The sequence below is a fragment of the Dreissena polymorpha genome, chromosome 7 (genome assembly GCF_020536995.1).
Source record: "Dreissena polymorpha isolate Duluth1 chromosome 7, UMN_Dpol_1.0, whole genome shotgun sequence".
NCBI classification, from domain to species: Eukaryota; Metazoa; Mollusca; class Bivalvia; order Myida; family Dreissenidae; genus Dreissena; species Dreissena polymorpha.
In genome coordinates this window covers 63341710-63485888 of record NC_068361.1, presented here as the reverse complement: position 1 = coordinate 63485888, position 144179 = coordinate 63341710, and the positions used below count along the sequence as shown (strand labels likewise).

At 35.7% G+C, this 144179-nt stretch overlaps 2 protein-coding genes across 2 annotated transcripts in view; both read left to right on the top strand.

The window, feature by feature from the left end:
- The first annotated feature begins 55291 nt into the window (after nt 1-55291).
- Nucleotides 55292-113768, top strand: LOC127840126 (uncharacterized). Its single transcript, XM_052368602.1, has 24 exons — nt 55292-55841; nt 65276-66258; nt 67059-67414; nt 68519-68584; nt 74553-75417; nt 77477-77696; nt 78201-78272; nt 82763-83562; nt 84635-84896; nt 86187-86252; nt 89518-89676; nt 92085-92913; nt 94401-94889; nt 96531-96730; nt 97533-97606; nt 100049-100137; nt 101695-101758; nt 103129-103261; nt 103885-103978; nt 106945-107090; nt 109394-109772; nt 109905-110163; nt 110340-110471; nt 110692-113768. The coding sequence occupies exons 1-3, from the start codon at nt 55684-55686 to the stop codon at nt 67403-67405; spliced, it is 1488 nt and encodes a 495-aa protein (XP_052224562.1). The 5' UTR covers nt 55292-55683; the 3' UTR covers nt 67406-67414; nt 68519-68584; nt 74553-75417; nt 77477-77696; nt 78201-78272; nt 82763-83562; nt 84635-84896; nt 86187-86252; nt 89518-89676; nt 92085-92913; nt 94401-94889; nt 96531-96730; nt 97533-97606; nt 100049-100137; nt 101695-101758; nt 103129-103261; nt 103885-103978; nt 106945-107090; nt 109394-109772; nt 109905-110163; nt 110340-110471; nt 110692-113768.
- Nucleotides 113769-143596: 29828 nt separating this feature from the next.
- The window catches only part of LOC127839774 (myb/SANT-like DNA-binding domain-containing protein 4), a 2661-nt gene continuing 2078 nt past the window's right edge, over nt 143597-144179 (top strand). Inside the window, exon 1 of the mRNA XM_052368161.1 lies at nt 143597-144053. Coding sequence (XP_052224121.1) covers nt 143875-144053 — 179 coding nt within the window. The 5' untranslated portion in view covers nt 143597-143874. The remainder of the gene's footprint in view (nt 144054-144179) is intronic.

Here is a 144179-nt window from a genome sequence, read left to right as displayed (position 1 = left end):
TTTTCAGAATGCATTATAGTCCATCGGACCACAGTACATTTTTAAGGCATAGCATTACTCATTAGTAGTTTACATTGTTTTAAGACTGTCAGGATCAAAGTAAGTTAACACAGTTTATATTATTCATAAAATATGTTAGTATATAAATATGACATGGCTGACGGGTACCCTGACAGTAAATTTGTCAACTTGCGGAAATACTGTCAACCAAGGCGAAGCCGGGGTTGAGAGTATTTTTCCGAAAGTTGACAAATTTACTGTCACCCTGTCAGACATGTAATATTCATTTTATTATACCGAATAAACTTTTCAAACATGAACAATTTAAATTCAGCATTGAATAACCATTAATATTTTGATAAGAAAAATAAAAGTACACTGGTTAACACATTCAATTTCTTATCACAGAAAATAAAAATTCAATACATGTGTAGTTAAACAGTATTATTATTTAAATAGTATTAAACAGTATCTTTTTGTTTTCGCAAGTTAATTCAGTGATAGTAAAAATGGACTTGACAGTTGCTAAAGTTGAACTGAGGAGCAAGCAGTGAATGTCTGTGAGTCTATTGTAACTCTGCTGAATTGCTTGCTGTTGAACAACATTTGGACTACTGACTACTGGCAATGCACTCTGATTACTGACAACTGGCAATGCACTCTGATTACTGACAACTGGCAATGCACTCTAAATTACTGACAACTGGCAATAAGTTTTGATTACTGACAACTGGCACTGCATTTTGAATACTGTCATTATAAGTTACATGTAAAAACTCTTCAAATGCATTATGATCTGAGAAAATATTTAACAGGTCGTGTTCAGGCAGTTTATTCATGTCATTATCACTTTTTACAGTAGCGTTATCTTTTCTATTTGAAAATGGCTGGCTTAGACAATCTGACATATCGCGTTGCTGATCTTCACTTAAATGTGTAGAATAACTTCGTATCGAATCTGATTTGTGGCCTGAAGCCCTCATTACTGTATACGTGCGCTTATAAGACGCATTTTTAAGACTTAAATTAATAAGTTACAGTTGGGGTCGTGTCTTATAAGCGAGATACTGGTGAAAATACGTGTAAACAAAATTTTCAAAATATCGAGTTTACTGGGCTTCTGCTAGCCAAGTTGGACACTTGTCAGTTGTTTTGAATCATCGCGGCAGCCATTTGCATTTTCTCTAAAGTCTGTATTGGCCTGTACCATGTATCATAACGCTATGTTCAGTTACTGATTTATTTGTAATAAAATGTATTGTTACTGATTTTGTTGTCTATTATTTTTAATTAGAATTTTGTTATTTTTGGGGCGTAAGACGTTAATATTGTCCGTGATTATTCTTGAAAAGTTTTTATCACTTGATTGTCTGCCCGCGATGTCGTTAAATGCCATATAAATTGGCCATTATAGTATACATGTGTAAGCGGCGACACGATGCCAACATGCTAAAACAACAGCAAAATCAATTCTCAGTTTGAAACTGTCAATTGTTTAATAAACACACTGCCGATTACAAATGCTATTTGACAAGTTTGTATCACCTGATTGTCTTTGTTCCACGTTGTTAATTTTCAATTAAGACATAATTGGCAATTAGGGTATCCTCTGAAATAAGTAACCAGTTTGCAACTGTAAATTGTTGATCAATAACTAATAATTTTACAGTAACTTTGTGTTAATGTCGAGTTTTATACCTTCATCGATCCCGGACAATCAGGGCTTTTATAATCCCGACTTTTAGTTTAAAACGTATTTTTATTGAGAAAACACGTCACTTCGAGGAAACCAATCAAAAACCATATCTAGCAGAATTCCGTTTATAAATAAGGTACTGACGTGTTTTACCAGAAAAACCGCCGGGGATTTTCTGAATTGTCGGCCTCTTTTTGATTGCAATCAGGGGGTTCCAAATCTATTTCGAGTTACGATCCGTTTGTTGTCTCCGACTTCACTCTGGGATTTAATTGTCATCTGATCATACTGCATTAAGATTTTTGCATCTTTGAAAAGCTTATTTAAAACGCAGTTTATTGATATAGAACACATAATCCTGCCCAAAATACACACGACCGGTCGGGCATGTTCCTGGGACATTGGCTAGCCCGGACCTAAGGTACAGGCGGTGAATGTCGTTCGGACGTGCCTTAGTGTTAAGCCCTGTTATTCAGACGACCCACTAATGCCGATGACACCTTATTTACAAGAAGCCAACAACGACGGGGGCAAAGAGCGACCGCATGCAATTATCCGCATATGGCTTTCTTCTTGACACATGATTTCAATCTGCGCTTCGGAGTCTATCACTCTATCACGCGATTGGCTAATTTTAATAAAGTAGGCGTTACCTATTGTTGATAGACAATGGGCGTAAAATTTGCATAATCTAGGTAATAAAACTAAACGCTTTCAAAATATCTGCCTATTAGATTTCAATACCTGTCAAACAATACAATTAAGATGACTGACATGATCAATTTTGCTTGTGCATTGATATTACGAACGTAATATGTTTGCAATTGTTAGGGCAAATGATTAAATACGCAATTGTTAGAAATTTTGTTAATTTGATAATTATTTTTATTGCATGAATAATACTTGAAAATAAATTAAAACTCACTAATATATCATAAAATAAACAAATATTATTTACTTTGTTGTTTGATTGTTTTATTTTTCAGACTTGCGTGAATTACTAATTGTATGCAGCTGTGTTACTAATTGATGATTTTCTTCAACATTCTGCCATTTTTCGGCCATTTTCCAGCCGGTGAATATGGCAAAATTTGACTGCGTCTTACACGCGGGTCAGTCTCAAATCCACCCATTATAAAGTCCGAAGTCAGGGTGCGTCTGATAGGCGAGGGCGTCTTATAAGCGCATGTATACAGTATGTGCCGGGCTTCGAAACCATGTTTATCAAGTTTTGTAATAGATGTAGCCCTCAAGCAATGGTCAGTGCACACTTTTGAAAGTCGGGCTTGTCTCGAAATGCTAGGCATCATTCCAGATTGGTGCAGCACAGTACCAAATGTCACTGGTCTCTTGAAATGATTCTTACGGTCTTTGCCATAATGCTTCGAGTGTAGGGTTCAGTTTAGATAGGTACTTCTCAAAGCACCGGACTGGGGCTGCTCGTAGGTCTTTCCTTCTCCTGTGGTATCATTAGGCGTATCGTCAATCCTAAAAAGATGAATTCTTTTAAAAGGACACTGGTCTGATGTTTAAAATTGCCTAAAACTGAAAATATATATTTTTGCTAAATGATTATGCGGTTTCACCACTAAAATTCGATGTAATTTATGTTTTTTTTCCACTGTCAAACAAATTAAAAGCCACCTTTTATAGTTAAATTCTTTGCAGCAACTGCCAGCTTTTAGTAAAATTACTACCATTTGAAAGGTTGACATTATATATATTTGTATGCCCCACTTCGAAGAAGAGGGGGTATATTGCTTTGCTCATGTCGGTCTGTCTATCGGTCGGTCGGTCGGTAGGTCGGTCGGTCCGTCCACCAAGTGGTTGTCAGACGATAACTCAAGAACGCTTGGGCCTAGGATCATGAAACTTCATAGGTACATTGATCATGACTTGCAGATGACCCCTATTGATTTTGAGGTTACTAGGTCAAAGGTCAAGGTCATGGTGACCCAAAATAGTAAAATGTTTTCCGGATGATAACTCAAGAACGCATACGCCTAGGATCATGAAACTTCATGGGTAGATTGATCATGACTCGCAGATGACCCCTATTGATTTTATGGTCACTAGGTCAAAGGTCAAGGTCACGGTGACCCGAAATAGTAAAATGATTTTCGGATGATAATTCAAGAACGCATATGCCTAGTATCATGAAACTTCATAGGTAGATTGATCATGACTTGCAGATGACCCCTATTGATTTTCAGGTCACTAGGTCAAAGGTCAAGGTCACGGTGATCCGAAATAGTAAAATAATTTTTGGATGATAACTCAAGAACGCATATGCCTAGGATCATGAAACTTCATAGGTAGATTGATCATGACTCGCAGATGACCCCTATTGATTTTGAGGTCAAAGGTCAAGGTCACGGTGACCCGAAATAGTAAAATGATTTTCGGATGATAACTCAAGAACGCGTCTGCCTAGGATCATGACACTTCATAGGTACATTGATCGTGACTCGCAGATGACCCCTATTGATTTTCAGGTCACTAGGTTAAAGGTCAAGGTCACAGTGCCAAAAAACGTATTCACACAATGGCTGCCAGTACAACGGACAGCCCATATGGGGGCATGCATTTTTTACAAACAGCCCTTGTTTAATTGAACATACCCGTGATTTTTTGTTGATTCTGCGATGACCTGGTGTATGAAATTTCTCCCGGTTGAATCAGTTGCTATGGCAAATGTTGACTTTGTCATGGACCGTAAATTCTCTTGACCTCTCCGCAGAAGATATAGTACATTAAGTTACACCATACCCTGTTTTGAAGACCACATGGAGTGTTAATATTAAACGGTACACTGTTGCCACTTAATTTTTCCAGATCACTGTCAGATATTACAGGTTTATGGTGGACACTCCCATGTCCACTTCCCTTAAGCTGCTTAACTTTTGACTTGTAGGTTTCATTACTTGATGAAAATTGCTGGTCTTTCACATTAATGTTATACGTGCTTAAGAGATGCTTGGAAATTCCATACTTCAGACTGTCCAAAGATTTTTTCTTTAGTTCCGTGCCGTTTTTCTGACGTACAGATGCATAGAAGAAGCGTAACTGGTGCTGGTTGTTTAGTTTCGCTGGATTTTCCACGAGATCACCAAAATCCATGTCATTGGAACGAAGAAATTTGTTGAACAAGATCACATCATGTTTAACTACAAGTTTAGTGTTTTTAGAGCCCTTGTCATGATCCAATGCCTTCAAATCCTCCTCGCTTATCGTTGAAAAACGTTGTCTGGCAATATTGCTTGCCATTTTGTCGTCTGTTTACAACGGAAAGGCAAAACTGCGTACTGAGCATGTGCTAATGGCACAGTATACTTTTCAAACATTCCGCACGTGATTGCTAAGGCAGCGGGATACAGTATTTTTCGTCAGTAATTTTTTTCCCGCTGGTGGCACGTGATTGCTATGGCAGCGGGATACAGTATATTTTGGACAGTTAATTTATTCCCGCTGGGTCTGACAGTATTTCTATGTCACGATGACCTATGCGAGTTTAGCATAGTGAATAAAAGTGAGGTATAAAAAACAGATATGTTATAGCTGCTATATAACTGATTTTGAATATTAGAAACAACACTTTTTTGATCAATGAAATCAGTGTATGTTTGTATAGTCTGCTTCTTGTGTGAAGCATAAGTATTGGAGGTATTCAAATGACCCATCCTGTATATTTATCATAGTTTGAATTAAGAGGAAATGTTAAGCACAAGGGCTACAACTCCTTTCAGTATTTACATTATAAAGAGTTATTTCCCTTTCTTTATTTTTCATGTGCATAGCATACATTCTTTTAAGTTATTAACATAAAACTTTGTATAATTCGATACACCGCCGTTTAAAAGGAGATTAATTTGTTCTTCACAAATCTATAAACAAAGCATCAATTCAACAAAAATTTAATGTGCTTGTAATTTTTCTGTTTGACAGTAAATAAATGTATGTGTTCCCTTACTGTGAAGGTCAATAACACACTTTGTTGTCTTAAGAGTACTTCTGGTGCATTTGACACTTACAGTGACAGCACTTGTAAAAGCTTATTAATTACACATAACATTTTTTTATTCTGCATACCAAAATTTTCATAACATAGTGGATCTTCACCGGCCACTCAACAGGGGAGACATCTGTTACCAGCTGTATACAGTCTGTTTCATAATATATGACAAGTTTTCTGATTCGGAGATGTTGTTATCCCAGCTGTCTAGCGCTAAACCTCTCAAATGGAAATGGCATCTGCCTCATCAAAAAAAATTCAATCAATTAAGCAAAGTACAGATTTGAAATGAATTGTTAGAGAAAAAGAGCTGCAGAAATTCATGTTAATCGGAAAGAAGTTCCGAAAATCATATAAGTTTGTAACTAGTAGCAAAGATTGGATCTGATGTATCGAAAATGGGTTTAAATGCGTCGATTCGATTACGATACATGTGTTCCAAACCTACCAAATTCGATTCGATTCTTTAACATATCGACATATATACGTAAAGCATGCTGTATTCTGACTATTTGATACGGGAAGGTATAGGCTTTACCTTTACCAGTAATAAGGACGCGCGCGGCGATTGGTTGCTTATTACTTTAGTCATCCAATCAATAAGCGCGTTACGCTCTACTTTCGAAAAAAGCGTTAAAATGGCTGAACAAGTTGTGACTGACAAATTATCAGATGCGCCTAAGAAGCTAAAATCAAAGGTGTGGCAGTATTTTGGGTTTTGGGATGGTAGCCCTCCAGATAAAGCAAAGTGTAAACTGTGCTTCACGGATGTGGCTTACCCTAAGCAGCGTTATAGATAGTTTTTGACCCATGGGGGTAAATACCCCCACTTTTCAAAGCATGGGGGTAAATGGTCAAATTTTTTCTTGCTTGAAGGGTAATTTGCTAAAAGTAAGACAAGAATATAGCTGCGGTACAGGCACACGACTTAAATCTTGTTAAACACAATAAACCATTAACTATGTGTATTCCTTCAGAGTAGTAGGTTTCGTAAAGTGTTTTTTTTTAATTTCCTTGGTTTATAGGCTTCCACCACCGTGAGCTACGGACAACTTTTTTTCCAACTTTCAACAGTTGTCTTATAAGCGTTTATGTGTGTTCTTTTTGATTTGAAAACAGAGGAAATTAAATCATTCAGTATTGGCAGTACAATGTTTTAAAAAGAATCAATTTTACTTTGGAAAGTCATTTCTTTTGGCTTTGAAGAAGCCATGCTGACCTCTTCATGTAATTTAATAAAGACATAAGCGCTTGACTGTCTGTTAAAAAAATCAATACTAAATTTACCATGCGTCTAGATGAAACAGAGTATACATACCTACTGGCTAACTATTTCTTCAATCCAGTGCACAAATAAGATCTAATTTTTACGATAACCAGTCTCATATTTTGGCGAAAGACAATCAGCTGTTTATATTTTTTGTGTTTACGCTATACGCAGAGAATTTACATCATTTGCGTAAGTCCAGATTGGCTTGCTTAAAAGTAGGCATGGAAATGATAAATTGAGCGTATCTTCATATTTCTAATGCGTATATTACCCTGATACACAGTTTATCTAGAATGCTGCCTAAGTCCGGCTCAGCTACTAATCTAATGCAACATGTCAAACGCAAACATAACGTTGATTTAGCAAGACTAAGAGGTAGCAGAAGTGCAACTACTCAAGTCGCCAGCCAGAAAAGTAGTTCTGTTTCTGTTGAGAATTATTAATGTTAAGTTTATTAGAGAATGTGATTTGTCCTACAGGTAACTGGTGATACTGTCACGGCACAATGATAGACATGCTTGTAGCGGTTTTGGGTATATGTATAATAGTGATAGTACTATCACTCCACTGATTCCAGATGTTCTTATGATTATTTATTTATTTTTTATATTATTGTGTAGTCAACACAATCTTCTTGTCAGAAGTTTATTAACCAGGTTTTTAACCAGGTTTTCCGAAGGAAAAATTAACCAGGTTTTCCGAAGGAAAAAACTGGTTATTAGATTGGCGAATGCGGGCGGGCTGGCTGGCTGGCTGGCTGGCGGGCTGGCTGGCTGGCTGGCGGGCTGGCGGGCTGGCGGAATAAGCTTGTCTGGGCCATAACTATGTCGTTCATTGTCAGATTTTAAAATCATTTGGCACATTTGTTCACCATCATTGGACGGTGTGTCGCGCGAAATAATTACGTTGATATCTCCAAGGTCAAGGTCACACTTTGAGTTCAAAGGTCAAAAATGGCCATAAATGAGCTTGTCCGAGCCATAACTATGTCGTTCATCGTCAGATTTTAAAATCATTTGGCACATTTGTTCACCATCATTGGACGGTGTGTCGCGCGAAATAATTACGTCGATATCTCCAAGGTCAAGGTCACACTTTGAGTTCAAAGGTCAAAAATGGCCATAAATGAGCTTGTCCTGGCCATAACTATGTCATTCATTGTGAGATTTTAAAATCATTTGGCACATTTGTTCACCATCATGGGACGGTGTGTCCCACGAAAGAATCACGTCAATATCTCCAATGTCAAGGTCGCCACGACTAAAAATAGATTTAAAAAAAAAAAAACTTACAAAGGGGGTAATTTTTTTTTGGTCATTTCAAAAGTTCAGTTTGAGTTTTCTCCCTTTATCAGATTTTTTTTTCACAATGAAAACCTGGTTTTGTGACAATTTTGTCCCTTGTTGATATTAAAATTGAGTCCTAATTTGCTTTTATTTTTGTATGTGTTTTATTAGCTCACCTGAGCTTTTGTGATCGCTTTTTGTCCGTCGTGCATCATCCGTCGTGCGCCGTCAACATATGCCTTGTTAACTCTCTAGAGGCCACATTTATTGTCAAATCTTCATGAAATTTGGTCAGAAGATTGGTCTCAATGATATCTTGGATGAGTTCGAAAATGGTTACATTTGCTTGAAAAACATGGCTGCCAAGGAGTGGGGCCTTTTTCCTTATATGGCTATATATGGGCCATATAATATCAATATATATATATATAATATGGCTATAGTAAAATCTTGATAACACTCTAGAGGCCACATTTACTGTCTAATCTTCATGAAACATGGTCAGAAGATTCATCCCAATCATATCTTGGACGAGTTCAAAAATGATGCAGGTTGGCTGAAAAACATGGCCACCTTGGGGGCGGGGTATTTTCCTTATATGGCTATGGTAAAACTTTGTTAACACTCTAGAGGTCACATTTATTTTCCAATCATCATGAAACTTGGTCAGAAGATTTGTCCCAATGATATCTTGGATGAGTTCGAAAATGGTTTTGGTTGCTTTAAAAACATAGCCACCAGTGGCGGGGCATTTTTCCTTATATGGCTATATATGGCTTTAGTAAAACATTGTTAACACTCTAGAGGCCACATTTATTGTCAAATCTTCATGAAATTTGGTCAGAAGATTGATCTCAATGATATCTAGAATGAGTTCGAAAATAATTATGTTTGCTTGAAAAACATGGCTTCCAAGGGACGGGGCATTTTTCCTTATATGGCTAGAATAAAATCGTGTTAACACTCTAGAGGCCACATTTACTGTCCGATCTTCATGAAACTTGGTCAAAAGATTCATCCCAATAATATCTTGAAAGAGTTAAAAAATGATGCTGGTTGGTTGAAAAACATGGCTGCTAGGGGCGGGGCATTTTCCTTATATGGCTATAGTAAAACCTTGTGAACACTCTAGAGGCCACATTTATTTTCAGATCTTCATGGAACTTGGTCAGAAGATTTGTCCAAATGATATCTTGTTATCTCAGTTGAGCAACTTTGGGCCTTTTAGGCCCTCTTGTTGAAATATTGACATAGTTTGTAAGACAATTGACAGTTTCTTGCTAAATATTTCTTACAAAGTTAATTTAACACACTTTCAACAGTTTTTAAAGCACTGTTGAACCAACCAAACTATATCAAACAAACACACAAATGCCCAAGATATCTAGGTATGCAAGACATTTGAGGAGAAATGTTTATTTTGAGGCAGAGGAGTGAATATATGATAAAACCAGGTTGGAAGATGAATCGAATCGAACAAATCGGTATCGGAGTGTCTGAAATCGAAATCGAATCGAATCAAGCTGTTGGTTAATCGTTGCAGCTCTAGTAACTAGTAATACCCACTTGACTTTAAAGGGTTCATTATACTAAATTAATGTGTATGTTTAAATTGATTGAAGAGGCAACATGGGATTAGCTCTATATAGAGTACTCTTAACAAATTTAAAATCAAATTATGATAATACATGAATCAGTTAAATAAAACAATGGGAGCTATTAGGCAATCTTTAAATTAATAAAACCATTGTTTGCGCAATAAGTAATTATACTCCTTTAAATGATTTTGTTTACTCTTTGAACTTTTGTTTGAATAGTATGTGATTTGTCATTCCTGATCAAGAGCTCTGCATTTGTTGAATTAAGCGCAGTACGTATATAGTGCACCAAACTTATCTTCATTTTATCCAAATTCACTGGTTGGGGATGCAAGTATTGCATTAATTTACTTTAGCACAAGTTGTTCTGACTAAGTTCAAGTCTTCCCCATAAGTTATTGAACATTAAAATTTGTTTGGTCTTCAACCAAAAAATAATTTAACTTAAGGAATTTATTTGTACTACTGATGCTTAGATAAAGTTGTGAAAAAGCTGTCATTTTGGTGCACGATGGCAGGTTTTGTATCGTGCGGTATGCTATTTTGTATTGAACTATTTGTGTTTCATGTTGAGATCTCTTATCATGTGAAACTTTGCAATAGATGCATTCAAAACTTCCTGTTTTGGTGTTTGTTAAATCACGATAACGGCACATAACTTCCCTGCATTTGCATTTCTTTTATTAGTTTTAAAGAATAACAAACAAACTCTGAATGGGTGTTTACTGAATGTCGTGCCATAATGTTTATTATGTCTGATTTGAATAAAAGATAAAAGAAGATCACAGAAGAATTAGCTTTTGAGGTGATTTGGTTGATGATAAATTTTAACATTTCTACAATTACAAACTCTTTGTCAAAAGCGGGACTCAGTGCATATCTTATGAATCTAGTTTTCAAAAAAGCTGTTTAATATTAGTCCAGCCCATACTTACTCTATAACATGCCTTTAAGATTAATGAATAGAGTAAGTATAAGAGGGTTTATGGTGCATAAAAACCAAACGGCTATTTTCAAGGTCAATGTCATAATAAGAGGTCAAAGAAATAGGGCTAGACCACTATTCAAGGATATCTTGCATATCAATATTTTGAAACATGGCAAGATAGTGGTGCGTAGGAACCACATCACTGTCTTAAAAGTCATATTTGATAATCAAAAGTCAAAATACAGCACAAAAGTCAAAATACAGCACATATGTTCAAGCCTTGGAATTGTGTATACACAGTATAAAGTATTGTCAGTGATAGGTTTACTTCATCCTGTAGTGGTGGGGTAGCAATTAGTTTGATGACACTTTCAGTGCTATATTTGATGGACATTGTGGCTGTAATTCTATTTGCTAAAACTACTAAAATAGAACATAGTTTTTTTAAACATAAATGTAAATGTGTTCCTCTTATACGAAATCTGTTGTTTCAACTAATGACTTAATACCATAAATTATAGGCCCAATTTCGCTTGTTCATTGCTATAATTTGATGGTGCACCGAAGTGCGGCAGTCTATATGTAATGATTTTTATTTCGCCAAAAATGGGATGGGCTATCAATCGAAAATGCCTGGTTTTGGTATGTTGTTATTTTGTTTGTTAATGTGTACATTTTTGTAAGTTCAACACTTAAAGCATATCTTTCTTTTAATATCTTAATGTGTTTTTTAAATACAGTAAACAAAATATTTATCATCTTGGTTCTTTGTCTATAGATCTAATGTATATGAAGTATATACTTTATCGTCTGTGCTGGGATAATTGTCAAACACCAGTATGCCATTGTATGTCAAGTGTGATGACTGTATGTCCAGTATGTCATTGTATGTCAAGTGTGATGACTGTATGTCCAGTATGTCATTGTATGTCTAGTGTGATGACTGTATGTCCAGTATGTTATTGTATGTCCAGTGTGATGACTGTATGTCCAGTATGTCATTGTTTGTCTAGTGTGATGACTGTATGTCCAGTATGTCATTGTATGTCTATTGTGATGACTGTATGTCCAGTATGTCATTGCATGTCCAGTGTGATGACTGTATGTCCAGTATGTTATTGCATGTCCAGTGTGATGACTGTATGTCCAGTATGTCAATGTATGTCTAGTGTGTGATGACTGTATGTCCAGTATGTCACTGTATGTCTAGTGTGTTACTGTATGTCCAGTATGTCATTGTATGTCTAGTGTGATGACTGTATTTCCAGTGACGTAGGTCATTGTATGTCCAGTGGGATGTCATTTAACTGTCATCAATACACAAGTGGTGAGGAAATTCAAATCAATTACCATTTGGAATAATTGCACATAAATGTCATAAACACTTCATGAACTAATTTGTAAACGAAGGGTTTAATGCAAGACTATTGTATCTTGAATATAATTATTAAGTGAAAACTACGGTTCACAATCAGCTTTCAAAATCAATACACTTTTAGTGTTCCAGTTTATGTGTAATCAAATTGTCAATGAACCTGAGCCTTTACTCTAAGATGCTGTGTTCTCCTATTAAACAACAGTTTCTTGTTTCATTTGATGCACTTACATGTTTGATATTATACTGTTGTACTTACTAGATTTACTATATTGAACTACTTCTTATTATACATTATCTTTTGTTGAGCATTGGTCTCAGCTGTCATGCACTTATGACAATTATGTATACATATTATATGTAGATACATTGAAACATTTTGAAGTATTGTACTTTATGTTCAGTCCAACCTGACTTAGCGTTAACTTGAATTAATTTGTCACCTGGCATTAGAGGTCAGTTTATATAACCACGTTGAAAAAAAATATTGAATACTCCTGAGTTTGTTTTCTACTATTAAAAAAAGTCCGTAAAACGGACCAGATCCCAAAAGCAATGAGTGTCTAATGATTATTATATCTCAATTTTATTTCATAAACAACTAACATAGAATTATTTGCAAGTTGAATCCCTTTTACAAACACTCGTTCTATGACATTCAATACATACATTTGTAAGAAAAATATGTTGTATCCAAAACGTATTCTTCGTGACACACGCTTTTCATTCATACATCCTTTTTATGATTTCAGTCATTCATTGGATTGTTGTTTTTATTAATTTTTGCTGAATAGCGTTATTTCTTGTTTATTGTCTTTCATCTAAAAATCATGTTTGCCTGCAGAAAGAGCGTTGATGCATGCTGACAAACACTGGTTTAAAGACATTGTCATTATTTTAAAAACGCGTAAAAGTTTTTAAGCAATAAAAGCAAATCGACAACAAATTTGTTCTCGACAGGTTAGACCTTACAAAATTGTACAGGCCATGTATCACGGCGACTGAAACAAGCAATCATAGTGGTTCATTTGATTGGCGTTTTGCCAAAAATTGTTAAATAATTGCATAGTAGGTGTTATTTGTAATAAAGAAATATTTAGAGAACACTTGTACTTAAAATGATTTCAATTGGTATGTTATTGGGAGAGAAGGAAGATAACTATTGATTTCAGGGTCACAAGTATTTACAAAAAACACAAATAAATTGAGACCAGGGGCAGGGTACAAGAACCATAACTCTGTACGTACTGTTATTAGGGTTATTGCCGTTTGCTTGTTCTTTTGATGAGCATAACTACAAATTGTAAAACAAATAACTGAAGACATTAATTTTTACTTCCTTATGCTTCAGATATCATAGTGCAAAAGGTGTCATTTTAGTGCAGGGATATGCAGTTTTTGTTTCATATTGTTAGCTAGTCCATATTGAAATATTTAGATTGCGTGTCTAGATCTCTATCATTTGAAACTTTGCAAAACACGCATACAAAACTTCCTGTTTGAGTGTTTGTTAAATCACAAAACAAAACACAACATCCCTGTTTTCAATGTATTATTTTTGAATACAAATGAATTCTCCGACTGGGTGTTTTTTCGAGATTGCTATCAGAGTAGCACATCACATTAACCATTGTGTGAAATACTCAACAATTCATAGCTGATTTCCTTGTCATTGTTAATTATGTCTGATTTGCATGAAAGATAAAACAAGAGCACAGTAAAACACTCCCATCTGTCGAACACTTCTATTTTAACAAACTCTTGGTTCAAAGCCGGGACGCAGTTAGTGCAGACTCGTAGAATCATATCTTATATATCTTTTTTCAAATATTCACCGTAAGGCAAAAACATATTTGTCCAAAGCACGTGCTAGTGTATTCATTCCTTCAATTTATAACAATTCATATAGTCACAGTTACAGTCCAATGTTGAATTAACAAGCAAATTCGTTGAATTTATATCCCCGGCCAATATCATCTTCTGGACACAAAAGTATTATATTTGACACCCCAAAAAGCATTTTCAAGATACAAAGGGCCATAACTCCATTATTAACAGATGGTGTACAATGCCATTCAGCTTGCATTATCCTCTTGTTCATATATATATACCCATACCAAGTTTCAATGAATATCCACAAAAGCACTTCCAAGATATGGCTCTGGACGGACGGAAGGACAACGCCAAAACAATATCCCTCCGCCTATATGTAAACAAGTTGTTAAATGAGGACATATGGCAAGTTGGAGTACTGGGGATGACAGACAAGTACACAAATATGGCAATAAAACATTGTATACTTAAATTTGTTTTGCTATACTACTCAACCCGACATCGGCATGAGCGTGAGCGTTGGAATGTTAAAGTGTGCATATCATCTCAAATATGTTTTATTTCCCTTGACATATTGCTGTCATATTTTGCATACTTCTTTGCCAACATGATCCTAATCTACATGATCCTAAACAAGAGCAGACAACTGTATAACGCATTTTATAAGAATTGCATGTACACGTATGTCCCCTTTTTATACTTAGAAAGTTGAACATTTGGTTAAGTTGTGTGTTTAGGTCCCTTTTATTTCTAAAGTACAAAGCAATTGCTTTCAAACTTGCAACACTTACTTACTATAATATGAAGACTGTGCATGCAAAGTTATGGAACTCTGACTGGCATTTTGACAGAATGATGGCCCCTTTTATATTTACAATTTGGTTAAGTTTTGTATTTTGGTCCATTTTACTCATTTAGTAGCATAGCTATTGCATTAATACTCGGAACACTCGATAACTATCATAAGGGAACTGTACAGGAAAAGTTGCATCACTCTGGTTGTCATTTTGAGGGAATTATGGCCCTTTTTGACTTGTTAACTTTAAATATTTTGTTTTATGTTGTGTTTAAATCCACTTTACGTATACAGTATCAATGCTATTGCTTTCAAACTTCAAATACTATCATGAAGGTACTGTACCTGGCAAGTTGAATTTGACTTTGACCTTTACATGACCTTTCCTCTCAAGGAAAAATTATTAAATTTTGCTAAAATTGCAATAACTTCTTTATTTATAATCGGGTTTGATTAATACTTTGACAAAACAACACTTACCTGACATACCACAACGGGCTCTACCCAAACCATCCCCCAAGCCCAACCGCAGAATCCTCCCCCCCCCCAAAAAAACACAAATATTTATTTGTATTATTTTATTTTTGAAAGACCGTGCAACCATTCCACCCAAGCTACATGTCTTGCTATCAAACTTGAAATAAAATCTTATTAATTTGTGTTATGCTCTATAATGTACAACTTCTTTAAAACATAAGCTGTCGATATGTTTCAATTATTGTCCTCTTCCACTTAGAAATTGACTATATTACCTTGACCTCATTGAATATGAACAATTTCCCCATGATGGCGTACGTTATACTGTCAAGCACTCGAATAGTCGAGCACTCTGTCTTCTGACAGCTCTTGTTAAATGCTGTATTTAAATAACATTTTAATTTTTGTCATTTTTAAAAAACATGTAAGTAATATAGCAGCTAACATAATTATACTTGTCATAAAGAAGCCAGTTTGTTTAACCCTCATGTCTTAAAACAAAGTCAACAATTTAAGTTGTACTTATACACCTTAGACTCATTCTGTGGTCCACTTGACAATAATGGAGTTTGAAAACAGTCAGTAACACTATATGAATAGCTTGAGAATTGACCCCTTAATGGTGAATGTCTTTGTTCCAGTGATTCAGATTTGTAATTCATTCTAGCGTATTGCTGAAATATCAGTGTCAGTTTTACAGTACTTGGATACTCATAGTCTTAAAACTATATGAAGAAGTCAAATGGTAATATGTGCCTTTCAAACATTATGTGGTCCACTTAAAAATGAATTTATGGAGCTTTAGGGGTCTTCTCCCCCCCTCATATGCCCCCCACAGCACCAGGGCTGTGATCCATCCAGCAAAATTGTCAGGTTTTCAGACATTTTCAAAACATGTAGATCAAAACTTTTAGACTGTGGAAAATTAGAAACATTCGACAACAAGTAGCAGCGTAATTAAAACTGTGCTGAAATCTTGAAGTGACCTTCAACTTACAATGTCACACAGGCCTTTTCCGCCCTATGCCATGGGGCTGAATTTCGGCCCCATTCCCAATGCAAATCTGGTTGTTTTTTCCCAATTGAAAAAAAAAAATCCCAATTCCAAAAAAAAAAAAATTTTTTTTTAAACCTTTAAATATATAAATTAACCTGATCCAGTGTAGAATCTGTTGCCTTGATTTGTTTAAAAAAAGCAGTAAAATATGTTAAATTGATTAATTAAGACTTTCCTTTTTTTCCTCAATAAAGGGTAGGCCCTTACACCAAAATCAGATAAAAAAATATGTATTTAAAATAGTCGTTATTTACCAGTTAACGGCTTCTTTGAAATATAAGAAAAACTATTTACATGCGATTATTTTTCCCAATTGAGCCAGTTTTGCGATTTTTTTTTTCCCAAAATGGGGTTTTTCACGATACAAAATTCACTAAATTTCAGATTGGCGTTTTCGCAAAATGGAGCGGAAAAGGCCTGTCACAAGCCACTTGCAGTATTTCATAATTTTGCATGTTAATTGTCACAGATTAAAATAACTGTATTCAATATATTAAATCAAATGAAATTACTCCCACAACTGTATTACTAAAGTAGTGGTTCAATTACAAATATCCTGTTTAATGTTTAAGCCTGAATGGCTGACTTATTATGCTTCATATGCTGTGAGTGAATCTGGGCAGTGTTTTGTCTCCATTTTTGGAATGGGGCAGGGGCCCATTTGGATCATTGCGAAATTGCGTTGTTTTGGCTCCAACTGGGAAAATGCGTTGTTTTGGATCAAACTCGGAATTTTCGGATTGAGAAATTGCGTTGGTTTGGCTTAAACTTGGAAATTGTTGTTTGTGAGTTTTTTTTGCTTACAAATACTTTAACATTGAGATTTCTGTCAATATTACAATATATAAGGTTCCACTAATAAGTCTGAATAGTGATGTAAACTGCTTAAGTTCAGGTTTATTTTGTGTTAATTGAATTTTTTCATATATTTATGGGCTTCTTCAAAATGGAATTTTAGGTAATCATTTAGACAAAAATTGTGAGATCAGGAATCCCAAAATTGACCCCAAAACACACTGCTAGGTGTTTGAAAAACAATACAGAAATGTTCAACTTTTGCTATATGTTCAACTTTTGCTATATACCGTATATTACAGTTGGATAAGATTATTGATTTATATTTAATTATGATATGATTGTGTTTGAACTCAACAAAGTTAAAATCCTAGTAAAAAGAGTGAGGAATTGAAGGGGTGCTGGCATGTTAGCGGGATCATACAAGTGTTTTTGTGTCAATAATGTCTGTTTGTTTTTTACCAATCTTGATAAAATTATGATCTTGAAAGCAAGCATAGGGACCTTGTTTGGGATTTTATTGGATGCCAGTGGGGTCAAAGTCACTGTTACTAAAATTATTATAGGTGGTTTGTTTGGTAAATAACTTCAGTTTGTTTGTACCAATCTTTATGAACTTTATACACAGCTTGCATGGAGACCTAGGTTGGCATTGTATTGGATGCCAGACTGTATATACAGCTTGCATGGAGACCTAGGTTGGCATTGTATTGGATGCCAGACTTTAGATACAGCTTGCATAGAGACCTAGGTTGGCATTGTATTGGATGCCAGACTTTAGATACAGCTTGCATGGAGACCTAGGTTGGCATTTTATTAGATGCCAGACTTTAGATACAGCTTGCATGGAGACCTAGGTTGGCATTGTATTGGATGCCAGACTTTAGATACAGCTTGCATGGAGACCTATGTTGGCATTGTATTGGATGCCAGACTTTAGATACAGCTTGCATGGAGACCTAGGTTGGCATTGTATTGGATGCTAGTTAATTTGCAGGGACCTATCTTGATGGAGTTTATATATATAGCAGCAGCTGCCTTGCATAGATACCTAACCTGAGATTGCATGTGAGGCCTGTAAGGTCAAGGGCGAGACCAATGCTATTGAATATAGAAACAAGAAATATCTTTAAAAAAGATATATGGCTTCAGGCCTTGCAGAATTTTTCCAGAGCCACTCACCCTGCAGGACGAGTAGGCCTGACAATCCCCTCGCCCGTCACTTATATCTACTAGCCCTGCATTAAAAAAAATAAATATATATTTATAGTTTTGATCAACCATAACCTGTTTAACCTACGTAACGTAATCACACTAAACTGTAAACAAATTAACTACATTATCTGATGGATTTTATTTGCTTTCCGTACGTTTTATGCACTGTTTCCTTTTCTCAATACTTTCCACTTCTCGTTTTGATGACCTTTCTTTCTGTTCCCTTTCTCCACCAGCTTGCAGATATTTTAAAATAGAACCCTTTTCCATGCTGAGTATTAATATTTTAGACGAACTTTTACTGAAAGACACGCTTGATTGACAAATGGTTACAATATGGTAAATTTTGGCTAAGGCTTCTGATCATGAATTATTCTGTTTATTAATTATTATTGTTTCTATTTATTTTTAATTAAATATAAGAAGTATTATAATAATTAACCAGTTATGTATTATTTTTGTATGGATATTAACATTAAAATGAAATTTTAATCTTCACGGAATAACCAATATATTTAACTGTTTTTTTCACTTTTAATCGATAAGCTAAGAGCACTGAGACCTATGAAAAGAGCTCAGCCAATTTCGATAATTATTTTTACTGAGCCCGTGACGTCATTTTTCAATGTCAAAACAAAAGTGCAATTTCTTTGTGTACTACACCTATTTTTTGTTCGTTGGATTTTTTTTTCGCAATTTGTATCGATGTGGCAGGAGTTTTGGAACTGAATTTATATTTCTCGACTCGAAAAACAGCACTCGCCTGATCGGTCGAGTATTGAACATATTTTACTCGCACGACCGTCAACTTCACTTGCTTTTGTGAGCGGTCGTCAGTGGGTTCTTCAAGGCCTGGACGTTGATAGTTCAATGAATGAGATCAAGGATAGCGAATGTCTTTTTCTGCGCAGTTCTTAGCTGCATCACACGCAGTACGGGAGGTTACGCGGAGTTTTCGCGGCTTATTTTACATTCTTACATATTGCTGGTCATAAACCTATAGATACATAAAAAAAAAAAGAAGAATGGAAGTGAAATTAAAACATATGAGTCAACCAGCCACATGCGAAGTATCCGTATTTATAGGTGCGTTCTTCGAACAAACCTGTTTTAGTGGTTTGTCGGGCATTGCTATTTGATTCGATTATTAACAGTATCGAGAATCATCGCGCTCATTCTCAATACATTAGTCAATATGGTGAAATAATTATTGTTAAATTAATCAAAAATAATATTTATCATTGTATTGTAGAAAACACATTAAGAATCGATTATTGACATACCATTATAATTATATTGCTAAATATCTTCATTTAACGTATTTCTGGTGTAAAGAAAATTCCAGGTCACCTAGTTCACGGATAGCGTCTTTATTATATAACGATTATTTTACTGGCTGCGAACTCCTGTAATGACCTGTATATAAATTCTGATATTTACACACTGGCCGCGAATTGACCTGAGACCTAGCGGGTTGAAATGCAATGCGTTAAAGTGAGGCCTTGCTTCCACTGCTCTTTATACTTTTACATGTTAACATGTTGACAGGAATATGGAAGTAATTACTAAATATGAGAAGATAGCCTTTGAGAACAAACGCTATTGCCCTGGTAATCCTCTGAAAATAAAAGGTGCACGCACAAACTGTATTGATGTCGAGAATTGAGTGTAAAACTGTTCTATCTATTAAGCCTTTTCATTAGAGATGAAATTGTTTCATGCAGTAAAACAGTGTTACAAAGACGCTGGCTTAATACAGCTACGCCGAAAAAAACAGTAACAGGTGGTTTCGTGTCAGTAACTTAACTTTGCATCTATGAATTGTATACTTTGGATCTAACAAGCTTGCATCGATTGTATGTGGGGCTAGTCAGGAATGGTTAAGGTTATTGCTACTAAAAATGGAAAAGTGGTTTCAACTCAACAAGAAGAGCTTGGATGGAATATTGGTATTTTGTGTGTATGTAGCATACACGCAGACCTAACTTGAGGTTCTATGTGGGGCCAGTTGATCAAGGTAAAGGTCACTGTTTCTAATTTAAAAAATAGAAAAATGGTTTCCAATCAATAACATGTGTTTGGTTGCATGTAATGCACTTAAATTTTGTGTGAATGTATTTTGCATGAATACCCTAGCATTGGATTGCTCAATGATTTAAATTAAACAAATAACTTAAACGTTTAAAATCTGGTTTTGAGGCATGGCAATTTTCTTTTTTTTGATAATTTGATAATAAGAAAACTTAAAACCAGACTTTTTTCCCCTTTATAAGTGACATCCAGGATATATTCAACTTTTTATGCCCCTGGTAGGGTGGCATATAGCAGTTGAACTGTCCGTTAGTCAGTATGTGTGTATGTCAGTCCTTTGTCCGTCCGAAAAAAAACTTAACGTTGGCCATAACTTTTGCATTATTGAAGATGGAAACTTGATATTTGGCATGCATGTGCATCTCACGGAGCTGCACATTTTGAGTGGTGAAAAGTAAAGGTCAAGGTCATCCTTCAAGGTCAAATGTCTCATATATGTCGTCTGTCCGTCCATCCAAAAACTATAACATTGGCCATAACTTTTTCACTATTGAAGATAGCAACTTGATATTTGGCATGCATGTGTATCTCATGAAGCTGAACATTTTGAGTTGTGAAAGGTGAAGGTGAAGGTCATCCTTCAAGGTCAAATGTTAAATATATGGCGTCTGTCCGTCCGAAAACTTTAGCAACTTGATATTTGGCATGCATGTGTATCTCATGAAGCTGCACATTTTGAGTGGTGGAAGTTCAAGGTCAATGTCATCCTTCAAGGTCAATCATCAAAAAAATCATTCAAAGCGGCGTTCTCATGAAGCGGCACATTGTGAGTGGTGGAAGTTCAAGGTCAAGGTCATCCTTCAAGGTCAAAGGTAAAAAATAATAATTTCAAAGTGGCGTAAATTCTCATGAAGCTGTACATTTTGAGTGGTGGAAGTTCAAGGTCAAGGTCATCCTTTAAGGTCAAAGGTCAAACAAACAAAATATTTTTTTATTTCAAAGCGGCGCAATAGGGGGCATTGTGTTTCTTACGAACACATCTCTTGTTAAGGATTAAGAAGAATAAAACATTTTAAAATATTTGAAATACTCTGTGTGATTAGTGATCAGATTTAAAGAGTTTGATAACTTGTACTGTGGCACAGTCTTGGTTGTAAAAATACAACATATTGAATTTCCTTTTATGTCTGTTTTACTTACCGGGTAATGAGGCATTTAAGTCTTAAATTGTTTCATGCTTGTTGCATGTATTGTGTATAATTGGTGTCAAACAAAGCCCACAAGATCAGCTTGACTAAGTTTTCACAATTGCATTTCAAATTGACACAATGGTATTCAATGTGCCTTAACAATGGTTTGTACTTTATTGTCCAGGCTTTTAATTTATCATTTGGAAATGTTGCACCATTGCCAATTGTATGCAACAAGTGTCAACCATGTGTTAAGTTTCTCAGATGAATATATCATTTTGTAGTTGTCTGCTCAGTCTGTTACACCAGTTTCTTCAGCCCTGACAAGTGGATGGGGCAGCAGTTCTGCCTTCCTTGTTGAATGTAATGAAGGAAATGGCTTTATTGTGGGTTTCCTGCTCATACATTTCTTTACTGCTCTTTCTTTATTGAGAGCAAGTTTGAAGTTGAAGTAATGTGTTGTAAACAAATAAATAAAAAAATGTTCACACTCTACATGTAGTTGTTACAAATCATGCCTCCCGTTTAAAATGAAATATGCTCTAAACATTGATTCTCTCAAAGCCAATATGTTATTGTTACCAGTGACAATCAATGGGTAGAGATAATATGTAAGTAAAAATATAGCAGTATTTGTTTAATATAGTGTCATCCCTCTGAATAAGGGGCCAGCCAGTTTTGACTAACGAAATACCTTTATGCATGAAGTAAATACTCCCTATCCCATCTTTGATGCCCGAGCAGCAAGGACATCATTATACCCTCAATTAACTAGCTATATTGTTAGGCAACTGGTCAGGTAAGAAATTGCTGAACATTAAACTGGCTTAGCTTTTGATGGTCAAACTTTGGTCTTTTTATGTCCACATGTTTTATGAATTATGTGATCTACAACTTGGTTAAGGATAAAAAATAATGGTTAGATTACATTCTAACTGTTGTTTATGTATAAATATATCTGGTTTCTTCAGATATGTATGCCCCCCTTCGAAGAAGTGGGAGTATATTGTTTTGCTCATGTTGGTCGGTCGGTCCATCCGTCCGTCCATCCACCAGATGGTTTCCGGATGATTACTCAATAATGCTTAGGCCTAGGATCATGAAACTTCATACCTAGATGGATCATGACTGGCAGATGACTCCTATTGATTTTCAGGTCACTAGGTCAAAGGTCAAGGTCACAGCGACTCGAAATAGTAAAATGGTTTCCGGATGATAACTCAAGAATGCTAAGGCCTAGGATCATGAAACTTCATAGGTACATTGATCATGACTGGCAGATGACCCCTATTGATTTTCAGGTAACTAGGTCAAAGGTCAAGGTCACAGTGACTCTTAATAGTAAAATGGTTTCCGGATGATAACTCAAGAATGATTAGGCCTAGGATCATGAAACATGGGGGCGGGAAAGTTTTGCTTTATAATGTGGCTTAAGTAAAAGCTTGTCAATACTCTGTAATTGACAGTTACATTCAATGCTGCACAAAAGTGTGGTCAGATTGTTGGCTCTAATAATATTTTGGCTGAATTTTAAAATGGTTTTGATTCCTTGAAAAACATGGCTGCCATGAAGCGGGCAGTTTTCCTCTATATATCAAAGCCTTCATTTAAGTTTAAAAATAAAAACATTACCCAGCTGGAATAAATTTATAATTCAGCGTACTATTCTTGTTAAACCAGGCATTATTGAATGCACTTATCTTCATACATTCTTTCTATTAGGTTAAAGTAACCTGATCCTGTACTTGGTCTCACATGCGTGACGGTTTACATAGTGACAATGTTTACTATAATTACAAAACTGCGCCGCAAAGAACATTTTGGATCATAGTTTGGCAAATATAGGAGTTTAGGTGTGATTTTCTGAGTCAAGTTAGAAGTTTTAAATCTTCTGCTAATGTACAAAATATATATATATGTGTGTATTTGTAATAGGTTTCTTGATTGATGTATATTTAGTCTGAATTTTAAGTGTAAAAAAGTTACTTTGTTGAAATTGTTCAAAAGGTACAAAATGGCAGCAAGTGCTCAGTCTTCAGATGATCAGGGTTCTAATGAAGTGAAGGACTATATTTGTAATGCCTGTGAAGACAAGAATAAAGTGACAAGTGCTGATTTCTATTGTAAACAATGTGATCGGTTTTATTGTGGAAACTGTATTGATCCACATGGAGAAGTGTTGGCTAAACATACAACATTTGGAAAAAAAGATATAGATAAATGGCCAGTTTCAAAAAAGGTGGTGGATTTTCTACTTTCTTGTGATGAACACAAAGACAATAAAGTTGACAAGTTTTGCACCATCCATAGACAGTTGTGCTGCCCTCAGTGTGTATCCGATTATCACAGGTGCGTAAATAGCCTTCAGTGGTTTAGTGAGTACAAGAAAAAGAAAAACATATGGGCCATGCTCTGTGAAAAGGGGATTTATTGCATGAGCAACACTTTTCGCCTAAACTGGATTTTTGCTAAGAAGATACTTTCTTGAAACGAAAAATATCATACAAGCAGAAAGTATCGTCCCTGATTAGCTTATGCGGACTGCACAGGCTAATTTGGGACGACACTTTATGCACATGCACCGAACCTCCTTTGCACACAGCACGGCCCATATAATATACAGAAATTTAGTCGTTTTCAACCCATATTTGTCATGACATAACATTCAAAACAAGAGATTTTATGACAAAGTACATGTTTATTTTCAAACCCACCAATCTGTTATTAGCTCCACTGGCCAAAGGCCAGCGGGGCTTATGTCATGGTCCTGTGTCCGTCGTGTGTGCGTCAGTGCATCCGTGCGTACGTGCGTTAACTTTTTCTATAAAAATCTTCTCCTAAACTACTGCTGAAATTTCTCAGGAATGTTCATGTGGTGAGCCTCTTTCACATTTGTTCAAATTATGCCCCTGGGGTCAAATTTGACCCTGCCCCGGGGGGTCAAAAAATTGAAAATTGCTTATATAAGGCCCATTTTGTGCAAACTTTATAAATCTTCTTGTCCATAACCATTGGGCCTAGGGCTACCAAATTTAGTATGTAGTGACATCTTATAGTCCTCTACTAAGTTTGTTCAAATTATGCCCCTGGGGTCAAATTTGACCCTGCCCCGGGGGGTTACAAAATTGAAAAAATTCTTATATAAGGCCTATTTTGTGCAAGATTGTGAAATTTTTTATGATATTATACAAAATCCTTTTTAACACTCTAGAGGTCACAATTCAGATTGTATTAATCTTGGTCATAATATTTATTTCTGTAAGCACAGTGTGATGTTTGGTCATGAGAGGTCAAAATATAGGTCACTGGTCAAATCTTACAAAAACATCTTGGCCCTCTTGTTATGTATCATTTCAGGGCTATATCTCACATACCATACACGATTCCAACATGAAACTTCATGGGTGTATAGATATCAATAAAGAGAACTGCCTTGTACTAAAGAACTAAAACCATCCACTTTTTAAACAAGAGTTACATGTATTGCCCTTTGTAAATGTTGTATGATGTGCCTTTTCAGGACTATATCTCAGATATGGTACACTATTTTGACATGAACTTTCATGTGTAACTGTATGTAAATATCAATTAGAAGTGCTATGCACAAGAATCATAAACCTACACTTTCTTAAATAAAAGTTATTGACTGTGTTTGTATCATGTAACTTTTCAGACTGTGGCCAATTGTATAAATCTGGATAACTTATATCAAGAGGATAACTTTTGGTTATCTTCAATTTTATGATAAGATAACCAAAAGTTATCCGCTGGATAAGAGTTATCCAGATTTATACAATTGGCTGGGCAGGGCTATATTTCAGATATGATACAAGATTTAAAAATGAAACTTCAAGGGTGTGTAGAAATCAATAAGGACAATTGCTATGCATGAAAAGAATTACAGTACACATAATTACTTAGTTTAAGGATTATACTGTATATCAAGAGATAAACACCCATCCATAAACAATCTTTTTTGTGGGGATATAAATTTAACAAATGTACTTCTTATTTATGTCCTTGATTGGTGTACATTAAAGTAAAGAGGCCGCACAAGATTGACTTTACAACTTTCAATACATAAAAAAACTTTACATGGATAAATAATTGTTAACACAATCATTTAATGTTAGTATCAGTTAATTGTTAAAATATAAATATTTGAAGTATGATTATTAAATCAAGAAATTTAGTTGCATACGATAATCTATCACTTTTGACCAACTCAATAGCTTAAAAAGAATTTTGCAAAACAGAAATGATCCATAGAGTATATTCATTTAACATTATTATAGGTCTGTTGGAATGTTAAAGAAATGTTTAAAAGCTGAATAACAGATCTATTAACATATTTCTCTTCAGTGACTATACTTATGGCACAAAATTGACTTTGCTTAATTGATCATTTGAATTGATAACGCACTTGAATAATTAAAATGGAAATGCTATACCTTAAAATGTTTTTTGGTCCAATTATGACTTTGAAAATAATTCAGTACCCTGATGCTTCAATAGCTCCTACAATGTAATAACCCTACCCAGTGAATACCTGTAAATTGTAATATATATATTAGATATAGTTGCTCCGCAAATCTCTTTGTGTGAGTGTAAAATCCTGTCAGGCAATTTTCTACAATCCATTGAATTGCTTGTATACCATACCTGACAATTCACTCAAAGCCTTTGACTAGTAATGGTTGCAATATGAAACCAATATCTGAAAATTTCAATTCAAAATGCACTGCGATCAGCAATTAAAGGGACTTGTTCACATGTTTGGACATAAGGCAAAAGATAACTGTTCGGGTATATTGGGTAATTCACTCCCTGTTTTTGACAACAATAGGGTTTTTGTAAATTGAATAGAGTTTTAGCACAAATTTTCACCCCCTACTTTTCAGCTTAATTGGGTTTTTCGCCCCCGTTTTTTAAAAACTCATTTGGGTAATTTAGCGAATGACATATATAATATAATAAAGATGTACTAAGGTTACTATATTATTTATACAAATGAAATTCAAAACGGTACCTGTACATAACATTTTTGCGTTGAATAAGACCGAGTTCATGAACATCTCTTTACAATTGATGAAGTTATGGCTGTTAAAAGCGATGCTACCCGTTTTCGGGTTATTTTGAATTGAATGAATACCTTGAAAATGAAAGTAGAAATCAGACGGGTCTACGAATAATTACAATAATACCCCAAAGGTTGATAACCGCTAGAAATACTTCCTTCTTTTCTTCATAGGACCGCATATAAACTATCTGGTACAATTTGGTATGAAAAATAATTGCGTTTTGTGACGCAACCCTTGTCAAAAAAATAACCCACTTTCATACCAAAACACACTTAAACCAACATAAAACTGTGTTTTTTCTGAGTTTTTCTCAGCGGAAGTTGGTTTTTGCTATTTAAAGCGAGTTTTATGTGCGCTTAACTGTGCTTAACTGAGTTTAAAGTTGGTTATTTTAAGAAGATGTGTGTTTAAGCGAGTTTTTTTCTGCAAGGAGTCAGTTTTTTGTGTGTCAAAAGTGAGCCTTTTTATTTATGAGTTGGTTTATGTGTGTTTAAGTGTTTCTTTTTGTTTTATAAGCGAGTCTTTTACAACAGAAGTTGATCCTTTTTAAACAGAAGTGGGTTTAAGCGAGTTTACATTGGTCTTTTTGTAAATAATTTGAGCGCTGAAACCAGGCTAAAAGACTCACTTTAACACACTTTTCAATAAGTTGGTCTTTTGTTTATAAATAATACTCATCAATAAAACAATAATTCTTCAACTAGGTCTTTGTTTCATGTTTATAGCCATATATCATACAAGTCAATTGTAAAGGGGCTTTTTTACAGCTTGTTTGCCTTTGTCCCTATTGTAAATGTGTGTGCTCCCTATAATTGTTTAGTGAATATTGGATGAAAATGGCTCTTTCAGAACATCACAGGTTCACAGATGGACAACAAATATCACTGCCAAAAACTATAAAAATGATAAAACTTAGTTTTATACCTGAAAATGAAATAGTTTGTGTTTCGCTTTGATTTTTTTCTTTATATTTGTTTTTATAATAAACAATATCTTATGATTGTTTTATGTCTTAAAATTATTTTATTTTTTTAATTTTAAAACAATGTTATATGATTGTTTATATTTGTTTAAAACAGTATTTACTTGTTAAATCTGCATATTTAAATAATTATGGTATTGGAAACATTATTTGGGAAATAATCTATTAATTTGTGAACATAATTTATGCAAGATTTTGATATTTTCATATGATACCATTATATCCATTTTCTTAATTTGCAATAAAATAATAAGATGCCAAACATAACCTGTGTTACATAAACAGTCATCAAAATAACAAGACAATACCTAAAAACACCCCTTTTCACACCACTAACAATAAACAGATAACAATCTGTCAGGCATTGAGAGCTAAACAGGGTACTGATTATCAGGGGCAGATAAGGCTACTGATAGGGTTTGCCCAGACATAAGGCTGGAATGAGGTATAAGACTTTTGATTGGTTCAATTTTTTGCACAGGAAATTATTTGAAAACAACAACTTTTGAAAAACAAGCTGGTTTCAGCAATTGAATTGAGCTAAATTAAATTAACATTAAGACTTATAATTGTTCTGTAAAATGTATTGAAATACTGTCAGCATGAAGTATTGTGTGATGAAAACAATGTGTATTTTACTACAATTTGGAAATCAACAATAAGTTTGTTGGAAAAGAAGTTCAACTGTTTTTTTTGGAATACTGAAGAACAGTTTTAACAGGTTTGTATTGTCATTTCTTCATCCTTTTTTTATTTAGTTTACTGAATTAATTATGATGATTTCCAGTCGTTACACCCCCTGGACGTTACACCCCTAGTCATTACACCCTCTAAGCCTGGACATTACACCCACCAAGATGTAAACATAATTGATTAGGTTACTAAGGTGTGATCACACCTACCATGGGGCACACTTCACTTGTTAATTATTAATAATTAGAAACTATTTGTTACATATTAACCAACTACATCATGTGGAAAGTTTGGAATCCTAATAATACTTTCTTATTTTTACATAAATGAAATTCAATTTTATGGTCTTATGATTTACATTTTATTAACAAAAATATTATTTTCCAAAAATATGATATGATATGTAACAGAATGGTATTTATGCAGGAAAACGGAAATGGGTAGAGACATGAGGGATTATACATGTTATATATATTTTTGTTATCATTCAAATAATAAGTTGATGTTATGTTGCATTAAGACTCATGCCCCAATTTAGTGTTTTAAATCATTGACACAGTTTTGTGTCATCATTTATGAAACACAGTTTGTAAAACTAACAGTAACACTGGGCCACTTAGATAAACATTGGACCTATTTGGGCCACATTAGGGCCAGACAAAGACCCTCTAACTGTTTATTAGGGGCCATAAAAGATACACAGACTAGTGCCAATTAGGGCCCTCCCATAAACTGTGAAAACATGCTTTGAATGCTACAGAAAGTGACAGATTCCTGTTAATTGTGTTTCAATATAAAACAGTATTTCTTCAATAATCCCTCATTATCAATTCTGACTTTAAAGGTTAATGATATTGTAATTAATGAACTTTGAAGTCTGCAGTAAAATTTTATATATCATACAGTGACAATATGTTACTTCTATTTCAATATCTAACAAACTCACTGAAACCAACAGATATAGGATATTTCTACTTTATTAATACTTGCTTAAAAATTAATAATGGGATTTCTTGGCAATATTATTTTAGTTTTTTTTTAATCAATCATAATTTGTATTTTATTTTCAAAGTTATTTCTGTCTGTAAAAAAGTATTTATGATTTAGATGCATATTATAACATTATGGTGAAATAAGAATAAATGTATATGAATTAAGATTGTGTTTTGTTATTCTAAATAATTATTGTATTTATCATTATTTTATTTTGTTTTCAAAGTTTTTTCTGTCGTTATTATTTATGATTTAGATGCATATTATTACATTATGGTGAAATAAAAATAAATGTATATGAATTAAGATTGTGTTTTGTTTATTCTAAATATTTATTTTATTTATCTTTATTTTTATTTCTTCAAGTTTTTTCTGTCTGTATATTCTTGAAAAAAAGTATTTATTATTTAGATGCATATTGTTACAGTCATTCTGGTGAAATAAAAATTAATGTTTTAAATGATGGCTGCTCAATTAAATAATTTGAGCAACCATTAATCTCATCAGTGTCATCTTACATGACAAATCCAATTAGTGGTTCATAAGTTGATTACACCTTTCTAATCTAATCAATATCTTGGTGGGTGTAATGTCCAGGCTTAGAGGGTGTAATGACCAGGGGTGTAACGTCCAGGGGGTGTAATGACTGGACACCATTATGATCATTATTATATTTATGTATTGTCACTGGGAAATGTAAATTGATAAGTTAATGTATTGCAACTTAAAGGAAAAACAACACAATTTGAAGCAAAAATTGATGAACATACACATGACAAAGTGTAAATGTTGTGTACAGTGAATTATTGTGGTTGTGTTTTATGATTATTGTCATCTTTATTGTTATTTATAGATATTTCTGGTTATTACTGAACAGATTTCTTTCCCTCATATTTTAATTTTGAAGGTTAAACTCTTGCCCCAAGAGCAAAAGGGGTAATCATACTACCTGATGTATGGACTTTTACACCAGGCTTTTACCCTGCAAGAGCTGGCCAACTTGAGGGGAACTGAAGTGGGCAAACCTCGCCCTGTCCTTAAACAAGAAAGCTGGATTTGTTGAGAGGTAAAACTATACAGGTTATTGCATTTTAAAAGCGTCACAATTCTGACCAATGTGACAAATATTTTTAGAGTTTGAAATGTGATGAAAGTAAATTACAAGCTTTGGAAAATTACCAATTGTAAATATTTTGTCAAAACTCCTTTTCTTTTTTTGGTTCCAGAGTATCATTTAAGCTGAAATCCAGCATGAAACCAGGGAGGTGATGGCCATCGCACAGGCCATGTGCCGACTATTCACTTTCCACCAGCTTGTGACTTGCTCCATGAAGGGAGAAACAACTACAACTGGGTCACCTTGAAGACCAAGCCTCCCTGCTGCTGAGAGAAATGCAATCATTGGTACTTTTTCTTCATCATAAAAATTTGAAGTACCAGTTATCCGGTTTACTAACGACTCGCCCCCTTAACAACTCGCCCCATAACGACTCGCCCCACTTTTTATAAATACTCGCCCCACTTTTATAACGACTCGCCCCACATGTATAACGACTCGCCCTACATTGATAACGACTCGCCCCATCACTACTTATATGGTAGGATTTTTATTTAATTTCGATTTTATTGTGTTTTAAGTCGGTAAAAACTGGTGGGGTATTGAAAAAAATATCTTAAGATTTGGCAAATTAGAAGTTTGATGAAATTTGTTAAAAGTTAAAATGCTTTACTTTAACTTTCACCTTTTTCCGGAACTTTCAACAGAAACTGGAATACTGTATCGCATCCTGCATGATATGTTCAAGATTTCTACACCTGGAATTTTATCAACTCTTGCAATTAATATTATGATTTCTTGTTTATTTGAAACCATTGCAAATTTTCCGCGATAATTGTTCACACCTACAAATTAAAAGAACCGCCATTTAATTAGCGTTTAATGTTTATTTGAAACCATTGAAAACTTTCCGCGCTAATTGTTCACACCAAAATTTAAAAGAAACGCCATTTGATTAGCATTTTAAAGTAAAGTTTGTGTGAAAAACACAAAAGGACTGATACGCATTTTTATAATATGAAAAAATATTTTTAAAACGTGTGTTGTGTATTCAGATCAACAGGTAATAAACAGGTAGATTGAAGATAATAATGGTAATTTTAAAATTATAAATTAAAATTTATCTTACAGATGAATTGTGTCCGTAGAATTTCTGCAAAAAAATAAATTTCGGCAAAGACCTTTTTTCATTTTTCTTACCTTTCAATACCCGTCTATATGAAAATATCTTTACCACGAAGCAAGGTATTCACGCTTTCGCGATTATGACACGCGTATTGTTGATTGTCATCACCCGCCCGCGGTAATGTACCTGTCAATTATGTTGTTAATTCATCGGTCTCCTTTATAACGATAATCCCTAAATTCTTGAGTAATTTAACCTGGGAATCTTTAATTGTCTATATGATCTTAGCCTTTGCTTCTTTTTATAAATATAAAGGAAAGTATGACATGAGACAAATGTACCGATATCCAATAGTCTTGCTTTATGATAATATTGTCACTGAACAAAGATGTAAAAAAAATCTTTAAAAAAAAATTATTACTTTTTAGAATATGCCTGCAATAGACGTACAGGGGGGCACGCGTATACGGGAGCTTACCGCGTTTAAGTGAGAAAGTTGTTGCAAAACTTCAAACATGGCGTCGTTTAAGTGTTTTTCGTGAAGGAGTAGCGGATATTTTCACCCGGTAAGCCAGTTTATATTTATTTTTCTTTTAAATGAATACGCCCTTTCGGCCCTACGGTGTTTGTGCTCCCCTCGGTTTTTTGTTTCAAAACCGTAGACGTCGGAATAAAAAAGTTATTGAAGCAAAACCGTCGACAAATTTGTTGTTTAATTTCTTGACCTTCGAGATGTTGGATGTTCGAATATCATTTTCTCTCATAATAAACAGTATTTGTGCATGTGTACAGTAAAATATGACACAAATCACGAATATTTTATTATCTCGACGCGTTGTTATGTCTATAAATTCATTTAATGCCGAGTTACAACGGGTTAACCCCCATTTTTTGAACTTAACTTCCTTTTAAGCACATTTTGGGACCTGACTTCCAAATGATTAACAGCTCTTTCCTGTGTTACAAGGTTTTATGCAAAATAACTTTCGTAAATGAATTCCGCATTGGTGCGAATGTCTTGGAAAACATTTTCACTTGAAGAAATCAAGAGTTTTCTTTTTTCTATTAATTGTTTTATTATTAATTTGTATTATAATATGTTTTATCGCGTACTTAACGCTAACATTTAGTGTGTGTAATATAAGACATTCGACGGTATTATAAACACAGTGCAATTCTAACCTGTTTATTTTAACACATATGGACATACTTATCTTGGAATATGCATCCAACGGAATACTATGCTTACTATTTCCAGATATCTAGACGACAGTTATATATGTTGAGGATGCCAAGATTAAAAAAGACGGCGTAACGAAGTGTGTACCGCTCTAGAATGCGATAGGTACATGAAAACCCACCAATCAAACAAAAAAGATTATGTCGATGTACCTTGCCAAGCAATCACATATACGTGCAATAAAAGTGTAATGAAAAACAGAAGAGGGTAAAGCCGGTTTGATACTAGTATAAGGTTAATGTGACCAAATACTGCCATTGTTGCGATTCGGAATACATGAAGCAATTTGGAATACCTGACATCTGCTTAGAAGATGCATATCGGTGGATGTTTTTTTTATGATACTTAAATATGAATTGTTTATTTAATACAATGACATTTGACGCGTTTTACCATAACGATACTAATAAATGTATGTGACTTTGATGTGACACATTTTGGACGACCTTCTTTTAAACCAGTTCTGAGCATAGGGACCGTAAAGTAAAAATATTCTATTATACTACATATATATACAAGGGATGCAACTGTGAACATTCCTGCACACAACCATGATGTACACAAAAGCGAAAAAATTGCTTCCAAACGCTATAAATACACCAATTAAACTGTATTACAACAGCCAAGACATGTATCTTTCAGAAAATAATACACTTGGCAATAAAGTAAAAGCTTTTCAATGAACTAAGAGAGAAAGTTTCATTCAAAATGTTCAAAAATCCTTACTTGGACACAGGTGTGCACAGCTGAAAACTGAGAATTCTAGAAGTAATTTTCGTATTCCTTTGTTATAAAGCTCTTTTGCTGGTACATATTCCTTGGATACTTTTTTTTCATAGTAAAATAGAACATAATTACTATTTAGTGAGCATATTTTGCTTGATTTTTTTGCTATTGTTCAGACCATGATGTTGTGCAGGAAATTTGACAGTTGTATCCCTTGTATATATGTATATAGTATAATAGAGTATTTTTTACCTAACGATCCCTGTGGTTCTGAGTTGGTCACTATATTATAATCGCAAAAAGTGAATTTGTAGTGGATAGAAAGATTTGTGCAAATGCAATACACGATATGATTTCAGTGGAAGTGATCAATATAATTTTTATACATGTATGTTTTTAACCAGGTTTTCCGAAGGAAAAAACTGGTTATTAGATTGGCGAATGCGGGCTGGCTGGCTGGCTGGCTGGCGGGCGGGCTGGCTGGCTGGCGGGCTGGCGGAATAAGCTTGTCCGGGCCATAACTATGTCGTTCATTGTCAGATTTTAAAATCATTTGGCACATTTGTTCACCATCATTGGACGGTGTGTCGCGCGAAATAATTACGTCGATATCTCCAAAGTCAAGGTCACACTTTGAGTTCAAAGGTCAAAAATGGCCATAAATGAGCTTGTCCGAGCCATAACTATGTCGTTCATCGTCAGATTTTAAAATCATTTGGCACATTTGTTCACCATCATTGGACGGTGTGTCGCGCGAAATAATTACGTCGATATCTCCAAGGTCAAGGTCACACTTTGAGTTCAAAGGTCAAAAATGGCCATAAATGAGCTTGTCCTGGCCATATCTATGTCATTCATTGTGAGATTTTAAAATCATTTGGCACATTTGTTCACCATCATGGGACGGTGTGTCCCACGAAAGAATCACGTCAATATCTCCAATGTCAAGGTCGCCACGACTAAAAATAGATTTAAAAAAAAAAAAAAACTTACAAAGGGGGTTAATTTTTTTTGGTCATTTCAAAAGTTCAGTTTGAGTTTTCTCCCTTTATCAGATTTTTTTTCACAATGAAAACCTGGTTTTGTGACAATTTTGTCCCTTGTTTCTCTTTTATACCTATGTGAATACATATTATTTATGACTGTTGTATTGAGGGAATAAAGTATTGGTTCACTTAGAAAGATTATTTCGTTTGTTCCTAATATGCCTTCTAATCGTTAGTAATGTTAATATGTCAAATGCATAACGAATTAAATCCGACCCAAATCTTCTTTTATCATGTATGTAAGTGCTGAATACAATTGAAAATTTATGCAGAGACATCGTAGGAAGAAATGACGTAACACGGATAATGGTTTATTTTCATAACAAAGTGAGAAACTAACATCATGACATATACGGAATAAAACGTGTAAGTAAGTAGCACTCATAGCAATTATATGTCAGACGTGTCTATGTAGACTTTTCAAATAAAACAAAAACACTACAAACATCAGCTGTACATGTTTTGTTATGTTCGTGTTTTTTATTTGCTGTTTTAGTCCGGCTCTGTTGAAGGATTCTTTCTTGCATATTGTACATTTAAACTCATTAGGTCCATGAATGGGGCATGATATCTCAATCCTCCCCTGATGTAAAATTCCTCATTACATTTACCGCAACGAAAGATGCACTTATTTTCGCCCTTTAACCTGCATCATCTGAAAAGACAGTTAAAGAATGGTTAAAAAAAGTTCATAGCAGAATAAGGTCGACACGTCATAAAATACATGGAATTAATTATAATATTACTGAAAGATAAACGTTCTATTATCTCGTAGATCAGCCACCACACAACCACTCTTCTTGAAAATAGGTGAATTGATGCAATTGGTCGGCAGGATTTTCGAACAGCATTATTATTATTCTACAGTAAGTAACGTGATTAAGAAAACAATTATATTGCACCACGTAACATACTAAAACACTATCATATTGAAGTACACATATACACTTTATTTAAGATGGGTAGGTATATCATGTCAAGCTCTTTTACTCATGAAAGAGCTGTTTGTCATTTGGAAGTTAGGTCCCAAAATGTGCTTAAAAGAAAGTCAGTTCCAAATAAGGGGGTTAAACCAATAATGTTTTCCAATAAATTAATTATCAGTGATAAAACGGCGTCTGTAAAATTAAATAATCATGATTTTATTTATATTTTACTGTTCACGTGTGTCAATACTGTGTATTATAAGAGAAAATGATATTTGTACATCCAATTTCTCAAACGTCCCGTAAGTAGACAACAGATTTGTGGACGGTTTTCCTTCAATAACTTTTTTATCCCGACGTCTACGATCTTGAAACAAAAAACCGAGGGAAGCACACACACCGGAGAGCCGAAACGGCGTATTCATTTATGATAATTATAAATACAATGGGGCTTACCGGGTGAAAGTATCCTCCCTTCCTTTAAGAAAATCCAACAAACGACGCCATCTTTGAAGTTTTGCAACAACTTTCTCACTTAAACGCGGTAAGCTCCCGTATACGCGTGCCCCCCTGGACGTATACAAGGTCAGGCAAAAAAACCGCTGAACGATGGTTATCAAACAATGCCGAACCTTAAATTCATATAATGAAATGATTTCATTTATATTACCATATATAATATAACATTTTATTTTGATAGGGCGAGTCGTTATATATGTGGGGCGAGTCGTTATACATGTGGGGCGAGTCGTTATAAAAAGTGGGGCGAGTCGTTATGGGGCGAGTCGTTAAGGGGGCGAGTCGTTACATTACCCAGTTATCCATATAGAAATTCAATACACATTCTACAAATATTTTTCAGATCACTTACTGTTTACAGTCGCATAAATGATCATTTTATTACATCATTTGTGAAAAGGGGGAGTTTTTATAATCCAAGTGACAGTTAACAATAGTGTTTTTTTTTTATTCATGAAGACAGGGATTGAAAAACTTTGTCCGTGTCTCTAGTCATTGTCTTCAGGACAATCAGTAATAAACTCATTTGTGTTGACTTCCTTAATATGCAAATATTTAACCTCTTTTTCTGGCTAGAGTATTTTCTATTTAAGAACAGATTTTGTTGTTTGTTTGCATGTTTTTAAAATGAAAAGTCTATTATATTTTTTCAGATGTCATAGCCAAAACCTTTGACAAGCCTCTGGTTGATGTTGAAGAAAAGATGAGAGGTTGTTTAAGGCATCTGCGGCTGATGCACAAGTAGACTGAAGTCTTTGTTAATAAAATGTGCTGTTAAAATGATTATTTAACCATTGTTCTCACTTTGTTATATAGATTTGCACCTGTTTCAACAACATTAACTTATTTTTATGCTCCCGGTAGGGTCTCATATAGCAGTTGAACTGTCCGTCTGTCTATCCGTCCGAAAACTTTAGCATTGGTCATAACTTTTGCAGTATTGAAGAAAGCAACTTGATATTTAGCATGCATGTGTATCTCATTGAGCTGCACATTTTGAGTGGTGCAAGGTCAAGGTCACACTTCAAGGTCAGAGGTCAAAATCCAATGGAAGAAATTAGCAAAGAGAGATAATTTCTATACCTGCCAAATGATAAATAGAAATTTTATTTCAAAGTGGCGCAGTAGGGGGCATTGTGTTTCTGACAAAAACATCTCTTGTTTGTATTTATTCCATACAATCTTACTTTTTTCAGTTCTTTCTTTGCGTTCAATGTCAGTTATAACACTATTATATTTTATTATAACAATGCCATGTCTGTCAAAATAGTTTTATCATGCTGTGTATATGGATATATATGTAAAGTTTTATGTTTTATTGTTTAAAAAAGTAATTAGAATTTAATTTATGATATTTTTGTTCTTATCATAAAAAAGTTTTTCGGTTTTCAAGTGGGTGAAAAGTGGGTTTTTACTGAGCATTTAACAGGTTTAAAAGCTAGTTTTAACTGCGTTTAATCTGTGAAAAGCACACATTTAGCTCACTTAATGCTCAAATAAAAACCCACTTTTAACTCGCTTAAGAACAGGAAAAACCGACTTGATGTGTAGAAGCGGGTGTAAAAGCCAACATAAAGAAGGAAAACACACTAACTTTTAACCAACTTAAGTTGGTAAAACTCGGTTTTAAAGCGTGTTTTAACTGCGTTTAATCTGAGTTAAGCACACATTTAGCTCACTTAACACTCAAACAAAAACCCACTTTTAACTCGCTTAAGAACAGGAAAAACCGACTGCTCTATAACCAGGTTTAAACCCCCGATGCTTTGCATTGACCGTTACAAGGCGGTGACCCCAGTTTTATTCATATTTTGTGTTTATGTTGGTTTGTATTGTGCTGTATTGTGCTGTTTTGTACTGTTTGGGCAATCGGTCACTTGCCTTAAATAAAGGACCAACTAATTGTTTTTAATGAAATTCAATACTGCTCCAGCAGCTGGAGTTTCACTTCTTTATATTGATGTGTAGAAGCGGGTTTAAAAGCCAACATAGAGAAGAAAACTCACTTTTAACCCACTTAAGTTGGTTTAAGTTAGTTTTAGTTGGTTTAAGTTGGTATAAGAAGGTATAAGCATGTTGGTTTATGTGAGTGAAATCCAGGTTTTACCTACAAAAAACCAAGTCGGTAAGCAAAAAGTGTGTTTAAAAGACACGCTTTAACCCGGTGCCAATACCGCAGGGTTTAACACGGTTTTAACACGGATTAAAACCGGGTTTTGCCCACTTTTTTGACAAGGGAAGGTTTTTAACGGCAATAACGTTATTAAATTTGTATTTGCGTTTTTGTACGCTTTATTTTGAATTTAATTACGTTTTTGGTTATTTGAATTGCATAATAAGGCAAATACACTTGTTATAAATAGCTCTGGGACATGTTTAGGCCCCGGAAGAAGGGCACATATTAGTCACACTGTAAATCTATGCCTGACTTCTTGTGTGTGTGTGAGTATTCTGTCTGAAATTAATAATATTTCTGCAATTTTTGCATTCCTAAAAAGATGTCTGTAGTTGTTTACACTGAAATATTTCATAGTGTACAATGTATATCGTAGCATAACAACTTAACATACACAAAGCACACACATTTAATGTGGTATGTGATGTCAGATATTTTTTTTGGTCCTCGATAAAAAACTGTTCAACACATGCCCCTGGGGTAAAATTTGGCCATGCCCCATTACACAGGTGAGCGATCAATGCCATTCTTTGCCCTCTTGTTTAAAAAAATAAATAAATATAACGATGTTCCTTTATAAATGTCTGCTTGAAAAGAGAGAATATGTATTGCTTAAATAATTTTTATGGTAAGTGGAAAATATCCTTTAGTTCTTAAACAATTTAAACAGCTTTATGGAAAACAAATTAATGTTCTTTGGTTGAACAAGTTTCTATGATGTTTTAAAACTTATCAATATTCCGCACAAAATTTTAAATAGCTCAGCAAATGAGATACTCCTTAAAGAAAATTACTTTGTGTGAAACAGACATGCTCAAATATCCACAACCATTAATTTGTATTATGTATCCTTTAAGCTGAAGAATTTTCAATATGATATTTAAGCAAATTAGCCAATGCACGATTTATTTAACCCATTCCAATAAGCATTGGAAATTTATCAACATATTATTTGTATTACTTTTTGTGCACTTTGCATGTCAGATTTGTGTGAAATAGTAGTTTTGATATTGGCATTCTTGAATTACTTTAATTTAAATTTAAATTTAAAACTTACAAAACTTTTAAAATCAATGTTGTTAAGTTCCTATATATGTATTTAAGTTTCACTTGATTTGTCATTGTCAGCTCGGGTACTACTTACATGTACCCTGAGTACTCTTAATAATACTTAAATGTACCCCGCGTACCGAAAATATGCTAACACGTATCTGGTCAATTGAGACTGTACCCGAGATGCATTCCCGCCTAAAATCCAATGTCGTCAAAATGCTTTTTGAGCAGGAGTTTGGATAATATAAAGTTCATTTTACAGAACATTGACATAAATATGAATATAATTAATTTGAACAAAAGCCGACAAAGACCAATTTAGCGTTAGGTTACGTTTCAGTATAGTTTCCGTACCCGGGGTACATTTAAGTATACTAAGGAGTATCCGGGGTAAATTTTAGTAGTACCCGAGCCAAAAATGACCAATGGAGCTTAAGTTTCCCTTCGAATACTTGGTTTGTATATATTAATGCTGTGCACATGTCCATCATGGGTTGGTCTGTAGGTCGGTATGTAGACTATTTTTGTTCTGCTTATATCTGGTGAATGCATTGGTGTACTATCTTGCAAATTGGTATGTTGGTTATAAGTGAAAACCTGAATGCACTTGTTAATGTTTAGGTCAACATGTCAAAGGTCAGTGTCACAAGGTTTAGTGATTTCTTTGGTGGAAAGTAATAAACATATAAAGTTTAAGGGCAAGGTCACATGATCTGGTATCATAATATTAGTTTGCACACATAATCTAGAGAACCTGTTCATGTTAGAAAATATTGAACAATATTTGTGATGTAATCAGAGAACGTGTTCATGTTAGAAAATATTGAACTATATTTGTGATGTTGGCCTTCACTAAATACTACTCCTATAAATATGAGGTCGATTTACATCGACCTCATATCGTTTAACGTTATTTTGCAATAGCATCGTTCCGACATGAATTCATGTCGGAAGCTTTAACGGCATCAAATTCATATAACAGCACAGAATAATCATGCAATAAATTATTAAACATAAAATATAAACATTATTTTACTAATTGCATTAGAAAAATGTTTATACAAACTTACAAGTAATGATAGTCCAGACCTTAAAACACTACCACTGTTCAAATTCCATATTGTTGCCATATAGCACTGTGTAAATTGAAAGTTGCATAATGTTACCTCATTGGTCGGTTATAAATGTATTGTTTCTCTATATATAGTATTCGATTTAGACGAAAATAATAATTTACGTGGAATGTCATATTAGTTTTCCATTAAAACTTTGATCTTGCTGTGTGTGTTTATGGACGTTATTAATTATGTTATACTTATTTTTGTATTTCATTAAGAATTAGAACGTGTAGCCCTTTTTGTTAACTGTTTTTAGCAAACGATTCGCGGCTTAATAAGACACGGAAAATAGTTAAAGCGACACTTTCATTTAAAGGTTTAATGTGAACAATATTAAATGAAACCTTTTTTGGTATTAATATATTTTATTGACATGTTAAATTCGATACTTGAAAAGGTGTTTAGTCTTTAAAAAGATGTCGCTGATATTGTTAATTTAAATAACTGTTAATATGCTTAATGTTGTGTAAGAAATTGAATAGTTTCACTGAGTTTTATTCCCGCCTAAAATCCGATATCGTAAAACGTGCAACGGTTAAGAATAAGGTCTAAATAAGTTTAAGTATTCAGATCTGAATATCAGCAGCTGTGCCAGCTGGGAGCCCCGTTTTGGCTTTAACAACCGCAAGCGAAACAACATACTTTTTTAAGTCTTGCACTTAGACTCCATGATCACAAGTATAGGTCCCTGCTGTGGCGTATGGCACCATAGTGTTATTTAGTATTGGTCGGCACAGTATCTGATCATAACGAGACAATTGGTTTGTGCTGAACACAGGGGCAATAAAACCACAGATCTATCAATAAACAAGATTATTGAGATATCTTTTATTGAACACCGCGATAAAAATGCTCAAACCACGGACTCTAGATTACACGGATAAGAAACATGGAAACATTCTCAGAATCATCACTGCTATATGTGTAATCACCTAACAATTCGTCTAAAAATAATTTATATATTTGAGTTAAAGACGATGTACTCAACTGTTGTATAAGTCTGAATAAACTATTTGTCTGCCTGTCTAAATCTAAGCCGCCATCGTCCCAGTGAAAAAAAAATCTGATTTTGAATAGTTGAACATGATGCCCTAATGTCAAAATACGAAATGACCCGCGTAACACCGACCGTGATTTTCAAGAATCTTTCATAAATTGATAATTTAATGTAAATAACATTTCATAAAATTATACATAATTCCCTCGTTGATAATTAACAGCAAACGATGAATGTTTTTGACACCCATTTTATTTTAAGTATGCATGCAAAGCCGAATAAAATCGAGAGGGTCCGCTATATACGCTGTTTCATCATAAATTTAACACCCTTTCTGTGTTATAAACAAGAGCTGAAATAGTTAATTTATTAAGATTTATTTATAATAAGCTTTATTGATATGTTTCGTGAACAAAATACTACAATATATCATAAAAAATATAATAATCATGGCAAAGGAAATTCAATGGCCGGTTTCTAAACAAAAGCATAATCGCCAAGACCGTAGCATCAGTTCAGTGCGTTAGGAACGCGCGCTACTTTCTTCCGCCTTCATTCCTTAATAACTTTCGTTTTTAAACATTTTTTTTTCTATCGTATACAGAATTCTATTCTCCTAAGCAAGATGTAATTTTAAAAACTGAACTCCAAATATAAACGCTACAAATTGGTATTAAGTACGAACATGTCAACCGTAAATCTAGATTCTAAAACTCCAAAACGGTATGATATTTGCAAAAGATAAAGTTATAACTCGCCGGGCTGTCGAAATCAGAACAAAAACTTAATATATATTTATATATCTGTTTACTACGTAACTCAAGCTTTCTAATGATATATAATTTGTCAAAATCGGCCGAGAAATGAAACTATAATTCAACAAAAGACGTGAGTGGGTACATCAAAATGTATAACCTCGGCGCTTCGCTGTACGCTAATTGTACAAAATCGATTGCCACAATACGGTAAAACGCGCGGTGGTAAAACATAAAATGTGTATTTCTTGTGTTTATCTCGCTATAAATCCATTAATAACAACGGGAATATACTTAAACGTATATTTTTGAAAGAGGAATTAATAAGCAACAAGATAACGTATAAACCAATAAAATCGGATGAATAGTTTTTGCATAAGATTGAATTTACTACAGTAAGGGTCAAATACTCGATTCATCTCCTAACAATATACACTCCGTGATACAACTGGTAGTTTTAACACACACATATTGGTTCCATTTAATTAAATAGCACAGAAAGCTAAAAAGTGATGTGGTTTGTTGTACAGCAACAATTGGTTATGTGTAACCTATTCAAAAAATAATTTCGTTCAAGATAATTCAATGTAATTCTATAAACGTGTATGTTTATTTTAAAAAATGTACATAAGTGGTTAAAAAGCACAATTTTTACACATTTAAGAGGTAATCGCTCACATAATGTCTAATTAATGATAATTTTATGCATTAGCAAAGATTTAACGAGAAAAACTGAAGTTTTAGTTGAACTCAATTTGCTAAAGGAAAACGACGGTAGCCGTTTAGAGGTAAGCGGGGTATCTTACGTCTAATTATTTGGACTACACTAAATACATGCCTTATACATTGTTAAATTTCTGTCCATTTATCAATATGCATTCAAATTCACTGCATTTAGTCTGGCCTATCTATCTGTTAAACATGATCTAATTTCCAATTCGGTATCTTCTTTGCCACCGAAATGAAGACCCATGTGACCCAAGTCCCATTACAGTTTACATAGTAACACTGTTTACTGCTTACAATTGATTGTCATTTGACAGTTTATTTGGTTTCTGTTCAGTTCAAAATACTTGATGGCTTAAAGGGATCTTTTCACGCTTTGGTAAATTGACAAAATTGAAAAAAGTTGTTTCAGATTCGTTAGTTTTCGTTTTAGTTATTATCCCCACGCTTTTTGAAAAAAAGGTGGGGATATTGTGGTGATCTCCGCCGTCCGTCCGTCCGTCTGTCCGTCCGTCTGTCCGTCCGTCCGTCCGTCCGTCCTGGCCACTATCTCCTCCTACACTAAAAGCACTAGAACCTTGAAATTTACACACATGGTAGCTATGAGCATATGTGCGACCCTGCACTATTTGGAATTTTGATCTGACCCCTGGGTCAAAAGTTATAGGGGTTGGGGTGGGGCCGCGTCAGAAATTATCACTCATTTTTTTAGGTTATTTTACATTTACTTCTTTATTTCTACACCGATTCACTTCAAATTGATACTGGACCTCACCTATGACAATACGGTCAATCTCAACCATGCATGGCCCCATTCCCAACCCTGGGGCGCCCCGCCCACATAGGCCACACCCACCAAAAATTTCCATTTACTATAATTTTTTCATTTCTACACGGATTCACTTCAAATTGATACTGAACTTTTGTTATGACATTAGGGTCAATCTCAACTATGCATGGCCCCAATCCCAACCCTGGGGCGCCCGCCCACATAGGCCACACCCACCAAAAAATTCCATTTACTATAATTTTTTCATTTCTACACGGATTCACTTCAAATTGATACTGAACTTCTCTTATGACATTAGGGTCAATCTCAACTATGCATGTTCCCATAACCAACCCTGGGGCCCCGCCCACATAGACCACACCCACCCAAAATTGCCTTTACTATAATTTCTTCATTTCTACACCGATTCACTTCAAATTGATATTGAACTTCTCTTATGACAATACAGTCAATCTCAACTATGCATGGCCCCATTACCAACCCTGGGGCGCCCCGCCCACATAGACCACCCCCACCCAAAATTGCCTTTTACTATAATTTCTTCATTTCTACACCGATTCACTTCAAATTGATACTGAACCTCTCTTATGACAATACGGTCAATCTCAACTATGCATGGCCCCATTACCAACCCTGGGGCGCCCTGCCCACATATGTCACACCCACCCAAAATTGCCTTTTACTATAACTTCTTCATTTCTACACCAATTCACTTCTAATTGATGATGAACTTCTCTTATGACAATACGGTCAATCTCAGCTATGCATGGCCCCATTACCAACCCTGGGGCACACCTAGGTCAAACATTCGGCGTGGGGATATGCGTCGGCCTCTGCCGCGCCATTTCTAGTGATATTTGTGAGGAAACAGTAATACTGAACATTGCTCTAATATAGCCATTATATGCATCTTTTGACGATTTTAAAACCTAAAAATTATAAAGCGTTGCAACGCGAAACGATTTAATAATTTGGAGAGTTCTGTTTTTGTCGTTAAATTTTGTGAAACTACGAAGATTGCTTATATAAGGTATAAAATACGTCAACAGTGTGTACTCGGCGGAATAGCTCAGTAGGCTAAAGCGTTTTTACTTCAGGACTCTGGCAGGACTCCAGGGGTCACTGGTTCGAAACCTGCTCCGGGCAATGTTCTTTTCCTTTTTTTAATTTTTTTCTTGATTTTTTACTGAAGCTTTTACGATCCAATGTTTACATTTATCAATATAAAGCATTTAATGAATAAGTTAAAAAAATGCCAAAATCTGTGAAAAGGCCCCTTTAACCATTTTAGGTTTAACTGGATTTTTGTTCAGTACATATTTTGTGATTGCTTGACTTTTTAATAAAAGATTTAAATTATGTCTTTTCTGAACTAGTTATTCGTATTCACAGAAATACTGTGAAATTAAGAATTTTCCTGAACGTTTTGTTTGCTTCAAATGTCAATTATCAAAATGGCGGACTTGTCTACGTCTTCTCATGCCAAAGGCTCTGATGAGGTTAAGGATTTTATTTGTTTGTCATGCAAAGAGCAAGCACATGCAGATTTTTACTGCAAAACATGTTTGAAACTTTATTGTGGGAAATGTATTCAGTTGCATGATAAGTGGTTTAAAAAACATTCAGCTTATGGAAGGAATGACATGAAAGAATGGCCAGTTTCAAAACTGGTGGAGGAATTTCTATTAAAGTGTGAAGCGCACAAGGACGAAAAAATTGAAATGTTATGTGATGACCACAGTCAGCTGTGCTGCACAAAGTGTGCCTTCAATGACCACATGTATTTCTGAAACAATTTGCCACTAATAAGCTATTAAATATCAATAACCTATGTCACAATTTAAATGAGAATTAAGAAATGTAAATTTGTCAACTTTTATTTATGGTGTCTTAACAAACACATTTTTGTCCCAAAATTGTTGTGAAAAGTATGATATACTACATGTATGTTATTTTAAGACTACACTTTCATTCTAATTCTTAGAAATTACTTATATCATTAATTAGAAATTTTGCAAATTGCTGCTTGAGATCATTTTCTACAATGATGCTCTGACACTTCTGGACCACATGCGGGTGTTGTTTCATTATGCTTCACATGGATATTGATCTATGCAAACAATATTGACTTTCTTACCTCGGGGGTAAAAATGACCCCCCCCCCAACCTCTCTCTCTCTCTCGTTCTCTCCACATATGCTTGTGAAGCATGTGTTACACTCTTCAAAAATAAAAATTGTTTAGGAGTTCTTATTCATATGAGTTTAAAATTTTCTGTAATGGCATTAGCCTGTGTCCTTAATAACCATGCATCAGAAAAACAAGAGATTTGAAAGTGGGTTTCAACTAAAAAATTACATAACTGAATTTTAGTATCTAATGCTCAGGTAAGGGAGGTCTTTTAGCTTGGAGTAATTATAGAATAGATTTGTATTAACCATTGATTTCTTTGTCCAAAGTAGATCTCATGTTTGATTTCTGATGGTATTTTTATGTCCCCCACCACTATAGTGGGGGACATATTGTTTTTGCCCTGTCTGTCGATTTGTTTGCTTGTTTGTTTGGTCAAATTTTAACATTTGCAATTAATTTTGCAGTATTGAAGATAGCAACTTGATATTTGGCATGCATGTGTATCTCATGGAGCTGCACATTTTGAGTGGTGAAAGGTCAATGTCAAGGTCATCCTTCAAGGTCAAAGGTCAAATATATAGCTTCAAAACAGCGCAAAAGGGGATATAGCTGACAAATGACATATCTTGTTTTAACTTGTAAAACAAAGTGCATTCAACACAAATAGTGAGCTCTATAATCACTGTAAAACCTGTCACACTGCATAGGTAATTGGTCAAAAGCCTTTTGAAAAAGACTGCATTTAATTAGGTGAACTAGAAATCTTTTTTAGAGTTTATTTTTCACATATTCAATAAATCTCTATTCAGCTGCAATAAGAAATTAAAGCTGTCAAGAAACTACTTATGATTACCTAGATTACTTAGTAAAACTGACTTTCTGGTTTAAGGGCCCTATGGATCGTTTTAAAGAATAGTGCAGGTGATTTGTTTAAGGGCCCTATGGATTGTTGAATAGTGCAGGTAATCGGTTTAAGGGCCCTATGGATTGTTGAATAGTGCAGGTAATCGGTTTAAGGACCCTATGGATTGTTGAATAGTGCAGGTAATTGGTTTAAGGACCCTATGGATTGTTATAAAGAGTAGTGCAGGTAATTGGTTTAAGGACCCTATGGATTGTTATAAATAATATTGCAAGTAATTGGTTTAAGGGCCCTATGGATTGTAATAAAGAGTAGTGCAGGTAATTGGTTTAAGGACCCTATGGATTGTTATAAAGAATAGTGCAAGTAATTAGTTTAAGGGCCCTGTGAATTGTTATAAAAAGTAGTACAGGGAATAGCTAAAGAAACTTCAGCATACAGTTTATAGTATTGACAGACCTGTACGCTGAAGCGAACCCCATATCAAAAGTCAACCAGAGTCGTAACATATTTATGTCACTTCATAAATCAAAGACAGTTCATTTTCTTGGATACATTTCTACATATATTGGTGAATAAATATAAATTACTGCATCAGGGCATATTTTAAAGGTTCAAATGTTTCAGATGCATCTTACAATAGATGAAAATAACTCTCATCAGACTGAAATTCACAATTTTGACGCCATTGTCGCTTTGTCACGTGACGAGTTTTCATTTGGATACTTTCAGATCGACCTTGACATTTTTTGCTGAAATTGTAAACATTACTTTCGTTATTGGAAATCTATTATTTGTGATTAACAACATACGTCTGGTGGATAAAAAGACTGATTTCAAAGTGAATCAGGTAATTTTAAATATTTTTTACCTTGAGTTTGTATTTACTCGACAATTTGTTTACAAAACAAGCAAGAATAATTTAAAATACCGGGAAATGTCATTCTGAATTTGAAAACACTTGAGCACATGGTATGTAACTAAAAATAGAAATAACGTCATATGAGCGTGAAATCTTGGGAGATTCTCATTTCAAGAATGTCTGTCACTTTGCTGTTTTTCTTGATATGTAAGAGCAGAACAAAATAAATTTTAAATGTTTAAGATAGTATTTTGTGAAAGAATATGTCAGTTAAATGTGAAAAATATCAATCTTTCCGATCAAGTGGTTTATTTGAGCCAATAACTGCATTTAAAAGCAGTTTTGTACTGGTATTTGTTAACTGTCAACTTTTCAGAAATTTCTGGTTGACTTTCCTAATGGGGTTGGTCCATAACTTTAAAGTCGCATGAGTCAAAAATCATAAAAAGCGATATTTAAAGTTATGGTAGCCAGATCTATGCAGGTAATTGACTTAAGGGCCCTATGAATTGTTATAAAGAGTAGTGCTTGTGATTGGTTTAAGGGCCCTATTGATTGTTATAAAGAGTAGTGCAGGTGATTGGTTTAAGGGCCATATGGATTGTTATAAAGAGTAGTGCATGTGATTGGTTTAAGGGCCATATTGATTGTTATAAAGAGTAGTGCTTGTGATTGGTTTAAGGGCCCTATTGATTGTTATAAAGAGTAGTGCAGGTGATTGGTTTAAGGGCCATATGGATTGTTATAAAGAGTAGTGCATGTGATTGGTTTAAGGGCCATATTGATTGTTATAAAGAGTAGTGCATGTGATTGGTTAAAGGGCCATATGGATTGTTATGAAGAGTAGTGCATGTGATTGGTTAAAGGGTCCTATGGATTGCTATAAAGAGTAGTGTATGTGATTGGTTTAAGAGCCCTGTGGATTGTTTTGAAGAGTGTAGTGCAAGGGATTTACTGTACACCCAGTATGCATTTATCTCACAGCCTCAACAGTAGTGGGTAATACCAAAACATTAATTCACTGTAAAACCATTAAATTTCCTGTGGTACGAATGTTCATGGATTTCATTGGTTCGATGAACCACGAATCCAAGTACCAGCGATTATTTATACATTTTAATCCGAAATCAGTCTTTTCCGAATGTCATTTTGGACATTTGCTTTTGTTGTCGTTTAATTGAGATATTTGTTTGAACTGTTCCCGTTTTCAATCATTTTGAAAGAGACATTGTTTGATTGAGATGTGCTAGTTAAAACAATATGTTGGTTTTTTGATAAGTGTTTGGGTAATCAAGCACCTTATTTAAACTGTACATCAGGGATTGTTCTCAAATTAACAGTTTGTTGATTTATCACATATGTCAATTTATGCCGATTAAAGTTAAAAGAGACATAACGGTTTTCACACATGTATTTTGGGGACCGTATTACTCAATTGTTGCTACTAGGGGACCGATTGCACTGAGAATTGCAAATATTGTCAAGTCAACATTGATGGCAATTAGCGAGTGGGGACCCACAAGTGCGCTGCTTTATCGCTTTTATGGACAATTGTCGTCAACACTTTTATGCTTCAGTGCACATTAACCTCAAGTCTTTCGGTCAACACAGATAAGCAGATTATGCTTCATTATTACTCTGGTAGTTTAATAAAAGTTTAATTATTAGGACGGTCAGTCTTCCCCGAAAATTTGAAATCCACGAATTACGTATCAACGAATTAGTTGTTTTTATGTCCCCCACTATAGTAGTGGGGGACATATTGTTTTTGCCCTGTCTGTTGGTCTGTTGGTTGGTTTGCGCCAACTTAAACATTTTGCAATAACTTTAAGGTCAGAGGTCAAATATATGTGGTCAAAATCGCTCATTTTATGAATACTTTTGCAATATTGAAGATAGCAACTTGATATTTGGCATGCATGTGTATCTCATGGAGCTGCACATTTTGAGTGGTGAAAGGTCAAGGTCAAGGTCATCCTTCAAGGTCAAATATATGGGTCAAAATTGCTCATGTAATGTCACTTCTGCAATATTGAAGCTAGCAATTTTATATTTGAAATGCATGTGTATCTCATGGAGCTGCACATTTTGAGTGGTGAAGGGTCAAGTTCAAGATCATCCTTCAAGGTCAAACGTCATATCGAGGGACATTGTGTTTCACAAACACATCTTGTTTTTATTTTAAATCCACGAATTTACGTGTCAACGAATTAGTTGTTTTTTATTAAACCACGAAATTTCATACCAACACTTTTTTTATATGTTTACAGTATTTGACATCTTTTTAACCAAGTTTTTCATCTTAAATGACCTTAACATAATGCCATCAAACCAGAATGAATACACTCCATTTATTACATTGTCGGATTTTAACACAATCCCCCAGAACATCATTATTATCTAGCCACACATTTGTGACGTATGCAGTCAGCCTGTCTGAAAATCTTTTCTGCTAGCCAGAATAGGCTACTGACATTTGCCATTTTGTTATTAATAATAGGGTGACTTTAATTTTCTTTTCAAAAGTATCGTGGTTTGAAATTCCATTTACAAGACTCATATATTTTTAAATAATTGCATCTTGTAAAAATGGGTCTTATGCAATATGCTGTTAGCGTAGCTCCAGCCCAGCAGTATTTTCAGGATATGCATTATGTAGAGGATACTCAGGAGATATCACGAAATCTTGAGTGCCTTTTATAGCGGAAAGTGTAGCCCCTGACCAGTCTTCACAAGTGCGCTGGCTGGGCATGAGCTACGCTGTTCAAATATGCTATTAGACCAATTTTCGCATGACTGGGATCTAACAGTGTTATTTGAATGTGTTAAAGAAAAATGCGTCTTTTTCAAATATAAATTTGTTTCGATGATGTAGAAATACATTCATTTAAAGCCACATGAAGACAGACATGATGTGATATCACATAGTAAAATGTGTATCTACTAACAATACTATGGGATTTAATATACGTACACTTCATGACAAACTTTTCATGCAGTGGATATGAGACTTTTAAATTAAAAACAACTAAAAATGGCATGGCAGAGGCCGACGCGTATCTCCACACCACATGTTTGACCCAGGGGCACCCCAGGGTTGGTAATGGGGCCATGCATAGTTTAGATTGATTGTATGGTCATAAAGATGTTCAGTATCATTTTGAAGTTAATTGGTCAAGAAATGAAGAAGTTCATGTAAAATAACAAAAAAAATGAGTGAACATCTCTGACCCTGCTCCACCCCAAACCCCTTCACTTTTGGCCCAGGGGTCAGATCAAAATTCAAAATAGTGCAATGTTGCAAATATGCTCATAGCTACCATGTGTGTTAGTTTCAAGGTTATATTGCTAATAGTGTAGGAGGAGATAGTGGCCAGGACAGACGGACGGCACAGATAACCACATAATATATTTCAAAATCTAAACGCGGACCCTACATTTAAGATGAAGGTCACAGGGTCAACAATTTTATGCGCATAGAAAGGTCTTGTCTTGATACACATGTGTACCAAATATAAAAGCAATATCTAAAGTGACACAAATGTTATGAGCTTTTTTTGAATCGCGGTCACAGATTTTGAAAACTGAACTCGGACCCCAAGTTAAACAATTTCATGCACATGGAAAGCAATATCTGAAGGGACACAGTTGGTATGAGCCTTTTTCGAATCGCGGTGGCAGATTTGGAAACCTGAATGCTGACCTCAAGTTCAAGGTCAAGGTTACATGGGTAAACAAATTATTGCACATTTAAAGGTGTTGTTCAGATTCACATGCACTTCAAATATGAAACCAATATCTGAAGGGACACATTAGTTATAAGCCTTTTTTGAATCGCTGTCGCAGATTTCGAAATCTGAAAACTGACCTCAAGTTGAGGTCAAGGTCACAGGGGTAAAAAAAATTGTATGCGCATAAAAAAAATTGTCCTAAGATACATATGCATACCAAATATGAAAGCAATATCTGCAGGGCCATATTAGTTATGAGCTGTTTCCAAATAGCGGTTGCAGGAAATTCTCTGATGGCCCCACCACAACGCCCATAACTTTTGACCCAAGGGTCAGATCAAAATTCTGTCGCCGTCACCATCGCACATATGCTCATAGCTACCATGTGTGTAAGTTGCAAGGTTCTAGTGCTTAAATAGTGTAGGAGGAGATAACTCATAGAAATTGGCACATAGTGTATGTTGTTTAAACTGACATAACATCATTATGAAATAAAAACTTGTCATAGCTGAAATAAATGATAGCTGACTATGCCTTGGTATGTATTTTATGAATTTGGCAGCATGGTTTTATGGGATATATTTAAACCTGGCTATTGGTTTTGTACTGTCAGTAGATGACCTTATTATTTGAAATAATGCTTGAATTTATTTGTGTCAGTCGCTGAGTGTGGATGCGTGACCAAATGTGTTCCCTAATGGTATTGTCGTCATTACGTAATACTTGTGCTAATACATACTAATTCTATACCATCTATTAAATTTTAATACGGGAACTGCTTATAAACAAAGCACTGAAATATCAGTGTAAAAATACTTGTTTAAACTCGAGTTCAAGAGACATGAGATGCCTTGAAAAAAAAAAATTAGTTTAAAGTGTGTAAGGTATTTCTTTATGGAAACATGTGATGAAATATGGCGATTCAATCGTTTTGTCATTACAATAAAGGATACAAAGTATTTGATCATAGGTCACTCAGAACCAGAATAATTGGTGAAAACAATGTCCTGCAAATAACTGCATAAACATTGTGCTATGCATTTTCCAGATTTTTCATCAAGAGTCAATAACATGAACAGGAATTGTTGACTGTTTTAGGTATTATCTGCGGAAGTCAATGTTGAGTGCGAGCTGCACATCATAATTATGATATTGGTTCTTATTTCATGAACAATGAAATCAAATCACAATGCTCTATAATCTGTATATTATGTAACCTTTTCAATTGTTTATCAGTCTATTAACAACCATTAATTGTAATAGCCTTACATATGGATGAAACAAGTGTTGTTCATTCATAGATAAACAATTGATGGAACTTGAACATAATTTGATATGAATTTTGTTTGAAAATTGTGAACCTTGATTTTGAATTTTATCATAGTTTTGTTCCATGAATATTAAGTATTTAGTATTGCGTTCATTATGTTACGGATTTTGTTGTTGTTCTGGTTAAAAATATATAAATAAATCACATGAAGAAAAGAGAATCTAGTTGTTAAAATTTTATTTATTATTACATAATTCTATAACAGTTACACAGCAAAACATAATTGCAAGAATGTTGAGTGAACATATTATTATAATAAGTTTCGTTCAACCCAGTACAATAAATTTGCATTATTAAAATGGACAAATCATAAATGATTACATGTAACTGTATAATAAATCAAAAGTTAAATATCATTTAGACGTCTATACTCTAATAAATTGAGCCTTTCTCTGGGAAAATAGGGCTTAATGCATCTGTGTAATATTGATACCAGATTGGCTGTTCAGTTCACACTAATCAGTGGGAAAATAGGGCTTAATGCATCTGTGTAAATTGTTTTACCAGATTGGCTGTTCAGTCCACACTAATCAGGTAGACACTTTCCGCTGTTATCGTATTTTTATATGAGCGAAGAGTTAGTTAAGGCAGAAAGTATCGCACCTGATAAGCCTGTTTTGACTTCACAGCCTAATCTGGGACAACACTATGTACATGCATTAAAACCCCTTTTTACAGAGCGAGCCTCAAGTATTTATTAAATGATAAATGAAGTCTTCTTACATTATAATATTTTTTAAGAAACACTAAGTCAACACTGAGTAAAACATGCTTATTTAATAGCAGGCGCAAGTAATTTAGTTGAAAAAAAATTATTAAGGAAATGTACATGAAGTTCCAAGGTTAACTAAACAGTGCTGGTCCCAGTTATCTCCCCCATCTGGGCTGCTGTGAAACCCTGTTCTGCTAAAAAATGAAATAAGATATGCAGGCCTTCCCACAAGCCCGTGTCCACATGTGGTGTGCACTGTGTATCCCACAAGCCCGTGTCTACATGTGGTCTGCACTGTGTATCCCACAAGCCCGTGTCTACATGTGGTCTGCACTGTGTATCCCACAAGCCCGTGTCTACATGTGGTCTGCACTGTGTATCCCACAAGCCCGTGTCTACATGTGGTCTGCACTGTGTATCCCACAAGCCCGTGTCTACATGTGGTCTGCACTGTGTATCCCACAAGCCCGTGTCTACATGTGGTCTGCACTGTGTATCCCACAAGCCCGTGTCTACATGTGGTCTGCACTGTGTATCCCACAAGCCCGTGTCTACATGTGGTCTGCACTGTGTATCCCACAAGCCCGTGTCTACATGTGGTCTGCACTGTGTATCCCACAAGCCTGTGTCTACATGTGGTCTGCACTGTGTATCCCACAAGCCCGTGTCTGCATGTGGTCTGCACTGTGTATAGCCTGTTATCAGCTTCTCCCTCACTAATTGCTGTATTTTTAAGTTAATCTAATGATTGTACAACAAAACCCACAAATCTTGTCAATACATCATATTCAACACTGGCTGCAGTACTATTTGATAGTAAACGTGCAGCTGCAGAGGCTATGCATTCAAGTTCATGTCTTAGATCATGCAAACATTGATATGTACAGGATTTCAGCAAACCGATAACCCTATTAAGTCTATTTCAAAAAGTTTCTTCACATCCAGGATCCATTCTGGAGCATTGATTTGTAGGGGATAGCTTCAATCTGAAACAATATTAAGGTAATTTTGAGGTAATATACATGTCTAGTATGTGCCATATTGATAACAATTGTTATAACAAAGCAACCACAGTTTAAAACTGCCTTGACAGCTCAGTGGCAGGGGTGGCGAAATCTCAAAAAACTATACTTGTCCACGGACAACCATTTAGGAAATTTAACTTGTCCGTTGCTGAACTACACTTATCCGTTAATGTTTATATGAATTATAAGATTACATGATTAATGTAAAACAACGTGGAATATACCAAAATGAGTATGATTTGTTAGTTTTGTTTATAGTTGTATTTCAATAGTACATTCGTTATAGCAGTATATTATAAACAATATAAAGACTTTCTAAAACTTTTAATCTTGCAAAGCTAGTGTTATTAAAACATGTGTTGAACATAAGTACATCGTAATCTTAACAAATTAAACTAGTCCAATATGTCGACTTCATCAGACTGAGGCTCTGCGCCGCTACTGGTAGCAATTTGATTATCATCAACTGGTAACCATTGAAAATCTGTGAGCCAAATTTCTTGAAAAGTTCTGGTGCGTTTACTTGGATCATATTTTTTATCATAATCTTTCTTAGTTTTTTTGGGAGGTGGACTGCTCAAAGCTTCGGGTTTCTGCTCCGTTGTTGAAGATTTAAAAAAACTAAATGTTCAATTTTTACCATTAAAGTCGTTTTAAATAACAAGGTAGACTGTGTTTTGATTATCTTACTTTGATACTTTTTATTTCCGTCCGATTGTAAAAATAAAGATACCAGTCTGTACACTCTCTAACAGTCGGGCCGAATGTTTAAAATGCGGCATGCTCTTGGTCTGTTATATAATAAGGGAGATCACTGCGCAGGAGAGTGCCCGTATTTTAGCTTGATTGCTCCGCAAATAGCACTGACAATGTAATCGTATGTCAACATACGGTTTTGTAAAACTTAATTACGGCTTTGATACAATGTATTTTTTTGTATTCCTGGACCCGACTTTTAAAAAACTTGTTGTCCACGGACAACTTAATTGAAAAAAATCAGTTGCCCAGACAAGCAAATTTACGACTCGGGCAACTCGGACATTTGATTTCGCCACCCCTGTAGAGTATCAAAATTGGCGACAGGTTTATTGTCTAATGTTGTGAAACGTTGGCCTTTGGTTGAAAAGTTTTACTGTACATCTTGTGTTTGAATTTATCCGTGTTTCAGTGTTAATTTTAACTTCTAAGGTTGATAAACTTTTGGAACTAGCTTTATTGTTTTCATATTTCACAAGAAATATACTTGAACGATACGAACAAAAAGGTTTTAACATTATAAACAGTAACAAAATGGCAACAGGTTCATTGTCTTCAGTTCCAAAACGTTTGCGTATGGTTGAAGACTTTTCTTGCACATGTTGTTTATAGCAGAATCTTATGGAATCTGCAGACATTTATTGTGAACAATGTTTAAGGTTTTATTGTAAAAATGTGTTATCCTGCATAGTCAGTTGTTTACAAAACATATGACATGTGGAAGGGAGGATATTAAGAAATGGTCAGTTTCTAAGGCGGTGGAAGATTTTCTCAGGAAGTGTGAGGTGCATGCGGATGAAACACTGACACAGTTTTGCCATGACCACAGTCAGCTGTGCTGCTCTGCATGTGTTGGAACAATTCACAGGTATCTCACACATTTATATTCCTTTAGTTATCAATAATTAAAAGCACTTCCGCTAGCTTTTATAGGTTGGAAGTCCTGACTACCAAACCATAAAATTTGGACGTCCCAAACATAAATTTTGAAGTCCCACTTTTATTTCATAATTTTAAAAGACCCTTCTTGTGATTTCAATGGATACAAACATGTTCCTTAAATCTATAAATAAACATATAATATTGATAGATCTTTGCATGTTCCAACGCTATCCATTACCGGATAATCCAGTATTATTACGATTTATATTTTCAAAACCAAAATACGGCCAATATTGACAATGAATGTTTCAAAGAATTTCATAAACACAAATGTCCGCCATTTTACACAATTGCATATACAAATTGAATTCTGGGATGGGGGGAATTCCCATTGAAAATGTGTGAATCACGTGACGCAATTTGAGAGCATCGAGGGCAGTGCTTTTTTTTACCTGTGATTCCTGCGTCCTGGACTCACAAAAATATCTGGGGATGCAAAGTTTTGAGTTATGTGAGTCCCAAAAATGCATAGAATTTTCAAAAAAATAAAGTTTAATACTTGGACTCGCAGTAGCAGCGGTTTTCAGCCTTATATATCAGGAGCCTGTTAAAGGCCCCTTTCCCAATTAAAAATTTCATTAAAATCATGCAGATTTTCCAAAGATCTTTACTTACACCAGCTTTTTCATTTCCCAAAGCAGTAATTTTAGTGAGAATTCTTCCCAAAATCCATAGGTTAGGGCCTCTTTCCAATGAAGGGAGGAAAACCCCTGACTCGTTTTTTTTATTCGGAGACTGCAGTTTTGCAGGTTATGGAGTCCCAGGACTCAGATGAGAAAAATTGTAAAAAATCACTGCGAGGACCGATCATCAGGGATTTCAATAGATTTTTAAAACCAGGAGTCATCAATGCCCCTGGACTGAAATTTTGAGGAGTCTAACTTAAAAATGCTGGGGTCAATTTTGAAGCGTGCTAATTGTGTTTTTGTCTGTATTATTCAATTTTTTTAATACAAATATGCTCTAAGAGTAACACAATATCTTAAAAAGTTATACTGCTTTATTAAATAAAAAATACCATGATAAATAACACAACATATTTTAATGAATTGGTACACAAAGATAAGGACACACTTATCAATAATTTGTGCGAACAATATCGACTAAGTTTTTCTAAAACAAAACCTGTTCATTTTACAACTTTTTATTATTTCTATCACTATACTATGTTTATTTGTAAAAACAATAAATGCTCATTAAAATTACTTGATCATAACACATTTAAGTCTTTAACACATTTAAGTAATTTAAGATTTGTACCAGTAGCACCTTTTCATCACATATTTATCCTCATTATATTATCATCATCCCTATGATAGCTTTTGTACAAAAACACAATCTTAATGCATGGAACATCTTGTATATCTATCTGTTTATCCGATTACTATACATGTCCAAAATATATTCACTTAAGAATGCCTTACCAGTAGTAGTTCAACTTTAATTATCCAAATTTTCCTTGTTGTTATCTGGTTTAACAAACCTTATCAAATGTTTGTTACATCCAGTTAATGCTTTCTCCATTATTGAATGACCATAACTTGTAATTTGAATCGCCATTTTTTAATTGAACGCGGGTTCAATGTTAATTTACAATACGTCCGCCATTTACAATGTCGAAGGTCATGACGTAGCAATTTAATTCTACTCGGATAATTTATGTATCTCATCGAGGAAATGTGTTTTCTTAATGTTTATGTGTAGTATTATGACTTGTTAGTATAAAAAATGAACTGTGATTCCAGTTTATATAATATGGGCGTTACTAGTAATTATCGGTGGATTAGCAACTTTCAGGTCAAAGGTCAAGGTCATGGTGACCCGAAATAGTAAAATGGTTTCTGGATGAGAACTTAAGAACGCTTATGCCTAGGATCATAGGTACATTGATTATGACAGATGGCAGATGACCCTTTTTGGTTTTCAGGTCACTAAGGTCAAGTCACAGTGACCTGAAGCAGTAAAATGGTTTCTAACATAATCACACAATGGCTACCACTGCAACTGACAGCCAATTTGGGGGAATGTGTGTTTTACAAACAGCCCTTGTTAGGATTTTCATCAGTCAATAGTGTGTATGCCCCGGCCTTGATTGATGTGTGAGGTACATGTATATATTGATTGACCAAACCGTCCATTTGTACTTTACTTGACTTTTGCCTTAGTTGGCAATTATATTTTTCACTAATGCTTATTTCTGGATTTATCGTTATTGTCATTATTCAAGCTCTTGGCATTGCATTTAAACCACTTCTGGGACATTCATCAACAATCTTTGACTAATACAACATGGTAAAATTTTAAAACATTAGTACCAAAAAAAAAAGAACAAAGAGGCAAAAATGATCAAAGTTTAAAAAAAAATAGAATAGATTAATTACAGTACAGCCAACATGGAACAAACATATTTTGAGAACCGCGGCGGCAATGCGAAACAAGTCGATGCCGTGTCGGCCGTTGAAGCATTTCGAAGCAAAGCTTTGCATCTTTTCGCCGAGGCAAGCCGCGATCTGCGACATGACGCCGAGTCCATGCGCATCTTCAAATCAAAATCTTTTTTAAATGATTAGTTAGTCAAAGAAATTTAAAAGAACAATTATAATTATATTTAAAATCCTAATTAATTTAATGCGCACAGATTCAAAATAGATAAATTAGTTAATAAAAAAACATGCTGTTGTTTTGTTTTTAGTGATTGCATTCCCATTTCTAAAGAAATTGCTGTCATCCAGATATAAATAATTATTATTTTAAAAGAATGCAAATAAAAAAAATCGAATTAATTAAAACAAAATACGATTATCACAGGCATGTATTAATAAGATTCCAATAATCATTTGCCATCGTCATTTATAGAATCGGCTTAAGTACTTTAAGTTACTTTGTGTGCGTTTATTGCACTGTATGAATATTGTCTTCATATTAAAACGATCAACAGACATATTTGTTTTGGGTCTAATTTTTACGACAAAGTGTATTAGCATATAAGCATATTTAATGTGGCTGGCCCCAAGTTAGTTTGTTTCCTGCCCGTAGTGTATGTATTTCACACATAAATGTCACGTAATTATGTGTTGTCTCATACGAGTGGTCAAGAATCCAGCAGTTGGTTGATTTATAATTGCTTGTTGTTTTTGCTATTATATTTTAGCTGAGACAATTAGCAGTTTGAAGCCACATCAATAACCAACACTAAATTGCTGTTTTGTTAATTATCAGCTTATTAAAACTATCGTTTGACTATGTGTATATAAATTAGTTTCATTTTGTTTATATTTTACAGTTGATATCCCTTATCATTACCCGATAATCCGGTATATTCCAGTTTTAAAGGAAATTCCGGTAAATATTTACGATAAAAGTGCTCAAGACACGAACTTATTCGCAATTATTCTTAAGTATCAAGTACATTTTGGCGTTTGTTACCATGTAAAGATGTGATGAAATAACGCCCAATCGGGGCGGTTTTTTTCCCCATTGAACACGCATAAATCGCCTGATGTGATGAATGTTTTTATACAACACAAAATACTCCCAAACTTTCCATGCGACGTTGTACATGTCTGCATAATTTTTGCGCGCTTTTTATGGAGACAAAGGATATTTTAGCACTGTTTATTTGACGCTAGAATTTGTTAATGTAGCATTTGCATTAACATTAGGAAGCTTGTTGCGGATTACAAATTTAAGAAAGCTCATTTCAGAATCGAACGAAACATTAACATTGTGCGTAATTTATTAACGATAATTTGTTAAAGCGAACTACGTGCCATATCGATTATTAAAACGTGAATATAATAAATATGAAAGTAGCATAAATCTAGTTTTCTATGCTACACAAATGTACATGTAGGTGTATATCTTTTCACTCAATCTGCCGAGTATGTATGCGGCGGATTTACTCAGTGAAAGTATGGGAGGTTTAAACAGACTCTGCGTCGTTGCGCAGATCGATGCCGAGTGCCTCAGCAATACGCCGCGTGAACACTCGAAACGGCCGCCGCATTCTAAATTTCAGGCTGTGGCGTAGCCGCAGATTATGTTTATTCCGTGTTGGCTGTAATGTAGATCAAGCATCTAAAAAAAAATGAAACCACTTCTGTCATATTAACATAGTATAATTTAAAAACTGTAAACTGTAAGCGGGTGCTCAACACTACGCTTCTACACAAAACCATTAACTCATTTTTTATGTCCCCCACTATAGTAGTGGGGGACATATTGTTTTTGCCCTGTCTGTTGGTCTGTTTGCGCCAACTTTAACATTTTGCAATTACTTTTGTTATATTGAAGATAGCAACTTCATATTTGGCATGCATGTGTATCTCATGAAGCTGCACATTTTGAGTGGTGAAAGTTCAAGGTCAAGGTCATCCTTCAAGGTCAGAGGTCAAATACATGTGGCCAAAATCGCTCATTTTATGAATACTTTTGCAATATTAAAGATAGCAACTTGATATTTGGCATGCATGTGTATCTCATGGAGCTGCACATTTTGAGTGGTGAAAGGTCAAGGTCAAGGTCATCCTTCAAGGTCAGAGGTCAAATATATGTGGCCCAAATCGCTTATTTTATAAATACTTTTGCAATATTGAAGATAGCAACTTGATATTTGGCATGCATGTGCATTTCATGGAGCTGCACATTTTGAGTGGTGAAAGGTCAAGGTCATCCTTCAAGGTCAAAGTCAAATATATGCGGCCCAAATCACTTATTTTATGAATACTTTTGCAATATTGAAGATAGCAACTTGATATTTGGCATGCATGTGCATCTCATAGAGCTGCACATTTTAAGTGGTGAAAGGTCAAGGTCATCCTTCACAAGGTCAAGGTCATCCTTCAAGGTCAAACATCATATAGGGGGACATTGTGTTTCACAAACACATCTTGTTTCGGAATGATGACCTATTGAAACTTTCTGATTCGTTAGCAATGATATTTAAGAATATGTATACAAATAATGTATGAAATAAATATTATCTATTACCAAAATAGTTTTTTTTAGAGTTGGTCAATGTTAATTTGGAGTAGACAGATTATAATACACTACGCGCCCCGGGATTTTTGCCTAAATCACCGACCAACGCGTTTGGGCCAACGTGGCAAATCGCAGTAATTTGCCGCAAATTGCGGTGAATCCACTCTGTGGTTGATTCAGGGTCATTCCACCGTGATTTGCACTGCGACCATCTGGCGATAAAGATCAGCTGTAGAATCATTGCGAAAACACCGCAAATCGCCTTGATTCACGGTGACTACTAGATTTAAATTAACTCATTAACTAATGTCATCACTATTGACGATCACATTAGATCGCGAAAATGTATTCCAATATGAAAGTAAACACCGTACTTGCTGAATGTCGAATCCTGATTTACAAACAATATCTTTATTTGTTGAAATAACAATTGTACAGTACAGCTCACGCAAAACCAACAAAGTTCGCGGCTACAGATTCTTTTGTTCTCGAAGTTTCTCCGCAGCCACAACGAGTATTCACTCCGAAAGAAACAGGTACAGATAATAACCTGATATTTTTACTTCTTCGCGATTGTTTTAACATTTCGTCAGCTTCTCTGCATACTTCATACAATTACCATCGGATGTCATCTGTCAATGATTGTGTAGGTCAGTAACCATACAGAAGAAATTTTTATAGTTTAATATCGGAAACAAGACTTGCTTTAAACGTTGAAATAAACGATATATATATGCTAAAGAGTTGCTCAAATACACAGACGACACATATATATGAATAATGTCGACCATTTGAATAAAATCAAATGTTGGTTTATTTGTAAAATTAATACTTTCACTTCGTCCTGATTTTCAGAAAATAACTTAAATGTGCATCTCAATTTAAATTTACACATTGCTTCAGGTGATGTACGCTTCTCCAATCGCCATTGGGCTGCTTGATCTATTTAATAAAATAGAAGCGTGTAAAATTCATTTAATGGAACGTTACTAAACGTTTGTCTTTACTATTTCTCGAGCAATGTTGAACAGCCTATACTTTTGAAAATGGAAGCTGTGATCATCCGGAATTATCGTTGTTTATACATAGTTTGCTACACTTAAAATTAGGCGGTGATTTTTGCCTAAATCACTGACACTCGGTGGTCATTATTTATTTTGGGTGAAAAATCATCGCAATCTCGCGCGTTTCATCACGATAGGTCGAGCATGATCGCCGTGTATGCTATAAATATCATCTCCGCGGTGATTCACTGCAATTTACCCTGTTCACGGTCAACGCAGTGAAGAACGATTTTCCTACGTTACATGTACATGTCTAATCTTCACAAAGATTATAGCAATATGGGATTATTAGCATTGTTGGCAGATATAAGAGAGTAAACTTTTTAAAATTTCAACATGTATTTCACACCCCATGTCCCTGACAGGTTATTTGTTACTTTTTAAATGCTGCGTATAAAACAAAACTGTGTTCGCACCTATCTGTATGATACCGCAACTGGAGAAGTGATAATTGCGTTATTGATTATACAATTTAACAGTTTGAAGCCATGGAGAACTCATAACTGATTGTAATGTAATCGACGTATTTTCCCCCGAGTCACTCGATTCCCCGATACATACGTTTCAACTGTCTCGATCACATTAATACAACTTCTTCCGTCTTTATCCATTGCTTGATAATCCCGCATATGCCCGATTTCCATTTTAAAAGCGAATTCTGGTTAATATTGACGATACATTGTAAGAGTCCTAAAGAATGTCATAGATGCTGTATTGTAACCGTTGCGCTGTTTCAGTACGGTGTTTACTTTCATATCGGAATACATTTTCGCGATCTAATGTGATCGTCAATAGTGATGACATAAGTTAATAAGTTGAATTTTAAATCTAGTAGTCACCGCGAATCAAGGCGATTTGCGGTGTTTTGCAATGATTCTACAGCTGATCTTTATCGCCCAATGGTCGCAGTGAAATCACCGTGAATCAACCACAGCGTGAATTCACTGCAATTTGCGGCGAATCAATGCAATTTGCCACGTTGGCCCAAACGCGGTGGTCGGTGATTTAGAAAAAAATCCCGGGGCGCGTAGTGTATGCTTATATCATGCTTATTTTGTGAAAACTTTCAAAATATTCTTGTCCTTAACTCTAGGACCTAGGGCTACCACATTTTGTATGTAGTGAGATACAGTAGTCCTCTACAAAGTTTGCTCAAATTAAGCCCCTGGGGTCAAATTTGACCCTGCCCCAGGTGTCACAAAAGTGTACATGTGCTTAAATTGGGCCTATATTTAAGTATTTGCACACGCCAAGAATATTTTCAGCAGTAGAGCGATACAGGGCCATCATGGCCCTCTTGTACTTGTTTGTTAACTTGCAGAAAATGCACTTCTTGAAAATTTTTTAATGGATTTGTCTTTATTTTTGGAAATTTTCAGACAGCAATTTGGAATTTCGTTGTTTTTCTTCAATTGGGAAAGTATACCTTTACAGGTACTTTATAAAGAAGAAAAAAAATCGCTGGGTTGCATGTCATAAGATGCTTATCACAGGCTAGAATGTTAATACTCCGACTATATTAAGAAATAGAGGACCCTTTTGTAAGAAGCAGGGTTATTTTGCTTTGCATCTGTTCTTTAGTCAGTTGGTCCGTAGACCAATTGTGTTCCACAGTATATCTAGGGAATGCTTTGACCTACAGCCAGGCAACATGTTTTATGTTTACATTGAGGAAAATTAAGAGGTCAATCCATTTTAAGGTCAATAGGTCAAAGGTCACAGAAGATTATAACATGAAATTATAAAGATTTAGTAGTCAGTTTTAGTTCCTGTTATACCTATAATAATATTATAAGCAGATTTTCAATTATGATAAAAGTTATATTACAGTACTGCCATTATTAAATGCATTTAATCATTGAATTTTAACCCATTTAAGACAACTTCATTAATGTCAAAAAATTATGAAGAAACATATGGAGTTGCACGAGTTTACCTGACAATTAAAATGTCACGGTGACTCAACTTAGTAAAATGGTTTTCGGATGATAACTCAAGAATGCTTACGCCTAGGATCATGAAACTTCATAGGTACATTGATCATCACTGGCAGATGACCCCTATTGATTTTCAGGTAACTAGATCAAAGGTCAAGGTCACAGTGACTCGAAACAGTAAAATGGTTTCCTGATGATTACTCAAGAATAATTAGGAACATTTTGAACAAACATGGAGTTGCACACGCTAACTAGACCATTCAAACATTTAACAATGGCGTCTTTACTTTTCCACAAATAGATCACATGACAACAACAAAAGCAAAATAATCACAAGAGGTTAAATAGCAACAACAAATATTGGGAGATAGTAGACCAGGTTGCATGTCATAAGTCGCTCATCACAGGCTAGACTATACATACTGAGTTTGGGAATAGACATTAAATATACGTCATGCTTGTTTTTTTGTGGGATGGAAGAGCATTAATGATCTTTTCTTGCATGTGTTATTATGGATAGTGTGGTCAAGGTGTACAATGATACTAAAACTGAAAACAATATTAACTACTAGAAATGTATTCTTAGTACATGGATACCTCTACAATCCAATTTGTCCCACAACTGCACAAATGTCTTTAAATTATGAACAAACATTTGGAGTTGCACACGTTGACCTGACAATTACTATGTTACTGTAGAAGTATCCCTCTATTTGAGTAACGCTTCTCACAATTGAAAAAATATTATCGTTTGGTTAAAGGGATTGTCACATAACTCTTCTTATGTAAAAAAACAACTTCAAAAAAATATCAAGGTGCATAATTTTACATGGGTTATACTTTAAGAATAGTTCATCCCTCTATCAGCTGTACTCTTTGAGTTACTCACAACACAATTTTAAATGTGATTTCTTTGCTAAACAGGGCCATCTGTCTGGGTATGTGAAAAAGACATATCAAACTATGCATGTGGGTAAAATTACACAATGATAAGTATTTATGTAGTGTTAGTCCTCTTGTAGCAATACTGTTTATGTTACACTGCACATATTTTAAAATGTCATTTTTGTATAAATATGAGACACTACTACAATTATGATGAAAACAACACAAAAAACATACATGTATAGAAGTGCGCATTAGATCACATGCCTGGTTACTGTACTTGTTAAGTTGCAGGAATACATGTTGAGTTATATACAACAGAAAAGTCACGCAGATGGATGGAAGAGTGCATATCTATTAACCCCCATATTAAGCCCAAGAAGTGTTAATTTATTGTCCATGTATGTTTTTATTTGACACTATACTTGTTTGAAGCATTACATAATATCACTGAATATTCCTTGGTATGTACATGTATTAATTGTTTATTTCAGCCAGTGCAGAGAAGTGACCCAGATTTCGGAGCTGACCAACTCGCAGCCCTCAGGCCTAGAGGGGCTGTCAGTGGAGCTGGAAACTGTCCTGGGGGAAATTAAAACCCTGCGGATCAGTCAAGAGGCCAGCATTCAGTCATTGCAGAGAACATACAATGAACATAGGGAAGTTATGATAAAGCAAATGTGTGGCAATTTAAATACTTATATAGATGAATGTGATAATAATTCTGTGGGAACATCAGGCGGAAATGAGCAATATTTAAAAGAAGAGATGTGTAGGAATGTTGTTTCTATCTTGAATGAATTCGATAATATTACTGTGAAGGAACTTGACGAGATGAAAGCTGAGGTTATAAGCATTAAAGGGTCAGTTACAAGTTCTATTCATAAATGCACCAGTCTTCACAATGACTTGTCACAATTCCATGAAATTGTTCAGAAAATTGGAGATCATAAGCAGCTCTGCCTAATAGCCAGCATAAAATGTAAGCATATAATACAGCAGGCACTGACTCAGCTGGGAAAGTCAGGCAAGGCGTTTAATGTCCAGAGTAATGCTAAGCACAATGTGAGAATACCAAGTGATTCATATGAATGTAGTATCACAGGCATATGTGTTCTGACTGATGGGCAGGTGCTGGTCGCAGACTGGGAGAATAGGAGGTTCAAGCTGCTGAACCAGCAGTACCAGGTGGTGAGTCACTGTGGTATTGCTGAACCTGTATGGGACATGTGTCAGATCACACCCAGTGAGGTTGCAGTGACTGTGAATACTAGCTACACACATAATGTCCAGTTTATTGCAGTCACCCAGAGCCAGCTCACTCTTGGTAGGAAGCTTGAGTTACAACATACATGTAGAGGTATTGACCACCACGAGGGTGAACTGTTTATCTGCTCTCGTACTGCTCTGTTCAAGTACACATTATATGGCAAACAGCTCTGCAGACTCTATGAAGATAGGTCATCTGATGATACAGGTAAGAATCATGGTGAATTCATCCTGATAACATTCGTATTATGTCTAGTCAAATTGTTTTATTTTAAATCCATACAATGACAAATTTGGGGATTTTTATCCACTAAATGAACCGAATAGGTATTTATTTTTTTAATCAACAAATATTGACCCTTTAGGCCATTATCTTATTATTTTGAAAAAAAATCTTATAAATTATAGTTATATACTTGTGAGATGATAATAAAATAAAATTCAGATGTAATAGCAGAAAACCCGCTGAGGTATTATAAAATATTTGTTATATAATTCATATGTGCCCTTTGAATGCTACAGTACATTGTAGCCAAAACAAGATTCAGAAATATTGATTTATAAACATGAGTAATGAAGTATTTTGACTGTCACTACATGGCATGTCTATAAATAGAAACTGAGTTCCTGGGAAAGAGACACTTTCTGACCCTGTCTTAATTTTGTGGTTGTAAAATGATTGTACATGTACAATATGTTTACCTGTTGATAGAACTGTGCAATTGTTTCAGTATGTGTAATTGTTTCCATCTGTGGAATTGTTTTGCTTCAATTCATATCTAACTCACCAGTCGCATTTAAACATGTCAAACGTTAACACAATAGCTCTGCTGCTGAAGTTTATTGTCACGCTTAACTATTGAATCATTGAAATGTATGCATATATTTTAGATGTGTAAAGGCCTCTTTATAGCAACATATGCGTAAAACAATATCACTGCAGTATGTGTAATAAGATTATTTAACATTGACAGTAATTCAATATCTTGATGTTACTCTGTTTTGCAGTAGACAAGTGTGCTGTGAGTCCCTCAGGAGACAGGCTGTACATCACCAGCTGGAAACAGGACAAGCTTCTCACCCTGGCCAGGGATGGCACACTCCTGGCTACATACTCAGACCCAGCACTATATGGCCCATATGGTCTACATGTGACCCCTGCAGGCCAGGTGCTGGTCTGTGGAGCCTGGTCCTACACTGTACTACAGGTGGGCTGGGAGGGGAAGAGTAAGCTGACTACGCTGGCTACTCAGGAGGATGGAGTGAGGCACCCATGGTCAGTCTGCTACTGCAGCACAACATCCTCCATCATTGTGGGACAGCTGGGGGACATCCTGGTGTTGAGAGTGGAATAGTGTGTACATGTATGTATTAGTTGTTGTAATTCGTGATTAATATTTGAATCACAATGTGTTGATGAGCATACAAACATTGAAGTGTTTTATATTTCAATACAACTTTTTTGTGTACACATAATAGTAATTTACTTATACAATGTGATTTTTTTTTAAATAAAAGTACTTATTCATATTATGTTATGTTGTCATAACATTTTTTCTTTATGGTCCTTTAATTTAAGTTTTTTAAAGCTGTGCATGAACAAACAAAGCACTTCAACTGCAAATTTAATGCTTGTACATAGATGCACATGTACATTGCACTTAATGCTATTTTTAGACTTTCATTTCGAGATACACAATGGTATGTACAAAATCTATATTGATGCAATTTGTTTTTATAAAATATGATATAGTAGTAATCTTATAAGGAATATATTTTGATATATAATGTTAACATAATATTCACATATGATATGATATTTAATTATTATGCCCCCCTTCGAAGAAGACGGGGTATATTGCTTTGCTCATGTCAGTCTGTCAGTCGGTCGGTCCACCTGGTGGTTTCCGGATGATAACTCAAGAACGCTTGGGCCTAGGATCATGAAACTTCATAGGAACATTGATCATGACTCGCAGATGACCCCTATTGATTTTGAGGTCACTAGGTCAAAGGTCAAGGTCACAGTGACCCGGAATAGAAAAATGGTTTTCGGATGATAACTCAAGAACGCTTATGCCTAGGATCATGAAACTTCATAGGTACATTGATCATGACTCGCAGATGACCCTATTGATTTTCAGGTCACTAGGTCAAAGGTCAAGGTCACGGTAACCCGAAATAGTAACATGGTTTCCGGATGATAACTGAAGAACGCTTATGCCTAGGATCATGAAACTTGATAGGTAGATTGATCAGGACTCGCAGATGACCCCTATTGATTTTCAGGTCACTAGGTCAAAGGTCAAGGTCACATTGACAAAAAACATATTCACACAATGGCTGTCACTACAACGTAGAGCCCATATGGGGGGCATGCATGTTTTACAAACAGCCCTTGGTTACTTTGTTTTATGCTGTTCCTAAATACACATAAATTATTACATCAAGCTATTCTGCTGCTCCAGTCGCTGCTGAGTCAGGACAACGATGCTGATGATGTGGTGGACAAGAATGACCTGAATATGCAGAAGGTAACATATTCAAGATTGAATTGTCAGGTATTTTCTGGGGGAAAATGCAATTTGGGGACTCTGATTTTTTTCCCACGAAAAAGACCATTGATTTAGGAAAAACAAATTTAATAAAAATTCTTTGTAATACTTCAAATTTAATACCAATAAAATCATAGTATGATAGTTATATTCTTTGTTAGATCTAATTGAAATATTATTGATATATGATTATCATAAGGCACTTTTTTAAGAACAAATAAAATGCTTCGGGTATGGGTCCGTTTAACAGACCCATAAATACACCCAGGTTTTTTTTTGGCCCGATTTTATAGCCGAAATTCAGCTATGTTCCCAATCCCAAAAAGTATACTTTTTTCCCAAAATGTGACAAAAATTTCCAGATTTCCTAAAAAAAAAAAAAAATTTTTTTTTTAGAAAGAAGTGTCTAATGCGTATTTTATCTCAATTTTACATCAATTACATATAACAAAGTATTATATGATTTTGTTCTTTTAATTTGAATGATTATAAAGAGTTATATCAAATTTAGTATTTCCCTAATCACTGGACTTTTCGTGTGGAAAAAAAGGCTAATTAATTTATTTTCCCAATTACATGAAAATGCCGATAAAATTCCCAATTCCAATGCCATGGGCTATCTTCCCAAAAAGTGGGAAAAAAACCCTGTCACCAGGAAAGCGCCGACTTGTGTAATCCCTGTTTATTAAGAATGCAAAAAAAGATGAGGTTGTATAGAACAGTATGAATTTACATAAGGAAAAATATCCTCTTTAATTGTTTGTTTATTACAAAATCATTGATATTCGTCCATATGAAATGTCGTCGTAAAAAAAACCCGTTTATGGACACAGCAGTTAATTCGTGGATTTTTCAAATGGGAAAAATAAATGAGGTATTTATGTCAGTTATTTTCCGATGTGTTGTGATACATTTGTGGATCAGTCAACTCTTAAAATCAACAAAAAATAATGTCTAACAATTTATAATGATTTTACAGTGTTACTTGTGTATTAAGAATGTAAAAGATGAAGAGAACAAGAATGATATGATTTCACAGAAGGTAAAATGGTGTCTTTTTCTTGTATATCCTTTAAAAACTCGACTTCTTTTTCTTGAGGATCAATAACTAAAAACCTTTTCAGCTCGATGCTTCCCAACTTACTCATAAGAAACCTCATTAACACAACACCTCGAGAATTTATATCATTCCCATGCAGACCTTGAGTTTTTTAAAGTTGTGAGATATTTCATGAAGCTTGGAATGCCTTGGTTGTATAGAGCCTGTTTGCAAGGAGATGTACAGTTTTTAGTATGTATATAGTGTTGCTGTTATTTGTCAAATTTGGGGTCTGAAATCGACCCCGTTTACAATCCTAAAACATTGTATTTTCCCAAACAACTGCCTTAAATTTCCTATTGAAGATAAAGAAAAATAAATGTATCACAATATCAAGTTAATCTCCCTACCCAGCTCTATTACTTGAACCTTATTTCATGTAAATACAATGTTGAAAACGCTTATTCTCGATTATATAGTATTTGTAAGCAAAAAAACCAACAACACAATATCCCAATTTGTGGTCAAAACACCAAGAATTTTCACTATTAGAAGGACTCCGGCCTCATTGCACAAACTTAAGTTAAGTCTGCTTACAGTCTGTTGTTGAGTGTTTTTTCAAGAAACATATGTGCCTATCTCTGGGATAATGGGACTAAATGCATGTGCGTAAAGTGTGGTCCCAGATTAGCCTGTGTTGTCTGTGCAGGGACTAAATGCATGTGCATAAAGTGTGGTCCCAGATTAGCCTGTGTAGTCTGTACAGGGACTAAATGCATGTGCATAAAGTGTGGTCCCAGATTAGCCTGTGTAGTCTGTACAGGGACTAAATGCATGTGCGTAAAGTGTGGTCCCAGATTAGCCTGTGTAGTCTGTACAGGGACTAAATGCATGTGTGTAAAGTGTGGTCCCAGATAAGCCTGTGTAGTCTGCACAGGGACTAAATGCATGTGCGTAAAGTGTGGTCCCAGATTAGCCTGTGTAGTCTGTACAGTGACTAAATGCATGTGTGTAAAGTGTGGTCCCAGATTAGCCTGTGTAGTCTGTACAGGGACTAAATGCATGTGTGTAAAGTGTGGTCCCAGATAAGCCTGTGTAGTCTGTACAGGGACTTAATGCATGTGTGTAAAGTGTGGTCCCAGATTAGCCTGTGTAGTCTGTACAGGGACTAAATGCATGTGTGTAAAGTATGGTCCCAGATTAGCCTGTGTAGTCTGTACGGGGACTAAATGCATGTGCGTAAAGTGTGGTACAGATTAGCCTGTGTAGTCTGCACAGGGACTAAATGCATGTGTGTAAAGTGTAGTCCCAGATTAGCCTGTGTAGTCTGTACAGGGACTAAATGCATGTGTGTAAAGTGTGGTCCCAGATTAGCCTGTGTAGTCTGCACAGGGACTAAATGCATGTGTGTAAAGTGTAGTCCCAGATTAGCATGTGTAGTCTGTACAGGGACTAAATGCATGTGTGTAAAGTGTAGTCCCAGATTAGCCTGTGTAGTCTGCACAGGGACTAAATGCATGTGTGTAAAGTGTAGTCCCAGATTAGCATGGGTAGTCTGTACAGGGACTAAATGCATGTGTGTAAAGTGTAGTCCCAGATTAGCCTGTGTAGTCTGTACAGGGACTTAATGCATGTGTGTAAAGTGTGGTCCCAGATTAGCCTGTGTAGTCTGTACAGGGACTAAATGCATGTGTGTAAAGTGTGGTCCCAGATTAGCCTGTGTAGTCTGTACAGGGACTTAATGCATGTGTGTAAAGTGTGGTCCCAGAATAGCCTGTGTAGTCTGCACAGGGACTAAATGCATGTGCATAAAGTGTGGTCCCAGATAAGCCTGTGTAGTCTGTACAGGGACTAAATGCATGTGCGTAAAGTGTGGTCCCAGATTAGCCTGTGTAGTCTGCACAGGGACTAATTGCATGTGTGTAAAGTGTGGTCCCAGAATAGCCTGTGTAGTCTGCACAGGGACTAAATGCATGTGCGTTAAGTGTGGTCCCAGATTAGCCTGTGTAGTCTGCACATGAAAATCATGGATGTCACTTTCCGCAGTTATGCATTTTTTTGTATATAGGAAGTCTCTTCTTAAAGAAAATGTCAGTCTAGTGGAAAGTGTTGTCCCTGATAAGCCTGTGTGGCTCTATAGGCTAGTACACTTAGTGCACAATTTATTAAGCCCTGTTTTCTCAGAATGAGGCTCAAAGTAAGTCCCCCTACAGTCTGTTACAGAGTTGTACAAGATGATACCAGGTGAGTCTTGTTATGGAAAAAGGGTGCTTAATGCATGTTATGTACCATCCACAGATTAGCCTGTGCAGTGGGCACTCAGAATTATCAGGGATAATGCTTTCCGCTTTTGAAGAAATTTTAGTTTTAAGGGAATTTCTTCCAAACAAAAATCAAGTCTTGGTGGATATTGTCGTCTCAGGTTATAGCCTGTGAGGACTGCGCAGGCTAATGTGGGAGGACATTATATACATTTATTAAGCCCAGTTGTCCCAGAATCAGACTCAAGTTAAGTCTGAATTTAAATTAAAAACAAATAAAATAAATCTAGTCAAACACATTTCTAAAAAACATGTTGATTATGAACTGCAAATTCATTTTTATTTGTGGGACATTAATTAATGTTGATTTTGTGGGCTTACTGACCCATGAAATTAGCTCAAACACATAACAAAATCACCCAGGGCAAATTCCTTTTTTCGAAAATACAAAATCCACGAATTTAAGTGTCCACGAAAAAGTTATTTTTTTTTTAAACCTTGAAGTGTCATGCCAACGAGTATAAATATTTTTCCAGGATCAGGCGTGTAACACTCCAGTCTCCAGCTTGAATTGGTGACTAATATTTTGCTCTGTTTTATTATTCAGGGCCTGTTTTGAAGAGGTATACAATATAAGTCTTGTCTTCAAAGAGCATGATTCAGGGCTATTTTTCCTCCGAATGGCCGTTTTTCACAAATTTGAGAATTTCGTGACTCAAAGTTTCACAATTAAAACAAGTTTGTGACTCAAATTTTGGCAATTTTAAGGAGTTTGCTCCTCATTTGTTCACAACTTTAACAAATTTATAATGAGTGGGCTGAAACACTTCACAAAGATGAGACAAACCAAGCCCTGTTACATGTATATGATTTGTGTTTGAGGGTGTGTGGGTAATATTTTTACTGAAACTTTTATTTTCCCTTAACATATGAAACAAAGCTAACGTTTTCAATTTACTTAGAAAAAATTCATGTCTTGGTATTGGTTACTGTAAAAATTTGGATTTGTGGGCGTCACCAAAGTAAGAGCAAAGTAGTGCTATCAGCTAGAAATAATTAAGGGCAAGTGGCCTGTAACATAATTTTACTCCCAGGTGTATGTGAATACTGAACAGATTGTCTTTCCTTCTTTATAAAGTACACCATAATAGGCGCTTCCTTATATGCTAGCGGAATAATGAAATGAGCACTGAAACTCAACATTTAATTTGTTGGATATTGATTTACTTTGGATATGTTTTCTATTGTGAATTTAAACAGATTTTAACAAGCTAAGACATTTCAAGGCATGGTAAAAAATGTAGGTGTCTTTTTGCAACTTTTGGAAGACATTTTTATTTAGTTTTTGCCTCCCATTTATTGAAACATATATTAAATTAAAACATATATGAATGCTTTGTAAAAGTAAAGTGATTAAAAGAATGGGTACACTCAAACAATATTAAATTTTTAACAATATAATTTTCCACAATATAATTTTCTGCATTCTGCACAGGCTAATAAGGGACAACACTTTCCTCTTCAAAGGTATTTTTAACCAGGTTTTCCGAAGGAAAAAACTGGTTATTAGATTGGCGAATGCGGGCGGGCTGGCTGGCTGGCTGGCTGGCGGGCGGGCTGGCTGGCGGGCTGGCGGAATAAGCTTGTCCGGGCCATAACTATGTCGTTCATTGTCAGATTTTAAAATCATTTGGCACATTTTTTCACCATCATTGGACGGTGTGTCGCGCGAAATAATTACGTCGATATCTCCAAGGTCAAGGTCACACTTTGAGTTCAAAGGTCAAAAATGGCCATAAATGAGCTTGTCCGAGCCATAACTATGTCGTTCATCGTCAGATTTTAAAATCATTTGGCACATTTGTTCACCATCATTGGACGGTGTGTCGCGCGAAATAATTACGTCGATATCTCCAAGGTCAAGGTCACACTTTGAGTTCAAAGGTCAAAAAAGGCCATAAATGAGCTTGTCCTGGCCATAACTATGTCATTCATTGTGAGATTTTAAAATCATTTGGCACATTTGTTCACCATCATGGGACGGTGTGTCCCACGAAAGAATCACGTCAATATCTCCAATGTCAAGGTCGCCACGACTAAAAATAGATTTAAAAAAAAAAACTTACAAAGGGGGTTATTTTTTTTTTGGTCATTTCAAAAGTTCTGTTTGAGTTTTCTCCCTTTATCAGATTTTTTTTTCACAATCAAAACCTGGTTTTGTGACAATTTTGTCCCTTGTTTTGGTTGAAAAGAAGAATCATCTTTTAAAAATTCAGTCTAGTCAGAAAGTTTTTTCCCTGATTAGCTTATGTGGACATGCTAATCTGGGACGACACTTCCTTATATTGACAAGCTGCATATTGACTTATGAAATTACATATCTGAAAGTTAAGAAAAACTATAATTATGAATTTACAGGTTAGTATAGCAATAGCCAAAACTTTTAATGTTTCAATACGAAATGGTTTAATTGTATATATGTTCATGCTATTCAGGACAAGGAACCAATGAAATACCAAATAAGACATGCATGAGAATGAATTTTTGCTGTTGAAAACCTTCACATCTAATCAAGAGGCATAGTTTGTTGTAGATTGTAATATAAACATTTGTTACACATTCATATAACCCACTGTGCTGTTTTCAGGAGAGCACCAGCATTGGTATTGAGCTGGCCCAGCAACAGTACCAGTCCAGCATGCAGGAGATCCAGTCAAGGACGACCCTTCCCCTCCCCTGACCACTAACTCCTCACTTTTGACCTGCAGCCTCAAAGGATCAGCATCGTTGAACAATTCTGTTCTGCAGGAAATTCTCAGCACGTCAAGTTTTCACGGGCTGTTCTCAACAACCGCAATGTCCTGGTTGAGTTTTCCACACTCAAGCCTGAGTAGTTTTGTTAAATATAAGCAGTAGAAATGGTAAAACTAACAGCCAGTGTGCTTGCTCTGGGACATCACATAGAATATCACAGAATACAAAGTTGAATAACTTGTTCCATTCATTATGGGACCAACAGAAATTCAGCAAGAAACAGGGCAAAAAATCAAGGAACAATTGAAGCGATTAATTTAGAAGTGTAGGCTTTCCAAAGTAGATACTTCTGCTGTTGATAGTTTGGGCAGTAATAGCGTGACGGACGTCTCAGTTTGTCCTCTCAGGCGTGTAAACTGTCCAAAGAGAACACGCTTCTGACGCTTTTGCTGACGAAGAAAGGCAGTAATGACTTGGCTGTGAACACCCAGAGCACAATACATCCTTGGGGCATGCCTCAGACGCAAATTCCGCCAAAGATTATAAACAAGGTGCAAAATGTAAACATGTCTAGCTTTGTTACGAGCACTTCCCACTCAGAGCCCATAGGCCTCGTATTGAATCGAGGCTAGAGAAGGCATTGACAAATGACAGCAGTTGTGTTGTGTGGTCCAGTAGGCCCTTCGACTCTCAACCCAACGTTAATCAGAACTCAAACTCAGCCCTTAGCAATATCAGCTCAGCTCCTTGAGCCTCAGGTGAGACCTTACAGTATTATTTATTTTGCCGTAATTGGGGCCAAAATTCAGTCCCACTCCTAGACTCAAAAAGTCTATATTTTCCCATAATTACTAGCTAAAATTTTCAATTCAAGGTTTGCCCCCCAAAAATGTTTTAATAGGTTGCAACATTGAGTTCATTTCCTTATTCAGCTCTATAACTTGAACCTTAGTGCAATTAATATAGATAGCACTTATTCTCAATGTTTAATTTTTTAGCAAAAACAACAACCATTTTCCCAATTTAATTCAAAACAGCATGATTTTTTCCGAATTGTCCCAATTCAAAAATGTTTAAAATAAACTCTCTGCGTAGAGCTGGCCCATAGTTCTTGCACATTTTAGAGTCTTTGATAAGAATAACTTGTTTAATTTGCTTATTTCACTAAGTTTCATTACTATTTTGAAGTTGGAGTTACATAAATTATTTTTTTCACATATAATTGGATATGATTATTATTCAAATTAGCGCCCGGATGTTTTCAAAACAATAGCACTATATTGCTTTCATATCCTTATGCACACAATTTCAGCACCAGTTGCTAGAAGTATCAATTCAAAATCACCTACAGTGAATAGTTTTAACCAGAATAGGCAATAATTACTACTTAAATTATTACAACCCCTGGTTGCAAGATAGAGTGTCATAGACTGTATTCAATATAGACGTTCATCTGTATTTCTGTCTGATCCATAGGCGCTCGATGTCAATGACAATGTTTTATTTTAAATTTATTTATTAATTTATTTTTTAGTTACCCGTTGTTTATTATAATGCATACACATACTAAATTAATAAAAAAAATTCCGACAAAACGTTTGAAAAAAAAAGATAGTTCGACTATGTATGTACAGTTATTGACAAGGTAAATCACTCCCAATTTTCTAAAGCAACGGAAGTGCGTCATTATGCATAATTAAATCGCTTTCACCAGCTCGCTCATTGAAATGCGCGCGCAGGCCGGGAACCTCGCTCTTTATACACAATAACAGCCACTAAACACTATGGGCGCCAGATTTGATTTTTGACGTGCTGATTTTTTTTCTGGAAATCACCATGGCAGACGAAATCAAGTTAAACAATTGGTAAGGAATGATTCATGTGTATGCAATTTACAATATCTTTTGTTGATTGCCCCCATTAATTGAGTGAAACAATAGTTACAAGGATTTATCACATCGTCTTTGGATGTTTCTGTTGAAACTGAAAGTAGATAGAGAAAGAGCGAGGTTTCTGGCCTGCGCGCGCATTTCAATAAGCCAGCGGGGTGACAGCGATTTAATTATTAATGACACACTTCCGTTGTTTAGAAAATGGTGAGTGATTTACCTTGTCAATATATATATGTACATAGTCGAACTATCTTTTTTTTAAGAAGACGTTTTGTCAGAAGATTTTTATTAATTTAGTATGTGTATGCATTATAATAAACAACGGGTAACTAAAAAACAAATAAATAAATAAAACATTGTCATTGACATCGAGCGCCTATTGTCTGATCCATAGATAAAACGTGTGTGATCAAGTACTCATACACTTACAGTATTCATCTCACATCTATTGTTTCTTATTATATGTCATACAGTTGTATTAATTGTCTCACATTTAAAGTTGTTTAGTCTCACATATAAGTCATAAACTGTCACATTAAAAGGTGTGCAGTCTCACACTTTAAGCTGTACAGTGTCACATTTAAAGCTGTATCGTCTCACATTTTCAGTTGCTGAGTATCACATTTAAAATTATGTTGTCTTACATTTAAAGTTGTTTATTATCACATTTAAAGTTGTATATCGCATAATTAAAGGTGTACAGTCTCACATTCTAAATTGCTCAAGTAAGGCCTGGTTTTGATTAAAAAAAAATAAGTATTACACCTTGCTACAAACTGTACTTTACCATGTATTCCTTGAGGTTTAAAACCCCTAACTTTCAATTTCAAGTTGATGCCCATTAAACATTGATACAACGCTATTCTGAGTTGTTATTGGTGAACAATCAATTCCGATATCCTAAATATAAATTTATTGTTGTCAGGACTTGATGCAATCCTTGATTGGTACCCAGCTTAACAACAGGCTCTTTGGTCAGCTGGGCCCAGACGCCCAGAGACACTTCCTGTGCATCGGGGGTAGTTGGCTCTTGGCGCAGGACCTCGGGCAAAATGCTAAACGAATCCTTCCAGCAGGGTGCAGCCAGTCTAAACCTGGAGTTTCAATTTTTCCTGCCTAAGGGCCGAGATTATCTCATCCACAAGGTATATTTGGGCTGTAATTTACCGTGTATAATGTGCAGGTGTGTACTCCTAATTTCATGTGTTGATTAAACTCTATGCTACTAACTTAAACAAATTAAATAACATTACTATGCACTCGTAAATATGCATAATAGCCGCCAATAGCCTTGAGATCTTTGCAGTATATAGTTTTTTTTTAAATCACTATGTTATGAAATGGTGCAGGGGGGGGGGGGTGTAAAGATTTGGCAATGTCTTTAATTACAAGTAACCTCCGTCCTTCATTTTATCCTCCTTATATCCGTTCCACTTTTTTGGTTTTGCACATAACTTAATAAGCTCCAGAGGGATGAACACTGTTTGTATAAAGAGTACATATATAGAAGGCAATATTTGAGCATTTATTTAATCAAACCAACTTCATTGACTTTCAATATAGCAGATGCCATTTCAAAATTCATTGAATTATTTGGTTTACAGGGACACATTTCTGGGAGGCGCTAAGACCATTTTATCTGTTCACAGAGGCTTATACTCACAAGTTCAGGCCCAGAGAGAAATGTCCCCAACTACAACTTTGCCCCTACATCACAATAGGTAAGTGGCAAAAGGAGTCACTGTGGCAAAGCTTTCAAGAGACCCACTCTTAATAGCCTAAGACTTTAGATGCAATCATACTTTAATAAATAGGTTAAACTAAATGCCAACTGTGGTTTCTGCTCTTCCATTAATTGACAAGTTAAAGGATTTCAGTTTAAAAGTTCAGCGACAAACTTTTGTATACAGTTCAGCCAACGCGGCACAAACATAATCCGCGGCTATGCCACGGCCAGATTATTAGTACGCGGCGGCCGAATCGTGTGTTCACACGGCGTATCGCCGTGGCACTCGGCATCGATCGGCGCAACGACGCCGAGTCTGTATTTACCTCGCGTACTTTGGCGGAGTAAATCCGCCGCATACGTACGCGGCGGATCAAGTGAAAAGATATCCACCTACATGTACATACATGTATGTGTAGCGTAGAAACCAAGATTTACGCTGTTTTCATAATTATTATTTTCACGTTTTAATAAGCAATATCTATGACACGTAATGCGCTTTTACAAATTATCGTTGAATTAATTACTCGCAACTGTTAATATTTCGTTTGATTATCAAATTATCATTATTAAATTTGTAATCCGAAACACACTTATGTATTTTAATGCTAACCCGACCTTTGGCAAATTCTAGCGTCAAATAAACAGTGCTAAAATATCCTTTGTTTCATAAAAAGCGCGCAAAAATTATGCAGACATGTAGAACGTCGTTTGGAAAGTGTGGGTGTATTTTGTGTTGTATAAATACATGAACATCACGTCAGGCGTAAATCGCGTGTTCAGTGCAAAAAAAACGCCCCGATTAGGTGTTATTTCATCATCTCTTTAAATAGTAACAAATGCCAAAATGTATTTGATACTTTAAAGGAAATATGGAGAATGTTTGTGTATCGTAAATATTTACCAGCATTTGCTTTAAAACTGGAATATACAGGATTATCGGGTAATTAGTAGCTATATTCACTGTATAATATGAACAAAATAAAACGTGTTTATATACGCATATTCAAACAATAGTTATAATAAGCTGATAATTAACAAAACAACAAATACGTCTTCACCTTCTTGATTATTGATGTGGCTTCAAACTGCTAATTTTCTCAGTTTAAATATGATAGCAAAATCAACATGCAATTAATTTATAAATCCACCATATGCTGGAGCCTTGACCACTTGTACGTGCGAAAACATAATTACGTGACCTTGTTTATGTGTAAAATACATACACTACGGGCGGGAAACAAATTTAATTGGCCAGACACATTAACTACGCTTACATGTATATGCTAATACAATCTGCGCACAATAAATTTATTATGATTTTAATTATTATTATAATTGTTCTTTCAAAATTTGTTAACTACATGTAACTAATAATTTTAAAAATATTTTTTATTTCATGATGCGCATTGACTCGGCATCATGTCGCGGATCGCGGCATGCCTCGACGGACAGATGCGAAGCTTCGCAGCGAAATGCGACTTGCTGCCGCATACTGACGCGGCTTCAACGACTGACGCGGCATTGACTTGTTTCGCCTTGCCGCCGCGGTTCGCGAAATACGTTTGTTCCGCGTTGGCTGTACTGTAGTATATAGAAAAGTGAAGAAAATGCGAAAGTGTCAAGCTTAACCCTCAAATTTGCATTTTAAATTGAACAACTAGAAATATATTAAAACTAAAAACAACAACAACAAACGAGCCATTTATCAGCAGGTACCAACATATCTGGCTCTTAAACTATTTTCAAAAACAGGTTCTACATCAATTGTAATTATGGTTCTAAAACTACCATTGATACAAAAGTGGGGCCAGTGATGTTTGTAGCTTTGCATAACATGATTTTTTGCTTTATTATTTATTGTATATCAGTTTATCAACTTTAATGACCAATTATAACCTATAAATTATGTGATTATAATTATACCCCACAAACGAAGTTTATGGGGTATATAGGATTGAGCTTGTCTGCCGGTCAGTCTGTTGGTCGGTCCGTATTCAGTGTCCGCTCTCTAATTCAAGTGGTTTTCATCCGATCATCACCAAACTTGGTCAGATGTTGTATTTAGACAATGTCTAGTTCAAGTTTGAATATGTATCATGCCGGGCAAAAAACAAGGTCACGGGGTCACTGAGTGCGTTTAAACATTGAGCATGGTGTTCGCTCTCTAATTGAAATAGTTTTTATCCGAGCTTCACCAAACTTGGTCAGAAGTTGTATCTAAATGATGTCTAGGCCAAGTTTGAACATAGGCCATGCCGGGTCAAAAACTAGGTCACGGGGTCACTAAGTGCGTTTTAAACATTTAGCATGGTTTCTGCTATTTTTTGTGAAGAAAACATGCAAAATATTCTGTGTCAATTCAATGCCGCATGTGGGGGTCACTTCTTTGACAAAGCTCTAGTTTTAATAGTTAACAAAAGCACATGATAGTTAAGTGGTGTAAATTGCGTTTTATTGAGTGTATCAGGAATTTCCCATATGGCCAATAATTGACCCAAAAAGACTCAAAAGTGATATGTGCTGCAACACATTTACAGATCTGCTTTAGCTGACTTGAGCACACAATTCTAAAAGCAATTATGATCACACTATGTTAAGCTTGTTACTATGCTTGAAGCCTGATGTTTGATAAAATATTGATTAAACTTGGTCTTATTGGTCCTAGACAATATCTAGGCAATTTCACATCTGGGTCACATGAATCCTTCAACAAGCCTTGTTGTTACAAGATCACATATGTTTAAATCATATGAAATTACTGTTACGTGTAACACTTTAGACGCCACATGTGTTGCTCAATATTGATGAAACTTAATCCAAATGTTTTTATGCAGGGTGGCATATAGCAGTTGAACTGTCCGTCAGTGTGTCAGTATTTGTGTATGTGTGTATGTCAGTGTGTATGTCAGTCAGTCTGTCCGTCTGAAAACTTTAATGGCCATAACTTTTTCAATATTGAAGATAACAACTTGATATTTGGCATGCATGTGTATCTCATGGGGCTGAACATTTTGAGTGGTGAAAGGTGAAGGTCAAGGTCATCCTTCAAGGTAAAATGTCAAATATATGGCGTCTGTCATTCCAAAAACATTAACATTGGCCATAACTTTTTAAATATTGAAGATAGCAACTTGATATTTGGCATGCATGTGTATCTCATGAAGCTGCACATTTTGAGTGGTGGAAGTTTAAGGTCAAGGTTATCCTTCAAGGTCAAAGGTCAAAAAATTAATATAATTTAGCGGCATTCTCATGAAGCTGCACATTTGAGCGGATGAAGTTCAAGGTCAAAGGTAATTTTTTTTTTAATAATTTCAAAGCGGTGTTCTCATTAAGCTGCACATTTTGAGCATTTGGAGTGGTTGAAGTTCAAGGTCAAGGTCATCCTTCAAGGTCAAAGGTAAAAAAAATTCAAAGCGGCATTCTCATCAAGCTGCACAATTTGAGTGGTGGAAGTTCAAGGTCACGGTCATCCTTCAAGGTGAAATTTTTTTATTGTTTTTTTCAAAGCGGTGTTCTCATGAAGCTGGACATTTTGAGTGGTAGTGGAAGTTCAAGGTCAAGGTCATCCTTCAAGGTCAAAGGACAATTTTTTTTTTAATTTTCAAAGCGGCGCAATAGTGGGCATTGTTTTTCTGATGAACACATCTCTTGTTTTTTTGTTTTTTTTATTATGTCTTTCAAATTTTGTTACATGTTGATTTACTTTGGAAATGTTGTCCTGTTTGAATTAAAACATATTTAACAATCAAAGATCTGTAAAGGAATAGTAGAAAAAAAAATTGTTCAACTTTGGGAAGACATTATTGATTGAAACATATATTAACAATAAAACAAATGTGAAAGCAAAGTAAAAGTAAAGTGATTAAACGCATTAGAACAATTAAAATATATGACATTTTTAACAAGATGAGTATCAATTTTTCTAAATGGAAAAAAACTTGATAAAAAGATAAATAAGCTCTGCTGTTGGAAAATGGAGCTTAATGCATTGTTGAACCAGATTAGCCTGTGCATTCCACACAGGCTAATCATTGACACCATTTTTCTCTCAAAGGTGTGTTGGTTGAACAGATAATCCTCTTTAGGAAAATCCAGTCTAGTCAGAAAGTGTCCTCCCTGATTAGCTTATGTTGACTTAACATGCTAATCTGGGACGACACTTTCAGATATTGATGAGCGGCATATTTGCTTATGAAATTACATCTCTGCAAGTAAAGGGAAAATAATTATTATGAATTTACAGGTTAGTATAGCATTAGCCAACACTTTTAATGTTTTAATACGAAATGATTTAGTTGTATTAATGTTTAGGCTATAAAGGACTATGGACCAATGAAACGCCAGATAAGAAATTCAAGGGAATGAAGTTTTGCTAATGAAAACCTGCACAGCCAACCAAGAAGCATAGTTTGTAATAGATTGTAATATAAACATTTATTACAAGTTCATATTACCCACTGTGCTGTTGTTGTTTTTCAGGAGAGCACCAGCATTGATATTGTGTTGGCCCAACAACAGCACCAGTCTGGCATGCATGAGCCCCAGTCCAGGACAACCCTTCCCCTACCCTGATCCATATCTCCTCCCCCAAGACCTCCAGCCTCAAATTCTGAGCACATCCAGTTTTCTTGCACTGTTCTCATCAACCGCAATGTCCACCTCAAGTTATCCACTGTCGAGCCTGAGTAGTTTTGTTTAGCTTGAGTGTCTGAGTGGGAAGAGTGTTACAGACACTAGGAGTTATATCAGTAGTTATGGCAATGCTCAATCAACAGTCAGTTCTTGCTGTTGGACATCACTGTGAATATCACGACGAATAAGAAGTTGAATAACTTGTTCCATACGTTATGGGACAAACACAAATGCAGCCAGGAACGGAACAACAAATCAAGGAACAATTGAAGCGATTAATGAAGAAGTGTAGGCTAGATACTTCTGCTGTTGATAGTTAGGACAGTAGTAGCGTTACGGACCGTCTTGGTTTGTCCTCTCAGGCGTTTAAACTGTCCAAAGGGAACATAAAGCTTTTGACACTGTTGCTGATGAAGAAAGGCAGTAATGACTCGGCTGTGAACACCCAGAGCACAATACATCAATGGGGCATGCCTCAGACGCAAGTTGCGCCCAAGATTTGTTGCGAGCACTTGGCACTCGTATTGAATCGAGGATAGAGATGGCTTTGAAAAATGACAGCAGTTTTGTTATGTCGTCCAGTACGCACTTTGACTCTCAACCGAGTTTGTCAGAACTCGAACTTGGGCCTTAGTAATATCAGCAAGGTAAGCATGTCGTCTCAGCTTCTTGAGCGTCAGATGTTATTCGGTTAAATTTGGGGCCAATAATTCAGCCACAGCCCTAATCTCCAAACATCTATATTTTTTCCATAATAGCTGGCTGTCATTCCCAATTGAAGGTTTTCCAACAAACATTGTGTTTAATAGGTTGCAACATTGAGTGTATTTCCTGATTCATCTCTATAAATTGAACTTTTGTAAAATTAATACATTATATTTAATGGTACTGATTTTCGATTTTTAAGTATTTGTAAGCAAAAAATAAACCCCATTATTCCAATTTTAGGCAAAATATCCAGGTTTTTCCCAATCCAACAGGCTATGACCCAATTTCAAAAATGATTATAATAGACTCAGCACAGAGCTAGCACCTATTTTTATCACATGTGAAGTCTTTTTTAAAAACAAATGGCTTAATTTACTTATTTCACTAATTTGTATTACAATTTTGTAGTAGTTTGTTTTATTAAAAAAAAAATATGGTGTTTATTTCACATATAATTTAATATGATTATTATTTCAATCAGAGCCTGGATGTTTGCAAAATTGCTTTATATCCTGATGATAACACCAGTAACTAGAAGGTCTGTCCTACAAAAGGAGGCCATTTAATGTAGAAATCAATATCACTACTTACCATGGTCTCACATTTTAAGTTTTTTAGACTCTCGTTTAAAGTTGTATTGTCTCACATTTAAAGGCGTATAGTCATACATTTGAAGTTGTACGGTGTCAAATTTAATGGTGTATAGCCTCAGATTAAATGTTTTAAGAAGTCTCACATTTAAAATTGTATAGTCTAACATTTTGAGTTGTACAGTCATTCATGTTTAGTTGTATGGTGGCAAATTTTTAAACGTTGTATTGTCTCACATTTTAAGTTGTTCAGTCTCTTGTTTAAAGTTGTGTAGTCTTTGATTTAAAGGTGTATTGTCATACATTTGATGTTATATTGTGTCAAATTTAAAATTGTTGTGTCTCAGATTTAAAGCTTAAAACAGTCTCACATTTAACATTGTATAGTCTCACATGTTAAATTGTAGTCTCACATTTTCAGTTGTAGAGACGCTCAAACTGAAACAATTTGTTCCAACAGATAGAACAGGCGTTGATTGACTCGTCCGTAAATGTGACTGGCCTTAATATGTTGCTCTCGAATAATGTGAACCTCACCAGAAGAGCTGTCTGCGATTGACGCCATTCAACAACAGTTGTTGTCGGGAATTCCCGGGTTTGGGTTGGTGACTTAGGTGTCGGGACTCGCTTCATCTCTGCATATGGCAGGGTCGCAGCAGCAGCAGCAGCAAGAAGAACAGCAGGTAGTATTTTAGCTGTGGTCTGGGATATGGGGCTTAATGTATGTGCTTAAAAAATCATTCCATAGTAAGCCTGTGCAGACTGCACATACATTTAGTCCTATTTTCCCAGAATGCAACCCATATAGTTCACTTAACATCAGTACTTTTTCTGGCTGATTAAGGAAAAGTTCCTAACATCAAATGTGTATTCTTTGTTTTTAAATTGATTAAACTTGGTTAATAAATAGGAAAGTTTATCTGATATATGTTTATATCCTAGAAATTAGGGCATAGTTTATTTTTTGGTCGAAATTTAGCCCTGAACCAAAATGTTCTGATGACCGCGATTCGAAATGTGCTGATAACTACAGTGTCCTTTCAGAAATTGCTTTCATATTTGATATGCATGTGTATCTGAACAACATCTTTCCATGAGCATATCATTTTTGACCCCTGTGACCTTGACCTTGAACTTGAGGTCAGGGTTCAGGTTTTGAACTCTGCGACCACAATTCGCAAAAGGCTCATTCCTACTGTGTCCGTTCAGATATTGCTTTCTTATTTGGTACACATGTGTATCTTGACAAAACCTTTACATGCACATTAAATTGTTGGACTTGGGGGTCCGCGTTCAGGTTTCGAAATCTGCGACTGTGGTTCAAAAAAAGCTCATAACATCTGTGTCCCTTCAGAAATTGCTTTCATATTTGGTACGCATCTGAATCTGGACAAGACCTTTCCATGCGCATATAAAATTTGTACCCCTGTGACCTTGACCTTGAACTTAGGGTCCACGCTTAGATTGCAAAAATCTATTATGTGGTTATCTCCGCCGTCTGTCCGTCCTGGCCAATATCTTCTCCTACACTGTTAGCACTAGAACCGTACCTTACACGCATAGTAGCTATGAGCATATGTGCGACAGTGTATTATTTGGAATTTTGATCTGACCCCTGGGTCAAAAGTAATGGGGGTTGTGGTGGGGGCCGGGTCAGAGATTTTTACTCATTTCTTTAGGCTATTTTACATTAACTTCTTTATTTCCACACAGATTTACTTCAAATTTATACTGAATATCATTTATGACTAAACAGTCAAGCTCAACTATGCATAGCCCCATAACCAACCCTGGGGCTTCCCTGGGTCAAACATGCGGCATGGGGATACGCGTCAGCCTCTGGCGCGCCATTCCTAGTTTACTTTGTTTTATGCTGTTGAACATTTGTTATTGATTTTAATAACATTTATATAAATGTGTGTGAATCCTAAGTATACATACAAGAAATACATCAAGCTATTCTGCTGCTCCAGTCGCTTCTGAGTCCGGACAAAGATGCTGAGGATGTGGTGGACAAGAATGACCTGAATACGTAGAAGGTAAAATAGATGCTTTATTTGTCAGGTGTTTTCTTTGCCATTTTGGGGGAAAATTGTTTTTTTGGATAGTGAATTTTTTCGCATGAAAAATCAATTGATTTTGGAAAAATAATTTTATATTACACTTTCTAATACTTCAAATTATAATAATAAAATCACATAATGATAGTTCTATACATTTCATGCCCCCAATGGAGGGTATACAGTGATCGGACTGTTTGCGGTTTGTCTGTAAAACTTTGCGTTTTGGTTTTCGAAAAATGCTCATTACTTCTATGTCCCTTCAGAAAGTTATTTCATATTTGGCATGCATGTGTATATGGACAAGGCCTCTTCATATGCACACAAATTTTGACCCCTGTGACCTTGACCTTGAACTTAGGGTCCGGTCCGCGTTTAGGTTTCGAAATCTGCTTTTAGGTTTCGAAAAAAGCTTATAAATTCTATCAAGCTTTTATATGGGGCATAAGTCATTCTAGGGTGACAGCTTTTGTTTTTAGATCTTATTGAAACGTATTTGAGATATAATAAGCTTATGGCAATTATCTAAAAAAAAGGTTTGGTTATGGTTCCGTTTAACAGACCCATCAAAATGCCAGGAAAAGGCCTGCTTGTGCATTTCATATGTATTAAGAATGCAAAAAAGAAATGAGGTGGGAAAGAAAAGTATCAATTTACATGAGGTAAAATATCCTCTGTAATTGATTGTAACTTGTGAATCATTTATTTTTGTCCATATGAACTTTCCTGGTTAAAACAGACTTTCATGGACACATAAGTTGATGCATGGATTTCTCAGTTTGGAAAAAATACATGAGGAATTTGTGTAAGTTATTTTCTAATGTGTTTGTGTTAACTTTGTGGATATGTCAACCCTTAAAATCAACTCAAAATAATGTCCCACTAATAATAATGATTTGACAGTGTACCAGGCTGTGTATTAAGAATGCTAAAGATGAAGTTGACAAGAATGATATGATTTCACATAAAATAAAATGACTTATTTTACTTTAGGATCAATATCTCGACCCTTCTTCAGCTGGATGCTGTCCAAACCTCAGTAACACAGAATTTCAAAATGTGATTCAAAGTAAGCATCATTCTGGGAAAAGGGGTCTTAATGCATTTTTAGTTCCATCCACATATTAGCTTGTGCAGTGCACGATACTTTCTGCTTTTGAGGAGTTTTTTGTTTAAAGGAAATTTCTTCTAAACAAAAATCAATTCTAGGTGAAAATTGTCATCTCAGGTTAGCATTACAAAACACTTTTCGCAAAAAAATGGAATATGAATTTTAAAATCGCTATTATTTGTGGGACATTAATAAATGTTGATTTCATGAATTTACTGATACACAAATTTAGCTCACATACATAACAAAATAACCATTGCAAATTCCTTTTCTGCCAAATTAAAAAATCCACAAATTTACATGTCCAAATCAAAGTCATTTTTTGAAATGCCCGATAATTTTTGCCAACGTATATCAATGAGTTTACAAGATAAGGGTTGTTAAAATCCAGTTTCCAGTTTTATTTGGTGGCTTAAATTTTGCTCTGGGCAAATATCAGATTGGGCAACCCCTTTTTTTCAACCTTTTTTTGCAAAAGTTACCCGTGTGAAAGGGACATGACTTGCGGGGCTATTTTTCCTTGGTACATTATACGGTAAACTAGTTTTGCCAGCTGGTCAGGGCAAATGGCCTGTAACAGAATTTTACTCCCAGCTAGGTGAATGTGAAATTGTGAACAGCCATTTATTTCCTTCTTTATAAAGTACACGTTCAAAGCATTTCCTTGTATGCTAGTGGACTAATAAATAGAGCACTGAAACTGAACATGTCAGCAAACACGCATGTAAAATATTAATTTGATAAGTTTGTGCAATTAAGTTTTATGTAATTAAAACAACCCAAATATTTCCAAATTAAACAAAAATTCTAAGAATTTTCAAAATGTCATTTATAATCACATTTATTATTATCCCCCCCTTCGAAAAAGAGGGGGTATATTGCTTTGCTCATGTCGGTCTGTCGGTCCGTCCACCAGGTGGTTGTCAGACGATAACTCAAGAACGCTTGGGCCTAGGATCATGAAACTTCATAGGTACATTGATCATGACTCGCAGATGACCCCTATTGATTTTGAGGTCACTAGGTCAAAGGTCAAGGTCACGGTGACCCGAAATAGTAAAATGGTTTCTTGATGATAACTCAAGAACGCTTAGGCCTAGGATCATGAAACTTGATAGGTAGATTGATCAGGACTCGCAGATGACCCCTATTGATTTTGAGGTCACTAGGTCAAAGGTCAAGGTCACAGTGACCCGAAATAGTAAAATGGTTTCTGGATGATAACTCAAGAACGCTTAGGTCTAGGATCATGAAACTTGATAGGTAGATTGATCATGACTAGCAGATGACCCCTATTGATTTTCAGGTCACTAGGTCAAAGGTCAAGGTCACGATGACCCGAAATAGTAAAATGGTTTCTTGATGATAACTCAAGAACGCTTAGGCCTAGGATCATGAAACTTGATAGGTAGATTGATCATGACTCGCAGATGACCCCTATTGATTTTGAGGTCACTAGGTCAAAGGTCAAGGTCACAGTGACCCGAAATAATAAAATGGTTTCTGGATGATAACTCAAGAACGCTTAGGTCTAGGATCATGAAACTTGATAGGTAGATTGATCATGACTAGCAGATGACCCCTATTGATTTTCAGGTCACTAGGTCAAAGGTCAAGGTCACGATGACCCGAAATAGTAAAATGGTTTCCGGATGATAACTGAAGAACACTTATTCCTAGGATCATGAAACTTGATAGGAAGAATGATCATGACTCGCAGATGACCCCTATTGATTTTCAGGTCACTAGGTCAAAGGTCAAGGTCACGGTGACCCGAAATAGTAAAATGGTGTACGAATGATAACTCAAGAATGCTTATGGCTAGGATCATGAAACTTCATAGGTACATTGATCATGACTGGCAGATGACCCCTATTGATTTTCAGGTCACTAGGTCAAAGGTCAAGGTCACAGTGACAAAAAACATATTCACACGATGGCTCTCACTTCAACGAAGAGCCCATATGGGGGGCATGCCTGTTTTACAAACAGCCCTTATTCCCGATTGATGTGGTAAAAGTACTTTATCCAATTTGGACAAAAAAAATGGCTGATATATTACTAAATTAAATGTACGTGTTCAAAAGACTGACTGGGCCAACATATTTTATATTGGTTTGCTCAACGTTACAGCAACTGCTCAGCACAGAAGACGACTGTCTGGTGAAAGGCTCAGCCGTATCAAAGTTCAGTGATGTTGGGGGACGTTGCTGTTCCATGTCTGGGGATCGCATCATGAAGGACATTTTAGCTGACACTTACAAGGGAGAGAACTCTAGGTCTGCACCAAAAGTGAGTTGTTGACCTTAAGTAACTGTTTAATTACAAAGGATAGAACTGTAGATCTGCACAAACAGTAAGTTGTTGCCCTTTAGTTACTGTCTAATTATGTCTACCACTGTTTGTTATGCCCTCCTTCGAAGAAGAGGGGGTATTTTGCTTTGCTCATGTCGGTCGGTCGGTCCGTCCACCAGGTGGTTGTCAGACAATAACTCATGAACGCTTGGGCCTAGGATCATGAAACTTCATAGGTACATTGATCACGACTCGCAGATGACCCCTATTGATTTTGAGGTCACTAGGTCAAAGGGTCAAGGTCACGGTGACCTGAAATAGTAAAATGGTTTTTGAATGATAACTCAAGAACGCATACGCCTAGGATCATGAAACTTCATGGGTAGATTGATCATGACAGATGCCCCCTATTGATTTTGAGGTCACATGGTCAAAGGTCAAGGTCACGGTGACCCGAAATAGTAAAATGGTTTCCGGATGATAACTCAAGAATGCATACGCCTAGGATCATGAAACTGCATGGGTAGATTGATCATGACTGGCAGATGACCCCTATAGATTTTGAGGTCACTGGGTCAAAGGTCAAGGTCACGGTGACCCGAAATAGTAAAATGGTTTTCGGATGATAACTCAAGAACGCATATGCCTAGGATCATGAAACTTCACAGGTAGATTGATCATGACTCGCAGATGACCCCTATTGATTTTGAGGTCACAAGGTGAAAGGTCAAGGTCACGGTGACCCGAAATAGTAAAATGGTTTTTGGATGATAACTCAAGAACGCTTTTGCCTAGGATCATGACACTTCATAGGTACATTGATCGTGACTCACAGATGACCCATATTGATTTTCAGGTCACTAGGTCAAAGGTCAAGGTCACAGTGACAAAAAACGTATCACACAATGGCTGCCACTACAACGGACAGCCCATATTTTGTATATTTTGTACATTAAATATTGTGTTAATGTTTAATTTTGTTGATTAATACAAATATAAGCAGGACAGGGGAGGTAATACACTATTATATCTACCTATATACAGGGGAAACAAATGCAATAAGTTTAAATTTATTGTTACAGCATTTGCCTAACTGCATTTTTGTAATGCATACTACTACTACTACTACTACTACTACTACTAGTGCTGTTGCAGCTGCTGCTGCTGCAGCTGCTGCTGCTGCTACTGCTGCTACTACTACTACTACTACTTCTACTACTACTACTACTACTACTTCTACTACTACTACTACTACTTCTACTTTTACTACTACTACTACTACTACTTCTACTACTACTACTACTACTACTACTACTACTACTACTACTACTACTGCTACTATTATTTCTTCTGCTGCTACCACCACCACCACCACCACCACCATTCACAGTGACAAAAACGTATTTACACAATGGCTGCTACTACAACTTTTGGCCCATATAGGGGGCATGCATGTTTTACAAACAGCCCTTGTTTGTTGTTAATATGCAGGAAAGAAATGGCAAAAAATATAAATGACCCGTGCTGTGGTAAAATGGGGCTTAATGCATGTGCTCAAATTGTTATCCCATATAAGTCTGCACAGTCCGCACAGACTAATAGGGACAACTCTTTCCTCTTCAAAGGTTTTTTTCTTTGAAAGGAAGTGTCCTTTTTACAAAAATCCAGTCTAGTCGGAAAGTGTCGTACCTGATTAGCTTATGTGGACGACACATGCTTATAAGGGACAAAAATTAATATTATTGATGAGCCGCATATTGGCTTATAAAATAACATCTCTGAAAGTTTAGTGAAAATGATAATTTTGAATTCACAGGTTAGTATAACATTAGCCAACAATGTTTTAATACAAAATGGTTTAAGTATGCCCCCTTCCATGTGTATATGGACAAGGCCTTCCCATACGCACAAACATTTTGACTCCTGTGACCTTGACCTTGAAGTTAGGGTCCGTGTTTAGATTTTGAAATCTGCGTTTAGGTTTCGAAAAATGCTCATGACTTCTATGTCCCTTGAGATATAATCTTCATATTTGGTATGCATGTGTATACGGACAAGACCTTTCCATACGCACACAAATTTTGACCCCTGTGACATTGACCTTGGACTTAGGGTTCGCGTTAAGGTTTCGAAATCTGCGTTTAGGTTTCGAAAAAAGCTCATTACTTCTATCAAGCGTTTATAGGGGGCATAAGTCATCCTATGGTGACAGAGCCTCTTGTTTATATTAATGTTTGTGCTATTGATTACAAGGAACCAATCAAATCCCAGATTAGAAATTCATTAGAATAAAGTTTTGCTGTTGAAAACCTTCACATCCAATCAAAAGGCATAGTTTGTTATAGATTGTAGTATTAACATTTGTTACTAGTTCATACCACCCACTGTGCTGTTGTTGTTTTCAGGAGAGAACCAGCATTGATATCAAGTTTGACCAGGAACAGCACCAGGCTGCCTGAAGAATCCCCAGTCCAGGACGATCCTTGCCCCCCCCCCCCCCCTGACCCCTAGCTCCTCCACCCTGACCTCTGGCCTCAAAGGGTCATCATAGTTAAATTCAAGCGCTGTACTCAACAACCGCAATGTCTGTGTCGAGTTTTCAACACTCAAGACTGAGTAGTTTTGTTGAGCTCGAGTGCCAGAGTGGGACAGACACAATGAGTTATAGAAGTAGTTATGGTAACACTAACAGTCAGTTCTTGCCGTATGACATCACAACGAATATCACGAAGAATAAAAAGTTGATTAATTTGTTCCATTCTTTATGGGACAAACATAAATTCAGCGAGGATCGGGAAAAAATCAAGGAAATTTTTACAATTGAAGCGATTAATTCACATGAGTAAGCTTTCCAAGCAGAATACTTTTGCTGTCTATAGTTTGGACAGTAGTAGATTTACAAACGCGCTTTTGATGCTGTTGCTGACAAAGAAAGGCAGTAACTACTTCATTGTGAACACCCAGAGCATGATACACCCATGGGGTTTGCCTAAAATGTGAATTCCGCCCAATATTGTATACAAGGTGCTAAAAGTAAACACGTCGGGTTTTGTTACGAGCGCTTTGCACTCCAAGCCCAAAGCACATAGAATCAACGCCAGAAAAGGCTTAGAAAATGACAGCAGTTTCGTTGTGTGATCCAGTAAGGACTCTGAACGACATTAATGAGACCTCAAACTTGACCATAGCACTCACAGCGAGGCCATCATGTTATCTCAGCTTCTTGAGCTTCAGGTAAGACCTTACAGTGTAATTTATTTTGTTTAATTTGGGGCCGAAAGTCGGCATCATTCCTAGTCTCAATAAGTTCATACTTTTACTTAAGTACTGGCTTATATTCTAAATTCAAGGTTTGCCCACAAATGTATTTGTTTAACATGTTGCAACATTGAGTTAAGTTTCTTATGCAGCTCTATAAGTTGAACCTTAGTGCAATTAATCTTGATAGCACTTAATCTCAATGTTTAAATATTTGTTAGCAAAAAACAACAACCCATGTTTCCAATTAAAATCAAAACAGCACGATTTTTTCCCATTTTGGCCCAATTCCAAACACGGTTAAAATAAACTCTGCACAGAGCTAGCCACTATAGTTCTAGCGAATTTTAAAGTCTTTTATAAAAATAACTGGCTTTATTTGCTTAGTTCACTAAGATTTATTACTATTTTGAAGTTGTTGTGTTTTAAAAATTGTTTATGTCACATATAGGGGATATGATTAATTAAAGTAGAGCCCAGATGTTTGCAAAACAATAGCACTATATTGCTTATAGGTTTGAAACTTTAAATCTAATATCTGTCCTACAAAAACGAGGACATCAAAGAAAATGAAGAAATCAACAAATATCAATTCCATATCGCATACAGCTAATACGTTTAACCAGAATAGGTTATAGTTACTGAGTATAATGACCACTGGTAGCAAGATAGACAGACTTCACCATAGAGGGTCATCTGTATTTCTACATTTCTGGCTTATCCATCGACAAAACGTGTAAACTCAAGTACTCATACACTTACAGTACAGTCATGTATTCAACTCACAACAATTGTTTCTTATGATATGTAATACAGTTGTATTGTCTTACATTAAAGTTGTTTAGTCTCACGTATTTAAGTTATATAATATACTATCACATTTAAAGGTGTACAATCTGACATTTTAAGTTGTGTATTGTCACATTTAGAATTGTATTGTCTCACATTTAAATTTGTTCAGTCTCACTTTTTAAGTCATTTACTCTCACATTTAAAGATGCACAGTCTCAAATTTTAAATTGTATAGTGTCACATTTAAAGTTGTATTGTCTCACATTTACAGTTGCTGAGAACTATGTAGTCTTACATTTAAAGTTATGTAAGTTGTAAAGAAATGCATTTAAAGTTGCATACATGCTTATTAAAAGGTGTACAGTCTCACACTTAAAATCGCTTAAGTTATGCCTGTTTTTGATTAATATTACACCTTGCTACAAACTGTACTTTACCATATATTCTTCGCCGTTTAAAACCCCCTACATTTCAATTTAACGTTGGTGCGCGTAACACATTGATACAACGCTATTCTGAGTTATAATTGGTAAAAAATTAATTGCGATATCCTCAATATCAATTAAAGACGCAATGTTTGTCACTAAAAAAGCAGGTATGGAAAAAAAAATGTTGCAACGCATATTCATTTGTCACTAAAAAATCTGAATTTAGTTTGCTTGCCATTTCAGCAAACATTATTAGCCATCAAGATGAAAACATCATTGAAGTGAAAGTCAAAAACAATCCTGACTCCATTCGGGCACAAATACTACAACTTGCTGAAGAAATTCAGCACGAAGATGTCTTGCGTCAGCCTAGCACGCCTCCTATCAACTCTTCCAACAGCGGAGCCTTGGTGAGTTTGACTTCCGTCCAAGGTTTGATGTTGCTTAGCAACAATTAGATGCTTGGCATCAACAAATTGTTCTGTACGAATCGCTCGAACGTAAACGATCTGATCCAACAGATAGAGCAGGCGTTGCGAGACTAGTCTGTTAATGTGACTGAATTCGATATATTGCTTTCCAATAATGTGAACCTTATGCCTGAAGAGCAGTATGCGATTGACGCCATTCAACAACAGTAGTCGGGAATTCCCGGGTTTGGGGTGGTGACTTTGTCGTCGGGACTCTCTTTCTTTTGCCTGGTCGCAGAGGCAGCAGCAACAAGAACAACAGGTATTATTTGAGCGATGCTCTGTGGTATGGGGCTTAATGTATGTGCTTTATATATCTAAAATATTAACTTTACAATGCTATATTCTTGAATCTTTTTTCTAAAAATAAGGAATGTAGTTGATTCTTGTTGGTAATTTCATTTCATCGTCGTTTCCTCAAAAAAACTCTGTTGCTCTGGTCTCTTTCCTACCATTGAGTAACTAAATGGTAATGAAATTGAATGCCCTTAAATTCCCTTTTATGATACTTTAATTTGAGTTACAATGCTATGAGGTTAATTTTATATACACTTATATATATCATGAATATTGCTGGGCCAAGTGTGAGGTTGAGCGATTCAATACTGGTTTAAACCCTCAATTCTTTGCACTGACAGTTCCCAGCTTTATTCTTATATGTGTGTATGTTGTTTTGTATTAGGCTGTTTCGTATTGTTTTAGGCAATTGGTCACTTGTCTTAAATAAAGGACCAATCAATTGTATATAATGAGAATGCAATACTGCTCCAGACGCTGGAGTTTCACTTCTTTATATTAAGTATCATCCTATATTAGCCTGTGCAGACTGCGCATACATCAAGTCCTATTAAAGTGTCATCTCAGATTACCCTGTGCAGACTGCACATACATTAAGCCCTATTAAAGTGTCATCCCAGATTAGCCTGTGCAGACTGCACATACATTAAGACCTATTAAAGTGTCATCCCAGATTATCCTGTGCAGACTGCACATACATTAAGACCTATTAAAGTGTCATCCCAGATTAGCCTGTGCAGACTGCGCATACATTAAGACCTATTAAAGTGTCATCCCAGATTAGCCTGTGCAGACTGCACATACATTAAGACCTATTAAAGTGTCATCCCAGATTACCCTGTGCAGACTGCACATACATTAAGCCCTATTAAAGTGTCATCCCAGATTAGCCTGTGCAGACTGCACATACATTAAGTCCTATAAAAGTGTCATCCCAGATTAGCCTGTGCAGACTGCACATACATTAAGACCTATTAAAGTGTCATCCCAGATTACCCTGTGCAGACTGCACATACATTAAGTCCTATTAAAGTGTCATCCCAGATTAGCCTGTGCAGACTGCACATACATTAAGACCTATTAAAGTGTCATCCCAGATTAGCATGTGCAGACTGCACATACATTAAGTCCTATTAATGTGTCATCCCAGATTAGCCTGTGCAGACTGCACATACATTGAGTCCTATTAAATTGTCATCCCAGATTAGCCTGTGCAGACTGCACATTAATTAAGTCCTATTTATCTGAGAATGAGGCTCATATAGTTCACTTAACGTCAGTCCTTTTTCTGCCTCATTGAAGAATAGTTCCTAACTTAAAATGTGAATTCTCTGCTTTTAAATGTATCAAACTTGGTAAATAAATAGCAAATAAAAGTTAATCTGATATCAGTTTTAATCAAAGGTCAGGGCATAGTTTTGTCTATTTTTCTGCTGAAATTTAGCCCTTGAACAACAGTTTCTCCTTGCAATAAAAAAAATCCACTTTAATTATTAAATTGTATTAAATTTAAGTAAAACAATTATTTAATGCCTTCAGCACATTATAAAATTATTATCTTCATTGATTTTCAATATTTATTTAAATTGACGAATTTTGTTTTAAGAGCTAGTTCCTAGCAATCATAGATCGGTACCCTGCTGAAAAACAGAATCTCTGGTCAGCTGGTTCCAGATGCCCAGCAACACTTCCAGGCCCAGGACCTTGAGGCAAATGCTCAACATGTCCTATCTGCATGATGAAGCCAGTCTAATTCTTGGGCTCCAAACTCTCCTGCTGTGGGGCCAAGATTACCTCATCCATAAGGTACATTGGTACTGTCATTTACTATGTATAATGTTCAGTTTTTATGCCCCCGGTAGGGTGGCATATAGCAGTTGAACTGTCCGTCAGTCAGTCTGTCCGTCCGTCCGAAAACTTCAACATTGGCCATAACTTTTGCAATATTGAAGCTAGCAACTTGATATTTGACATGCATGTGTATCTCATGAAGTTGCACATTTTGAGTGGTAAAAGGTCAAGGTCATCCTCTAAGGTCAAAAGTAAAAAAATACAATCCAAGGGAAGAAATAAGCTTTAAAAGGGAAATAATTTCTAAACCTGCCAAATGATATATTGAAATTTTATTTCAAAGCAGCACAATAAGGAGCATTGTGTTTCTGAAGAACACATCTCTTGTCTACTTCAAATTTCAATTAAAATAGTTTGTGCTTTTCATATATTAATAAATCTCTATCATGGCTGCTAACTTAATAAAATCAATCTGTTATCGTTAATATTCATAATTGCCTTGAAATGGCAAAGGGGGGGGTGCATACTGATTTGTCTTGCTGTTGAAGTGCACTTAATAAATATTGATTTCAGATGGATGAAAAATGTATGCTTCTAGTGTTCAGTATATAGTAGTCTATGTTTGTATGTTTGTATGAAGTGTTTTGTGTATATCTCATTTGTATCAAGAGTTTTCAAACATAATGTATTTCTTTTTTTACTCAAACAAACTTGATTTACATCCAATGTAATTGATGACATTTCAGAATGCATTGAATTATTTGGTTTACAGGGACACATTTCTAGGATGCACTAAGGTCCTTTTATCTGTTCACAGAGGCCTTATACTCACAAGTTCAGGCCCAGAGAACAGTGTTCCCCAACTGCAACACAACCAGTACGTCTCAATAGGTAAGTCCTCTTCCCATCGCAAAAGGGGTCACTGCGGCATTGCCTAATACTTTAGATGGAATCAAGTGTTAACAAATAAGGTTAAACCCTATGCAAACTGAGGTTTCTGCTCTTCAATTAATTGACCAGTTTATCTTATTTAAGTTTAAGGGTTCAGCCACAAACTATTGTATCGTATATAATCATGTGAAGAAAATGCATAAGGTTCAAGCTTGACCCTCAAATTCGTATTTTAAATTGGACATCTATAGCTACCGTTTGAATTGTTTTCAATTATGGAACATTTAGATTGATTTAGAGCATAATCAATTCCATATGTATTTTAAGTAACTGAAAATCAAAAAACCTTATATGTTACGATTTTGCTCTAAAGCAATCTAAATGTTCCATAATTGAAAACAAGGCAAATTCATCATTTGTTTTTAATTTCATTCACGAGTTACAAAATTATGTCTTTTTTATGCCAACCTCAGCATTGTTGGGTTACTTTTGTCTATGGCAAAGTGAGTTCAATGTTTACACCAAGCCATTCATCAAAAATTAAAACAGAAACAACAACACGTTGATTAGATATAACAGATTATGTTCACTTTGTGTTGTAATTATAAGAGTAATAGAAGCTTTAAAATCATATATGAGCCTTGCACTGGGAAACAGGTTGAATGCGTAAAGAGTTTGACTCCAATCAGGGACACCACTTACCGCCTAAACTGGATTTTGCTAAGAACATATTTCTTTAAAACAAAAATTCTATAAAAGCGGAAAGTGTTCTCCCTGATTAGCCTGGTTATTCCTGCGAGGTTCATGAATAATAGAACAACCAGCAGCAGCTGCATGTTGGCTGTTGGGCAGTTGGCACCCACTATTACATCTGGTCACTATTTCAAGGCAATTTAAGTTGAATCTTCATGAAAGTTGTCAATTATGTTTGTGGGCAGAATATTGTGTACAAGTTTAGTAAGAAGCCAGATTCTCTGTACTTGTTTAATGAAGAAAAAATGACCAGTAAACATGTGTGCCAATGTACTCACAATCAATGTAAACCAGTCTTCTAACTGGGTGTATTTTGTTGGCATTCTCGTTCTTAATTTTTTTTATGTCCCCCACTGAAGTAGTGGGGGACATATTGTTTTTGCCCTGTCTGTTGGTCTGTCTGTTGGTCTGTTGGTCTGTCTGTTTGCGCCAACTTTAACCTTTTTCAATGACTTTTGCTATATTGAAGATAGCAACTTCATATTTGGCATGCATGTGTATCTCATGAAGCTGCACATTTTGAGTGGTGAAAGGTCAAGGTCATCCTTCAAGGTCAGAGGTCAAATATATGTGGCCAAAATCGCTCATTTTATGAATACTTTTGCAATATTGAAGATAGCAACTTGATATTTGGCATGCATGTGTATCTCATGGAGCTGCACATTTTGAGTGGTGAACAGTCAAGGTCAAGGTCATCCTTCAAGGTCAGAGTCATCCTTCAAGGTCAGAGGTCAAATATATGTTGCCCAAATCGCTTATTTTATGAATACTTTTGCAATATTGAAGATAGCAACTTGATATTTGACATGCATGTGTATCTCATGGAGCTGCACATTTTGAGTGGTGAAAGGTCAAGGTCATCCTTCACAAGGTCAAGGTCATCCTACAAGGTCAAACATCATATAGGGGGACATTGTGTTTCACAAACGCATCTTGTTTGTCTATGAATTGCCTGAAAAAATGCGACTTGTCTGAGCATAAATGCCATCAGTATTTATGCAATTGGCGTAATTTTCCTGACAGTTTATACAGTTTTAAGTTTACTGTCACGTTGCAAAACAGTGTTATATTGTCTTGAATAGTTTATGGCCTGTGTGGATGCTATATTTTTAAATCTTTTTCTATAAAGAAGGAATGTAGTTGACACTTGTTCCTAGTTTCATTCCATCGTTCCTCAAAAAGTTGTAACTCTGTTGCTCTGGTATCTTCAATACCATTGAGTAATTAAATGGTAATTAAATTGAATGCGTTTTAATTCCCTTTTATTATTTTTTAATTTGAGTAACAATGCTATGAAGTTAAATTTTATTTACACTTGGATGTATTATGAATATTGCTGGGCCAAGTGTGAGGTTGAGCGCTCCAAAACCCTTTTAAACCCCCAATGCTTTGCATAGACCGTTCCAAGGCGGTGACCCCAGCTTTATTCTTATTTGGGTTTATGTTGTTTTGTATTGTGCTGTATTGTGCTGTTTTGTACTGTTTGGGCAATCGGTCACTTGCCTTAAATAAAGGACCAACTAATTGTTTATAATAATAATTCAATACTACTCCAGCAGCTGAAGTTTATACTGTGTCTAATTTAATGTCAAATGGTGACTTGTTGTCAAGGTTGGACCTTGCAGTAAATATAAGAATGACCTTCTGCTGATGCAACTAGATATTCACTTCGTTGATATTTGATTTCAGAGGACACCCTTCCTGAAAACCTCGCTGAGTGCGACTGCGCCATACGTGACCCTTCAGTGAAATGAGATTCCAGGTGGAATGTCAAACAGGTACTACTCAGGTCTCCAGCAATAGCCTCAGCCTTGGACGCAGGTTCATGATGCACCCATGGCCTTACTTATTTCTGAACATCTCAATCTCACAGCAATTGATGTGAATTAATGATAATAAGACTCCACAAACCACGTTTTGGAGACTGTATATTGGAGTCAATGTTCTGTAAGTTGTTTAGTCAAGGCGGCATTTTTTGCATATATTATAAAAAGATTTGTATCAAATCTAAATTTCTCTAAGGATTAAATTGGAACTTAAATTGTGTGAAACAGTTGAACAGTAAGTGATAAGTGGTGATTTTGTTGCATGCAAAGCCCCATCGTTTCATTGGCCAAGTCACACTTTTACCCAGTATTATTTTACTTTCAGTATCTCACCATACATGGGAAATCAGAAGATATGAAACTTAAATTCTAATCAGGGTTTTAACTAAAATTTTGCCCACAGTTGCGCTGTAACCTATATGCAATTCTGGGTTATAACTAACATTGTGTCCACAGTTGCGCAAAGTTGATTGAATAGTAGTTTCTAAAAACAAATAAAGCATAGTCACTTGCATCCCTTGTAATCAATCATGTTCATGAAGGAGCCATTTTGAAATATTATAATGCATTTTGACAAATTGCCAAGTATATGTCTTTTAGCGTATCTTGTTAAGTGTTTGGCAGTACCAAGCCACGTCGAGGCAGCAGCAAAAACAACAGTAGCAGTCTAGTAAGCTGTCTTACACGTTTGAGCTACCTAGTTGTAGCAGTTTTCAGCAACGTTGTCACAATATGGATTGTTTTAATAAAACATAATGGAGTTATAGAGCATAATTACTGATTCTTGTGTAAGATCGTACTTTTATAATGCACTTTCATCAACAACACTGATGCATATGCATGACATCGTATAAAAGTATTAATGCACAAACTAAAGTATGAATTTCTTTATAATTTAATTTATTCGCAAACATTAGTTTCAAAACATATTTAAGCATATCAATATTTTTAGCTCATCTATTTTTTTGAAAAAAAATTATGAGCTATTGTCATCACCTTGGCGTCGGCGTCCAGTTAAGTTTTGCGTTTAGGTCCACTTTTCTCACAAAGTATCAATGCTATTGCATTCAAACTTGGTACACTTACTTACTATCATGAGGGGACTGGGCAGGCAAAGTTAGATAACTCTGGTGTGCATTTTGACAGAATTATGTGCCCTCCTGCAGGCAGAAATACTACAAAAATATTTATTTTTATTATTTTATTTTTGAAATACCGTCCAACCATCACACCCAAGAATCCCCTCCCCCAACCCCCCCCCCCCCCCCCCCCGAAAAAAACAACATTTTTTTGCGTGTTTTTTCGCAATTTTGGAAGATAATGTAATAAATGACCACACCCCTCTTCACTCCACCCCTCCCTCCTTTGTGATTGAAATTGAGCGTCCCTAGCTTCACCTTTACAAAGAAAAATAGATGAGCGGTCTGCACCAGCAAGGCGGTGCTCTTGTTTACTTTGCTTTCATTTATTGTTTGATTTTTATCACTTTGCCTCTCTTTTCCTAACCAGGTCAAGGGTCACCCCGCAATGTTCAGTGCCAAGCGATGAAATCATCCACCGTTACATGTAGTTGGTCAGTAAAATGAGCGTTTTGTCTGCATATAATGTAAAAAGATTTTATCGAACAACATCTACATTTCTCACGGGATTAAATTGATACTAAAGTTGTTTGATCCCCATGAAGTCTTGCTTTGATTGGTAGATGGTCATCTTGTGACAAAGCCCTAAACTATCATTGGCCAAGTCACTTTTGCACAAGATCAAATTAATATCACTGTATCTCACCACACATGGGAATTCAGAGGCTGTGTAACTTATATTCTATTCAGGGTTAATAACTAACATTGTGTCCACAGTTGTGTAAAGTTGTGTGAATATTTTTGTTTAAAAAAAAGAATAAAGCATTTGCATAACTTGTAATCAATAGTGTTCGATGAAGGAACAATCATTTAGAAAATGACCAATACTCCGGATCCTGGTCAGTGTCTAGCAATATCCTTTCGACCAAGCCACATCAGCAAAGCAGCAATAACAGCAGCAGTCAAGTAATTTGTCTTCCACGTTTGACTTATTTGCCACGGTCTGTTGCAAAGTTCACTCAACATGGATTGTTTTAATAAAACAAATGGAGTTAAAGAAGATATTTGCTGATTCCTGTGTATGATCTTAATTGTATATGAAACAATACATGAACAACACTGACGCATATGAAAGGTAGCTAATACAATTATTCGTGCACAAATTAAAGTATGAATTTCTTTATAATTTTTAGTCATTATCAAAAATTCATTTCCAAACATATTTTAGCATATTGATATTGTTATGCCGTATAACAAAATAAAACAAAGGGTTCATTCAAAATTTCTAATTTTACTTTCAATTTCAGTTTCATTATTATTTTTATTACAACAAAAGCATATATCAAAAAAATATCATATACAATCAATAAAATAATATTCGTACCTGCATCTTATTCTGTATCATAATCTTTTTCTTGTGTAAATAATCTATCTAACCGGATGTTTTTCGTTTAAATCTGTATTCCAAACTGAAACTTGTTTACTTTCGAATCCGCTATTTATGCTTTTTCAGGCATGACGTCACTCACAAGTGACGACCGTTAAAGTAAAATATATACCAATGAACGTAATGTGAAATGGTGGATTTATTAAATAAATGAGAATCAATGAACAATAATATTATACAAAAACAATGACAAAAACGTAAGTTAAGCAATATACATCAGTGGAAATCAATAAATATGATGTTTATAAATATAAATTTATTTAGATAATAAGCATTTTAATTTAATAAGGAGTGTTTGTTTACATTACACCATGTAATACGGAATGGCCAATGGGAGGAGTAACGGCCTAGTAATATGTTGACTATGCTTTGATTTATTGTTTGATTTAATCACTCTGCCATTCTTTTACTTACCAGGTTGAGGGTCACCCAAAACCACCCGGTGCCTTGCGATGAAAACCTCCAACGGGACTGTGACCTTGCCCTTGTAATCACCTAATGGTCAGGTATAAGGTCACTTGGGCTTAGATAGTCACTGCAGTAAGAACATGTAAGATTTTAAAGGTACTTGTTCACAGATTGTATGAGTACTTTGACTGACCCGAATGACATAACTAAAGCACATTTAAAAGTGGCTACATATAACTACACAGTGTATACCAATATTTTGCAGTATGTTATTGTAAATTGCTTTTACTTCTTTTGATACATAATAATATTAATAATCTCAGTTTAGAACCTAAAAGAAGGCAGCTTTTATGATTTTCTTTTTTTAATTTTGTATATTTATTACTGTAGGTTATTCCATAAACTGTGTTGATGTGGTTTTAATAATGTTTGAAAAATGATATTGAAAACTCAATGATCAAGCTATCTTATATTTTTCCATCTGTATTTGTAAACAAAATGACTGCAGAACAGGGCATCACTAAGTAAATTTATTAATATTTACCTTTAAATTTGTATTTTTTACATGTTTGTATTTGTCAAAATGACATCAACAACAGGGCATCAACAGAACCATCTATCTGTATTAACATTTTCATTTAAATATTGTTCAATCACTCACAGAATTTCTACAGAAAGAAAAAAAACAGGACAGGACTATATCTTTAAACATTTCCCTTAAAATAGTGTATATCATTTTCAATAAACAAGATGACTTCACAATAGGACATCCGAGACTGCAATGACGAAATGAGTGTCCTCACTTCAGCAGTGGAGGCCAATACACAATACGAGAGTTTCCAGCGGCTTACCTTATCTGGTATGTATGGGTTTATTTTAAACCTAATTATTATATGATTTAGTTAGGTAAGAATATATATGTATGTAATTTAAATATAGATTTAATATTATTCACTGAAGTAAAAATATGAGAACAATTATAACAATATTTGTGTTCAACATCAGTCAGCCAGTAAATTATTTTTTATCCCCGCCGAAAAAAAATTAGGAGGGGATATAGTATTAGTATCCGTTCGTCTGTCCGTCCGTCTGTGTGTCTGTGCATCCGTCCTTCCGTCCGAAACTTTGTCCAGAGCATATCTCCGATGGCAACTAGGACAATTGCAGTGACCAAGAACCATAACTCTGTCTACCTAGGTTTTTTAATTATCTCCCCTTTTATATAATTTTAAAGTAAATTTTTGTCCGGAGCATAACTCTAAATCTAATGAAGGGATTTACTTTAAACTTGAAATATAAACAGATGGCAAGAAGGGAAAGTGCAGTGACTAAGAACCAGAACTATATCTACCTAAGATTTTGAATTATCTTCCTTTATTTAATATTAAAGTAATTTTTTGTCCGGAGCATAACTCTTAATTTCCTGAAGGGATTTACGTAAAACTTGAAATATAAACAGATGGCAAGTAGCAGAAGTGCAGTGACTAAGAACCATAACTCTATCTACTTTTTTTGGAATTATCCCCCTGTATTTAATTTCAAAGTAATTTTTTGTCCGGAGCATAACTCTGAATCTACTGAAGGGATTAACTTGAAACTTTAAAAAAATAAACAGATGGCAAGTAGGAGAAGTGCACTTACTGAGAACCATAATTTATCTACCTTAGTTTTTGAATTACCTCCCTTTATTTTATTTAAAAGTAAATTTTTGTGGGGAGCATTACTCTAAATCTACTGAAGGGATTTACTTGAAACTAGAAATATAAACAGATGTCAATTAGGAGAAGTGCAGTGAACATGAACCATAACTCTTTTGGCCGTAGTTTTTTAATTATCTCATTTATTTAAAAAAACAACATATATTTTATTTATTTATATTATTTAATTACATTTAATAAAATGTTATAGTACATATTTTAGCTTTTCAATTTTTAATATCTCCCTTTATCTTATTTACAATAATATTTTAATTTGAACAACGAAGAATTCACTGTAAAATAAATAGATGAGTTTAAGGAAAAATACAGTGACAAAGAACAGTAACTTTTTATAGTCCTCTTCTTTAATTACCTCACTTTCTTTTATTCTCTACAGCATTTCTCAAACACTATATAACTAATTGATCCTTGAAATATAAATTGATGGCACAGGTGCCATGTTTTACAAATATTTTTCTACTCTCTAAAACAAATGTTGTCATACACGCAAACACATTTCGGCAGGGATTTGGCACTATTGTGACAAGCTCTTGTTTTTCTAAAAAATGCAAATGTGTGTTGAATATCAATAGGACATTGTGTTTGTCGTAAATCAATTTAAAATATTAAATTAATATACAACAGTGCACTTATTCTGACACGTTTTTTCCACCATACTTTTTGTCAGTTTGTAAGGATGCAATTAAAAAAAGTGTGTATACGACTTTGCATCTGACCCCTATTAGAAATAGAGCCCTGCCTATAAAGAGACTAATCCAGTACCGACCTGTGCACATGTCTATTGCAATAAACAAGCTGTCATACTTGCACTTGTCTTTGGCATATTCTCAGATGAGTCGCTATATCAATGTATTCAATGTTAATTTTGTCTTTAAAAAATAACAGTGCGTAAATGTAAACCCTGTAAATTCAAGTGATTTCAAAATAAAACACAAGTAAATTACTTTTTAACTGTTCTCACTTTAGTTTTTGTTATTGTACTAAAACATAAAAAAGTGTTGCATTTGGTAAATCTTCATATATGAATAACACTTTTTCTAGAACAAGTATATTTAAACCCTTTCTTGTTAACCCGCCTCGTGTATTTTATGCCCCACTTCAAAGAAAAGGGGGTATATTATTTTGCAGGATGTTTGCCAGTCTGTCGTTGGGTGTGTTGGTAGACCAGTTGATTTCCTATAACTAACTCATCAACAAATCAATCTATTGGCTTGATACTTCACGTGTGCATTGGTCTTGGACAGTAGATGACCTCTATTGAAATTGGGGTCACTACTTCAAAGGTAAAGGTCACTGTCACAATAATTATGAAAATCATGTCAGATCAATAACTTGTCAACAAATTGACCAATTCGCTTGTTACTTCATATATGCATTTGCCTTGGACAGTAGATGGCTTCTATTGAAAATGGGGTCGCTAGGTCAAAGGTCACAGTCACAATACGTGTGAAAATCCTTTCTGATCAATAACTCGTCAACAAATTGACCTATTGGCTTGATACTTCACATGTGCATTGGCCATGGACGGTAGATGACCCCTATTGAAATTGGGGTCACTAGGTTAATGGTCAAGGTCACTGTTGCAATAACTGCGAAAATCATGTCCGATTAATAACTTGTAAAAAAATTGACCAATTGGCTTGATACTGAACATGTGCATCGGTCTTAGACAGTAGAGGACGTCTTTGAAATTTGGGTCACTTGTTCAAAGGTCAAGGTCACTGTGACATTAGGTGTTAAATTGGTATTCATTCGATATGTCATCAAAGGATTGAGTGGTGGGTGTCAAGGCTCTGTTTTGGGAGGTATCTGTCACAGACCGTGGAGCTCTTGTTTTTATTAACATTCTTTAAAAAAAAGTTTGGTGATAAACCAAAATGAACTTGTGTTTCCTCTCTAATTATTTTAGCTTAATTGCCTTCACATTTTTAAATCGCTTTACATCACTAGAACATCGTCGCTCTAGTTATATTTTTACATGGCATTGTCGATATGAAAGGTCGAAACACTGACAAGTGTTTTGTTGGGTTTAAATTAGTTATGTTTGTCCTTGAAAACTCTAGTATTGTCTTTAATTTTTTTGACGCATGATTTACTTTTATTCCAGAAAACCTGGGAAGCAGAGCAATGAGTATGTCCCAGGAGCATTTGCAGTCACAGCAAGTGAACCAGCGGCAGTCATCGTCTCCAGATTCTGAGATCCCCATGCTTCACAACCCTTAGTCTATGAAAATCATGCAGAGCGAACCTTGGGTGAGTTTTCGTGTCATGTGCATGCTTTTTCATGGCCTCACTTTCAGAGATTGGTGGGTGCATGTAGATTTACCCTTTTGTGTCCATACATCTTTCAATCCAGCTGTGTTTTTTTTGGTCATGTGTGACCTAGAAAAGTATTGCTTCTTGTGTGATAAAATCAGACATATTTACAATCATGTGAACTTTCCTTCTTGTTTATTCCCCTTAAAATGAAGTTTAGGGGTGTATATAGGAGTGTCGGTCGGTTCGTATTAAGTGTCCACTCTCTAATTCAGTCGTTTTCATCCGATTTTCACCAAACTTGGTCAGATGTTGTATCTAGATGATTTCTAGATCAAGTTCGAATATGGATCATGCCGGGTCAAAAACTAGGTCACTGGATCACTTAGTGCGTTTTAAACATTAAGTATGGTGTCCGCTCTCTTATTCAAGTAGTTTTCATCAGAGCTTCACCAAACTTGGTTAGAATGTGTATCTAGATGATGTGTAGGTAAAGTTCAAACATGGGCCTTGCCGGGTTAAAAACTAGGTCACGGGGTCACTTAGTGCATTTTAAACATTAAGGATGGTGTCCGCTGTTTTTTTGTGAAGGCAACATGCAAAATATTCAGTGTCAATGCGGCATGTAGAGTATAAGTCACGTCTGTGACGAAGCTCTAGTTTTGGTTAATTTTTAGCTCGGCTGTTTTCGGAGAAAACCCGAGCTATTGTCATAGCCAGCTCGTCGTCGGCCGTCTGGCGTAGGCGTCGTGCTAAAACCTTAACATTTGCCTTAACTTTTTAAATATTGAAGATAGAAACTTGATATTTGGTATGCATGTGTATCGCATAAAGCTGCACATTTTAAGTGGTAAAATTTCCAGGTGAACATCATCCTTCAAGGTCTAGGGTCAAAAAACAAATCCAAGGGAAGTAATAAGCTTTAAATGGACATAGTTATCTGACCTGCCAACGTATATATCTTTGTTAAATAAATCAAAGTGGTGCAGAAGGTGGCATTTTGTTTCTGACAAACACATCATGGTAAAAGGTCAAGGTCATCCTTTACGGTGTACGGTAAAAAATACAAATCCAAGGGAAGTAATAAGCTTTAAAGGGAGATACCTAATCAATATTGAACATAGCAACTTGATATATTTGGCATGCATGTGTATCTCATGGAGCTGCACATTTTGAGTGGTGAATCTACAGTCACGGTAGTGGCTTTTAATTATTTGCTACTCAAAATAGAGATTTGTTAGAGACAATTATTTTCAAGGGAAGTAATTTATTTAATTATAAATGTCATATTATATATTTCCTTACCAAGAATGGAAGTTCTTTTCACAGTTACTGTACAGATTAATTATTTTGATTATTTATAACTCAAATGATTGATTGGTCAATGTTGTTTTTTTTAATTATATAATTATCATTTCTTTCATGTTTATTACATTCCTGTGGACTTATGTCCATAGATACATGATCTGACGAACACATCTCTTGTTTTAAATGATATAGTTATCATTTCTTACCTGTTCTTATTTTTAAATGCTAGTTTTCATTAAATACCAGTGGACTTATGTCCATAGATACATGATGAACTCTGGCTATGATTTCTTTGATAAACCACAGGCCTAGGTTGTCAGTGTTGTCTGATTTGATCATTTTTGACTGTCTACAGACCCTCCCCCCCCCCCCCGGTTGGATTGGACAAAATCCAAGGGAAGTAATAAGCTTTCAAGGGAGATGATTTCTATTCCTGCCAAATGATAAATATACATTTTATTTCAAAGCGGCGTAGTAGGGGGCATTGTTTCTGACGAACACATCTCTTGTTGGGTCACTAGGTCAAAGGTCAAGGTCACTGTGATCTCTAAACAAAAAATAATAATTTCTGACAAGCTTTCGCAGCCGAGCGTGGCACCTGTTATGCGGTGCTCTTGTTCTTTCATAGTAGTAAAGTTTTCAGTCAAAAGTAAAATGTGGTTGCATCGGTGACTTTTTGCCTACTTCACAGCAGACATCTCAGAAAAACTCATTTCTTCATGTTTTATTTTCTATTGGCTAGCTGGCCCTTTCTTAATTGTTGTAAATGATAAGGAAATATTTTTCCAATGGAAAAATGTACGTTTATGGAATATCATCCCATATTTCCTGATTGATGGAGAGACTTAAAGTTAGTTGGTAGTAAAGTGGTTATAATTAACTTTTAATGTAACTCAATGTATAAAAGTGTTATTATTGTACTTGTTTATCATGGGTAACACACATAAAATGAAAAACTGACATTTACTGTTATGAATCTTTCTTTTTTTCAGACATTGACAAAATCAACCCGGCAAATCAGAAGGACAGCCTGTTGCTACAGTTATCATATTAACCCCAGTCATACCAAAGAAGCTCAGAGATATAAATGCTGTTTAAGATGTGCTAGTCTCCACATACTCCATGTCTGGTGTGAACATGTACAATTGAAGGTCTCTACATACCCCATGTCTGGTGTGAACATGTACAATTGAAGGTCTCTACATACCCCATGTCTGGTGTGAACATGTACAATTGAAGGTCTCTACATACTCCATGTCTGGTGTGAACATGTACAATTGAAGTTCTCTACATACTCCGTGTCTGGTGTGAACATGTACAATTGAAGGTCTCTACATACTCCATGTCTGGTGTGAACATGTACAATTGAAGGTCTCTACATACCCCATGTCTGGTGTGAACATGTACAATTGAAGGTCTCTACATACCTCATGTCTGGTGAAAACATGTACAATTGAAGGTCTCTACATACTCCGTGTCTGGTGTGAACATGTACAATTGAAGGTCTCTACATACTCCATGTCTTGTGTGAACATGTACAATTGAAGGTCTCTACATACTCCATGTCTGGTGTGAACATGTACAATTGAAGGTCTCTACATACTCCATGTCTGGTGTGAACATGTACAATTGAAGGTCTCTACATACTCCATGTCTGGTGTGAACATGTACAATTGAAGGTCTCTACATACCCCATGTCTGGTGTGAACATGTACAATTGAAGGTCTCTACATACCCCATGTCTGGTGTGGTACAAATGAAGGTCTCTATATACCCCGTGTCTGGTGTGAACATGTACAATTGAAGGTCTCTACATACCCCATGTCAGGTGTGAACATGTACAATTGAAGTTCTCTACATACTCCATGTCTGGTGTGAACATATACAATTAAAGGTCTCTACATACCCCATGTCTGGTGTGAACATTTACAATTGAAGGTCTCTACATACCCCATGTCTGGTGTGAACATGTACAATTGAAGGTCTGTACATACCCCATGTCTGGTGTGAACATGTACAATTGAAGGTCTCTACGTACCCCATGTCCGGTGTGAACATGTACAATTGAAGGTCTGTACATACCCCATGTCTGGTGTGAACATGTACAATTGAAGGTCTCTACATACCCCATGTCCGGTGTGAACATGTACAATTGAAGGTCTCTACATACCCCATGTCTGGTGTGAACATGTACAACTGAAGATCTCTACATACCCCATGTCTGGTGTGAACATGTACACTTGAATGTCTCTATATACACCATGTCTGGTGTGAACATGTACAATTGAAGGTCTCTACATACCCCATGTCTGGTGTGAACATGTACAATTGAAGGTCTCTACATACCCCGTGTCCGGTGTGAACATGTACAATTGAAGGTCTCATCTTTGAAATTGGGACAGGTGGAAAATTGATGCATTGATGCAGACAGAAGTCGCATAATGACAAATCACAACAAAAAGTGGAAATCCAGACAGTCTTGTAGCCAGCCATGTTTTTATGTGACCATCCAAGTTGTGTTAAAAGAAAACAATAGTTCATGTTTTATTGGAACTATGATGCTGATAGTCATTTTATGTAAAAGGCTTTTATGAACTATATTTAAATACTCAGTATAATAAGATTAAGATTTCTTGATAAAAGCAATAATGAGCAATATCATTTTAAGAGCAAAATTAGCAAGTCTATCCAATTACATTGTCTGTATTATGAAATTTTATTTTGGAAATGTTAAGGAAAATCTATATATATATGTCTATGAATATTGATTTTAACATTTGTCAAAGCTGTTTAAATGATGCTGGTAACTTTGACAAAATTGAAAGAAAATGTATTCTTTTCATGTAATGAGACATGCTTCAGGTTTTTTTTTGGCTTAACATGTAATATAGAGGTGGTAGTTACACACATTGTTTAGACAGGTGGATAATTTTAATGCTAAGGCTTTGATACTCTTTAGTGTGCCCATTGGTGTCAGGTGTTTTTGTCAAGAATATTGTTTATTATCTTAGTATTTCAAGACAATATTGATTGATTTTAGACAAAATCATTTAATCTTCCTTAAATTGTCTATTCTGTATTTACTACCAGTTATTTATTAATTTGCTTGAACATGATTTAAGAATGACTTTTTTGTTGCTTAAAATGCTTTATATGTTTTAAAACTGAGCATTTAAAAACGAAAATATAGGATGTGGGAATAATGTCTAAAGTTATGATAATTATTTTTTGTTTTTGTAAAATTAATTATGCCTTATATGTTTGTGTATAGGCATTTAGACGACCAGATTAACCTGACCAAGAATTCGTGATCAATGTGTATATCGGTCAGTACATTTGTCATTTGTATATAGAGCGATTGCGAAATGATTGTATTGTTAATGAAAATCATGCGTTTATTGTTGCCATTTTGATTTTCGCTGTTAACATGTATTTGTACAAACAATTTTCATCATGTACATCTTTTAGATGCCAGATAATAAAAACAAACATTGCTTGTGAGAATGCTCATTTAAAACTTTCTTAATGATACAGAACAACACATTCTGAAGAGGCTAATAAATTATGCTTTAGGCAAAAGGAACATCTTGTTACTAGTATATGTACTGCTTTTCATTAGATAAAGTCAACTATTGAAAGATTGGTTTAACTTTTTTTTGCATTATCTTAAGAAAAATTAATATATTCTACTTGGAAATCAGTCAATTGCAAATCAAGCGAGAGTGATTTAACATGCTAACACTTGTCAATAATTGAATTGTCTCTCTTTGTACATAAATATAGGGATGTTGTTGCTTGAAAAACAAAGTTGTATCCGTTGTTAGATAATGCTTTTGTTTATCTCTCAACATAACAAGTACATTCATTTGTTCATCTCTCAACATAACAAGTACATTCATACAGTTATTAAAAATATGACACTCTTAATTCTCAGCCATCAGTTTGTATTGGGATGTTGTGGAATACTTACTAAACTAATATACGTCTGTTTAATGAATGAATAGCTTTGGTACAATATGATACTCAGTGTTACAAAACATGTGTAATAAAAATATAATGTCATTTATTTGAAATCATAAAATTTAGTTGTCCATACAATGCTTACAGTTTTGCAATTGCGATGATAAAGGAAATGTTCTGCTCAAACTGTCTTTTTAAGACATGTGAAAATTGTAGCAATCATATTGTACTTGTATTTATATTATACATTATAAGAATTTACTTACAGCTGATGATAGCGGCAGTTTACTATTTGTGTTTCAGTTTGTTCCACTCGACCATCAGACCATATTTCCTTAAAAATGTGATTGTTAATATTGAACTGTAATTGAATGCATGAAACATGATTTTTCTGTTGCTTAACAGCTGAAAAAAGCTTGATGTTTGTAAAACTGTATGAAATGTTTCAAATAAATCATTTTGATTACATAAAAAAATATAATTACATTTTGCGTTACTTTGAATGCATAACAAACAATTGTTACCAAACAATCATATTAGTATTGAACTTAATTAATACTTTAACTTTAAGATGCGATTTTTACAATAATGTGTTAATATTTTCATCCATTCCAAATAAGCATTGTGCATTCGTAAATATAGGGTGTATATACACTGCTTAGATGCCTTTTTTAAATTGCTTGTGTACGTCATGTTGATTAAAGACTCTTATGTATTGCATATTTGTGTGTGCCAATGTCTTACTTATTTCTTCACAGTCCTTAAATTACTGCAAATAGTACTTTAAGAATGTTAAAATATTTATCTAAACTATATCCAGGTTATCTGTTAATTTAAGTTTCATACATAATATTTAGTGCTAATAAATCAGCACTATTTATTGATTTTTTATATGGGCACTTCCCATGACTTTATTCGTGAATATTTCTTTGAATGTGCGGTAGGGAAAACATTGTTTGCTTGAAAGTTAGAAACTTAATGTTGACATCTTGAAAGATGGCAGTAAACATTTAACTGCAGAGTAGCTGGGAAAAAGATTGCTGTTAAACAATGTAAGACAGAACTCCACGCAAGATATGTCATGCATGCGATATGCATGAACTATCTCAAAATAATTTGGATCTGAATTATCTTTAAGAAATGGTATGGTTATGAGGGTCTCTATGTGCAAAATGTTGCATTTATTTAGTGTACAAGTTATTGCTTAAACATTGAATTTGTTATGGAAATAATATAGTTTATGTGACTTAAAGAGATATACATGTTTATGTTAGTGATGTGTTTTTGCTGATCCAAGTCTGTTCCTACACACTATTTAAAGTAGATAACTACAAGTTATCTCATTTAAATGGGAAAAGTATTGTACTGTGAAAAAGTGTTGTGAGTTCAAATAAAAATACTATGAACCGTTGTATTAGTACTATATTGGCTCCCCTATTGAAACTATGGCACACATATTGATTTTGGCCTCTCCGTCTATTAGTTCGCCGTCATACTTTGGTCGACATTGGTTAACAGTCAATATCTTAAGAACTATTCCGTTAAGAGCTTTCAAATTTCACATTGTGATTGGCGTTCTCGGAGGTTTAGTATCGTTTGATTTTGGATTCCTCAGGTAAAGTATTAAGGTTGCAGGGGTCTCTTGGGTGAAAATGGTAACAATGACGGGATTAAGACTTGAGCACACCATCGTCTTTGCATTCAGTCAATACTTGATGTAACGTTTATAAGGAAATCGCTTAAAGAGACATCACTCAGACGTATGCACACGTTTCATCATGGTGACAGAGGCGTTATTGAGACGTCGTCACACATGATAATTTTACAAAATCATGCTGGTAAAGCCTTAAATTTGATAACTGCTGTGATGCAATTTGATGCTGACGAAGTCATGTCGACAGAATATCTACATGCTTTTGGTCAAAGCAAAATTAGCAAATGCAGACTACTCTCTGTTGATAACACAGTATTGTTTTCAATATATCAAATAACACGAATTTTAGGGAAAGGGATTGATGAAAACCTATCGGTAAATGACATTTGTCGTGTATTGTGAGACAGAACTACCTAATATTAGAGTGCCCATGATACATGTAGAAGGAAAATCGTTTAATTATCTAACCACACGTGTGACGTATGCAAGTCAAAATAGTCTACGGACATTTACCAGTTTGCTATAAACAACACAAGGTGAATTCACTATTCTATCGGCAAGTATTGTGCTTAGATGTTCTATTTATAAGACGCAATGAGATTTGTACACGGGTCATGCAAAAATCGATCTTATGCAATATGATCCCAATGTAGCTTCAGCCAGGCGTGCGCAATCGCACAGTCTTGTAAGAATATGAATACTGAATAAACTACTCTGGAGTTATTACCAAACCTTGCGTGCCTTTTTTAAAGCGAAAAGCCTAGCCATTGATAGGAAAGTGCGCAGGCTTGGCTTGAGCTACTCTGGCCGCATATGCCATAAGACCGATTTTCGCATGACGCTGATGATATAGCTTTATTTGAATATGGGGAAAAACTGCGTCTCAAAGCCAAACAACTTATTTGGCATAGTAAATATAAATAGTAAGTATAAATAAGAAACATGCAGTTCTCTGTTTTGGAACAGCTTGATGCGCAGAGGAGATTTGACAAGACCTTCGCGGAAACGTCGATTGCAGTGCCAATGCGAACATATCCTTGGAAAACCGAATAACGTGTGCCTGAAGACGAGAACATGTCAAAACGTGAACGAGCATTTGTAATAGGATTTGTTTCTACATGTATGGATATGTTTTGACTGCGGCATCATCGCTTTCTACTGTCTTCTAGGCACTAGTCCGTTAAGACATGTATCCTCAAATATAAATTTACGTGTTTTTTTCACGTAATGTGCCTGTTCCAACGCCGACCAGTTGCATATACATTCTGTATTTTTCAATATGAAACCGAGAAATAATAGTTTTATAAATATCTTAAAAAGTTACTTATTACGCAACCTACCATTGGCTGCAGAGTACGGAGCACCTTCCACCTTAACCTCGCACAGAGTGAGTACATCGTTAAGGGTGCTTCGCGTAATCCTTACCCACTGTCCATACACCGGTGTAGCTAGCTCAAACGTGTATAAAACGCCGACCTTTCCAGGGTGAAACCCTTCACGAGATTGAAAGCCGGCCTCCGATAACCCGACGTTAAGCTCGACGTCTCTAAGTCTATCACCTGAAATACGTGTATAACAACTGAAGACTTAGCGGCCATAGACTTAGAGGTCTCAGTGGTGTAGTGGATATGGTGTCCGCCTAGCGATCGGAAGGTCACGGGTTCGATCCCCACTATAGGAGCGTTCTTTAGATTACCCCTATAAACACCAAGTACTGGTTATAGTCCCTGGAAACGAACTCGAGAGCGTTAATTACTTTGATATCAACTCGTCCAATAAACAGCTAATATTCAAACTATGGATATGCCCGATACACTGCCCTTTGATGCTTTAACGTGAGTATATTGTCCATATATGGACAATGTTTGATTCAATGCATTTTATTTAGTATTATTTTGATATTTTATTGACACGCGCAATGATGGACAAGTCCTGAGTATAGGAATTATCACTATATGCAGATGCATACTCGTGACAGAAATTATTGTAACCATCCGCTTTTCTTTTATTTTAGACAAGTGACGAATGTCCTACACGACGCATATAAGAACCGCGTTCTGAGAAAACTGGGCTTAATGCATGTCTATCTATCTTTCAATACTGCCAGAACCCCCTTGCGGGTACTTTTGGCAGGTGCGCGTGTCAGTGCAAGAATAAAAGGTTTAAAAGCATTGAAAGGGAGACTTCAAAGCATGAAAGTGAGGTGAAGATAAAAGTGTGATAGTGTTAAACAAGAAGAAACATGTTTATAGGTTAAAAGTTGTTTAAAAATCCCTGTTTTGTGCATTCAGGGACGACTGGGGAGTAGAGTGTGGCTAAGGCAACGCTTGTACCCCTCTAGGTCTGCCTGCTGTACAACTGAGGCCGGTAGGCTGCTTGTACCCCTCTAGGTCTGCCTGCTGTACAACTGAGGCCGGTAGGCTGCTTGTACCCCTCTAGGTCTGCCTGCTGTACAACTGAGGCCGGTAGGCTGCTTGTACCCCTCTAGGTCTGCCTGCTGTACAACTGAGGCCGGTAGGCTGCTCGTACCCCTCTAGGTCTGCCTGCTGTACAACTGAGGCCGGTAGGCTGCTTGTACCCCTCTAGGTCTGCCTGCTGTACAACTGAGGCCGGTAGGCCGTTCCAAAGAACTATGGTGTAAGGAAAGAAGGAATATTTAAAGTAGTTGGCTGATGTATGGACTTGTCTGAATGAGAGTGGGTGCATATGACGAGTCATCCTCATAGGCCTCTCAAGATATGATGGCGGCGAAATGGCTACCAAGCCATACACAATTTTGTAAAAAAGGGTCAGTCAGGAGAGGTCACGTCGGTCCTTCAAAGTCTGCCAGCCAAGTTCAGTCTGCATACCGGTTACACTGCTGTAGAATGAGAAGTCGTTTTTCACCAAGCGGAACTGCTCTACGTTGTACTTTTTCTATTTTGTCACTATTTTGTTTTGTATGTGGACTCCAGACAGAGGACGCATATTCTAACTGGGGTCTAACTAAGGTCTTATAGGCTACTTCTCTGATGTTTTCATTTTTAGTCTGTATATTCCTGCGGATGAAACCAAGAGATTTATTAGCATTCGTTGTAATGTTGGTAATATGTTTGTTCCAAGAAAGATCATCTGAAATGGAAACACCTAACTATTTAGCACTGTCTACGACTTCAAGGATTTGTCCATGTAGCCTGTAATTGAAGATGAATTTATGTTTTTTTCTTAGATGTGCGTTAAGTGTCGTTCCAGATTAGCCTGTGCAGTCCGCACAGGCTAATAAGGGACGACACTTTACGCCTTAATTGTATTTTTGCTAAGAAAAGACTTCATTTAAACGAAAAATGACATAAAAGCGGAAAGTGTCGTCACTGATTAGCTGTGCGGACTGCACAGGCTAATCTGGGACGACACTTAACGCACATGTATTATGCCCGGTTTTCTCAGAACGCGACTCATATGGTTAGGGTTCTTGTTAATTGTCTATTACTAGACATGTCTGAATTCCATACGCCGAAGAGAGTTGTGTAAATATGCATTACCAAACACGGCATTGTTTGACCAAACATATTGACTTACAACACATAAAAAGATTCTGATACGAAACATTATATTTTGACAATCTTTTTATATAAACGATTGAACGGTTTTACATTTTACAATATATTTTCATAACGATTTTCCACACGAGAAATGACAACGCACGACAAACCCATTCATTATGAGTTTCATCAAATTAAAGGTTCACACTTACGTCATACATTCCTCTTGTAAATCTTGACGCTTCGGATGATGAATATCTGCTCGAGATTCACCCATCATGAGACGTTGTGAGACGCTGTGTGGGTGCATGACTGGTCTTCAATCAAACGCGATTTCGTATTTTCGTCAACGTTACGGTCCGCCGTATATGGACGGTTGGTGTCTGTTTGGTAGGCAGGTTTACCAAAGGCAACGTTAACGGCGTCTGTCTAAGAAACAAGGTTGGGTGAATGTAAATGTAGACATTACTACATTGGCTTTGAAATATCGCTTTAATCGGTAAATCCTCCGTGAAAAGGTAAACGGTGAAAAAACACGCCAATGAAATATATATGTATATATATATAAATATATTTATTTATTTATACAGTCAACCCGAAAACACACATCGCTTTGAACATCCATAACTTCATCTATAGTGCATCGATTTCCATGAACTCGGTCTTATTCAACGCAGAAATGAATTTCCTTTCTGAAAATGTACATATCTAATGTCCATGTAAATGAACGTAGGTCACGCGAATTGTGTATCGTGTTATTTCTTAAAATTTGACCCAGCATCTGTCAAAATATTACAATACATGTACATTTCCAGAAAGGGTAGTTATTTCTGCATTGAATAAGTCGTGAATCCTCAAATTTTGATTTTCTCAGGCAACCGTGTAGGTCAAGTTCACGGGCGGGTTCACACATTAGATAATTGTTATGTTGAATCTGAAATTGCAAACAAACCGTATTATCCATAATCATGAACAACTCTTGTTGGGATAATTTGACGCTTATCAATGGCCTTAGGACTTTTTAAACACGAAATGTGATCATTGAGCATGTTGATATAACGAGTTAAGATGGCAGGTTTCTATTGCAGAGTGATGTATTCCCGTGCACTCTATAACATTTAATAAGTCTATGGAAAAAACTGTACTTTGGGATTCTGGATAAAATTTAAAAAAAAACGGGATTTATATAAAGAAAAACGCCCAATGGTATCACGTGTCAAGTACTCGAAACGTATTAAGACGGCACCTACTCATGCCAGCGTGGTGGTACTCTTAAACCCTCGATGAATTAAGAATCTCTACCGTGAATACTGGAATCGGCGGACTGCGCGGAGGAACCACCAGACGATCAACGGGCAAGAAGGTGATTCTCAGCAAGGCGTTGTGGCACGCTACGGGCACGACAAGACACAAAGGAAATCGTGGACGTCCACTACATCCGTCTCTGTCTCAACCCGTCTCGACCCTGTTCGTCGACGAACTGCGAAAATCTTCCTCACTCAAATCTAAGTCATCACACAAGTCATTCTACCATCATCAACCTCGCCCCATCGATCAGAACAACAAGTGCTGTGGCGACGGGCGAACGACGAACCGGCAGATGCGGGCACACTGGAAGCCGTAGGCGTAATCCTGCACGCAGGCGGTCTAGGTTATTGGTTCCCCCTTAAGTTACAAGGAGCAGCAGTGGAGTCCGGCAGATCCATAAACGACTGAGCAGCCCTCTTTAAGAATGCACTGCTCACTTACAGGTATGAGGAAAGGGCTAGAAAGGTGTCATAAAAATTGCTCGCTCAAACCTTCCCAAGACTGCTTATCGCGGCTGGAAGGGGGCCCTACACCAGCAGTCGGAACAAAAAGAAAACAAATAGAACGAGAACAGTTCTTCTCACGTTAGACGTATTTTACGTGCGCAAACCTGTGCGCAGGTACCATACAGACATACCACACTAGAATAGCTCTGATATAGAACGAACTCGTCAGATACGGAAATGACATCGTAGACTTCCCAGTTAGCTCCCATTTATGAAAGGAAGGAAGCATCGTACTATGCTCAGCTCCTAAGCCTTTACCCAGAATAAGTGAAAACAAAGTTCTACGCAGACCTTCATACCGTCATTACAGAGTCCTTGGGCACAATGAAGTGGGCCAAAGCAACATGAATGGTCTTCTTTTGCCCCAAACATGCGCGAAACAAGAACCGCTGATCACAAACACGATCTTCCGCCAACCAACCCGTAACTGAACGTCATGGATGCACCCTCGCTCAATACACTGGCTCTTATTTACTATGTTTCCGTGAGATAGAGGGATTTATACTAAAGCCACAGACCCATACATATGAGCCGTGCTCTGTGAAAAGAGGTTTTAATGCATGTGCGTAAAGTGTCGTCCCAGATTGACCTGTGCAGTCCGCACAGGCTTATCAGGGAAGACACTTTCAGCCTTTATTACAATATTAGTTTGAAGAAAGTATATTCTTAGAAAAGTCCAATTTAGGCGGAAAGTGTCGTCCCTATTAGCCTGTTAGGACTGCACAGGCTAATCTGGGATGACACTTTACGCCCATGCATCAAACCCCTTTTTCCAGAGCACAGCCGATATGATACATACGAAACGAAAACATACTTAAGAAATGCTTTCACAGGATTAATGGTTAAATCCCGGCAATAAGGTTTTTAAAAAACCACAAAAGTTCTCATTTTGCAACAAATATTTTGTGTCAGTCGTTCCGATTATGTGCTTTAAAAATCTTATGTAAGTTTAAAGTGTTTGCATGTAGTTTGTTACTGTTTAACCAGTTTGTTCTGTTTTGCTGACTGCCTCGTGAAGTTCGCGTTTTGCATCGCGTATTTTGTAATTTTGATAAATCTTTTTTTTTCAGTTTTCATGACCCACATACCATTTAAATAGCGAATGCTTATAAAATAAACAACTAAAGCTTTATTTACTGAAAACAGCAAATAGCGTACTATGTAACTGGCAATTTAAATGTTAATTAATAATAAGCTTGAATACAAGTTCAGAAGAAACAGTCCCTGAACATCGCGACACTGAAAGCTTTATACCCTTGCATATATTGTTTGTACAGTCAAAACTTGCTGAGGACTTACGCGTATATACGATCGTATTACTATTTTTAAAACGATAAAACGATATTGTATTAACGACTTTAATACATTTCAAACGAAGTCGAGAATAATAACGTAACGTTTTTTTTCAATGGCAAATAATGTTTTGCTTTCTTGTACTCAAAACAGTTACTCAGTTGTGTAATCCCAATTTGTGCAAATTCGTTCATAGAAAACATGGACAAATTGTGATCAATTATATATCAAACACGAGTCAATTTGTCGGTATTGGCGTTAATTTGCTCGTGAATTTTCCATGAAGTAAGAACATATGAAGTATTTGATGTTTTATAACATTTATCAGTTATGTTCATAAATTAATTTGATATTGCAATAATAATATAATTCGTGTACTGAGAAAACTGGGCTTAATGTATGTGCCTACAGTCCGCACAGACTTATCAGGGACGACAATTTCCGCTTAAGCTAGATTTTTGGTAAAAAGGGACTTCCTTTACTCAAAAAATTCTATTAAAGCTGAAAATGTCGTCCCTGATCAGCCTGTGCGGCTACAAAGCTAATCTGGGACGACCGTTAACGCACATGCATTATGCCCAGTTTTCTCAGAACACGACTTATATATTCACATTGCAATCGTGTAGGCTCTCGTTACGCGAGCTTGATTATTTAAACTATTTGTAAAGAGGCAAATCAACTGTTTTTTTATAAGAAGAGACTATCTGCAAACCAAAAATACCGTAAAAGCGGAAAGTGTCGTCCCTAATTAGCCTGTACGGACTTCACAGGCTAATCTGGGACGACACTTTACGCACATGCATCAAACCATCTTTTCACAGAGTACGGCCCGTATTTAATCTTTGTTAGAATGCCTTTTAAAATGTGGTCTCATGGGATCTTTCGAATAAATCGCAGCACTTATTAGTATTGGTGTGTGCAAAATTAAAATAATCTTGTACATTTTATGTACAATTAAGTTATAAATTAACAGAACTTATAATTCAGAGCTTCTGTTATCGACATACAATTCTTATTCGGAACATTTCTAACAATAAACTGCAATAATGTAGCGGTAGAAAATAGCGTTTCATTAGTAAACGAATAATTGAGCATAACCTGAAAGAAAACGTATTTCGTGAAACGTATTTTGTGCCCATAATATTGAACAGGAGGAGTGCAAGCTGGTTCCTTTTTTTTTAATTCGGCGGTCGAAAATGAAAATGCGAGGAAATGAATGTGTCAACCAGATACTTCAATAACAACAAAAAATTTGTTTTAGTAACGTTTGATGATGTCATGAGGGAAAGCTGTCGATTTTAATAATTTAAGAAGAATCGGAAATCAAAGTTATGCTATTGAAGCATGTGGGAAGGAGAAATGCGGATACAATATCAAAGGAAGAACATTTTGTCATATGAAAATAGTGTTTACAATAGGGAGTTTAAAGCCACAGCGCAACTAAGACCAATGGGACTTTTAACCCATGTATGCCCAGTGGATTCTCCCATCATTTTAAATTGGATCAATTTCATTCCAAAATTAGGGATGTCTAGTATTTTTATTTATATATTTAGAATATTTCTTACAGAAATTCCTGTAAGCAAACAGCGCGGACACAGATGAGACGCCTCAAGAGGCGTCTCATCTGGGTCTGCGCTGTTTGCCAATGCCTTTTTTCTAGACGCTAGGCATAAATGGGTTAATGCATGACATATTTTAAATACACATAAAATAATTTTTTGAACGAAAACACTTAAGTTTCAAGTCATAAACAAACTGTTGTTTGTTTTTAAGAAGCTTATAGGAATTTCAATATACCGAATTAATATACGCGCCAACGTTAAAATAATGTTGTTGTTTTTTTTTTGTTATAAAGCTGCATTTACTTTTTGTATAGATGATAACTATCTTTTTTTGGAAATGAGTAATGAAACTTAAAAATAAATAAGCAATTATATTAAGAGTCTTATTTCATATTTCTCATTCTGACGTTTAACAACATACCTGTATAATTAACGGCTATGTTTTATTTATGTTTGTTTTATGAGAACAACAAAAAAGAAAATTATTTGGTTTTCAGTAGTTGTAAGTTGAGGTTCTTTCAAAATCGGTAAACGAATTAAATATGTGTTTATTTTCGTATTAAGGTTGTCAAATTTAAGACGAAAAACGAAAATACGGTATATGGACGGACTCTGTATCCACTGACCATTGCCCATGAGTTTGCAACGACTGCATTTAATTTTACTCAGTGTTCTTTCATGAATATTATGCACATAACACGGACTTTGTTTGAAACTAAATATTTTTTCTTTTTTCAATGTTGTATTTGCTCTTATAATCAGAGTGCATTGTCGTCTATTTGCTTAGCGACAGCTTAGGTAGTTTGTTAAATGTACTAATTACTTCAAGTTCTAATTGACCTACAATTTCGCTGCGTACTCGTTCTATCATTTGGAATTCCGCTGAAAATTTATGGAAACAAAACAGGAGAAAACAAGTAGTCCATAACAGAAGTTGGTACTTTGAAATTCTAAATTATGTCTGAAAACACTTTAAAAAAATAACAATTCTCTTTCTTCTTCTCATCCATATCACATAAAACCACACCGGGTCTCTGCGCAAAGGTAGGATTCCAAAACTTCAGAACTAATCTGTAATCTTCCGTTTTGAAATTCATTACTTATTCAATGTGCAGGTAATGTCGACAGAAGATTTTATCGCGATAAAATGGACGATAAAACTCTCTTTTTAGAGACCTCTTGTGAACTATGAAAATTATCTGTAATTGCCATAAGCGGAGCGTATCAACTTTTAGTCTCCTCTAATATTCCCCTGATGATCTAACAACTACGTGATGGGTATATATATTAAATATTCCCTTACTTATAGACTTAAATCATCCGTCCCAGTGTCAGCCTTTGAATCTTGCAAGTCATAGTTAAAAACAAAACTTGGCATGGGTCAACGCCAAGGTTTCAAATAACACTCGTGGATGGCAGACCAAGAGCAGATTATAATGGGTTCATGCTCTGTAAAAAAAGGGGTTTAAAGGGGCCTTTTCACAGATTTTGGCATTTTTTAACTTATTCATTAAATGCTTTATATCGATAAATGTAAACATTGGATCGTAAAAGCGCCAGTAAAAAATCAAGAATAAAATTAAAAAAAGGAAAAGAACATTGCCCGGACCAGGTTTCGAACCAGTGACCCCTGGAGTCCTGCCAGAGTCCTGAAGTAAAAACGCTTTAGCCTACTGAGCTATTCCGCCGTGTACACATATTGGACGTATTTTATACCTTATATAAGCAATCTTCGTAGTTTCACAAAATTAAACGACAAAAACAGAACTCTCCAAATTATTCAATCGTTTCGCGTTGCAACGCTTTATAATTTTTAAGTTTTAAAATCGTCAAAAGATGCATATAATGGCTATATTAGACCTTGGTAAATGTTCAGTATTACTGTTTCCTCACAAATATCATAACTAAAACAAAAATTTGCGAATCTGAAACAACTTTTTTCAATTTTGTCAATTTACCAAAGCGTGAAAAGATCCCTTTAATGCATGTGCGTAAAGTGTCGTCCCAGATTGGGACGACACTTTACGCAAATGCATTTAACCCCTTTTTCACAGATCACAGTCAATATAGTTATTTTAACAGTTCTGATAATATGTTAACTTTTATAACCTAACGTCCATCATCAGCAATCGTATGCCCTTACTTAGCCGACCAATCATAGGCAGTATTTTCAGCTCAAAATTCAAAGTAGCATAAAAGGATCAGTCTTTTTTCAATTTCATCCGCGTGCGCTTCATAGTTTTATTTCGACCCATGGTGCAAAAAGGTACCTTGTGTACTTTAAATTTAACGGTATGTGGTACCATTTTGCACCAAGCGATTTGGAGCGATTTGATATATACCAACAATTCAATTTTACATTGAAACCATTCAATCGATATTTCATAGTCCTGAGTAACTGTACTAAATGAGTCTGAGAAAACTGGACATAATGCATGTGCGCAAAGTGTCGTCCCAGATTAGCCTGTGCATTAATTCTGCATTCTGCACATGCTAATCAGGGACGACACTTTCCGCATTAATTTGATTTTGCTAAGAAGAGACTTCATTTTAACGAAAATGTACTGCACAGGCTGATCTGGGACGACACTTTACGCACAAGCATTATGCCCAGTTTTCTCAGAAATAAATCGGTTAACAGGCTAATTCAGATTATAAATAAAAGTGGGATGCAATCACGTGACAGACAATTTGGCGACGTCCATTCCGAGATTCGTATTTTTCGCCATTGTATGACCTTGAATACCTTTTTTAATGCTGCTCACATTCCAGCCATATAAGCGAGAAAGTGATAAGAACAATAGTAGATTGCAACACTATCTGATTTGAAAGAAGCAATGTATCTAACTCGGCCGAACTAAAATTTGATGCCAATGCGCGTGCGTGAGCATTAGGATAAGATGTTTTTAAATACTTTTTATTACGTTAGTTCTTTTTACTTGTAAAAAGCTTTTGTATTTGCTGAAGAATTCACGTATATATCAACCCCGCAGTATAATATTAAACCCTCTCCCATTCAGAAGCAAAGTGAAAATGACTATGTGCAAACAGCATAAAACCAGAACAGCTTTGGAATAACTCGCAATTTGTTCAGGTTTTATGCTGTTTGCTACTCACCAGTATCTAAGTGTTGGAAAGGAAGCCTTACACACTTGAAGAAAGGCCTTTAATTTCAAAGTACTTTCTAAGGGACTACACATGCTTGAAAATACGTATCTAAGTGGTAAAGGGTCAAAACACTCATAAACGCATTTCAGGCCATGGTATGTTAAGCCTAGCCGATTCGATAAATTATGCAATGATAGAATAGTAACATATTCTCTGTATGAAGTGGGCATTACAACATAAAACAAGCAATAGACGAGTTTTACATTCCCAAGTTGGGGGATGATCACAACGAGGAAATCAGGTTCAGTGAAATATGCCATCGAGATTTTTCCGCCAAAGCGTGCTTTATTATTTATGAAATCGTTATATTGTTTGATCATAGAACCACTTTATGAACATATAGTGTATACGTGTAACAAAAATTGTAACAGTTCACGTGACAACTACGTACTCCACATGGCACCAGACACACTTTGGCGTCGTTTTATTACAATAAATATGATAACGTGATATTATTTCAGTATTTTTTCTTTCTCTGCAGCTTGGGACTATAGCGAGAAGAGAGAGAAAAGAAGAGTATACCACTTTTATAAAGATCACATGATGAAACTATTTGAGCCTTGTTTTGGGATAACTGGGCTTAATGCATAAGCGTAAAGTGTTTTCCCAGATTAGCCTGTGCAGTCCGCACAGGCTAATCAGGGACGACACTTTCCGCCAAAACTTGATTTTCGATACGAAGGGACTTCCTTGAAACTAAAAATACCAAAAAATCGTAAAGTGTCGTCCCTGATTAGCCTGTCCAGACTGCACAGGCTGATATCGGACGGCACTTTACACACATGCATTAAGCTCAGTTTTCTCAGAACAAGGCCCATATAGTGTATACGTGTAACAAAATTGTAGCAGTACATGTTACAATTAAGTATTCCACATGGTACCATGGTAATCAGTGCAGTAACTCAGGTGTCATTGTTTCGACATTGACTTCATGAAATATGGATAAAATAATAAAATAGACATTTAAGTTTAAGGTAAATTAAACTTCACATAATATAAAATAAGATTGATATTGATAAGATCAACATTACATATGTATAAAAATAGTTTCTAGTGAGCATAAAAGGCGCATGAATGTATATTATGACAAGTAACACTTTCTTGTTGGGTTGTTTGGTATAAATTGTTAAACGTATGTGTTTATCTATGCTTTCTTACTTTATTGTTCTTACTAGTGATCTTTTAATATATTTGGACCGTGCTCTGTGAAAAAGGGGTTTAATGCATATGCGTAAAGTGTCGTCCCAGATTAGCCTGTGCCGTCCGCATAGGCTAATCAGGGACGACACTCTCCGCTTTTATGATATTTTTCGTTTAAAGAACGTCTCTCCGTGCTCAAAGTGAGCTTCTGTAATCATCCTATGTCAAGCGTCCAGCATCATTTGGTGTGCGGTATGTGTAATATTTCAGATCGTTACAAATCTAGAGGCCACGTTTGCCATCTAATCTTTATGGAACTTAGTCAGAAAATATTGGACTGTTTGAACATTATATAAAGATAGAATTTTAGTCACGTGTTTAAAACTAGGTCACTATGTCAAATCATAGAAAAATCGTGTAACCATTCTTGAGTCCACAATAGTGGTCTAAAACAGTGTATTCCTAAGGGCATAAGGAATATACTGGAATATACATTCCCAGGGTATGAAACGCAGAGCGTACGTAAGTGTTAATATAGTATTGTTTTGACTGTTACTATCATTTAATATGTATTGTATTTATAATATAAAATTTGACTATACATTTATACAAAGTTTGCATTAATATTTAATTATAATTAGCATTGCACCTATCACTCCAATAATTATAAGAATGCGGTACCATATTACTAGAATCAGCCCGGGTATGTTTCCGCGCAAGATGTATGATACGTTGGTGGGATTTACTGCCTCTTTCCCAAAGACCAATTTCTTGTCAGTTATCAGAATGTCCAGTAGATATTTGGACAGCACAGAGAAGACCGGGCCTTTGCATCGCTCCTCGATGAAAAGGTTTAACACTAGTCCATGGGAGTGCAATGCGGCTCGAAGCCGGCGCCTCTGCAATGAACAGAGGTTGCAGTGTAGCAGAATGTTGGCAGCTGTGAAGGGCTCCCGACAACGGTTCCAGAACGATGACATACTCTCCTGCGCCACCGAGTTACAGTGTGTTTCCAATCCTAAGACGCGTCGTGGCTCTGTCAAGCGTCATGGCTCTGTTAAGCGTTATGTCTCTGTCAATCGTCGTGGCTCTGTCAAGCGTCGTGGCTCTGTCAAACGTCGTGGCTCTGTTAAGCGTTATGTCTCTGTCAATCGTCGTGGCTCTGTCAAGCGTCGTGGCTCTGTCAAACGTCGTGGCTCTGTCAAGCGTCGTGGCTCTGTCAAGCGTCGTGGCTCTGTCAAGCGTCGTGGCTCTGTCAAGCGTCTTGGCTATGTCAAACGTCTTGGCTCTGTCAAGCGCCGTGGCTCTGTCAAGCGTCGTGGCTCTGTCAAGCGTCATAGTTCTGTCAAGCGTCGTTGCTCTGCCAAGCGTCGTGGCTCTGTCAAGCGTCATGGCTATGTCAAACATCGTTTTTATGTCAAGCCTTGGCTCTGTCAAGCGTCCTGGCTTGTCAAGCGTCGTGGCTCTGTCAAGCGTCGTGGCTATTTCAAGCGTCGTAGCTCTGTCAAGCGTCGTGGCTCTGTCAAGCGTCGTAGCTCTATCAATGTTACAGTTCGTTCATGGAAGCATTTTGTCATTTATTTGAGTCGCGTTTTGAGAAAACTGGGCATAATGCATGTGCGTAAAGTGTCGTCCCATATTAGCCTGTGCAGTCCGCACAGGCTAATCAGGGACGACACTTTCCTCTTTTACGACATTCTTCGTTTAAATGAAGTTTCTTCTTAGCAAAAATCCTATTTAGGCGGAAAGTATCGTCCATGATTAGCCTGTGCGGACTGCACAGGCTAATCTAGGACAACACATGCATTAAGCCCATTTTTTTCAGAACGCGACTCATTTTATGACGAAAGCATTCATGTTCCCATATTGAAACGCGATTGTTTGGAATAATGATTCAAATCGAGCATATTTGTTTTGTAAATATTTCCTTAATTACCATCTCTACGGTATCAGGTTTGGTATGAAAAGCATACGTATTACCTATGTATGTGACACCACATTGAAGTCTTGTCTAAGTACATGTTTAAACAGCATAGCAAGCCTAAAGTTAACTGACTTGTGTATGGACTCAAAATGACCGTTTCACAGATTTTGGCATGTATTGTAGTGTATCATTAAATGCTTTATATTAATTAATGTAAACATTTGATCTAAAAAGCTTCTGTTTAAAATCAAGAAAGAAACAAAAAAGTAACCCTCCACTGGGCTCAAACCACTGACCTCTGACGTTAAAGTCTAATGCTTAGACCACTCGGCCATCCGTTCTCATACAATGAATGATGTATTTTATACTTTATATAAGCAATCCTCGTAGTGTCACAAAATAAATATAACGACAACAACAGAACTCCCCAGATTATTCAGTCGTTTCGCGTTGCAACAATTTAAAATTTTCAGGTTTTTAAATCGTCAAAAGATGCATAAAATGTATATTTCAGAGCATGGTAAATGCTCAGTATTACTGTTTCCTCACAAATATCATAACTTAAACGAAAATTTACGAATCTGAAACATTTCTTTTTAATTTTGTCAATCAACCAAAACGTGAAAATGTCCCTTTAAAATGCATTCCTTAATTACGTTAGTATTAAATAAAATATTGTAGAAATCGCTCCTACTGGACATTGTTTTTTAAATCAAAACAACATACGGACGCATCGCTTTTGAGAAACAATATACATGTATCATAACCCATTTATGCCTAGTGGACTCTCCCATCCTTCTAAATTGAATCAATTTATTTCCAAAATTAGAAATGTCTAGTATATTTATTTCTATATTAGAATACTTCTTACAGAAATTCCATTAAGCAAACAGCGCAGACCCAGATGAGACGTCGCATCATGCGGCGTCTCATATGGGTCTACGCTGTTTGCAAAGGCCTTTTTTCTAGACGTGAGGCATAAATGGGTTAAAGTCATGCGACAGCTTAGGGATGCCTTGTACTTTGATTGTTGTTAAACTTATGATAAAGTATTTCCTCGTAAACTAATGATGATCGTGTCGAAACACAAAAAGACATTGACTTTTGCAGTCGTTTCTGTCAAATATCGTTTTATGTTATATATCTGCTTTGCTTCTACTACCGGTATAGCATGTTTCTTAATTTCGAACTTTTAAAGACATTGAAATGATAAAGTTGGTAAGGCCATTCAATGTAATGTGAATAGGACTTATCTAACTTTATAGGTCATGTATGATTTTAGAAGTTGGTTTAATAAACCCAAATCAGTCTGTTAAAACCCAAATGTAGACCGATGCGAAATATCATGTACTTACTTTTGGTCTTATCATGTGTTTTTCAGATACACCGGACTCAGCATGTATTCTACTACGAGATTAACGAAACTTTTATGAACGTATCTGTTTCAATAATGTACTAGTTTTAAATGAACCGAACAAACTCTTGTCACGTGGTTGAATTAGGTGAGTGGTTATGACATACGACCCATTGTCGCATGACGCGGCTCATAGACCAGCGCTATTATGACAATATTGCATCATTCAAACCAATAGCGCTACTCGAAGGAGCCTGGATGTACATGTGATTGGCATCACGATTTTTTTGTTGCTTACCGGTATATTTCGTGATGTTCCATTCAAAATTCTTTGATATCCTAAATCTGTAAAATCATTTTAGCCTCGCTCTGGAAAAATCGGGCTTAATGCATATGTGTTAAGTGTCGTCTCAGATTAGCCTGTGTAGTCCACACCGACTAATCAGGGGCGACACTGTCCGCTTTCAGACCTAGTTAAGTCATATGGTTCAGATTTTGCATTGATTTCAACCGAATCCTATTTCGAATTCAATGTTGAATGAAAACAATGTTGTTGTTTTTTTGAAACCTTTATGTTATATTTAATTGTAACTGTTTTACACCTGTATTTAGTATTTATTCAGATGAGACCATCGCAAGGTGGTAAAAGAATGCTCAACTGCTTCTTGTTATTTGCTTTTCCTCAATAAAAATTTGAGAAAAATATTGCGTGTTAATTTCGTTGTTGCAGATATCAATCTTGAGAGTAGCGACTGCTTGATTACTTCTTGACATTCGCTTTTTGATCTATATGCAATTCGTATTTGTGCTCAAAAAGTGAATGTTGCTGACAACCGCTTTGAAATATTTACATTTATACCGTTTGAAATACAGACATGTCGAGAACATCTTTTTAAGAAATTAATATAAATTTAAATAACCAGTTATGAATTTAAATGACATGTTCATGTTGAAATATTCTGGACGACATTTAACTATGTGCAACTTTATTTTATTTATCTAAACAGTCAATGCATCGGGAGTTAGAAAGGATATGGGCACAAACAATATATTCATATATTTATACATGTACTCACATTTGCGTTAATAAGACCTTGTAAAACATTGATCTGTAAATATCAAAGAAATCGAAATTAAAACATCTACCGGTAATTTCAGTTATTTTAATCGGGAAACTAACAAAGCAAAGGTAAATGAGTTTTTAAAGATTTTAAAGAAAATTGGTCATGTAAACCACGACTTGAAAGAGAAAACGAGCAAGTTAAGTTTTTTAATAATTATTATGATTTTTTACAAAGTCTTGATAGACTTAGTAAAGATTGTTTAATAAATTGTAAATTGATCCACTATGTATAAATAAAGAGAAGAGGTAACAAAAACATGTACTGATTTAACAGTACCAAATAAACATTTGTAAAACAAGTTAATTTAGCTGCAACAAAATATGAAAATTTTAATACAGTGTTAATAATATACGATATCGTAAAAAGAAACTGATTTCGGTCAGTTATATTATGTTTGCAAAGACTCTAACATCTTATTTCACGATAAATGTAATCTGGCCCTTATGAATATTTCGTTGAAACCGTAAATAATCGTAGCCGAATCTGAATTAAGATAATAAGAACCGTTTATGATTGATTTGGATATTTGATGAGACCTGCATACATGCATGTATAATGCGGCCACATCTCATCCGCTCGGTATCCTAATTACAGCAACACAAAGCCAATAACGTATTTTTCTATATAGTTTTATGTCTATTCGATAATTATCTGTATATGAACTTTGTACATGAACGAGTTTGTGGGCAAAATTATGTGTAACAAGATGCGTTTGTGAAACACAATAACCCCCTATATGACGTTTGACTTTGAAGGATGACCTTGACCTTGTGAAGGATGACCTTGACCATGACCTTTCACCACTCAAAATGTGCAGCTCTATGAGATACACATGCATGCCAAATATCAAGTTGCTATATTCAATATTGCAAAAGTATTCATAAAATAAGCGATTTGGGCCACATATATTTGACCTCTGACCTTGAAGGATGACCTTGACCTTGACCTTTCACCACTCAAAATGTGCAGCTCCATGAGATGCACATGCATGCCAAATATCAAGTTGCTATCTTCAATATTGCAAAAGTATTTATAAAATGAGCGAGTTTGTCCACATAATTTTGACCTCTGACCTCGAAGGATGACCTTGACCTTGACCTTTCACCACTCAAAATGTGCAGCTCCATGAGATACACATGCATGCCAAATATCAAGTTGCTATCTTGAATATTGAAATACTGCAAAAGTGTACATTAAATGAGCGATTTTGACCCATATATTTGACCTTTGACCTTGAAGGATGACCTTGACCTTGACCTTTTACCACTCAAAATGTGCAGCTCCATGAGATACATATGCATGCCAAATATCAAGTTGCCATCTTCAATATTGCAAAAGTTATTGCAAATGCTAAAGTTGGCGCAAACCAACCAACCAACCAACCAACAGACCAACCAACAGACAGGGCAAAAACAATATGTCCCCCACTACTAAAGTGGGGGACATAAACATCCGCCTTGACACCAACTGCATACGATAACAGTTTGTAGTCAGATACACGGACTACTTGGCAGAGTTGCACTTCAAATAAAATGCGACTGAGTTATGTTGTTACTTGTATTGCTCTGACATAAACAGTACACTATAATATTAATAAAATTAATATATAATAACATATTTAAAACTTAAAATAATTTTATAAAAATGTCTACAATATGTAAACACGTATTGTGAAATAAATGCAGAGTGGAAACCATGGAATCCATGATGTTTGGTGTTCGAACCCGATACTGATCCACTGTACCATCACATGGCGAGGTTTCTGATGTGCCGCTGATAATGTTTATAGCTTGTATATTTTGAAGCAAATGTCTTCATCTTGTCTTCGGTTTTCGTAAATTTTTCTTACGGACAGTTAATTAGGACCAATTCAAATATATCGTATACTAAGTGATTGAATAATAATTGATAAGGTCGAGGGTATTCCGACATCATTAAATAAATTCCGAACGCGGAAAACATTATGTAGTTGCTAATAATAAGTATGTCTAACACTGAGTGTGTTCAATGTAATGGTTGTTTTCTCACCGCCTCGCATCGCCTTCGTCATTACTTTGGGACTCTATAATCAAAGACCTCATCGTCCGCTAGAAAAAGTAGAATTAGAAATAGAAGTAGAAGTAGAAGAAGAAGTAGTTGTTGTGGCAGTTGTACTAAAGGACAACAGAAAAGAAATAACAATAACGTGAATGTCACCTTTCGTTAAAAATAAGGGAGGACTGCGTTTAGCCCCAGGCGTCGATGTAGGTTGGTTTCCATGGTGAATAGTCCACGTGATGACGTCAGGAGCCTTGTGTTTCTAGAAGTTATCGCTGGTCGTGTAGAAAATGTTTCATCGGCGCTCCAGTGCAGGGTGTCGATCTGAATAATATAATAAGGACTGTATTCCTGTGACATTGACATAAAAGCATGGGTAGCAGAATTGTGTGGATTATTATCTAGTCATGTCGAATAACTATTAAAATGTATATAAACCATTACCAAATTGTGTACTTTTTACAACGGCAACGTTATGTGGAATGACTCCTTGAGAGACAGATAAATCTACGCAAGGACGAACAAACCCGAGTTGAATCAATACGCAGGGTGCGTTCAAGCGATTTGCTCAAAGGCAACTTGCAGAATGTATGGTTTTAAACAGGCTAAGAAAGGGTATATGGAAAACAACATAAAATTAATATCCTAAGGTTTAATAACTGGACTTAAAAAAAATCTAAAACAAATTGTAGCTCCAATGGGAATCCCGGGGTTTCATGTGTAAAATAACTTACGTCTTAACATTTCTTCTTATCCGGCAAGTACAATACTTCCATGTATATCTATGCACTGTTTGTTTTTGTTTTACACACATGCTTAGTTATAAATATGTGAACAGGTAAAACATAAGTCGCGTTATATGCGGCCAGCGTAGCTCCAGACCAGCTTGCGCAATCGCGCAGTCTAGTCCGGAGCTACACTGTCGGCTATATAATCACGCAATATATCGTGGTCTAGTCAGGAGCTACACTGTCCGCTATATAATCACGCAATGTATCGTGGTCTAGTCAGGAGCTACACTGTCCGCTATATAATCACGCAATATATCGTGGTCTAGTCAGGAGCTACACTGTCCGCTATATAATCACGCAATGTATCGTGGTCTAGTCAGGAGCTACACTGTCGGATATATAATCACACAATATATCATGGTCAGGTCAGGAGCTACACTGTCCGCTATATAAACACGCAATATATCGTACTCTAGTCAGGAGCTACACTGTCCGCTATATAATCACGCAATATATCGTGGTCTAGTCAGGAGCTACACTGTCCGCTATATAATCACGCAATATATCGCAGTCTAGTCAGAAGCTGCACTGTCCGCTATATAATCACGCAATATATCGTGGTCTAGTCAGGAGCTACACTGTCCGCTATATAATCACGCAATATATCGTGGTCTAATCTGGAGCTACACTGTCCGCTATATAATCACGCAATATATCGTGGTCTAATCAGGAGCTACACTGTCCGCTATATAATCACGCATGTACCGTGGTCTCATTAAAGGACTAGGTAGCTCCAGACCAGAAAGAAAGAGAGTCATTGGTATAAAACATACGTTCATACTTAATAGTTGATTGGTCGAAAACACTTTCGTAGTCTTATAACATACGGAGCGAAAACCATAAACTGATCTTGACGACATTTAAAAGCTTTGTTGGTAGTGTATGTTATGCTAGTTTGTAATGCGCACACAGAAAAAGAGACGCCGTAAACCTTAAAATATATTGAACGATATATGCCGTGAAATTCCAACGTATGTTTAATTCTGAAAGGTAAAGATACTGTCGCATCTCCTGTACGTACTGTTTGAGATCTCATACATGCGAGAGTGGGTGACAAGGTATATTACCATTACGGGTCCCATTTCAACCGTTACTGCGGCGAGCGTTCCCGGATTGTTTACCTGTAAAACAACTATATGAGCCTCGCTCTGTGAAAACAGGGCTTAAGGCATGTACGTAAAGTGTCGTCCCAGATTAGCCTGTGCAGTTCGCAGTGAGGACATTTTCCGCCTTGACTTGATTTTCGCTCAGGAATAGATCTTCTTTTAACGAAAAATTCCGTAAAAGCGAAAAGTGTCGTCCCTGATAAGTCTGTGCGGACTGCACAGGCTAATCTGAAATAACTCTTTACGCACATGCATTAAGCCCAGATTTCGCAGAACGGGGTTTATTTCCATTGATCACCGTTTTCAACAGTATACAAGTCATATCGTGGCGGCCAGCTAACATACACTTTTAATTGGCTAGCTGATGTCCAATTACTTAGTACACATGCTTTTATCAGATCTGTTAACTGGCCTACTTGAATCAGAGGTATGGGGAGAATGGTCGTATATATCTATGAACACATCACTTGCGAATGTAAATGTTCGTTTAAACATTAAAAAAACAAACAGCAATACAGTTTTGAGATGTTCACTGCTTGCTACTACACTTGTACAGTACAGGTGGTATATGACATAATGTTGAGAAAGGTATAAAAACTTACCACAACTTGGTAGATGTCCTTCTTGTGTCCAGTTTTTATTATGGCGTCAATGCAGCCGTTTGTGATGTTGTGATGTTGTACCGTTTCACGTTCTTGCCAAAACGTGACGTCACGAGGAGTTCTACAATGGAAGAATGACGTCATAGACAGAGATACAGTGGGCGGAACGGTTTCTAACACGTTCTGACCCAAATCGTTCAGTTAGCAAAATCTTTAAATCATCAATTTGATTTCTTAGTGACGCGGAATAGTAATGACACACCATGACCGGATTATTTAATAACTATGTTGTGAATACTGCCACCTCCACACATGAATTCTAAAATGTAAATAAGAATTGTACGTACGCTTCCGTTTGGTCAAGATACACACTCGTGTATCGACTACTCGACCCGAAAACACGATGCTGACGTCCATCTTTTAAAGGTCAAACAAGTAAAGTAAATTTCCATGACCACTGATCTGTTGTCTGCTTCGTAAAACCTCATGTTTGCATTGCAGGTCACCTTCTGTTGAGTATAACGTTTGCAAGTATGACGCACGATATTTTGTTATTTTTGAAAAGTTTACTTAATTGGACTGTTTTGTAATCAACGTATCTTAAGTATCGAATAATTTTCAGGGGGAATGCAACATTTTACAAAAATATGGACGTTTTAAGTGTAGAAAGAATAATTACATAAAAGAAACTCAATAAAAATATTTGAAAACAAAACTGTAATTAATGGATTATTTATATGAGCCGCGTTCTGGGAAAGACTGGGCTTAACGCATTGCGTGGAGTGTGCAGTCCGCAGAGGCTAATCAGGGACGACAGTTTGAAATTTTTCGTTTAAAAGAGACTTTATTTTAACGAAAAGTTCAACAAACGTGGAAAGTGTCGTTCCTGATTAGCTTATGCGGACTGAACAGGCTAACCTGGGACGACAATTTACGCACTTGAATGAACCCTGCTTTTCACAGAACGGGGCTCATATAGACGTCATCATTATATGTTGTCGAAATTCATTGAAGCAAATGGGAGCAATACACATACAATTAGCAAAGAGCGAAATAAAAACCGTCGCCTAACAAGTTCTCGGATGGTGCGGTATTCCAGTCTGCCGACATCATACACGCCGACTATGTTCGGCGAGTCCTCTCCCGCACTGCCGGTCACGAACAACGCATCCTGGTGGCCCAGTGGAACACGTCCTGTGGAGACAGGCGCTATTGAGGCTACCGGTAATTAAAGAATAATTGTTAGTGTTCCGAATGATATTGCGGTGTATTTTACTTGATAGCGAAATTAATATTTCCAAAAAACAATAATTTGTAATATTAAACATTTAACTAATATAATTGTTATGGTGGTCCGCCGGAAAACACTTTCTGTGTAAACAGATTTTATTCAGGCTAATTAAAGAATAATTGTTAGTTTTCTTTATGCTATTGCGGTGTATTTTTACTGTATAGCGAGGCCAATGAAATGGTTTTTTTTCTCTGCGCACACAGTCCCCGTTGTTGTTTTATTGAATAATATGTGTAACCTTCAAATAATCTTTAAGTTATATAATAAGCAAATACGTTTCTGTGAAATATTTCTTTACAACAAAAATAAATATAAATAAGCTGTATGTTATTAAAGTCGCAAATCAAGAGGACTAAAAACATGTGCTAAAAATAACAACATGAACTTAATAAAATATAATAAATGACGTTAAAATTGAAACGAAACCGGAAACGAAACAGCCCTAAAAATAAGTAAAATATAATTATATATGAGCCGCACTCTGCGAAAATGGAGTTTAATGCATGTGCGAAAAGTGTTGTCCCAGATCGGTTTGTGAATCTGCAAAGGCTAATTACGGACGACACTTTTCGCTTGAATAGAAATTTTCGTTTAAAGGAAGTCTCTTCTAAAGTAAAATCAACTGATTGTTGATAAAAATTATCCGACATTCGTTGTTATTTCATTTCATATCATTTATTCGCCCCGAAAATTCGTCAGTAACAACCAACACTGTTGAATAACAATAGGGTGTTTGAATAGAAACTCGTTACAGTTTCTTTCCTAATATATAGTGAAAGTCATTTTCGGCTTGGCTTAATTATTGTGTTGATGTTCTGTTTGTTTGTAAAATCAATGTTAAAAGACTAGCAAAATACAAATTAACATGTATACATACAAAATTAAAAATATATATTTCAATATAGAGTTTTTTATTAGTAATGCTTACCTGTGTGCAGAACTTCTACTTTTATTCCGTTGCCCAATTTCATGGCGATCCACTCGTCACCATGACACAACGCGACCTTTCTGCACTGAGCTTTACCCGTCACATTGCGTAGCAACCGTGGAGGGTCGACCTTGATGTTCCAGATTTTGATCTCCTCCTCCTCCTCCTCGCAGACTAAAGAATGTAAAGAGTTAATAATCTCTCTACATGTATATGAGACCATCTTGTTAATCGTTTTACGTTTGATTACAATTGATCACCAATTTATTTTGGTTTCGTTTCTGTATATGACTGTGAATTATTTCATTTTTCATCACACCATTAAACTGTAAATACGGATTTCTCTCGGGCAATATTTGTTTCACCATTTTGGCAATATGTGGCATCGATTACGCTTATATAAGGTGATTAAGAAAGTTCAAAGCGGTAATAAAATATCCACTCTTACAATGTTTATATGTGAACGAGAGCTTAACTAAGAACGTTAATTTAGTTTCGTAAAAACAACAAACAGCAACTACCGGTACTTTATAAAGTAACAACAAAGCGTATAATGCACCTGTGATGACGTATTTGCCACATGACGTCATCGTCATCATGTCAATGCCAGACGTCATTAGCAGACAGGGTAGCTCCTGACCCGACTGAATGCATGCGCAGGCTGGTCTGGGGCTTCGCTGACCAAATACGGCATAAGACCAGTGGTCGCATGAAGCGGCTCAATTCATAAAGAACTTTTAAGAAATATTGTTCAGTACTTGGCCTTGTAAAAGGTCTGTATACATATTAGTTGTTATGAAATCTAAACGAATGTTTTGATTACTTTGATAAAAAAATATTTTCACTTGAATTAGCTGGTTTTCTTTAGTAATAATGATATTTTACCATCAGGTCTTGTTTATTCAATGATTTTCCATGCCTACCGTATATGTACAATACATGATTGTGTATTCTTGTATTGTCTAAATGTATGTTAATGAAGATGAGTCTTGTTCTGGGACAACGTGAGTAAAGTGTCAGCACAGGCTTATCAGGGACGACACTTTCCGCTTTTATGTAATTTGTTGTTAAAAGGAAGTCTCTTCTAAACGCAAATCAAGTTTTGGCGGACTGCACAGGCTAATCTGGGACGACACTGTACGCAGATGCATTAAGAATAGTTTTCTTAGAACGAGTCTTATATGAGTCCGGCTTCAAACCTCATTGTCCTCCAGGCGCCCGAGTAGCTGTGGCACGAACTGAACCGGATCCGTTTGAAGTCCCGTCCGGGAGAGCAGAAGCGCCTCCAGGATGTTCTAGAGCAGGGAATCCCCCTGGAACGCCGTTTTGGCCGCCGTGAAGTCGTCTAAGAGCGCCCTGGAGAGCCGCGAGAAACATGCGTGAAATACATACTTTTAAGACGTATTTGGCTCATGTTCCAGTGTTAATACAAGACACAGTGTTTTTGTTTATTTTGACAGTTAAAACATGTACTATTATCTTCGGATATTTTTTAACGAAAAGCTAAAAATGTTACCGAGCAAAGTTTACTTACTTATTTGTTAAAAGCTATATATAATGTTCACATAAGAAACTCAAACAATCTAAATTTAAGTGAGACTGCACGATTGTTATATGTGTTAAATTGAAATATATTGATAAAAATATGTTAAAATAACACAAAATAGGCAAGAAAAATTATACATTGAAGACGAATTTCATAAAATGCAGCAAACACAAATTAGCGCCCCGAGCCGATTGTGACGAAGATTTTTCGTACATATTTTCCTACAATAACCGAAGCATTCGCCTTTTTATTAGGATCTGGATTTAGTGTACGTGTGCCGTATGAATAGATATCGTTGCAGGAAATTAAAATGATCCGTAAAACAACCTTGTGTCTTTGTGTCGCATGAACGAATCTGCACTAAAACTAAATTTAGATTCACATCGTACATGCATGATATACATGCTGGCGAATTCGACTGTACAGACATTTTCCATTTCAGAATTAAATATCTGGCTTATTTCGCATTTTTCGATACATGTTCTTCTTAACTTTTATTCAATTTATACGGGCAAAAGCCCGCGAAGCGGGCGTTGACCGTTCATACATATGGGAATTTAGACATAAAATTACATAAGAATATCATATATGGATACGTCTCAAAAAAATTTGCCACGCGACATATATTTTCGCGATGCTATTTATGGCCTTGAACAAATCAAAAACAATTTGACATATGCTAAATCACATGTAAATACATACCTCAGGAAAAGTTATATCAATGACATCATAATTGTGTAGCGAATCGCACTAAATATTCTCGCATTATTTGTTTTTCTTCGCAACCGTCCCAGAATTAAGTCATTACTCAATTATCTCCCCTGAATGCTCTTCTTCAGTGAGTATAAGCCGAAGACTGGTTCACTACATGTAGTGACAGTCTTTACCAAACACAATTTAAGTGAACATAACCCGTCTTAAATATATTGCCGAATCTTAGATTTCTGTCGAATTTATTTGCTTTGATCTTTTCGATATCTTATTGTTATTATTATCCTGACAAATCACAAACGCTTGTTAAAAAATTATTTGTTTTAAACATTATAGTTGGCATCTCTATTCTTCCAGTATTCTCGCGGTATTTCAATAACGACACCCTACTGTTTATTTGTCAGAATAATTTATGTGACGCATTTTCATTCGCTCTCAGAAAGCATTCTATACATAGATGGTGACGTCACTTCGTTATTGTGAGTAAGACCGGTGTGTACACAATGTCTCAGAAAGACGTTTTACGTGTGATTATGAGCAATATTCTGGTAAGTTGTCGTTGTTATCCACCAGAAACACATTTATTCACAAAATTTAAAGATATTCCGATCTAACTTTTTAGCTTTAATTTTTAACGTATTTACACCTCGTCTGCTCGCACTTTACCGATATCCCGAAAGGTTACATATCACTATAATTAGTTTAGGCCTAAAACCACAAAATCCGATACCTTTGGATTTTCGTACTACAATCTTACGTAAAAAATCTTCCAGATTCGAAATCAACAAAAAACAAGACATTTATAAATTGTCTGCATTATTGATCAAATTTTAAGATATTTGTTGGTTTTCCGTTTTTAGAAGCTGTTCTGCGAAGCCGAAGGCAAGAGCTGAGCATCATACAAGCCATTCTATCCAGCAAAACTGACAGTTTTGGTTTACAGAAATCAACAAAGGAGGGATTCCTGATCTATCAAATTTCCAAGCTATACACACAGTTATTATCTGTGGTGATCTTTATTGGTTCTGCTTGTTTACTTGGATGGAACATGTGTGAACTTTTATAGAACTTTGAAAAGTCTTTATATGTCTATCTATAAACAAAAAACAGCTATTGTATAATAAGATCAGATGTACAAACAATGTCAAAGGGTTGTTAAATTAACAATTTGAAGGCAATTATGCTGAAAAAAAATGGAAGTTCCCATGCAAATTTTGTCTGTATATCGACAAGTGTCTGCCGATAATTGTCAAACTAGTAATACAAAACTTACCACAAGTATGTAAAAGCACTAAGTACCTGTGATCATTTTTAGTAAGATAGTGTAATTCTAAACAGTAGCAAATAGCTTGTTTAGTAAATGCATAATGTAATTAATATGATTACCGTTCTATTGTGTAATTAATAAATTGGTTGTTACTTGTTAATCCATGATAAATGTTTTATGGCTAGTACAAAACCAGCAATGTTAATTTTGTAAAAGGTAATACAATAACACCACTTAGTAATTTCATATACGTAAATATTCTTGAAATGTAGGTTGATGATTGTGTTTTAGTTTTACTTATTTTGTAACTATTATTTTATGTGCAAATAAATGATGTGAAGTGTTTTGTATCTCCACACAATACCACATACCTTTTTATATATGTACTGTGTTATGTGTTATTTGAATGTTTAAATAAAAAAAAATGGATGATATAACATGATGCATTCTAATATTTGCATTCATATTGTAACTATAGAGCTAAGTGTGTGCAGTTTAGACTGTGATTTTAGAATTGCTACAAAATGGCTAGTTTTTTAGTGGCGACAAAATTTAAACTATTCAACAATAGTTTGCGAAAGAAAATTAGAAACCTGCAAGATACCTGTATTTATTAAATATTTTAATTGCGAATCAAGTATGTTGTTATGCTGTTACACATAATTATACATTGATAATAAATAAGAAGACAATTAGTGGTGTTAACGTTTCCCAACAGTAGAAATCATTCTTCTGATGAAGTCAGTGATATACAGACGAAAGCTCCAGGTATGGCTTTCAATACGTAGTGTGTGTTATTTGACAGTCTAAAACTTATTGGATTAAACAAAAATCCTGTCAAATTTGTCAATCAAAATTGATTTGACACATCACATGATTTTGATTATGTTAAATCAGTGTACTGTATGCTAAATGCAACTGCTTTAGCAAGCTGTCAAGTTGAATTGAGACATTTGATGAAACAAACTGTTTCCTGAATAGGACCAGTACTTAGTGTCTATATGACGTACCATGACGTCGAAAGTCTGCAAGACCTACTAAGTAGATCGAGAAATGTACTTCGACGTACAATTTTCACTGACCCTTGAGTGTTAGCCAATCAGAAGACACCTTACGTCTGTTGCTTTTAGAGATTTTTGACATTGAACATTATTATTATTATTTATACCGAATTATGCCACAATCGACCGCTTACTCATAGATATTGTGCGTATTTATGAAACATTATTATTATTATAATTTATACCAAATTATGCGACTATCGACCGCTAACTCATAGATATTGTGCGTATTTATTGACCTGGCGTGGCGGAATTAACCTCTGACTTATGCAAGTTATGGTTATCACAAAATACCACCAACGGGGAGTTTATAATACATTATTTATCCCATTAATGCTTGGTAACTGGTTACTGTTGGGAATTTCCAACACAGTAATGCGCTGGACGGTCGTGATATTCCGCCCCGCATGATCATTTCAGACACACAATATGCTGAACAATTTTAATTTTAAAAAGGTAACAATTGAATCTTCTTCACATTTGTATATAATCTATTTCAATGCATTAAATACTTGAAACTTCTATGTGACGTTATTTTGCCATTCTGATATTTTTATTCATTTTGTCCTCAACTAAAGTTTTAAACATTTATTATGAATAAATCTGAAGGAAAAGCGGCTCAAGAGACTAGTGTTTTGATTGGCTGTTCAGAAAATGTGTACGTAGAAGTACAAACATGTATGTCGAAGTACAAATTGTACTTTGTCGTACAAATATATACTTTGAAGTGTATTTTATATTCATGTCGACGTACTTATTGTACTTCGACGTACATTTCTCTTTTTAACGTGTAGGTCTTCTTGACTTTCAACCCAAATGGTACGCCATAGTATGTCTTTAGGGTTATCTAAAGAATGCTCCCACTTAAAGGATCAATACAGAGACCTCCCAGTGACTAAGCCAGTTAGCAGACACCCCATCCACTATACCACAGACACCGAACCAGCTATAAATTCCTGTGGCTAGAAAACAAAAAAATATATAAGATGCTAGATCTTCAAGCTTGGAACATGTAACTCGTTTTAAGATTGATTTTTTTGGATGCATTACTAAATTATTGCAACAATTATCATATTTTGAACACAATCATGTCCATATATTTATTAATAATACATGGTTATCAAAAAAACTTAAAAAGCTTTTGCCCGTAAATTAGGTAGCACCTATAATCATATTATTGAAATATATGTATAATAAGTTTTTTTACACATTTTCTATAAATTCATAAATATTTGACAAAATCGTGCAGTCTCACTTTAACGTGTATTTAAACAGGTAAAAAAAGTCATTTTATCAGCCTACAATTACATCAGTGGGTACCGTTTTACTAACAATACTTAAGTTTTGCGTAAGTATTGGCGTAAGTTGACAAGTTGCGAATAACGTACGCATTTCGTAAGTGCGTTTTACTAACATTGCGTAAGTTTGACATCGTACGTAAGTGAAAAAAAATGATCGTAACTCTCCAACTTGGAGGTGACATGTAAACAAACAACAACAACTCTGACGGTTAAACTATACTATTTTTACTTTGTTGTTTTATGTAACCCATCTGCTTTCGTAAGTGTGTTGTCACCTAGTGTCGTCTGCACTTGTTTAAGTTGTAACTTGTCACAATGGATGCGGTAACGCTTAATGAGAAGAAAAGAGAAAAAAGGAAATTGAATTGGACAAAAATAGAAACGGAGGTGTTAGCAGCTGCTTACATCGAGCAGCATGCGTTGATAAACGGCAATTTTTCATCGACGTTGTCTGGAAAAGATAAGGATCTTGCGTGGGAAAAAATTGCAGAACAGTGAGTATCATCTAGCGCACTATTATATTTTCTTTGAAACTTAACAATGAACACAATTTTAGATTAGAAAAAAACACAACGTGACATGTGCTTACTGTAGTTTAAACGCTCAAAAACACCATAATA

What these genes read in the sequence shown, in the direction of transcription:
- LOC127840126 (XM_052368602.1), top strand. Translation starts at nt 55,684, where the DNA reads ATGACATGTGGAAGGGAGGATATTAAGAAATGGTCAGTTTCTAAGGCG. An exon ending in TGTGTTGGAACAATTCACAG is followed by an intron (nt 55,842 to 65,275) that starts GTATCTCACACA and finishes TGTTTATTTCAG; the next exon opens with CCAGTGCAGAGAAGTGACCC. An exon ending in TAGGTCATCTGATGATACAG is followed by an intron (nt 66,259 to 67,058) that starts GTAAGAATCATG and finishes TCTGTTTTGCAG; the next exon opens with TAGACAAGTGTGCTGTGAGT.